Source organism: Pristiophorus japonicus, chromosome 15 (genome assembly GCF_044704955.1).
Source record: "Pristiophorus japonicus isolate sPriJap1 chromosome 15, sPriJap1.hap1, whole genome shotgun sequence".
NCBI classification, from domain to species: domain Eukaryota; kingdom Metazoa; phylum Chordata; class Chondrichthyes; family Pristiophoridae; genus Pristiophorus; species Pristiophorus japonicus.
In genome coordinates, this window is record NC_091991.1 from 98,941,293 (window position 1) to 99,085,471 (window position 144,179).

Sequence of the window (144,179 nt, forward strand, 5' to 3'; positions counted from 1 at the left end):
AGGAAACCATCTATGGAACAATGATAGACATTACCTGAGGAGATTATGTGAAGGCCATTGGGCCACAAGGAAAACCGATACTAGAACTTAATGAGGAACAAACTCGACACAATGAAAGATAATTCGACAACATAGAGAAGACCCCAGGTGGAGAAAAGATAGAAGAAACAGAGAATACCCAGGCGGGGCATAATTCAACAATATAGAGAAGACCCTAAGTGGAGGAAAGATAGAACAAACAGAAGATACCCCAGGCAGGGCATAATTCGAATGCCGAGAAAATGCTGGAAAGAACGGACTTTACACGAACTATGCTGGACTCAATGTATTGGTTGCAATGCAAGGGAACTCATCTTGCTGGTATTATCCTGTAAAAAGGTGCAACCGATGTAAGAGACAGGCTCTAGCCCGAATTATAGTTAAAACATTGAATAAAAGGAATATAGATAGTCCGGCAGAAAGAGCTTGATGGGAAAGCTAACAGGTAGGTCCTGCAGCTTGGAAAATAGCGCTACCCAGGCGAAAGGACAACCCTGGAATCGCACCCATGAGGAATTAATTGGAAAATGGCCTATCTTGGCATATAGCCAAGGGCCATTCGGGAGAATTGCAAGGGGTATCCAGTTGTAGCAGGCAAAGAACAGACAGAATAAGAGGGCTTATCAGTATTAGGAGGGTCTGAGGAATCGATGAAGTTCCTCTACCTTACGGTATGGATTATTGCCTATGTACATAAAGCACACTTATACCGAATTAAGCCTGATGGTTAATTCATCGTTAACCTCAGTAACACATAACAATGACAGTAGAGATCAGCAGTAACAATCCGTAACATTTTGGCTATAAGTCTCTGAGGAAGAGATAAGAAAGCTAGTATTTTGGGAACAGAGCTACTCAGGGACTAAGGAAAAGATCACATCACTGAACAACATGATTGACACTGCATGTACCACTCAGAGCCGACCACTCTGATAAGAGACGACAAATCAATGTAACTTCGCTGATAGCAGTAGACCTATTGATGATTTTGTAGGGGGGTAGCCCCACTCGAAAAACTGCATCAATTGTTCTTGAAACCTCTTGTACTTTAAAGGTTCCACGATTGAACTTCCCCTTGCATTTGCTCGAAATAAAGCCGGTTGAACCAAAGGTTTCGTTTGTTTGCTTCCCTGGTCGTTATACAGAGGGTGAGGTGTCGACTTCCTATACCAGGTAGTCCGCCTCGAGGAAGAGAAGTCTTCCTTGTACCCCAAAAGAAAGGGCAGGTGTCGACTTCCTATATCAGGCAGTCCGCCTCGAGGGAGAGAAGTCTTCCTATTACCCCAACAAAAGGGATGCAGATAGGTTGTGAGTGGGCAAAGGTTTGGCAGATGGACTATAATGTGCGAAATGTGAGGTTATCCACTTTGGTAGGAAAAATAAAAAAACTAATTATTATTTTAATGCGGAGCAATTTTAATTGCTGTAATGCAAAGGGATCTGGAGGTTCTTGTATATGAAACGTATAAAGTTAGCATGCAGGTATAACAAGTAATTACAAAGGAACATGGAATGCTGGCCTTTATTGCAAGGGGGATGGAGTATAAAAGTAGGGAAGTGCTGCTCCAACTTGATAAGACCATACCTGGAAACTGCATAATTTTGGTCTCCTTATTTAAGAAGACATTATACTTACATTGGAGGCAGTTCAGAGAAGATTCACGAGGTTGATTCCTGAGATGATCGGGGTTGACTTATGAAGAAAGGTTGAGCAGGTTAGGCCTATGCTCATTGGAGTTTAGAAGAATGACGTGATCTTAATGAAACATATAAGATACTAAAGGGGCTCGACAGGGTAGATGCAGAGAAGATGTTTCCCCTCGTGCTGGAATCTATTACACGGGTGTATACTTTCAGAAGGGGCCACCCATTTAGAGCTGAGATGAGGAGGAATTTCTTCTCTCAGAGGGTCGTAAATCTGTAGTATCCTCTGTCCCACAGAGATGTGGTGGTTGGCTCATTGAATATATTTAAGGCGGAGATAGACAGATTTTTGAGCGATAAGAGAGTGAAGTGTTATGGGGAGCGGGCACGGAAGTGGAGCTGAGTCCAAGATTAGATCAGCAATAATCTTATTAAATGGCGGAGAAGGCTCGACGGGTCAAATGGTCTAATCCTGCTATTTCTTATGTTCTGAGTAGATTCTAGCATTTTCTCTGCTACTGATATCAGGCTAACTAGTCAGTAGTTCCCTATTTGCTCCCTCCTTCCTTCTTAAATAGTGGGGTTACTTTTGCTCCGTTCCGATCTGCAGGAACCGTTCTAAAACGGATGGAATTTTGGAAGATGACAACCAATGCATCCACTACTTCTTTAGCCACCCGATTCAAAACCTAGAATGTAGGCCTCAGGTACAGGGGATTTATCAGCTTTCAGTCTCATTTTTTTTTACTAATACTAATTTCTTTCAGTCTTCATTCTTGTTTAATGCTTGGTTCTCCTCTCTTTCTCTCAAAACCTGTGGGTTTTTGTGCCTAGAAGAATATATATGTCTTTTAAATCATGTATGATTAGTTAAATGTTACCCATTGCCAGATTACAACAGTGTGAAGACAGACAAAACGTATTTGTTCAAATTTTCTGCCATTTCCTTATTCCCCATTATAATTTCTCCTGTCTCACCCTGTGAGGGATCCGCATTTAATTTCACTAATCGTTGCCTTTTTACATAGCTATAAAAGCTTTGACAGCCTGTTTTTATGCCTCTCGCTGGTTTACTCTCAATTTCTATTTTTCCATTCATGATCAGTTTCTTGGTTCCCCTTTGCTGATTTCCAAAATCGTCCCAATCCTCAGGCGTACTATTTTTTTGTAAACATTATAAGCCTCTTCCTTTGATCAATACTATTTTTAAGTTTTCTTGTTTGCCACGGTTGGACTACCTTTCCTGTGGGGTTTTTGTGCCTAGAAGAATATATATGTCTTTTAAATCATGTATGATTAGTTAAATGTTACCCATTGCCAGATTACAACAGTGTGAAGACAGACAAAACGTATTTGTTCAAATTTTCTGCCATTTCCTTATTCCCCATTATAATTTCTCCTGTCTCACCCTGTGAGGGATCCGCATTTAATTTCACTAATCGTTGCCTTTTTACATAGCTATAAAAGCTTTGACAGCCTGTTTTTATGCCTCTCGCTGGTTTACTCTCAATTTCTATTTTTCCATTCATGATCAGTTTCTTGGTTCCCCTTTGCTGATTTCCAAAATCGTCCCAATCCTCAGGCGTACTATTTTTTTGTAAACATTATAAGCCTCTTCCTTTGATCAATACTATTTTTAAGTTTTCTTGTTTGCCACGGTTGGACTACCTTTCCTGTGGGGTTTTTGTGCCTAGAAGAATATATATGTCTTTTAAATCATGTATGATTAGTTAAATGTTACCCATTGCCAGATTACAACAGTGTGTGTTTGCCAGATTACAACAGTGACTTTACCGTCAAAGTATGTGAAAGGTGTAATAAAATACAAGTTTGTTTCTTCCTCCGGTTGCATATTTGGTCCACTATATATGTATTAGTTCTACATTACTGTATGCTGATTCATTTGGCTTTTCTTTCTTGTGATGTTTACATTAAAATACACCGTCTAGACCCTTGGGCCCCTGATCTGTCAGTCTGTGGCCCAGGTGATATCCAAACACTTGGTCATTATCCTTGTTTGCTTGTTGTTCCAATCTGGCCATTGCCGATTACAATGTATTATTGGATGCCAGCCCTGAATTTTTGACGTCTGATGAATACAGTGAAATGTTACTATTTATTAGACCAGAGTGAGGAGGGAATGAAACAGACTGCACATGGTGGGGAATGCAAAATAAAACAGAAGAATATAATGTACATCAGGTCAGTCAATATCTGGAAAATAAGTTCAATCCAAAGAATTACATTACAAGCAAGATGATCCAAAACATCAACTTGTCTTCGCTCTGCTCAACAGTGGCTGGCCTTGCTCTGTATTTAGACCACTGTCTGTTTTTATGCAGAGTGATTCAGACTGCGGAGCCCGACATGGGGCCTGTCCATTTACTGCGTGTAGCTTTCACAACTTGTTAATCTTTGAACGATGGGTGTATTTGCCATGTCAACTTCTGTATTTGACACTCCGGTACCCATGTATAAATTCACCCATCAGTGTGAAAATAGCAGGAATAGCAATGCAACAGATTCTGCATTAAATGCATTGTTTTAGCAACTGTTTCCTTATTGTGGGAAGGCAGAAAAACATTTAAAATATAAGTGCGATTCCACGGGTGGAACATGTTCAGGAAGCTCCCCAATAGGATACTCATCCTGGGTCTCCGCAGCCAGTGGGTATTGGTCCCTATCGGATAGTGACACACATCCCAGCTGAACAGACTCTGTCCAAATCCTGAACCCACACAGGTTCACTTCCCAGCAGGGTTACTGGGCACTGACACTGAGAAGGTTCTCTGGGTAATATCCAGAATACTGAGTGTAATTGTCAGTGTCCCACCGCAGCCCAACTGAGCCCCACCCTGGGCCGTTACTGTCTGTGCATTTCCCCAGTGCCTCATTGGGGAACATTCAGCCCCGGATATCCTGCAGAAGCGGCGTTGTGGGCGGGACGGCTGGGCCACATGACCCTGTGGCTGGGCCTCTGATGTCACAATGGTAGGTGACGATCGCTCAGCTCGAGTGGGAAACTGATAAAGGGCCGCTCGGATTGAAACCTGGAGCGCTGCCGTTTAAAGGGGGAGAAAATCGGCCCAAAGGTGAGAGCAGTGATGGTCATCAATGGAAATGTTCACACTTCCACAATCAGTCTGCGTCTTGTACCCTGCAGCAACTTCAGCTGTTTCTCTCCGTTTAAACTGAACCGATTCTTCCACAGCCTGAAACAGATTAAACATTAAACATAAAATAAACAGATTGCACAACAGGCTGTCTGGGTGGCAGAATCCCGTTTATAGTTTGCTTATGACAATAAACTTTAACACAAACACTCACACGATCCGCTTCCGGCTCCTGCACTCCAGTATGAGGCAGCGGAGAGTGGGGACAGATTGGTCTGTGAAGGAGTTTAACTCCAGGTTCAGAACCTTCAGTGACCGGTTTGTACTGAGAGCGGAGGCGAGATCCTCGGTACAATAATCTGAGACGGGCATCATCCAGCCTGGGGATCAGATACAGAGATATAACCGGAATCAGTAAATCCCCCTTGTTTATAATTAACAGTGCTGCTGATTAATATCAATGTGCAATGTTTATTAATAACACTATTATGGAAAAAAGGACAGAATGACAGAAAAGAAAGAAAGGAGAGAAATAAAAGAAAGAAAAAAAGGAAAATGAAGGAATAAGGAAAAATGAAAATAAAGAAACAAAAGAAAAACAGAAGAAACAAAAGCAAGAAAGAAAAAAAGTGAAGGAGCGAAGATGCGAGGAGCGAAAGACCGAGGAGGGAAAAGTGAGAAGGAGCGAAAGAGCGAGAAGAAAGGACGAAGAGAAGTAAGGAAGCACAGATTTGCATTGATACAGCGCATTTCATGACCTCAGGACACCCCGAAGTGCTCGACAGCTAATGAAGTACTTCGGAAATGCATTCACTGTTGTAATGTAGGTATCACGGCAGCCAAATAGTGAACAGCAAACTCCACAAACAGCAATCTAATAATGACCAGATTACCTGTTTTAACTGATCCTGGTGCCAGCTTTCTTGGCTTGTCCTTCGACCTTCAAAGTATGTACACCCCCGTGTCTCTCTGTCCCTGTATCCCCTTTATCATTAAACCCATTTAATATCAGTGTAGCTGAAATGACTTTGGCCCCTATTTTAACTCGATTTTCTCTTGATTCCCCTTCTGGATACTGGTGTTGAGGCTAAAACAAGCCCCATGGAATGTATTGGATCACTGAACCGTTTCCCATGCTGCACCTGATGTTTTTAGTAATTTTGACTGAGGGATAAATATTGTTCAGGACAGCTGGGATAATCCAGCTGCTCTTCTACGTAATATTGCCATGGGGTCTTTTACATCCACCTGAGAGGGCAGATGGATCCTCGATTTGTCTCATCCCAAAGAGGGCAGCTACGACAGTGCAGCACTCCCTCAGTACTGTACTGGAGTCTCAGCCCAAATGCTTGAGTTAAAGTCTCAGCAGATGGACTTGAATAATAATGGTCAGTGTATATTAATAACCCTATTACTGATCTTCATTATACTATATAAAGTTAAGACATCCAGTTATTATAAACACACACTCTCACAGTTTATACTTACTGCAGACTCTGTATTTTACATTTCTGGTCCCCCAGAGCCGCAGCCAGCAGTTTTGCTCCTGAATCTCGCAGTTTATTGTGACCCTGGTCCAACTCCGTCAATGACCGGTTTGTACTAAGAGTGGAGGTGAGATCTTTAACACCAGAAGCTGAGAGACCGTTATCATACAGCCTGGGGATCAGACAGAAATAAAGAGATATAGATAGAGATATAATATCAATATTGTAGTGGTATTAATACCTTAGATGTACAAAGTATATATGATATTAAGTGTGTATTGATAAAAATACTGACGTTAATAAACAGCTTACGTTATTAATAGTTTCAGCAATAGTCTTACAAATGAACAAGGTCAACGAGAGGAATAATGTGTAGTGTTTATTAATAACGCTATTACTGATACTAATAATAATGGACAGTGTCAGACTTCCAGTTTTTATAAACACAATCTCACACAGTCTGGTACTTACCGAAGACACTCTATTTGACAGTCCGGGTTCCTCAGAGCCACAGATAATATCTTCACTCCTGAATCTCCCAGTTTGTTAGTACCGAGTCCAGAACCGTCAGTGATCAGTTTGTACCGAGATTGGAGAAGAGATCCTTCACACAAGAACCTGTGAGACCGACACCAGTCAGACTAGGGATCGGAAAATGAGAACGATGGGAAAAAATAAGGAAGGAGAGAGGAATCAGAGCAAATTGGCAATGTTTGTTAATAACATTTTCTGATACTAATAATAATGTCCAGTGTCAGACCCGCAGTTATTATAAACACAATCTCACACAATCTGGTACGTACCATAGTTTCTGTATTTTACAGTCCGGGTTTCTCAGAACCGCACACAGTATTTTCACTCCTGAGTCTCCCAGTTTATTGTTACACAGGTTCAGCTCTCTCAGTGAACATGTTATACTAATAGCAGAGACAAGATTCTCAGCACATGAATTCGTGAGCCCGACATCACGGAGCCTGGAGATCAGGGACAGAGACACTATATGATTTAGGATAAATTCCAGTGTATATTAATAACACTATTGTTCATAATAATATACAGTATCAGACATCCACAATCTCAGTCTGGTGCTTACCGCAGTTTCCGTATTTTACAGTCCGGGTTTCTCAGAGCCGCACACAGTAGTTTCACTCCTGAATCTCCGAGTTTATTATTATTCAGGTTCAGAACAGTCAGTGAGCGGTTTGGACCGAGAGCGGAGGCGAGATCCTCGGCACTAGATGCTGTGAGATCATTGTCATCCAGTCTGGAGAGGAGAGGTGAAGAGGAAAGGATAAATTGGGCGATCACAAGGAATTTAAATTAGTAAATGGGGAGGGTACAAGTGGAAATTGTAGTACACATAATAGTTCAAAAACAATCAAAAGGGAATAGAGCAGAGAACAGTCAGAAATTGTGCTTTAGGTAAAGGAAACACTAAAATATATAAATCCATTAAACCAAGAGATAGAAATTAGAAACATGTCAGCAAATCATTCGAACTGAATGACAGGTTAGGGAGTGTGGTGCAAATAAGCATTCTTTATACAAACGCACAGTGTATAAGCAATGAATTGAATTAACTGCAGGTGAAAATTCAACTTGGAGGGTAGGACATGGCTGCAGGACGATCAGGGCTGAGAATTCAATATACCAGGTTCTAAAGTCTACGAGAACTCGCGGAAAATGGTAAAGGTGGAGTAGACTTAGTGATGAAGGGTGGTATCACATCAACGATAAGGTACAGCAGCTACTGGAGACTTTATGGGTAGAATTAAGAAAAAGAAAAGGATTTAAAACTGTAGTGGGAGTTGTGTATAGGCCTCCTGGTAGCAGTTGTGAGGTGCTAGATTGCATAAAGGCAGAGATAAGACAAGCGTGTAGCAAAAGCAGAGGTTGTAATGGGGGTTTTTAACTTTCGTATAGATTGGGATAAGCAGACCAGTACTTGGTTAGTGCATTTCTAGAGTGTGTCTGGGATTGTTTTTTTACAACAATATGTTCTAGAACCTACAAGGCCATGTTAGCTTTAGTCATGAGCAATGAGCCGGATTAGTTAACAGCCTAATGTTGCGTGATCATTTACCCAATTACGATCATAAAATGATCGAGTTCAACGTTGTGTTTGAAGGGAGAAACGCTACTAAAAGTCTAGGTTTAGGCAAGACCGGCTTCAGCGGGATGAGACAGACTGTCCACCATAAACTGGGGAAAACTGTTAATGGGTAAAATAATGTAATGTGAACCAGAGCAGTTTTTACTCCCAAGGGATAAAAGAGCACTACTTCCAAACCACCCGCCATGGACGACTAAAGAGGTAAGAGCACTAAAAACTAAAAGAAACAAGATACACAAAGGCAAAGACCAACACAGGGCCTGGTGAATGGGAAAGATACAGAGACCAGCACGGAGCCTGGTGAATGGGAAAGGTACAGGGACCAGCACGGAGCCTGGTGAATGAGAAAGGTACAGGGACCAGCACAGGGTGACAAGACTGATAAGAGCTATAGAAATATATCCAATTGAAAACAAGGGCATAGAATGTGGCCAAAACTAACGGGAGGACAGAAGTTTGGGAAGCTTTTAAAAGCCAAGAAAGGATGACTAAAAAAATGAATAAGAAAGGGAAGATAGACTTTGAAAGTAACCTAGCACGACAAATAAAAAAGAGATAGCAAGAGTTTCTATCGGTATATAAAAAGGAAAAGTGTGGCTAAAGTAAATGTTGGTCCCTTGGAGGATGAGACCGGGAATTAGTAATGGGGAACATGGAGACAGCAGAAACTCTGAACAAATATTTTGTATCTGTCTTTACGGTAGAGGACACTAACAATATTCTGACAGTGGATAGTCAAGGGGCTATAGGGGGTGGGAGGAACTTAACACTAAGGAGGTGGTACTCAGTAAGATAATGGGACTAAAGGCAGATAAATCCCCTGGACCAGTTGGCTTGCATTCTAGGGTCTTAAAAGTAGTAACGGCAGGGATCGTGGATGCATTGATTGTAATTTACCAAAATTCCCTGGATTCTGGGAGGTCCCAGCCGATTGGAAAACTGCAATTGGAACGTCCCTATTTCAAAAAGGAGGCAGACAAAAAGCCGGAAACTATAGACCAGTTAACCTAACATCTGTGGTTGGGAAAATGTTGGGAGTCCATTATTAAAGAAGCAATAGCAGGACATTTGGAAAAGCAAAATTCGGTCAGGCAGAGTCAGCATGAATTTATGAAGGGGAAGTCACATTTGACAAATTTGCTGGAATTCTTTGAGGATGTAACAAACACGGTGGATAAAGGGAAACCAGTGGATGTGGTGTATTTGGACTTCCAGAAGGCATTTAACAAGATGTCACATAAAAGCTTACTGCACAAGATAAAAGTTCACGGGGTTGGGGGTGATGTATTAGCATGGATAGAGGATTGACTAACTAACAGAAAACAGAGTCGGGATAAATGGTTCATTCTTGGGGTTGGCAATCAATAACTAGTGGGGTGCTGCAGGGATCAGTGCTGGGACCCGAACTATATACAATCTATATCAACAACTTGAAAGAAGGGACCGAGTGTAACATAGCCAAGTTTGCCAACGATACAAAGATGGGAGGAAAAGCAACTTGTGAGGAGGACACAAAAAATTTGCAAAAGGACACTGTCATCCTAGGCAGTCCCTTGGAATCGAAGAAGACTTGCTTCCACTCTTAGAATGAGTCCTTAGGTGGCTGAACAGTCCAATACGAGAGCCACAGGTGGGACACACAGTTGTTGGGGGTAAGGGAGGGTGGGACAGGTTTGCCGCACATTCTTTCCACTGCCTGCGTTTGTTTTCTGCATGCACTCGGCGATGAGACTGAATGCACGTCCTCCACTTCGGGCGGTCTTTGGCCAGGGACTCCCAGGTGTTGGTGGGAATGTTGCACTTTATCAGGGAGGACCTAGACAGGCTAAATGAGTGGCCAAAAATTTGGCAGATGGAGTATAATGTTGGAAAGTGTGAGGTCATGCACTTTGGCAGGAAAAAAAAAATCAAAGAGCACGTTATTATTTAAATAGAAAAAGATTGCAAAGTGCTGCAGTACAGCCTGGGGGTACTTGTGCATGAAATGCAAAAGGATAGAATGCAGGTACAGCAAGTGATCAGAAAGGCCAATGCAATCTGGTCTTTATTGCAAAGGGGGATGGAGTATAAAAGCAGGGAAGTCTTGCTACAGTTATACAGGGTATTGGTGAGGCCAAAATTGCGTGCAGTTTTTGTTTTCATATTTACGAAAGGATATACTTGCTTTGGAGGCAGTTCAGAGAAGGTTCACTCGGTTGATTCCGGAGATGAGGGGGCTGACTTATGAGGAAAGGTTCGGCCTCTACTCATTGGAATTCAGAAGAATGAAAGGTGATCTTATCGAAACATATAACATTATGAGGGGGCTTGACAAGGTGGATGCAGAGATGTTTCCACTGATAGGGGAGACCAGAACTAGAGGGCATAATCTTAGAATAAGGGGCCGCCCATGTAAAACCGATGAGGAGAAATTTCTTCTCTGAGGGTTGTAAATCTATGAGATTCGCTGCCTCACAGAGCTGTGGAAGCTGGGACATTGAATAAATTTGAGAGAGAAAGAGACAGTTTATTAAACGATAAGGGAATAAGGGGTTATGGGGAGCGGGCAGGGAAGTGGACCCGAGTCCATGATCGGGTCAGACATGATCATATTAAATGGCGGAGTAGGCTCGGGGGGCTGTATGGCCTACTCCTGCTCCTATTTCTTATATTCTTATTCTCGAAGGGAGTATGAAAACTTGCAAGGGATATCAAAATCAAAACAAATAACTTTTACAATTATATAAGGAAAGAGATGTTGATCAGGAGCAATGATGGCCCCTTGAAAACTGATATCAGCATTTATTGTCAATGATAATAAGGAAATTGCGGACATGTTGAATAATTATTTTGTGTCAGTATTTGCACTAGAGTAGGAGGATAGAATGCCGGAAATCCCACAGAAACAAATATTGAATCAGGGACAGTGACTCAATAAGATTAGTATAAGCAAAATAGCATTAATGAAGAAAATAATGGCACTAAAGAATGAAAAATCCCCAGGTTCAGATGCTCTCCACCGCAGGGTTTTAATGGAAGCAGGTAAGCACATTGCAGATGCCCTAACTATAATCTTCCAAGGTTCTCTCGATTCAGGAACCGTCCTTTAGATTGGAAAATTGTGCCAGTCACTCCACTATTTAAGAATGACGAGAGGGAATCCAGAGAATTATAGAATTAGTCTAACATCTGTTGTCGGGAAATTATTTGAGGCAAAATAAACCAAATGGGATGACTGAACACCGTGAAAATTTTCAGCTGATCAGGGCGAGCGAGCATGGATTTGTCAAAGGTCATGGGCAGTCCCTGGAAATAAGGATGATTTGCTTCCACGCGGAAAAGTGATGAGTTCACAGGTGTTTCAATGAAGGACCTAATATTCTGGATCCCGACCTATATCTTGAACGGTGGAAGATGCCTGTGCGTGGAATTTTTAACGTGTGGTGACCGTTGCACACCAGCCACCACACCGACTTGACAGAGCTGGGTCTTTGTCCAGTGGCAAGGATTAACCAGGACGACTGGAGACCTGCTCTGCTGCACAGACCTAGTGCACACACATATCCCAGTGTGGGCTGGCCCGTGCTGCCCCTGGGCCCCGAATTCGCGCCTCTCCTGGGCCCTGATCACATCCCTCTCCGAACTATTGCAGCTCCTTCGCCCCAACCTCGCCATCATACCTGACAAACCCGACTGAATTTTTTGAAGAGGTGACGAAAGTAGTGGACATGGGAATGTCTGTGGATGTTATTTACATGGACGTCCAGAAGGCATTCGATAAAGTCTCTCATAAGAGACTGTTAACGAAGGTTGAAGCCCCATGAAATTGAAGGTAAATTATTGACTTGGTTGAGAAATTGGCTGAGCGGCAGGAGACAGAGTAAGGATAATGGGGAGTTACTCAAATTGACAGGATGCCACTAGTGGTGTCCCGCAGGGATATGTTTTGGAGCCTCAACTATTCACAGTATTTATTAACGACTTAGATGATGGCATAGAAAGCAATATATCCAAATTTGCTGATGACACAAAGATAGACGCAAAGGGATATTGATAGATTAAATGAATGGGCAAAACTATGGAAAATGGATTTCAATGTTGCCAAACATGAGGTCATCCACTTTGGACCTAAAAAGGATAGACTCTAAATGGTGAAAAGCTAAAAACAGTGGAGGTCCAAAGAGACAGGCTCCAGATACATAGATCATTAATGTGTCATGAACAGGTACAGAAAATAATCAAAAGGCTCATGGATTGCCAGCCTTTATATCTGGAGGACTAGAGTACAAGGGGGCAGAAGTTATTCTGCTGCTATACAAAGCCCTGGTTGTACCACAGCTGGAGCACTGTGAGCAGTTCTGGGCACCACTCCTTGGGAAGGATATATTGGCCTTGGAGGAATGCAGCATAGGTTTACAAGAATGATACCCAGACACCAAGGTTCAATTTACGAGGAGAGATTATACAAGTTAGGGTTGTATGCCCTAGAATTTAGAAGATTAAGGGGTGATCTGATTGAAGTTTTCAAGATATCTTCAAGATACAAAGATATCAAGTTGGTTAGATGTAGAGAAATGATTTCCATTGGGTGGGGATCGAGGACGAAGGGGCATATTGTCAAAAATACAACCAGACATTTCAGGATTAAATTAGGAAACAATTCTACAAAAAAAGATAGCAGAAGTTTGGAACTCTAACACAAATGGCAATTGTTAATTTTAAATCTGAGATTGATAGCTTTTTGTTAACCAAGGTATTAAGGGATATTGGCTGAAGGTGATTGTATTCATTTGGGTCGCAGATCAGCCATTATCGCATTGATTGGTGGAACAGGCTCGAGGGGCTCAATGGCCTACTTCTGTTCATTTGTCATGAGAGAGAAAGAGAGGTTTTGATGCCTGGGACAGAAAAAGAATCATCAAACAAGGTAATTATCCAATCATTATTAATGCTATTGCTTATACTACTAAAAATGTACTGTTTATTAGTAACACTCTTACTGATACTAAAAATAATATCTAGTGTTTATTAATAAAACTGTCACTGCTAATAATAAGGTGCAGTGTTGGACTCAATAAACACAATCTCACACAGACTGGTACTTACCCCAGTTCCTGTAATTTACAGTCCGGGTTCCTCAGAGCCGCAGACAATAGTTTCACTCCTGTTTCTCCCAGTTTATTGCTCCCCAGTCTAAAAACAAACAGACACAAAGCGAGAAACAAAATGAATCAAAAGCTGCATAAAAATGCGATCTCTCGGATATTGCCGAACATGTTGAATAAACTTCAAGAAATTAATGAACAGATTTTTCTATCACTGGCAATGAATCTCCCTCTGCCCAAATTCCCATGTATCCAGGGACAGTCAGTGAATGTAGTTATTAAATAAACTGCTGTCTGTGTGAAGCCTTTAAATGTCCCTCAGTCCAGTCTCATTCCCTGATGATCAGAATTACCCTCCTGGAGCTCAGTGACCGGAACCATCATGTTTGGGGAAAACGGGCTAATTTCTGCTGCTCCTAAAATCCCGGATTTTATGGGAATGGGGTGATTTTTCCAGAATTAAATGATAAAGTGGTGATTTCTGTATAATATCTTGCAGTGAGTTATATTGTGAAACAGCACTAACAAGGAGAGTTTATTCAGTCATGTCACAAGTTTTAAATGTCCCAGTACTTCTAGTTTATATGGGAGGGGAGTCTTTCTTTTTATCCCAATTAATCTGGCTCTACATTTATTTCAGGTGTAAATGTCCCAACAGTTTTGGGGGAATTTTCGGACGTTCTCGTGATCATAATTCAATAAGATTTAGGATAGTTATGGAAAAGAACAAAGATGGACTAGGAAAAAAAGGTTCAATTGATGTAAAGCTAATTTTGCTGAGCTGTGGTGGGACCTGGCCAAAGTGGACTGGAAACAGCTACTTGATGGTAAATCAGTGTCAGAGCAGTGAGAGGCATTCAAGGTGGAGAACCTGAGTGTACAGAGCAAGTATGTACCCTTAAAGAGGGTGGGGCTAACAAATCTAGAGCCCCTGGATGTCAAGGGACTTGCAGGGTAAAGAAAAAAGGGGAGCTTATGACAGATACCAAGAACTGAATACCGCAGAAAATCTACAGGAGTACAAAAAGTGCAGGGGTGCAATTAAAAACGCTATCAGGAAGCGAGCATGAGGGAATGTTGGCAAGTAAAATCAAGGAAACCCTAAAGATGTTTTCTTAACATATTAAGAGCAAAAGGATAACTAGAGAAAGAATGGGGCCTATTAGTAACCAGGGAGGAAATCTGTGTGTGGAGGCAGAAGACGTGGGTATGATTCTTAATTTCACAAGAGAGAGAGGTGATGCAGACTTTGCAGTGAGGGAGGAGGAGTGTGAATAATTAAGACGAGATAAACATAGTGAGAGAGTGGTATTAAGGGGTTTAGCAGCTTTGAAAGTGGATAAAACCCCAGACCCTGATGAAATGTATCCCAGGCTGTTAAGAGAAGCAAAAGAGAAGATATCAAAAGCTCCGTCCATCAGTTTCCAGTCTTCTCTGGCCACAGGTGCGGTGGCAGAGGACTGCTAATATTGTACATTTGTTTAAAAAGGGAGAAAGGAATAGATCGAGTAATCACAGGCCAGTCAGCCCAATCTCGGTGGTGGAAAATTATTGGAAAAAATCCTGAGGGACAGGATAAATCTTCATTTAGAAAGACACGGATAAATCAGGGACAGTCAACATGGGCGTGTCTGACTAACTTGATTACATTTGGAGAGGAGGTAACCAGGAGGGTCGATGAGGGCAGTGCACATGATAGTGTACATGGGTTTTAGCAAAGCTTTTGATAAGGTCCCAACATGGCAGACTGGTCACAAAAGTAAAAGCCCATGGGATCCAGGGAAAAGTGGCAAGTTTCTCCCAAAATTGGCTCAAAAGCAGGAAGCAGACGGTAATCAAGCAGAGTCAGCATGGTTTTATAAAAGGGAAATCATGTTTGACAAATTTGCTGCAGTTCTTTGAGGATGTAACGAGCAGGATGGATAAAGGGGAAGCAGTGGATGTGGTGAATTTGGATTTACAGAAGGCATTCGATAATGTGCCACATAACAGGTTACTGCACAAGATAAAAGTTCATGGGGTTGGGGGTAATATATTAGCATGGACAGAGGATTGGCTAACTAACAGAAAACACAGTCAGAATAAATGGGTCATTTTCCGGTTGGCAAACAGTTACTAGTGGGGTGCCACAAGGATCGGTGCTGGGACTTCAACTATTTACAATCTATCTTAATGATTTGGATGAAGGGACCGAGAGTAATTTACCAAACTTGCTGATGATACAAAAATGGATGGGGAAGCAAATTGTGAGGACACAAAAATTCTGCAAAGGGATATAGACAGGCTAAATGAGTAGGCAAACATTTAGTAGAGAGAGTAAATGGAGCAAAATTGCAAAGTGCTGCAGTACAGCAGGACCTGGGGGTCCTCATACATGAAACACAAAAAGTAAGTATGCAGATACAGCAAGTGACCAGAACCAATGTCCTTGGGGGAGTGTTTGCTAGTGCTGTTGGGAAGGGGTTAAACTAATATGGCAGGGGGATGGGAACCTATGCAGGGAGACAGAGGGAAGTAGAATGGGGGCAGAAGCAAAAGATAGAAAGAAGAAAAGTAAAAGTGGAGGGTAGAGACACCCAAGGCAAAAATCAAAAAGGGCCACATTGCAGCAAAGTTAAAGCACATGGGATTGGGGGTAGTGTGCTGACGTGAATTGAGAACTGGTTGTCAGACAGGAAGCAAAGAGTAGGAGTAAATGGCTACTTTTCAGAATGGCAGGCAGTGACTAGTGGGGTACCGCAAGGTTCTGTGCTGGGGCCCCAGCTGTTTACATTGTACATTAATGATTTAGATGAGGGGATTAAATGTAGTATCTCCAAATTTGCGGATGACACTAAGTTGGGTTGCAGTGTGAGCTGCGAGGAGGATGCTATGAGGTTGCAGAGTGACTTGGATAGGTTAGGTGAGTGGGCAAATGAATGGCAGATGAAGTATAATGTGGATAAATGTGAGGTTATCCACTTTGGTGGTAAAAACAGAGACACAGACTATTATCTGAATGGTGACAGATTAGGAAAATGGAAGGTGCAATGAGACCTGGGTGTCATGGTACATCAGTCATTGAAGGTTGGCATGCAGGTACAGCAGGCAGTTAAGAAAGCAAATGGCATGTTGGCCTTCATAGCGAGGGGATTTGAGTACAGGGGCAGGGAGGTGTTGCTACAGTTGTACAGGGCCTTGGTGAGGCCACACCTGGAGTATTGTGTACAGTTTTGGTCTCCTAACTTGAGGAAGGACATTCTTGCTATTGAGGGAGTGCAGCGAAGATTCACCAGACTGATTCCCGGGATGGTGGGACTGACCGATCAAGAAAGACTGGATCAACTGGGCTTGTATTCACTGGAGTTCAGAAGAATGAGAGGGGACCTCATAGAAACGTTTAACATTCTGACGGGTTTAAGACAGGTTAGATGCAGGAAGAATGTTCCCAATGTTGGGGAAGTCCAGAACCAGGGGTCACAGTCTAAGGATAAGGGGTAAGCCATTTAGGACCGAGATGAGGAGAAACTTCTTCACCCAGAGAGTGGTGAACATGTGGAATTCTCTACCACAGAAAGTAGTTGAGGCCAATTCACTAAATATATTCAAAAGGGAGTTAGATGAAGTCCTTACTACTCGGGGGATCAAGGGGTATGGCGAGAAAGCAGGAAGGGGGTACTGAAGTTTCATGTTCAGCCATGAACTCATTGAATGGCGGTGCAGGCTAGAAGGGCTGAATGGCCTGCTCCTGCACCTATTTTCTATGTTTCTATGTAAAATTCTAAAAAGGGCAAAGGTGTGTTAAAAAGATAAGCCTGAAGGCTCTGTGCCTCAATGCGAGGAGTATTCGTAATAAGGTGGACAAATTAACTGCACAGGCAGCAATTAATGAATATGATGTAATTAGCATCACGGAATCATGGCTCCAGGTTTACCAAGGCTTGGAACTCAACATCCAGGTATATTCAACATTCAGGAAGGATAGACAAAAAGGAAATGGAGGTGGGGTAGCATTGCTGGTTCAAGAGGAAATTAACGCAATAGTAAGAAAGGACATTAGCTTGGATGATGTGGAATCTGGAATCTGTATGGGTGGAGCTGCGGAATACCAAAGGGCAGAAAGCGCGAGTGGGAGTTGTGTACAGACCACAAAACAGTAGTAGTGAGGTTGGGGACAGCATCAAACAAGAAATTAGGGATGCATGCAATAAAGTTACAACCAAACTGGTAGCAATACGGTGGAGGAGGATTTCCTGGAGTGTATTAGGGATGGTTTTCCAGACCAATACGTCGAGGAACCAACTAGAGTGGGTAATATGTAATGAGAAAGGATTAATTGGCAATCTTGTTGTGCGAGGCCCCCCTGGGGAAGAGTGATCATAATATGGTAGAATTCTTTTTTAAGATGGAGAGTGATACAGTTAATTCAGAGACTAGGGTCCTGAACTTATGGAAAGGTAACTTCGATGGTAATGATACGTGAATTGGCTAGAATAGATTGGCAAATGATACTTAAAGGGTTGACGGTGGATAGGGCAATGGCAAACATTTAAGAATCACATGGATGAACTTCAACAATTGTACATTCCTGTCTGGAGTAAAAATAAAACGGGGAAGGTGTCTCAACCATCGCTAACAAGGGAAATTAAAGATAGTGATAAATCTAAGGAAGAGGCATATAAATTGGCTAGAAAAAGCAGCAAACCTGAGGACTGGAAGAATTTTAGAATTCAGCAGAGGAGGACAAAGGAGGGGGAAAATAGAGTATGAGAGGAAGCTTCCCAGGAACATAAAAACTGACTGCAAAAGCTTCTATAAATATGTGAAGAGGAAAAGATTAGTGAAGACAAACTTAGGTACCTTGCATCAGATTCAGGTGAATTTATAATGGGGAACAAAGAAATGGCAGACCAGTTGAACAAATACTTTGGTTCTGTCTTCATGAAGGAAGACACAAATAACCTTCCGGAAGTACGAGGGGACCGAGGGTCTCGTGAGAAGAAGGAACTGAAGGATATCCTTATTAGGCGGGAAATTGTATTAGGGAAATTGATGGGATTGAAGGCCGATAAATCCCCGGGGCCTGATTGTCTGCATCCTAGAGTACTTAAGGAAGTGGCCCTAGAAATAGTGGATGCATTGGTGATCATTTTCCAACAGTCTATTGACTCTGGATCAGTTCCTATGGACTGGCGGGTAGCTAATGTAACACCACTTTTTAAAAAAGGAGGGAGAGAGAAAACGGGTAATTATAGACCGGTTAGCCTGACATCAGTCGTGGGGAAAATGTTGGAATCAATTATTAAAGATGAAATAACTGCGCATTTGGAAAGCAGTGACAGGATTGATCCAAGTCAACATGGATTTATGAAAGGGAAATCAAGCTTGACAAATCTTCTGGAATTTTTTGAGGATGTAACAAGTAGAGTGGATAAGGGAGAACCAGTGGATGTGGTGTATTTGGACATTCAAAAGGCTTTTGAAAAGGTCCCACACAAGAGATTGGTGTGCAAAATTAAAGCACATGGTATTGGGGGTAATGTACTGACGTGGATAGAGAACTGGTTGGCAGACAGCAAGCAGAGAGTCGGGATAAACGTGTCCTTTTCAGAATGGCAGGCAGTGACTAGTGGAGTGCCGCAGGGTTCAGTGCTGGGACCCCAACTATTTACAATATACATTAATGATTTGGATGAAAGAATTGAGTGTAATATCTCCAAGTTTGCAGATGACACTAAACTGGGTGGCAGTGTGAGCTGTGAGGAGGTCGCCAAGAGGCTGCAGGGTGACTTGGACAGGTTAGGTGAGTGGGCAAATGCATGGCAGTTACAGTATAATTTGGATAAATGTGAGGTTATCCACTTTGGGGGCAAAAACGCGAAGGCAGATTATCTGAATGGCGGCAGATTAGGAAAAGGGGAGGTGCAACGAGACCTGGGTGTCATGGTACATCAATCCTTGAAAGTTGGCATGCAGGTACAGCAGGCGGTGAAGAAGGCAAATGGTATGTTGGCCTTCATAGCTAGGGGATTTGAGTATCGGAGCAGGGAGGTCTTACTGCAGTTGTACAGGGCCTTGGTGAGGCCTCACCTGGAATATTGTGTTTAGTTTTGGTCTCCTAATCTGAGGAAGGACGTTCTTGCTATTGAGGGAGTGCAGCGAAGGTTCACCAAACTGATTCCCGGGATGGCTAGACTGACATATGAGGAGAGACTGGATCGATTGGGCCTTTATTCACTCGAGTTCAGAAGGATGAGAGGGGATCTCATAGAAACATAAAATTCTGACTGGACTGGACAGGTTAGATACAGGAAGAATGTTCCCGATGTTGGGGAAGTCCAGAACCAGGGGACAGTGTCTAAGGATAAGGGGTAAGCCATTTAGGACTGAGATGAGGAAAAACTTCTTCACTCTGAGTTGTGAACCTCTGGAATTCCCTACCGCAGAGAGTTGTTGATGCCAGTTCATTGGATATATTCAAGAGGGAGTTAGATATGGCCCTTATGGCTAAAGGGATGAAGGGGTATGGAGAGAAAGCAGGAAAGGTGTACTGATGTGAATGATCAGCCATGATCTTATTGAATGGTGGTGCAGGCTCGAAGGGCCGAATGGCCTACTCCTGCACCTATTTTCTATGTTTCTATGTGATCAGGAAGGCAAATGGAATGTTGGCCTTTATTGCAAGGGGGATAGAGTATAAAAACAGATAAGTCCTGCTGCAACTGTACAGGGTATTGGTGAGGCCACATCTAGAGTGCTACGTACAGTTTTGGTCTCTGCATTTAAGAAAGAATATACTTATATTAGAGGCTGTTCAGAAAAGGTTCACTAGGTTGTTTCCAGAGTGGAGGGGATTAGTAGATCTTGTAGGTTGGGCCTGTACTCATTGGAGTTCAGAATAATGAGGTATGATCTTATCGAAACATGTAAGATAATGAGGGGACTCGACAAGGTGGATTCAGAGGATATTTCCACATAGGGAAAACTAAAACTAGGGGACATCATTTCAGAATAAGCAGCCGCCCATTTAGAACTGAGATGAGGAGGAATTTCTTCACTGAGGGTTGTAAATCTGTGGAATTCTCTGCCCCAGAGAGCTGTGGAGGCTGGGTCATTGAATATATTTAAAAGCAGAGATAGATAGATTTTTAGCAATAAGGGAATAAAGAGTAATGGGGAGTGGGCAGGGAAGTGGAGCCGAGTCCATGATCAGATCAGCCATGATCTTATGAAATGGTGGAGCAGGCTCCTGGGGCCAGGTGGCCTACTGCTGCTCCTATTTCCTATGTTCTTATAGTTGATTGGTGTTTGTGACTGGAAGGCTTATATTTAAAAAAATGACTTGAATGTTAGGGGTATGATTAAGAAGTTTGCAGATGACACTAAAATAGGCTGTGTGGTTGATAATGAAGAAGAAAGCTGCGGACTGCAGGAAGATCTCAATATACTGGTCCGGTGGGCAGAACAGTGGGAATTGGAATTTAATCCGGGTAAGTGAGATAATGCATTTGGGGAGGTCGAACAAGGCAAGGTTCGACCCATTAAATGGTTTGACACTGAAAAGTGTCGAGGAACAAAGGGACCTTGGAGTGCGGGTCCATAGATCTCTGAAGGAAGCAGGCCAGGTAGATCAGATGGTTAAGGCATATTGAATACTTGCTTTTATTAGTCGAGGCATAAAATACAAGAGAAAGGAGGTTATGCATGATCTGTATAAAACACTGGTTAGGCCACAGCTGGAGTAGTGTGTGCAGTTCTGGTCACATTACAGGAAATTGCATTGGAAAGGATGCAGAGGAGTTTTACAAAATATTGCCTGGACTGGAGAATTTTGGCTATGAGGAAAGATTGGGGTTGCTGGGTCTGTTTTCTTTGGAACAGAGGAGACCGAGAGGAGATCTGATTGAAGTGTATATGAGGGGCCTGGATAGAGTGGATAGGAAGGACCTGTTTCCCTTGGCAGAGGGGTCAAGAACCATGGGACATAGATTTAAAATAATTGCGGGGGATGTTTAGAGGAGATAAAAGGGAAATTTCTTCACCTAGAGGATGGTGGGGGTCTGGAACTCACTGCCTGAAAGGGTGGTAGAGGCAGGAACCTGCACCACATTTAAAGGATACTTGGATGTGCACTTAAAATGCTGTAACCTACAGGGCTACGGACCGAGAGCTGGAAAGTGGGATTAGGCTGGATAGCGCTTGGTCGGCCGGCCCGGATACGATGGGCTGAAATGGCCTCCTTCCATGCTGTAAATTTCTATGATTCTCTCCTCGAGCGGGGCCTCACACACGGGTAGATTATGGGAAATTCCCGGGTTCACTGCCCCGGTTTACCCAGCAGCCACCCGCTGTTTGAGACCCCCCCAAATCTGACCGGTGTGTGTCTGTTCTCTGGGGCTAATACCCCACAATCCATTAGATCGGAGTCTTTGCGCCAGTACAATTAAACTCTCCAATGCCACTCAAGTGTCGGTCTGGATTACCACCACAGAGATTCGAATGCTGGGAGAAGAGACTGTTTCAGTGACCTGTATTTACTGTTCCGATAAAGACTAGAAAATCCCTACTTGATCACAAGGATCAATTTTAGACACTCCAGTCCTTAGGCAATTACTAACCGAGCCTCTTGTTATTGGTCATTTGTGTTGAATTAGCTTCTCTCTGGTTTAATTTCATCACGGAATACCACAATCCACATCTACAATTCGCCCAACAGTTAGAGACAAATAAAGAGAGTTACCTCAACACCCGGTATTTGTGAAGTACGGGTCCCAGCCGCTGGAGTCCTTCACCCTGAATGTTGCAGTTCTGTAGATCGAGATGTTTTATTGTATCACAGAGTCCAATGACATGAGAGAGGACTGCACAATCGGGGTCAGTCCCAATGTAAATGTAAGGGTTTCCACAGATCCCACTGTGTCCCGAGCCAGTCCATTATTCTGAGACTCAAACAGGTAGTGGAATGTGTTCAGGAGGTTCCTTTTACCAGTTTCACTCTGTGTTCCCAATCTGTCCTTCAAACTTCTCCTTCACCCAGTCAATCACTCGGCAGGTTGTTTGATGAAGAAATGGACCCAAAAACTCCTTCAGGGGCCGAGCTGAGTGTGGGGAGGAGAGACCAGCAACAAAACGGTGAAATATCTCAAATCGCCCATCTTGCTTGCTGTGGGCTTCACGGAGGAGTTTCCGGATGTCACGGGGATCTGGAGCCAGGAAATGTGCGAGTGCGGCTACAAACTCTTGGATGGTGAGGTGTGGGAATGTGTACACCATGCTCTGGGCAGAATCATCTCTCTCCAAAAGTTCCATCATGAACCCAGATAGGAACTGGGAAGGTTGCAGATTGTACTTGATCAAATCTCCATTTCTAAACACAATCTTCCTCTCGGAGACTCCTGTGAAGGCCATCTCACCGAGCTTCAGTAACACATCACGGGGGCTTTCAATCTCTCGGCTGTGGTTTTTCAGAATGTTGTAGATATAGTAGGAATATAGTTGGGTGATGGTCCTCGGAACTCGCTGATGTTTTCTGTCTCTTTGTGTAAAGAAGGGACCCAGTGACAGACCGAGGATCCAGCAGTAGGAAGGGTTGTAACACATGGTGTACAGGATCTCGTTCTCCTCCAAGTGTTTGAAAACAGCTGCAGCCACCGTCTGATCTTCAAAAAACTTGATGAAATATTCCTTCCGTTCTTCACCAACAAATCCCAGGATTTCAGCACAGACACTGATCTCAGCCTTTTCCAATAAATGTAATGCAGTGGGGCGGCTGGTCACTAGCACTGAACATCCTGGGAGCAGCTTGTCTGTATTAAAGTGTACACAATGTCAGATACTTCACACCAGTCTTCGGGATCTGTGCACCTGTGCTCAGGTTCTGTATGTCTCCGATTGTCAGCAAAATCGATACGGTCCTTGAATTCATCCAAACCATCGAATATAAACAGCAATACCTCTGGGTTCTTCCAGAGCTCTCCCAGAATATTCCCAAAGTAAGGATACTGATCCAGTATCAGATTCCTGAGGTTTATTCTGCAGTTAATAGCGTTCAAATCCCGGAATTTAAAACTGAAAACAAATTGAAAGTGTAGGTATATTTTCCCAGTGGCCCAGTCATAAACAATCTTTTGTCCCAGTGTTGTTTTCCCAATCCCCGGGACTCCGCTCACTACTGCTGAGCTCCCAGAATTGGATTGCCAGGGGACATTCTTCATCATATGCAACAATCTGCCTACCCACGAGAAACTGCTCTGGAACAACTGATCAGTTCGGACTTTTTCCAGTTCTCTCCGGAGATGTTGCTCTCTCCACTCTCCATGGCTTCGACCTCTTGCCAGCAGTTCATGTTCTACAAGTTTCCGATCTCGAACAGTAGAAATGACCGTTAGCTCAGCGTATTGATCAACCAGCGGGAAATTCTTAACCTTCTCCTTTATTATAATAGTGTTGATCCTCAGGGTTTCATTTTGTGCCTGGAGTGTTTCCTTGTGTTTCTGTTGTACATCTTCAATTAGAACAGAGAATGTGGTCCTCAGTGTTAGTTGTATTGACATAAAAGTATGGAGAAGTCTATAAATGTGATATTTTCCCCGATATTTTATACATTCGAGTGTGTCCTGTACTATAGACATCGCATCACAATTCCACACATTATCCTGGTTATATGGCTGTAGAGTTTCTAGTTGGTCAGACTTTGAAACCGTCAGTGCTGCTTACCTTATGCAGAAAAGGGAATTGGATATCAGAAGGGAGAGGGATATACTGTGAATGGCCAGGAGTTCCACTCTTATTATATCAGGCCCTGGGCAGCTTATCTACAGTATTGTGTGTACTGGGATAGAGACAGACTGTAAATGTTCAGAAGTTCACCCTTAACTGAGCTTCTGACCCAATATCCTGGCCATCACCGAGAGTGCCACACTCTACCTCCGTAATATCGCCCATCTCCGCCCCTGCCTCAGCTCATCTGCTGCTAGAGTCCTCACCATTTCCCTTGGTTTCTCCAGATGGGACTATTTCAATGGTCTCCTTTCAGACTCCCAGCTTGCACCCTCCATAAACTTGAACTCAGCCCAAAGCACTGCTGTCCATATCCTAACTTGTACTGATTCCCATTCACCCATCACCTCTCTGCTCGCTGACCGGCATTGGCTCCTGGTCCAGCAACATCTAGATTTAAAAATTCTCATTTGTTTTCAAAACCTTCCATTGTGTCGCCACTCTGTATCTCTGTAACATCCCCCAGCCCTACAACACTCAGATCTGCCCATGCTTAACCTGTCTCACTACTTTTATTGATGTGTATTTGTACTCGGAGATTCCATTGTTCCTCTGCACCACCCAGACTCTCAACTTCCAAGTAATAAATGGCCTCCTTATTCTTCCTTCCCAAATGTAATACCTCACATTTATGTGAAGAAATTCATTCGTCAATTCCCTAAGTTTATTAAAGTCCTCCAGTAATTTGTTGCAGTTCTACTCAACATTGACTTAACCACCTCAACCCCATCACAAACTTAGAAATTGTTTTGAGGATTGATGACAAATCCAAACAACTTTCAATCCAGTTTCCCCAGCCTTTAAACTTCTGATTCCCAGATTCTGACAATCTCTAAACAAATTGCTACACTGAAATATTCTGATTCTCAGATGAAATAAACGGTTTGAAATCGCCATGTCATCACTTGCCTTTCAGGTGACTGGGTACTTCGGATAAGCCTCGTGCGATGTCCATATGACCAAATAGATCAGAACCTGTTTAAATCAATTAACTTTCATGAAATCAGATCTGTGTAATATTACGGTAAAATCTGCATTGTTTGAATCGGAAATTAAATTCAGTGTGTGATTTACCGTACCAAGCTCCTGTATTTCTTTCAGTATTTTGTCCAACTTTGTTACCCCATGGTGCATTTCCACGAAGGATTCCCACATCACCCTTCGGGCCCCGAGAGCCTTTCTCCATCACCAGAGTTAGGAGAAGTTTGGAACTGTCCGCCCGGTTTCCCTTCTCCGTGAGCTCAGTGACTTTCTGTAAAGAATAATAATGAATATATTGAGGAGCGGAGTGAAAGACAAACACTGAGAATAAGAAGGAAAGGATCTGCTCAGTGATGGGATCTCCCAGTTGTTTTGAGCACAGAAAGCAGTCACTGGGCCAGGTACTGATCCATTCTGAACAAGGGCTGAATATTCTACAAATATATTGATTCATTCATTACCAACAAATAATTGTGATGAATCTAAAATAGAAAGCAGAAATATTGTTGAGTGGGTGAGAAATCACTGACAATCTGCAGTAGTTTTAGTGGGATTCGTTTTCGCTGTCCTTCAGTGTCCAACAAGATATTAGATTAGTGATTGACAATATGATACTTTGAGACAATGGTAAGGTAGCTTGCTGGTTATGTTACTAGACTAGCAGACAAGAGTTCCAATCCCACAATGGCATTTTGTGAATTTGATTTCAAATTTGAGTTTGAAACATTTGAAAATAAAAAGCTGGCATCAGTAAAGAAGATTGTCCTAAAGCCTAATGTCCTTTTAAGTCTGGTTGATAAGTGACTTCAGCTCTTCACCAATGTAGTCGCCTCTGAAATGGTCGAGCAAGTCTCTTTAAAGGATATAGCAGAATAAAACCCGGCGGATCAAGTGGCTTTGGCCTCGACATCTGATTGGGACAGGATGATGAAAAATCCAGAATAATTTACCATGCAAGTTCCTCCTCTGTAGCATCTGGGGTCGAGTGACATTTGTCAAACAACAGTGTGACACAGTTGGACTCTCAGAATCATATCTATCCTCCGGCACCATCGCTGGGTATGTTCAGGCCCACCAGAGCTGGGACAAAGTGGTATACAGTTGGGAAGCAGCGGTCCTGGATGTCATCAACATTGACTCCGGACCCATGGCATTAGGCCAAATGTGGACAAGGAGACCTCCTGCTAATTACCATCTACTGCCCTTCCTCAGTTGATGAATCAGTACTCTTCCATGTTGAAAAACACTTGGAGAAAGCACTGCAGTCAGCCAGGCCTGATGGGAGATTTAGTGTCCAGTTCCCAACCAGTTCAATTTACACCATGCGTAAAGAAAAGACTGAATGCACTGGACACAGCAAAGACTACAGGTCCCGCCAACACTTTGGTTGTCGTGTTGAAGACCTGTGCACTGGAATGTGCCAAGCCTCTAGTCTGGTTGTTCCCGAACAGCCACGAAGTCTATGGGCCCCGACAACATCCCGGCTGCAGTGCTGAAGACTTGTGCTCCAGAACTAGCCGCGCCACTCGCCAAGGTGTTCCAGTACAGCTACAACACTGGCATCTATCCGACAATTTGGAGAACTGCCCAGGTATGTCCTGTCCACAAACAGCAGGACAAATCCAACCTGGCCAATTCCTGACCTATCAACCTAATCTCAATCATCTGCAACGTAATGGAAGGCGTTGTCAACATTTCGATCAAGCATCACTTACTCATCAATAAGCTCAATTTGGTGTCCACCAGGAACAATCAGCACCAAAAACAGACCAAAGAGTTGAATTCCGGAGGCAAGGTCAGAGTGACTGACGACATCAAGACAGCATTTGAGCGCGGTATCAAAGAGCACGATGGAGGCAATTCACTCCACTGGTTGGAATAATACATTGTACAAAGGAATAATACCTTCTGGTTGTTGGAGGCCATTCATTGCAACCACAGGACATCGCTGCAGGAATTCATAGAATGGTTACAGCGCAGGAGACCATTCGGCCAGTCGAGCATGTGCCGGCTATCTGCAAGAGCACCTCAACTATTTTCACTCTCCTGCCATCTCTCCCTCGCCCTGGAAATGTTTTCACCAATTCACCTTTGAAAGCCACAATTAAATCTGCCTGCATGATCCTTTAAGAACATAAGAAATAGGAACAGGAGTAGGCCATACGGCCCCTCGAGCCTGCTCCGCCATTCAATAAGATCAGGGCTGATCCGATCATGGACTCAGCTCCACTTTCCCGCCCGCCCCCTTATCGTTTAAGAAACTGTCTATTTTTGTCTTAAATTTATTCAATGTCCCAGCTTCCACAGCTCTCTGAGGCAGCGAATTCCACAGATCCACAACACTCAGAGAAGAAATTTCACCACATCTGTTTTAAATGGGCGGCCCCTTATTCTAAGATTATGCCCTCTCGTTCTAGTCTCCCCCATCAGTGGAAACATCCTCTCTGCATTCACCTTGTCAAGTCCACTCATAATCTTATACGTTTCGATAAGATCACCTCTCATTCTTCTGAATTCCAATGAGTAGAGACCCAATCTACTCAACCTTTCCTCACAAGTCAATCCCATCTCCGGAATCAACTTATCTGAACTGCCTCCAAAGCAAGTATATCCTTTCGTAAATATGGAAACCAAAACTGCACGCAGTATTCCAGGTGTGGCCTCACCAATACCCTGTATAGCTGCAGCAAGACTTCCCTGTTTTTATACTCCATCCCCTTTGCAATAAAGATCAATATTCCATTGGCCTTCCTGATCACTTGCTGTACCTGCAGTCTATCCTTTTGTATTTCATGCACAAGTACCCCCAAGTCCCGCTGTACTGCAGCTCTTTGCAATTTTTAAATTCTTATTTAAATAATAATTTGCTCTTTGATTTTTTTTTTCTGCCAAAGTGCATGACCTCACTTTCCAACATTATACACCATCTGCCAAATTTTTGCCCACTCACTTAGCCTGTCAATGTCCTTTTGCAGATATTGTGTGTCCTCCTTACACATTACTTTTCCTCCCATCTTTGTATCGTCAGCAAACTTGGCTAGGTTACAGTCAGTCGCTTCTTCCAAGTCGTTAATATAGACTGTAAATAGTTGGGATCCCCGCACTGATCCCTGCGGCACCCCACTAGTTACTTGTTGCCAACCAGAGAATGAACCATTTATCCCGACTCTCTGTTTTCTGTTAGTTAGCGAATCCCCCATCCATGCTAATATATTACCCCCAACCCCGTGAACTTTAATCTTGTGCAGTAACCTTTTATGTGACACCATGTCAAATGCCTTCTGGAAGTCCAAATACACCACATCTACTAGTTCCCCTTTATCCACCCTGTTCATTACATCCTCAAAGAATTCCAGCAAATTTGTCAAACATGACTTCCCCTTTATAAATCCATGCTGAATCTGCCTGACTGAATTTTGCATTTCCAAATGTCCTGCTACTGCTTCGTTAATACTGGACTCCAACATTTTCCAACCACAGATATTAAACTAACTGGTCTATAGTTTCCCGCTTTTTGTCTGCCTCCTTTTTTAAATATGGGCGTTACATTTGCAGTTTTCCAATCTGCTGGGACCTACCCAGAATCCAGGGAATTTTGGTAAATTACAACCAATGCATTCACAATCCCTGCTGCTCCTTCTCTTAAGAACCTAGGATGCAAACCATCCAGGGGATTTATCTGCCTTTAATCCCATTATCTTATTGAATACCACCTCCAGCTACGTAAAAAAGTTTTTCATGTCACCATTGGTTCTTCTGCCCATCACCTTAAATCTGTGTCCTCTGGTCTCGACCCTTCTGCCAATGGGAACAGTTTCTCACTATCTATTCTGTCGAGTGCCCTCGTGATTTTGAACACCTCTCTCAAATATCTCCTCTCAACCTTCTCTGCTCTGAGGAGACAACACCAGCTTCTCCAGTCTATCCACGTAACTGAAGTCTCTCATCCCTGGAATCCATCATGTGCCTCTCTAAGGCTTTCACATCCTTCCTAAAGTGCAGTTGCCAAGAATTGGGCACAATGGGAAACATCCTCTCTGCATTTACCTTGTCAAGCCCCCTCAGAATCTTATATGTTTCAATAAGATCACCTCTCAGTCTTCTAAACTCTAATGAGTATAGGCCCAACCTGCTCAACCTTTCTTTATATGACAATCCGTTCATCTCATTTCCTCTGTTTTGTGCAATTTTGTTGATTCCATTATTGGAAGGAAGTAAAAGCAATGGAAAAAATGCTGTTTATAATCACTTGGATGTTATCAGGGATTGGAGATGCTGTTAAAGAGAGGGATTTGAGAACTTTAGGCGCATTCCATCAGAAGTGAACAGATTAAGTGAAGAAATGCTGCAAGTCTTCAAATAATTAGTTACTGAGTTTCCAGAGGGCACAAATTAAGGCTAATTTGAAACATTCAGGGTAAATTTAACGAACCAACTTTACGCACGAGGTGCTCACAATACATTTGGAACTATTTTGGAAGCAAGTCGGCATTTTATTTAAATCAAAAATATTTCTATTGCTGCGTGGATAAAAATGAATTCTCGAGTATGGAGTGAACAGAATATTGGGCCTGGACTGTGGGATATTAACGGTAATGGGTAGTGAGCAGGAGGTTGAGATTAGACTGGGTGGGATATAGAAACATAGAAAATAGGTGGAGTAGGCCATTCGGCCCTTCGAGCCTGTACCGCCATTCAATAAGATCATGGCTGATCATTCCTTCAGTACCCCTTTCCTGCTTTCTCTGCATACCCCTTGATCCCCTTAACCATAAGGGCCATATCTAATTCCCTCTTGAATATATCCAGTGAACTGACATCAACAACTCTCTGCAGCAGAAATTCCACAGGTTAACAACTCTGAGTGAAGAAGTTTCTCCTCATCTCAGTACTAAACGGCCTGCCACCTATCCCAAGACTGTGTCCCCTGGTTCTGGACTTCCACAACATCGGGAACATTCTTCCCGCATCTAGCCTGTCCGGTCCAGTCAGAATCTTAGATGTTTCTATGAGATCCCCTCTCATCCTTCTAAACTCCAGTGAATAAAGGCCCAGTTGATGCAGTCTCTCCTCATATGTCAGTCCAGCCATCCCTGGAATCAGTCTGGTGAACCATTGCTGCACTCCCTCAATAGCCAGAACGTCCTTCCTCAGATTAGGAGACCAAAATTGAACACAATATTCCAGGTGGGGCCTCACCAAGGCCCTGTACAACTGCAGCAAGACTTCCCTGCTCCTATACTCAAATCCCCTTGCTATGAAGGCCAACATACCATTTGCCTTCTTCACCGCCTGCTGTACCTGCATGCCAACTTTCAATCACTGATGAACCATGACACCCAGGTCTCTCTGCGCCTCCCCTTTTCCTAATCTGCCGCCATTCAGATAATATTCTGCCTTCGTGTTTTTGCCCCCAAAGTGGATAACCTCACATTTATCCACATTATACTGCATCTGCCATGTATTTGCCCACTCGCCTAACCAGTCCAAGTCACCCTGCAGCCTCTTAGTGTCCTCCTCACAGCTCACACCGCCACCAAGTTTCGTGTCATCTGCAAACTTGGAGATATTACACTCAATTCCATCAACTAAATCATTAATATATATTGTAAAGAGCTGGGGTCCCAGCCCTGCGGCACTCCACTAGTCACTGCCTGCCATTCTGAAAAGGACCTGTTAATCCCATCTTTGCTTCTTGTCTGCCAACTAGTTCTCTATCCACGCCAGTACATTACCCCCAATACCATGTACTTCGATTTTGCACGCTAATCTCTTGTGTGGGACCTTGCCAAAAGCCTTTTGAAAGTCCAAATACACCACATCCACTGGTTCTCCCTTGTCCACTCTACCAGTTACATCCTCAAAAAATTCCAGAAGATTTGTCAAGCAGGGATATTATCAGTATTGGGCAGTGAGGAGGAGGTTGGGATTAGACTGGGTGGGATATTAACGGTAATGGACAGTGAGCAGGAGGTTGGGATTAGACTGGGTGGGATATTAACGGTAATGGACAGTGAGCAGGAGGTTGGGATTAGACTGGGTGGGATATTAACGGTAATGGGCAGTGAGCAGGTTGGGATTAGACTGGGTGGGATATTAACGGTAATGGACAGTGAGCAGCAGGTTGAGATTATACTGGGTGGGATATTAACAGTAATGCGCAGTGAGCAGGAGGTTGGGGATTAGACTCGGTTGCTTAGATTTTCAACTTGTGTTGGGAGCAGATTGAACATCCTGCTCCGATTCTGCTTTCCATTTAGTTCTACTCATTAATGGTAACTGATGGAACATTGCAGGCTGCTTGCATGTAATTTCCCATGATGCACTTCTGGGGAATGATGCTCCACGGCAAGCTCTACTGCCCATATTGCGGCTCGGCCGAAGTTGGAATTGGCCCCCGGTGATATATGTGGGTATCAACACCTGCAAGTTTAATCGCTCTCCACAGTTTTGTTTTGTATAATGTCACTGTTGGGACCCCATATATTTTAATTATCTTAACAATTGTTCATTTTCTTCTTGAAATGCCTTATCTTCACAGATGATGTGTGTCATCTCTCATTTCCTTTAAGTAGTTTCCAGGTCAGTCAACTCCTGACCTTCCCTCCAACTCCTGTCTGTTACATCTGGATCTGCCTTTCCCAGTCCCACTAGAAGTGCTTACCTTTAATTTCAGTCCACACAAGAATTATACCCGAACCGCTCCCCTGTCCTTTGTACAGACACTGACGGATCCGCTGGGTATTTTTTGACCTTTGTATCATTGTTTCAGATATACAATATTTGCAGTTTTGTAGATTTATTTCATAATTGGTCTATTTCTCTTCGGTAACATTCTATGATTCTAAGATCTGATTTGCTGTCAATTTTGTGATGTTTAAATAATCCAAAATCATTCTGTGCCCCTGCCACTCACCCGATGTTCTTGGCCACTAAAATGCCTCTTGTATGTTAACACCAAGCTGACTCCATCCACCCTTCCTTCCATCGCCTGTTCCAGTCTGTCCCGGTAGAATTTCATCAACTGGAACAGTTGGTAATCGTCGAACTTTGTCAAGAACTCAGAGATTGTAGAGTTCGGATCTGTGAACACAAACAATTCACAAGGATGATAACAGAACTGGGAGGTTACAATTGCCATGCTGATACAGTTAGATAAAAGGGATGTGAGGAGGATTGTCTAGAACACAAACGCCAGCATAGACCAGTTGGGCCGAATGGCCGGTTTCTGTGCTATAGACTCGATGTAAAACATAGAAAACTAAACACAGGATCAATTTTTTGCCCAGGCACTTACATTTCCTGTTATACCAAACGGCTGGAGCATGCTGTGAGCCACATTACCAAATACCTTTTGAAAACCCATTCACACCACATGTGCTGCGTTCCATCAATCTATATAGTCACTTCTCACAAAGCTGTATCAAATTTGTCAAACACGAATTATCCACAGCTTTACTACCTCTGTATCTCACGATGGTCACAAATTTGACTTGGAAATTTTAACCAGGTTTTTTAACGATAAAATGTGTTTTTAAATTGCATTTTACAATGTTTTTGTGTGTTTTAAAACTCTTATACCTGTAGAAGCGGGCTGTGCACCTGCTTTTATCAGGTGCAAGAGTTTTCAGGACATCCACTGTGCAAGATATGGGTAAATACCGCGAATGTCCTGGCTCCCGAGATACGGAAGATCTGACAGATCGGAAAAGCCGGTTTGCAGCGCACGTGCATTGTGCACTGAAAACTGGTTTTTGCAATGCCTTCCTGGGTTCGTACACACTCCGTATGGACCCAGGGAGGCCGGGATTTCCAGGCCAGTATCTCTGAACCCATGTGGCTGATCTACCTCAGCTATTATCGTCAGATCCAAATCCTTCTCTACAATTTTAAATAACTATGAGGCTACATCCTCCTCTTGTTCACCAGCATTCAGGACAGAATTGATATTTTAAATATTTTCTGAACCTACCTGTGTCCGTTCTCATTCTTGAAGATGTTGGATCTTCTCCCCTGTTTGGAGCTTCAGCCACGGAAGTGATAGGCGTTCCCAGATTGTGATGCTCTGCAATATATAATATTAATTGGAGGATTAGACGGGAATATTAAAATGAGAATGAGAACGTTGCCTGGTTAAACATGATACCCACCCCTCCTCCCCATCAGCTGTTAGCTCTGGGATCGAACATTTTCCGCGTGTTAAGATCAACTCTCCACATCAGGTGTGACACAGACAGTTGCCCAGCGAGATCCAGTGAGTCCCGCTGATCTCCATAACACAGTTCCCCACGGGCTCCCATCAGCCAAGACTCCACAATGGGAGCGCCCATTGGTGAGATTTACTCACAGTGCAGGCCCAAACCAACCTATTCCTGAGTTGCAGAATATTCTGCAGGGAAATATGGTGAAGGCCAGTCATTGATGAATCAAATGATCCTTCACTCGGTTTAACAGTCTGGCAGGATTGTATTACTTTTATTCACAGATTTGTGTTCAATATTTGAGATTTGATGAGCTGTGATGTTACAGAGAGCTGAACTTCGCACAAGCGGCCACCACATCCTATAGTATTAGGTAGTATTAGGCAGTCCCTCGAAACGAGGATGACTTGCTTGCACACCAAAAAGGGATGAGTTCACAGGTGTTTCAATAAGGGAGCTGACATTCTAGGTCCTGAACTACATCCTGAAGGGTAGAAGATGCCTGTGCATGGATTCTTTTAACGTGGGGTGACCATTGCACAGCAGCCAATGTGAATACGGATTCTTTTTCCCTCAATCTGTTTCAGCGAATACACTGACGCGAACACCTTGCCTTTTCTGTAAAGGACCTTTATTGAAGATTCTCCGGCCGGGACTTGTCAAAACAAAGGGACACTCTCAATCAGAGCCTGTTTAACTTCCCCTGGACAAGCCCTTTTCAGCGCGAAAAGCACAGTAGATATACATTTTCAAAACAGAACACATTTGATTAGCACTTGGTCTATCCAATCCCTTTCTGCCTCCCCCCAGAGTACGTGCAATGGCAGGCAAGAAAGTCTCCCAATTAGGGCTGGTGTCAGGTAGGTTAGTTATAGCTTTGCTACACTGTCTTCCCTTATCAGTAAAGAACCCAATTAGTTTCTCTTCCTCCTTATCAGTAGAAGCTATTACTTTTCCCTTCCTATCTAGAATTGCTTTCTTTCTTTGTGCTGCCTTGGGCTTTCTCATGACCTGTGTCTAACCTCAACTTCAACTCTTGGTAACCCCTTTTTTTTCCTGTTGATTCTGCAGTTGTCTGCATCTTGACCATTTCTTTAGCTATTTTCCCATGATTCCCTATCTCCATCCTTTTGCCACCTTCTCTAGCCATCTCCCACTTTCGCAACCCTTTTACACATTCTCATTCCCCCCTTTTATCATTCCATGATAACTCTGGTGCTTATTCCAAGAGTATTGCGTTCAGCCGTGCGCATTCTCTTTCCTGATCCTCATTGTCTGTGAGTCCGCCTCGAGCCTCTTCGCAAGGTCTTATCAGTGTCTGTTTAGGTTCTCACATCGTATTCCTGTCGGAATATTATTGAATTGATAACTTCTGGAGCCTTGGTACAAGGCCGAAGAGAAGCCTTTTACCTCCTTATGGGCCAGTGCAGGAACCAGCACTTTAACCCTTGTCCCACTGGTACCCCTAATGCCAAATTTTTCTCTTGCATTTCCCCCCTTTTGGCCCTTGGCTATACGCCAAGCTGGCCATATTTCCCAATAACTATCTCCCTGTAGGCAAGTTCCAGATAGGTTCGTTCACCTGGGTGGCCATCTCCCAAGCTTCGGGACCTCCTGAAACCTTCCCACAGAGTTATATAAGGTAAGTCCTTCCTGTAGGACTGCTTAAATTTTCATCCCTTATGGCCTTAATCAAGACTTATCGTTTGGCCTGTTTAATTCGTGCACATGTTAATCCCATCATGACCATCAGAACCAGACCCTGCATTACTACAAGTACATGTGATATTATTCTTATCCATGGGTGAATTTGAATATTAAGTCCAATGTCCCACAGCTTTGAGTACCAGGGCTGATCAGCCAGCATTGCGTTAGTGTCTCTCTGTAAGTTGTCTATTTCTTCCATCAGCCGGACATACTGTCGTCTTTGATTCTGGATTCCTTGCACCAAATGTAATTGTTCCTCATTTAGTTCTGGTATCTGTTTGCCTTGCAGTTCCCATACCGCCTCTTCGTACCCTTCTCGGAGGGTATCCGTGATTGTTCCGTCGATGATTTCCGTTGTCTCGGGATCTATATGATATCCGTCTATGTCTATTTCTCCCTTGGGTCTGAAGCAGAAATTAGGAGTAATGAGGACACATGGGGTGACTCCTCCCCTGGTCTTAATGGTTAAGTTGGCTGCCCCCGTGCTCACGCATCACTCTCCGTTCCCTTGCGGGGCAGCGATGGTCTCAAGATCGTGTTCGAGAGGAGTGATACTCAGCATGCATCCATTTGTTTGGTGGAATAATTTTAATCACCCGTCTGGCAGGCTGATGGTAACGTAACAGAGTTTGGTTTCTCACTTCACCAATATTATCGATCTGATATAAGGGGTCTCCCTTTGTTACATCATACTGTGGTATGGACAACACAAATCCGATCATATTCACCCGCCCATTAATACATCTGAATTTCGGCACCCATGCATGACTATTCCTTCGTACCTCGCATGTGCTATTCATTTTTTTTTTTTATCTAGAGTCCAATTGTTAAGTATGCTGTTCGGAATCCAATCTGGTATGTCTCCATTCTGGAGTTGCTCCAAATTATGTTGTACCTCACTTAATATCCAGGCCCCATAACCGGAGCAAACTATCTCAGCCTGTAATCGTTTACTTATATCTTTCCCCATTCCGTGGATCAATTTTATTGTCTTGGCATTTCGGCAATGTATGGGCCACTTGTAACAGTTCCCCTTCCGTGCCATCTCCCAACCGCGCTTGTAGGGCTTGGTTATCCAAGTCCCTCCCCACTAAACCACTCAAGACTACGCCATTAAGTTGTTAACCCAGTCGTATATTGCCTACAGGCCTATGGAATTCATCGTCATAACCCCTGCCGCATAACCCGTGACTAGTATTTCCAGTATTCCCCTTTTTTTCGACCTTGCCCTGTTCCATTTCTGACATTAAATCTCAGGGTATTGGGTTCCGGGCCTTCGAGGATCCGTTGTGCCAGGTTCTGGTATAGACTTATAGTTTCATTCCCACAGAAGCTAGGAAAAATGTTATCCATTAGGTTTAGGATAAATAGTCGCTGACGCACCCCAAATTATATCCTTTCTTTAGATTCTTTTATTACTAGCCCCCCTTTTTAGGTTGTATTCCTTCTTGTTTGCACTGCGCATGATCAATACCGGCTTCTCCGTGTTATAACCGTGTCACGCTTCAGGACATACACCTTATATTCCAGAGACCTTCCTTGGTCTTTATTTTAACCACTGGCCAGTTTCCCTAAACATCCTAGGGTCCCACCCCCCTTTTGCTCTGTTCTGTTCCCACCCCTCTGTTTCTTGCGGGTGGATTTGGCGGCTTGTTTTGCAGCTTCGTCCGCCCAGGCATGAGCTTCTCGAACTGAAATTCCGTCCAGTTGGATTTCTGCGCCCTTCCCCTTTTGGTCCTATGAACTTGCTCCTGTCCTCGGAATATACTGGCGCCCATAGCATCGGCAGCCTGCTGCATTACAACCGTACTTAATACACTATACATAGCCATGCGTTAAAATAAGTTCTGTCCTTGCTCCAGTCCTTGGCTGCTGGGCTGCATATTTCGGCAGTCAAATTAAACAAAGCTAGTTCATGTAGTTGTGTCTTTCCTGCATGTGCTATATCTCTCGTAGTCCATCTGTATTATCCAGTGCTTGCGTGGGCCTCAAGGTCCCCAGTATCCCGAGTCTCCAGAGTCAAAGTAGCCGCTGCGGTCCCATCTCGGTGAGTGTTTTATCTGCAAATTTTAAACAGATAGCCTGGTCGTCACCAGGTGTTAGATGAGTAGACCAGAACCTTTTATCCATGCATGTTGTGGTCACTCTGAAATCGGAGGTAAAGTTAGGTTGGGTTTGAAGACTACACTTACCCACCGTGGGGTACATTGGCTCTATTGCCATAGGTGATGGTGCTATGGCTGCGCACTGCACTATCCGTCTGGCCCCGTTTTTTAAAAATCTCTTCCAGCTTATTTATCTTAGCTTTTAACTCTTGAATTTGTTTTGTTTGAGTATCTTTCTTTTATTTGTATCAGGCGAGTATTATTACATAGGCTAGTTCTGTTTTTATTTTTATTCTGAGTATCGCACCATTTCCTCTGTTATTCTATTAAGAAATCCAAATTAATAATGTCCAGTATAAAACAGCTGTCAATGGAAAGGGTTAACTCCTTTACAGGTTTGTAAGAAAGCCTGATGTCATTACGTGACTTCACGTAATCATCCGAAAAATTCTTTTTTTTTTTTTAAAGTCTTTGTGCCTTCAAAACTTGCTTAGAAATTAGGAATCCGTTAAAAAAAGCAGAAATCATTAGTAAAGCCGTCATAATAAAAGTCTTCTCATCAGGAAAGACAGCATTTTAGAGTAAACTCCAAGGTTTTCTTAACTTCTAATTGACAAAGATTTTTTTTGATTGATTTAAAACGAGACCACACATCTTTAATAGCTATTTTGTTTACTGAAATCCAATTTTCACACACGCTGTGTACATTTTAACATTTCGTTTTATTTTACGGTCCCGTTCACTGGGCAAATCTTGTGTTTTATTTCTCTCTCGGCACAAAATCTAAACATCCGTGCCAGTTCCATTTTCTATAAGAATTTTAAAATTCAGTAAGATTCTCTAATTCCCAGTTTTTTTTCTGTGCTAAGTTCGCATAGCTTAGATCTTTTCTCCTCGTTATTTTCAAAACCCTTCTGCTTGTTTAGACTGTTCGGGACTTTTCTTGATAAATAACGGAAATCTTTCAAACTGGAGTGAAACTTTCTCATAATTTAAAATCATTATCACTGTCGTGTCTTTTACCTCTTCCAATTTTCTTTTTCCTAATTAAACCAATATCTTTTTCACAGCAAACATCAACCAGTAAGTTATGTCTTTTTCCATCACAAACACATTTTTTTCAGCACTTATTTAGTACGTTACATCTTTTTTTTTCAGATCTCCTTTCTTCAAAGTAGGTTTTGTATTTTACACGGAGGGCTCGTGACTCCATAAATTTGTTAATTTAAAATCATTTGTTTACTTTTAAAGTGGCGTCTTTATCTTTTTCTTTTCTCCATAACTAGAATGGAGTCAGCAATTAGGCTTTGAGGGCTGCTTTTCGTTATCTCAAAATGCTCCAGTTTCAAAGTCGTTAAAATGTCTCTTCTAAACTGCTAAAGCTTGCTGTTTTTAACATTTTTCAAAAGTCCCTTTTACACCTTCGCGGATAGCTCGCCACTTGCCCAGGAGTTTGACCTGACCCCTAAAGGTATTTCTAGATTGTTTCCAAACCTTTTAGTTTTATATCTCCTTTTTTCTTTAAGAGATCAGATTTAATTTAATAATTTTTTTTTTGAATCCACCTCAGTATTTTGCTATGCCTTCTCTGAATATCTCAAAATCCCAATTCAAACTTTGTAATTTCAATCTTTATTTAAAACCTTTTTTTTGAGCTAGAAGCTATTTTTAAAAAGGCATTCTTTATCTCATTCCAAGACTAAATTTATGTCTTTCAACCCAATGTAATCAATCATTGCATGTTTTCTTTCGACAAGTAAGTGAGCGTGTCAAATAAATTCTTTTTTTTTTCCAACCACCAGGACCATGTATTTTTTATCTTTTACTCAACAAGCCTATCCTTTGTGCATTTTCTAGCTCCGTAACTTATCCGAATAAATCCACACCTGCGTTTCTAACTGAAAATGTCTTAAAACTTCCCACATACAGGACAACACTCCAAAGGGTTGAAAAAACTTTCACTCTGTTTGGAGAAGTGGGTGGAGCTAAAATAAGCAACCAGCTGCTCCACTCCTCCAAACAGGCCATTTAAAAAAAACATGAAAACATAAAAATTCATTCCGCAGTCAAAAAATCACACACGTACTCTCATTCAAAATAGACATTCACAAAAGTCTCTCTTCATTCAACAAAGCTTATTAATTAAATTTTTTCTTTGGCCGGCTCTATTTTTGGATCCACGATTGCCCAATTTTATCCTTACACAATTCCTTTTATCCTTACACAATTCCTCGCGTCGCCCCGCGATTTAGTTCTACACAATTCCTCGCGTCGCCCCGCGGTTTAGTTCTACACAATTTCCCTTTTCTTCCGCGTCTTATGTGGGACCTTGTTAAAAACCTTTTGAAAGTCCAAATACATCACATCCACTGGTTCTCCCTTGTCCACTCTACTAGTTACATCCTCAAAAAATTCCAGAAGATTTGTCAAGCACAATTTCCCTTTCATAAATCCATGCTGACTTGGACCGATCCTGTCACTGCTTTCCAAATGCGCTGCTATTTCATCTTTAATAATTGATTCCAACATTTTACCCACTACTGATGTCAGACTAACCGGTCGATAATTACCCATTTTCTCTCTCTCTCCCCCTCCTTTTTTAAAAAGTAATGTTACATTACCTACCCTCCAGTCCATAGGAACTGATCCAGAGTCGATGGACTCTTGGAAAATGATCACCAATGCATTCACTATTTATAGGGCCACTTCCTCAAGTACTCTGGGGTGCAGACTGTCAGGCCCCCGGGATTTATCAGCCTTCAATCCCATCAATTTCCCCAACACAATTTCACACCGAAGGATATCCTTCAGTTCCTCCTTCTCACTAGATCCTCGATCCCCTAGTATTTTCGGAAGGTTATTTTTGTCTTCCTTCGTGAAGACAGAACCGAAGTATTTGTTCAACTGGTCTGCCATTTCTTTGTTCCCCATTATAAATTCACCTGAATCTGACTGCAAGGGACCTACGTTTGTCTTCACTAATCTTTTTCTCTTCACATATCTATAGAAGTTTTTGCAGTCTGTTTTTATGTTCCCATCAAGCTTCTTCTCGTACTCTATTTTCCCCCTCCTAATTAAACCATTTGTCCTCTGCTGAATTCTAAATTTCTCCCAGTCCTCAGGTTTGCTACTTTTTCTGACCAATTTATAAGCCTCTTCCTTGGATTTAACACTATCCCTAATTTCCCTTGTTAGCCACGGTTGAGCCACCTTCCCAGTTTTATTTTTACTCCAGACAGGGATGTACAATTGTTGAAGTTCATCCATCCGATCTTTAAATGTTTACCATTGCCTATCCACCGCCAACCCTTTAAGTATCATTTGCCAGTCTATTCTAGCCAATTCACGTCTCATACTGTCGAAGTTACCTTTCCTTAAGTTCAGGACCCTAGTCTCTGAATTAACTGTCACTCTCCATCTTAATAAAGAATTCTACCATATTATGGTCACTCTTCCCCAAGGGGCCTCGCACAACATGATTGCTAATTAGTCCTTTCTCATTACACATCACCCAGTCTAGGATGGCCAGCCTTCTAGTTGGTTCCTCGAAATATTGGTCTAGAAAACCATCCCTAAGAGTCCAGGAAATCCTCCTCCACCGTATTGCTACCAGTTTGGTTAGTCCAATCTATATGTAGATTAAAGTCGCCCATGATAACTGTTGTACCTTTATTGCACGCATCACTAATTTTTAGTTTGATGCTGTCCCCAACCTCACAACTACTGTTTGGTGGTCTGTACACAACTCCCACTAGCGTTTTCTGCGTTTTGGTATTCCGCAGCTCCACCCATACAGATTCCACGTCATCCAAGCTAATGTCCTTCCTTACTATTGCGTTAATTTCCTCTTGAACCAGCAACGCTACCCCACCTCCTTTTCCTTTCTGTCTATCCTTCCTGAATGTTGAATACACCTGGATGTTGAGTTCCCAGCCTTGGTCACCCTGGAGCCATGTCTCCATGATACCAATTATATCATGTTCGTTAATTGCTGCCTGTGCAGTTAATTTGTCTACCTTTTTATGAATACTCCTTGCATTGAGGTACAGCGCCTTTAGGTTTGCCTTTTTAACACATTTTGCCCCTTTAGAATTTTGCTGTAATGTAGCCCTTTTTGATTTTTGCTTTGGGTTTCTCTGCCCTTCACTTTTACTTTTCTTCTTTTGCTTCTGCCCCCATTCTACTTCCCTCTGTCGCGCTGCATAGGTTCCCATCCCCCTGCCATATTAGTTTAACCCCTCCCCAACTAGCAAACACTCCCCCTAGGATATTGGTTCCGGTCCCGCCCAGGTGCAGGCCGTCCGGTTTGTACTGGTCCCACCTCCCCCAGAACCAGTTCCAATTTCCCAGGAATTTGAATCCCTCCTTTCTGCACAACTCCTCAAGCCACTGAGCTATCCTGCGATTCCTACTCTGGCTAGCACATGGCACTAGTAGCAATCCTGATAATACTACCTTTGAGGTCCTACTTTTTAATTTAACTCCAAGCTCCCTAAATTCACCTTGTAGGACCTCATCCTGTTTTTTTTTTTTAAAACCTGTATCGTTGGCACCTATATGCACCACGACAACTGGCTGTTCACCCCCACACCCTCCAAAATGTCCTGCAGCCACTCCGAGACAACCTTGACCCTTGCACCAGTGAGGCAACATACCATCCTGGAGTCTCGATTGCGGCCGCAGAAACGTCTATCTATTCTCCTTACAATAGAATCCCCTACCACTCTTTTTCCTTCCCTCCTGTGCAGCAGAGCCACCCAGGGTGCCATGGACTTGGCTGCTGCTGCCCTCCCCGGATGAGTCATCCCCCCCCCAACATTACTCAAAGGAAGATATCAATGAACCGGTTAGGTGGACAGAACAGTGGCAAATGGAATTCAATCCAGAGAAGTGAGCATTTGGGGAGGGCTAATAAGGCAAGGGAATACACATTAAATGGTAGGACACCGAGAAGTGTGGAGGAACAGAGGGGCCTTGGAGTGCATGTCCACAGATACGTGAAGGTAGCAGGAGAGATAAGGAGGTTAAGAAGGAATACGGAATACTTGTAATCTATGCCTCGGTTAATAAAGGCAAGAGCACGTTGGTTATGCTTGAACTGTATAAAACACTCCATAGGCCACAGCTAGACTAATGCGTGCACTTCAGGTAACCACATTACAGGAAAGATGTGATTGCGCTAGAGAGGGTATAGAGGTGATTTACAAGGATGTTGCCTGGATTGGAGAATTTTAGCTATGAGGAACAATTACTAGGCTTTTGTTATTTTTGTTGGAACAGAGGAAGAAGGCAGAGGGAAGATTGAATTTTATAAAATCATAAAATAAAATATAAATGCAAGTCTTTTTTTCTTTTTATAATGTTATGAGGGGCCTAGTGGATAGGGAAGACCTATTTCTCTCAGCAGATGGGGTCAACAACCAGGGTGCATAGATTTAAAGTAATTAGGAGATTTAGAGCAGATTGGAAGGGAAATGTTTTCACCTATAGGGTAGTGGAGGTCTGGAACTCACTGACTGAAAGGGTGGCAGAGGCAGAAACCCGCACCAGAATTAAAATGTACTTGGATGTGCACTTGAAGTGCCGTGACCTGGAGGGCTACGGACCAAGAGCTGGAAAGTGGGATTAGGCTAGAAAGCTCTTTGTCGGCCGGCACGGACACGATGTGCCAAATGGCCTCCTTCCCTGCTGTAAATTTCCATGATTCTGTGATCGTCCAGCTTACACAGATCGACTGGAAAGTGCTGTTACTGTGTTTGGAGGAAGAGGCTAGAATGACAGCAGACATGTGCAAATGTTCAAACATTTACAAAACTGTTGGGCAGTATTCCATATTAAAAAGGTATTGATACAGGCGTTATGAATATTAGAAGTGTTATTCCTCAATGGCAAGAAGAATTCTTACTAATTATGTTTATCCTAAACTACTTCTCACAAACATCTGCTTTATAATCTTATTTTACTGGTATTCAAGTTGTATGGAAATTATTTTGGGTATCCTGAAGACGTTGCTGCTCCTGGACTGCCAAACACCTTACAGCGAATGTTTCACTGTCTTTCAGAAATAAATTGGAGCCAATGTCTCTTCTACTGAGATCTGACAGATTGTTACCTTGGTAATAGAGGAAATCACTCAGCGACAATAACTAAAATGGAAGTAACAAAACTAAACTCAGAACATGTGATGTTGGTTAAGAACATTAACCCTGAACATTCAGAGTTTTTCTAACCATGAAGCTGCGATGCCAGTACTGAATTCACCCTCAGTTCCAGCCGTACAGAACATTAAGCAGCGCCTCATCGACAGAAGTACACTAATAAAATAGTCACATTACTGGAAATAGATGTAAACGGATACGATATAGTTCCAATTACGGAGACATGGTTGGGAACTGAATATCCAAGGATATTCAATATTTAGGAAGGACAGGCAAAAAGGAGGAGGGGGTGGTGTGGCAGTTAGTAAAGGATGAAATAATGAGAAAGGATATTGGTTCAGAAAATCAAGGTGTAGAATCAGTCTGGGTGGAGCTAAGGAGCACCAAGGGGCAGAAAATATTGGTGGGAGTTGTATATCGGTCTACAAACATTAGTGGTGGTGTAGGGAACAGCATCAAACAGGAAGTTAGAGATGCATGTAGCAAGGGTACAACAGTAATCGTAGGTGACTTTAATCTACATATAGACTGGCCAAACCAAATTAGTAATAATACTGTGCCAGATGAATTCCTGGAGTGTGTACGAGATGTATTTTTAGATCAGTATGTTGAGGAGCCTACTAGGGAACAGGCTATCCTAGATTGGCTATTGTGTAATGAGAAGGGATTAATTAACAGTTATGTTGTGCGGGGTCCTTTAGGGAAGAGTAACCATAACATGACTGAATTCTTTATTAAGATGGAAAGTGAAGTAGTCCAATCCGAAACTAGGGTCCTAAATCTAAACAAAGGAAACTACGAAGGTATGAGGAATGAATTGGCTACGATAGATTGGAAAGATTCATTAAAAGGCATGACGGTGGATCGACAATAGCTAATATTTATGGAACGAATGCATGAATTGCAACAGTTATCCATTCCTTTCTGGCGTAAAAATACACGGAAAAGTGGCCCAACCATGGCTAACAAAAGAAATTAAGGTTAGTATTAGATCCAAAGAGGAGTTATACAAAGTTGCCAGAAAAAGTAGCAAGCCTGAAGATTGGAAGCAGTATAGAATTCAGCAAAAAAAGACCAAGAGATTGATTCAGAGGGAAAAAATAGAGTATGAGAGTAAACTTGCAAGGAACATAAAAAACGACTGCAAAAGTTTCTACAAGTATGTAAAAAGAAAAAGATTAGTGAAGACAAATGTAGGTTCTTTACAGACAGAAACGGGAGAATTTGTAATGGGGAACAAGGAAATGGCAGAACAATTAAATAAATACTTTGGTTTTGTCTTCACAGAAGAGGACACAAATAACGTCCCAGAAATGCTCGGGAACTAAGGGTCTAGTGAGCAAGAGGAATTAAAGGAAATGATTATTAGAAAGAAAATAGTGCTGGAGAAACTAATGGGACTGAAGGCAGATAAATCCCCAGGGACTGATGATCTGTATCCCAGAGTACTAAAAGAGGTAGCCATGGAAACAGTGGATGCATTGGTTATCATCTTCCAAAATCCTATAGATTATGGAACAGTTCCTGCAGATTGGAGGGTGGCAAATGTAACCCCACTATTTAAAAAAGGAGGGAGAGAAAACGGGGAACTACAGTTGGCCTGACATCAGCAGTCGGGAAAATGCTGGAGTCTGTTATAAAGGATGTGATAACGGCACACTTAGATATCAACAAGATTAAGCAAAGTCAACATGGATTTATTAGAGGAAAATCATCTTTGATAAACCTACTGGAGTTTGTTGAGGCTATAGCTGATAGAATAGATAAGGGAGAACCAGTGGATGTAGTTTATTTGGATGTTCAGAAGGCCTTTGATAAAGTTCCACTTAAGAGGTGAGTGTCCCAGTACACCAGTCATTGAAAGCAAACATGCAAGTGCAGCAAGCAGTTAGGAAGGCAAATGGTATGTTGGCCTTTATTGCATGAGTACAGGAGTAAGGATGTCTGACTAGTTATACTGGGTCTTGGTGAGACAGCACTTGGAGTATTGTGTGCAGTTTCGGTTTCCTTACCCGAGAAAGGATATACTTGCCATAGAGGGAGTGCAGCAAAGGTTCACCAGACTGATTCCTGGGATGGCAGGACTGTCGTATGAGAGATTGGATCGACTAGGCCTGTATTCACTAGAGCTTAGAAGAATGAGAGGGGATCTTATTGAAACGTATAAAATTCTGACTGGGTTGGATAGACTGATTGGTTGCGGCCTGGGAAGTCTAGAACAAGGGGTCAGTCTCAGGATACGGGGTAGGATTTTAGGACCAAGATGTGGAGAAATATTTTCACTCAGAGGGTGGTGAACCTGTGGAATTCTCGACCACCGAAGGCTGTGGAGGCCAAGTCACTGAATATATTTAAGAGGGAGATAGATAGATTTCTAGACACAAAAGGCATCAAGGGGTATGGGGAAAAAACAGGAATATGGTGTTGAGATAGAGGTTCAGCCATAATCATAGAAACAAAGAAAATAGGTGCAGGAGTAGTCCATTCGGCCCTTCGAGCCTGCACCGCCATTCAACGAGTTCATGACTGAACATGCAACTTCAGTACCCCATTCCTGCTTTCTCGCCATATCCCTTGATCCCCCTAGTAGTAAGGACTACATCAAACTCCTGTTTGAATATATTTAGTGAATTGGCCTCAACAACTTTCTGTGGTAGAGAATTCCACAGGTTCACCACTCTGGGTGAAGAAGTTTCTCCTCATCTCGGTCCTAAATGGCTTACCCCTTATCCTTAGACTGTGACCCCTGGTTCTGGACTTCCCCAACATTGGGAACATTCTTCCTGCATCTAACCTGTCTGAACCCGTCAGAATGTTAAACGTTTCTATGAGATCCCCTCTCATTCTTCTGAACTCCAGTGAATACAAGCCCAGTTGATCCAGTCTTTCTTGATATGTCAGTCCCGCCATCCCGGGAATCAGTCTGGTGAACCTTCGCTGCACTCCCTCAATAGCAAGAATGGCCTTCCTCAAGTTAGGAGACCAAAACTGTACACAATACTCCAGGGTGTGGCCTTACCAAGGCCCTGTACAACTGTAGTAACACCTCCCTGCCACTGTACTCAAATCTCCTTGCTATGAAGGCCAACATGCCATTTGCCTTCTTAACCGCCTGCTGTACCTACATGCCAACCTTCAATGACTGATGTACCATGACACCCAGGTCTCGTTGCACCTCCCCTTTTCCTAATCTGTCACCATTCAGATAATAGTCTGTCTCTGTTTTTACCACCAAAGTGGATAACCTCACATTTATCCACATAATACTTCATATGCCATTCATTTGCCCACTCACCTAACCTATCCAAGTCACTCAGCAGCCTCATAGCATCCTCCTCGCAGCTCACACTGCCACCCAACTTAGTGTCATCCACAAATTTGGAGATACTACATTTAATCCCCTCGTCTAAATCATTAATGTACAATGTAAACAGCTGTGGCCCCAGCACAGAACCTTGCGGTACCCCACTAGTCACTGCCTGCCATTCTGAAAAGTACCCATTTACTCCTACTCTTTGCTTCCTGTCTGACAACCAGTTCTCAATCCACGTCAGCACACTACCCCCAATACCACGTGCCTTAACTTTGCACATTAATCTCTTGTGTGGGACCTTGTCGAAAGCCTTCTGAAAGTCCAAATCAACAACATCAACTGGCTCTCCCTTGTCCACTCTACTGGAAACATCCTCAAAAAATTCCAGAAGTTTTGTCAAGCATGATTTCCCTTTCACAAATCCATGCTGACTTGGACCTATCATTTCACCTCTTTCCAAGTGCGCTGCTATGACATCCTTAATAATTGATGCCATCATTTTACCCACTACCGATGTCAGGCTGACCGGTCTATAATTCCCTGTTTTCTCTCTCCCTCCTTTTTTAAAAAGTGGGGTTACATTGGTTACCCTCCACTCCATAGGAACTGATCCAGAGTCTATGGAATGTTGGAAAATGACTGTCAATGCATCCGCTATTTCCAAGGCCACCTCCTTAAGTACTCTGGGATGCAGTCCATCAGGCCCTGGGGATTTATCGGCCTTCAATCCCATCAATTTCCCCAACACAATTTCCCAACTAATAAGGACTTCCCTCAGTTCCTCCTTCTTACTAGAACCTCTGACCCCTTTTATATCCGGAAGGTTGTTTGTATCCTCCTTGTTGAATACCGAACCAAAGTACTTGTTCAATTGATCTGCCATTTCTTTGTTCCCAGTTATGACTTCCCCTGATTCTGACTGCAGGGGACCTACGTTTGTCTTTACTAACCTTTTTCTCTTTACATATCGATAGAAGCTTTTGCAGTCCATTTTAATGTTCCCTGCAAGCTTCCTCTCGTACTCTATTTTCCCTGCCCTTATCAAATCCTTTGTCCTTCTCTGCTGAGTTCTAAATTTCCCCCAGTCCCCGGGTTTGCTGCTATTTCTGGCCAATTTGTATGCCACTTCCTTGGCTTTAATACTATCCCTGATTTCCCTTGATAGCCACGGTTGAGCCACCTTCCCTTTTTTATTTTTACGCCAGACAGGGATGTACAATTGTTGTAGTTCATCCATGCGGTCTCTAAATGTCTGCCATTGCCCATCCACTGTCAACCCCTTAAGTATCATTCGCCAATCTATCCTAGCCAATTCATGCCTCATACCTTCAAAGTTACCCGTCTTTAAGTTCTGGACCATGGTCTCGGAATTAACTGTTTCATTTTCCATCCTAATGTAGAATTCCAACATATTATGGTCACTCTTCCCTAATAGTGCTCTTATATTCTATATTTCTAAATAGACCCCGTCACCTCTGCAAATCTACTTGTCTAAAACCATCGAATTCTGTAACTGTTAATGTGGATATCTGAACGGAATATATGGAATTAAGGACAGTAAACGGGATATATGAAAATGTATAAGCCATGGTAGAATAGCTGGGAGAATGTCAGATTGCAAATAGTGCAACATCAGCATAGCTAACAGTCTGTCTCAAGGTTTCAAGTCACTAATCCTGCCAATAATATATAATTGTAACATGAAATACATCTGCAGAATTGCAAGGTCTCAGTAAATAGTCACACCATTAGATTGAAACATTTAGAGGCAATACTTGAGCTTTCAAGAAGAACATCTCATATTGATTGACTAATGAGTGGCTGAGTTAGACTGTCAATCCATTTGTATTTTGTTATCTGATTTCAAAACTTTATAACTGTTAACGCTTTACGATGTAACTTCACCTATCCGGAGGGAGTGTGTACGCTCTATCCAGAGAGTATATCTTCTGTCTGATAGGTCTTACTGGCCGGTAATAAAGACTGCTTTGTTCAAAGCACAAGAGGTATTCGACTCAGTAATTTTACTGAACCAGATTGAGGTAAAAGAATCCAGAAATTAACATTTGGTGTCAGAAGTGGGATCTCAACGGACGACTGCCGAAAACTTGCGAATTAAGAGCCAGACTAGCCTTGGACGAGACGAGGGGAAAATGGCCACTGGAGTGAGTATGATTTCAATACTGCTCCAGTTTCCCCCGGTTTCAAAAGTCTGAGGAAAGTTTAGCCACTCGCTGGTTCTCAGGTAGTGTCTGAACGAGATCCAGGACAATCTGGTGAATACCTTTCAAACTTAGAATAGGGATAGAGATAGGGAAATTGTGCGATGACGCAAACCAAGCGGCGACTTGGAAAGATAGTTAGAGCTAGATAGGGACAGATGATCAATCATGGATCCAAAAAAAAAATTAATAGGAAAGAAAAGAGACTCTTGTGAATGTCTGTTTAAATGAGAAATGCTTCTGTGACTTTTACTGTAAAAAAAAAAGCCGGGGAGTTGTGGTTTGTTTTATCTCAAACAGAATGAAAGTTTGTTTTAACCCTTCGTAGTGTTGTCCTGTATGTGGGAAGTTTAAGAGTGTGAACCTTATTGAATTATGTATATTCGGATGATAAGTTGCGGAGCCAGGAAATGCCCAAAGGATAGATTTGTTAAAAAAGAAAAAATTACATGGTCCCGGTGGTTAAAAAAAAAAAGAAAAACTTGTTGAAAGCAAACATTCAGAGAAGGCACAGCAAAACAACTGAGATGGATTCAAAAGGATTTAAAAAAAAAATTATATTAAATAACACGACCTTGAGGCTGGAACAATTGAGATAACGAAAAGCAGTCCACAGCCTACGTGCCAGACTTCTCTCTAGTTATAAAAAAAAGTAACGTACTAAATAGGTGCTGAAAGAAAAAAATGTTCTGAGATTTTAAATTATGAAAAATATAAAATCACTCCTGTCCAATTGGCAGAAAAACTCCATTAAATTAGGGCTTTCATTGACTGATTGAATTTAAACTGCGCAGTAACGCGAAAGGATAGGGAAATTTGGAGACTGAAAGAAATTAATTGAGGCTCATAAGAAATCAAAATTAGAAAATTAGGCTCACAGGGAATAAAATGGGGATTTAAATAGAAGATAGGTGTTCAACTCAGGTACGACGTCGACCTTGTATATCACTTGGCCCGTCTAGGCTCTGATTGAATTTAAAAAAAAACCCCGCAGCAACTCGGAAGGTAGGGCCGAAGCGAACACGCAGTGACGTAAACGCGCAGTGAAGCGAACGCGCAGTGATGTCAACGCGCAGTGACGTAGACGCGCGGTGACGTAAACGCGCAGTGACGCCGACGCGTAGTGACGCAGAGGCGCAGCAACGCGAATCGCGAAAGTCAGTGCTAATGGCAGTAAGTCTGTAAGTTTTAAAGTGTTTAGAGTTTTAAGTAAAGTTTTAAGTATTGAAATTGCGCGGCGACGCGAACCACGCGGCGACGCGGGTAAGTGTTAGAAGTCTTTGTCTATTTTGTAAATCGCGCGGCGACGCGAACCGCGCGGCAACGCGTGTAAGTGTTAGAAGTCCTTGTTTATCTTTTAAAGTTTAAAGTATCTTAACTCGCGCGGCGACGCGAGCCACGGGTCGACGCGGATTGCGCGGCGACGTGAACAGCGAGGCAACGCGGATTGCGCGGTGACGTGAACTGCGAGGCGACGTGGTAGTTTAGTATTGAAATCGCGCGGCGACGCGGGTAAGTGTTAGCATTAGTAAAGTTTGGTTATTTGGAGTTAGTTAAAGTCAGTGTTAGTTCTGTAAAGTCTGTGTCTATTTTTAAGTTTGTTTAAATTGCATGACGACACGAACGCGTAGCGACACAGTAATACGAGGGGCAGTGTGAAAATGGGTAATCAGTTGGATAAAACCACGGATGCGGATAATCCGCTACAAAAGCTATGTGAGGAATTCCCTGAAAGAGCTGAAGACTTTAGAAAATTATCAGGAGCCCTGAACAAATTATTAGGGGATGACCAGTGACCTCTAGGTGACACTAGAAGCGTAGAGGTAAAAAAAAAAGCACAGGGATTAATTTGGAGAAGGGGACGAGGAAAAGGGGATAAAAAAATTTAATTGCAACCTGGCGACATTATTGTCAGAAATTAAAAGATGCATCACTTCTATCGAGTTGGCAAACAAATGCTATTAAATTAGGACTTGCATTGACAGAGAGAACACATGTTAAAACTGTAGACGTCTTAAAAAAAAAGAATGAATGTGCGCACGAGAAACTTGCTAAGAGATCCTCTGGGACCTCTGAGAAAGGTATTGATCAACTACAAGTTAAAATGACTGGCTTTGTGTTAACCGAGGCTGATGATGAAATTGATGAGTGGCCACTGACTCAGCGCCCAACGGCGCCTCCCGCACCCCCTGGCCTCTTGCTCCAGTCCTCTTCCCAACACCCTCCACCTAACACTCCGGTAAAAAGAGTTAGGAACAACCACATATCACCAAAGCAACAAACCCAAACTGACTCCTCATCCTCTGATAGCGATTCGGATCCCCAGTTCACAGGCAATATAGCCGAAAGGACCAGATCTCACACTCGAAAGGGCAGAACTATATCTCAACATCACAAACAGTCCCGTAAATCTTCTAGTCAACCTACCAGTCCAAGTTGTGAAAGACATAGCAAACACCCCCGCCGATCGAGACGCAGAACTGTCAAGCAGTCAGACAGCTCTGAAACATCCTATGGCCTAGAAATGATTTCCAAGATCCCAAAGTCCCGACACCAATTCCCTGTCAGACCAATGCCAAACCCTGATGCACAACAAGCTGCAGACCACCTCTCTATAGATGTCTGTGATCTTCAAACAACTATTTGATTGCTCACGCTATCCGGACAGATGGAAAGGGCAGTTAGATATTATTGGCAGAAAAAGAAAGGGGAGGGGGAGGTGCGCCCCCAACCCGGGTCAAGACTGAATACGTGACTAGAAAGGAAGAGCCATCTCGGGAGGAAGGATCAATAGAACCGCAGTGTTGCATACAGGATTGGATGGATAAGCAAGGATACGGTTATACTAAACAACCAAACGGCCCGAGCCCTGCTAATAAACCTCCCTATTGTCCCCGGCATGGTATGGGAAGAGGCCGGGACTGGGTAAGAGGAATTGACTGTTTTAATTGTGGGCAGCAAGGACATTGGAATAAAAATTGCCCCTACCGTCAGCATGGAAAAGGAAGAGGAGGAAGAGGAGGGGGGCAAGGGGGGAGAGGAGGATCTTACACTAATTTCTCCCAGAACAACCCCTTTGGTCAATTGTCCCCCGATTGACTACGCAGCTTGATTGTGCAGGGATCCTCCCCGGACGACGAACCCATTCTGAATGAGTGGCAACCCTTTTTGATAGATACGGGAGCCTTCATGTCTTCTGTACAATCAAAGCTTAAACTCCCTGCTTCTACTGAAACACAGGAACTTTCAGGATTCCTGGGACAAATCTCGACATTCCCGGTGTCAGAACTAGTTAAAGTGGGTTACGAAGAAGAATTGGTAGAACATCGATTTGTCATCACTACCAATCTGGACTGTAACTTGATGGCTAGAGACCTCCTTTGCAAATTCCAGTTGCATTTGGAGTATGGAGATTATTGTAAAACAGGAAACCCTTAAGCGGCAGTATTATACCACTAGAACCCCTCAGTGGTGGTCTCTGGACCTGCCGCAGGCACCCTATCACGTGACCCTAGCATACGATCCCAGTGGAAAGAATCAGGACCTGCAGAACTTTTATCAGGATCACGAAGGGGAAGTGAAGGGAATTCTATTAAGGGCTAGAGTGACTGGACTGGAAAGAGAGGCAGATTTTGTGGAAGTGGATAAGAATCTGTGGAAACAGCCCCTAACAATGGCACCGCATATTGCTCGTGAAGTATTAGCCCCTCACCATGCTAAAGATTTGGGAGTTATGGTACGTAAGGCCATAGATGAGGCTGACCCTACCAGCCGGGATGTGCATATTGTAAAACATGGCCGAACAGTCCAATTTCATGGGGACCCCGAGAAAGTATTAACAACTCTACGGCATCATACTGGCTCGGACATACCTGATTATGTGGATCCTCATGTGTGGGCAGAGGACCCCTTCCAAGTGGGTTATACTCCCATTAATTGAGATCCCAGTGCAGGGCAATGTGGACTGGCCCTCTATCCGACAGAACCCACTGAAATCACAGGCAATCCTAAACTGACTTTTCGGCACTGTACTGCAATTAATCCGGCCTGTTTTCTTACTGAGCCACCCCAAGATGAGGAAGAACCCAGTCATGATTGCTTATCTTTAATTTAAGAGGCCACATCAGTCAGGGAAGATTTAGTTGATGGAAGATCCAGACTGTATTCTTACTGAGCCACCCCAAGATGAGGAAGAACCCAGTCATGATTGTTTATGTATGTTGACGGAAGTACTTCTATTAATCCAGAAGATACACGAATCTCAGGATACGCCATAGTAAACCAGGAGAATCAGGTCTTGGAATTCTGCTCAACAATTCGCCCTCACCCAAGCCTGTATCTTGGCCAAAGATCTCAAAGTCAATATCTATACCGACTCTAGGTATGCCTTTGGGGTGGCGCATGATTTCGGACAATTATGGAAAAATAGGGGATTCCTAACCTCACAGGGGAATGAGATATCTCAAACAGCTAGTATCTGATTTGTTGCAAGCCCTCATGTTCCCCAAACGCATTGCCATTGTCAAATGTACCGCCCATACGACCGGAAATTCTCTGGTTGATATAGGGAATCGTTGTCCTGACCAAGAGGCCAAACAGGCCTCTTGTGACCAACAGATGGTAGTGCCCAAAATTATGAGTCAGACTAAAAATCCTGCGAAGGTTAAGTTAGCCTCGGAAAAACCAATGCCAACCATCCAAGATGTTATAAAAGCACAGGGGGACACTCCTGAAAAAGATAAACTGTTGTGGAAATATTATGCATGTACTTATGACAATGTTTCTAAACTCTGGACCACTCCCGCGGAACAGACTTGCATGTCTGACGAGTTGGCCTCATGGGTTATAGAATGTCTGCATTTTGCTACTCATTGTGGAGCAAGGACCACGAGTGACACACTTTTGGCTACTTGGTGGCACCCTAAACTCCAGGCGCTCACCCAGAACATCAGTAGTCGTTGCCTGGTTGGCCAGCAACATAATCCAGGGAAGGGAGTCCCCTGTGATTGGGGTAAAACGCCCCTACCCGAAGGTCCCTTTGAGACATTTCAGTTGGACTACATTGAGTTGCAAAAAGTTCAGTGTTACAGATATGTGTTAGTAATAGATGTGTTTAGCAGATGGATTGAAGCCTACCCTAACCTGGACAATAAGACTCAGACTGTTGTTAAGGTGTTAATGAGGGAAATTGTTCCTAGATATGAGATCTCAGCTAGACTGATGACCACCTATGTTCTTTCTCTGACTCAGGCTCTGCGACTAGTTCACAACCAGGTTCAAGATGCTCACCTCGACCTCCCAGTTTTACCCGAGTTGTTCCTCGTGGCACCAGGGAAGTATGGATTCGGAAGGGATTAGAGCCACAATAGGAGGGGCCTTTTTAGGTGTCACTCACTACCCCCACTGCAGCCAAGGTTGAGGGGAAAAGTGCCTGGGTTCACTTGCACCACTGCAAGCTCATCACCATTTAAACAAATTTTGCTGGTTAGTCTAATTCCTGTTTCTGTTCCAGATCTCCTCCTCCCTATAGCTGAACAAGGCAGTTGAAGGAGGATCAGTTTGAACTCTTACCTGTCAGACAGCCAAATACACTGACGGAGACCTGAAGGGAAACGTGAAAACAGAACCCTTTTTATCAGCTAAATAATTGGACTATTTATAAGATGAGACTGTGTCTGTATGCTACTGTCTGCATAATAGTGTTGATATATGACAGTTTTGGTGCACGGGAAGGAAGACAAAGGCGAGAGCTCCATGTAAACACCTTTTTGTATATGTCTTACGTTTATGCGGAAAAAGGGCACTTCACTAGATGCTGGGTGTGTTCACATATCCCTATACATTCTAAAGGGGGAATTCCTTTGCGCACCGTTCCCCTGACCCTAACTGAGACTGTTAGATGGATTCAAAGAAACGATATTGGAACAGGTAGCTAACCGCACTGCTGAGGCTCTGGAGGGCATCACAGCTGAAATGGTAGCGATAAGGACCGTAGCATTACAAAACCGAATGGCCCTCGATTACCTGTTAGCTGAGAAAGGGGGAACGTGTGCCCTGATAGGATCTGAATGTTGCACTTACATTCCTGATAGTTCAGAAAACATAGCCCACCTTGCCGATCACATAAGGAGGGAGGTGAAGAAGTTATCCACACCAGCAAAGGAACTTAGCAGGTTTGATTGGTTTCTGGGTGGATCTTGGAGATCCTATCTAATACATGGGGCAATTGTTCTCATCATAATAATTACCTGCTGTTTGATTGTTGGTTGCCTTAACCTCTGCTGTAAAGCAATGACAAGGTTAGCAGACCCTCTTGTGGTCAAGGGTTCCCGGGTTATGATCCAACAAACTAGAGAACTACTCAACAATGCAATACTCATAGAATGATCCTAAATGTTATCATAGAATGATAAAAGGGGGGATGTGGATATCTGAACGGAATATATGGAATTAAGGACAGTAAAGTAAACGGGATATATGAAAATGTATAAGCCATGGAAGAATAGCTGGGAGAATGTCAGATTGCAAATAGTGCAACATCAGCATAGCTAACAGTCTGTCTCAAGGTTTCAAGTCACTAATCCTGCCAATAATATATAATTGTAACATGAAATACATCTGCAGAATTGCAAAGTCTCAGTAAATAGTCACACCATTAGATTGAAACATTTAGAGGCAATACTTGAGCTTTCAAGAAGAACATCTCATATAGATTGACTAATGAGTGGCTGAGTTAGACTGTCAATCCATTTGTATTTTGTTATCTGATTTCAAAACTGTATAACTGTTAACGCTTTACGATGTAACTTCACCTATCCGTAGGGAGTGTGTACGCTCTATCCAGAGAGTATATCTTCTGTCTGATAGGTCTTACTGGCCGGTAATAAAGACTGCTTTGTTCAAAGCACAAGAGGTATTCGACTCAGTAATTTTACTGAACCAGATTGAGGTAAAAGAATCCAGAAATTAACATTAACAATGACCATTTAAATTACACAATGCTGAATTCGATGAGAAATATCTGAGTCAGCTTTGAACATCTGAAATCTTTTATAATTTCGATGAACAATTCTAGACACTCCAGTCAGTTTTTAAAGGGCTGACATACGAAGTTCTTATTTTCTGCTAAAAGCAGCTCGCCACAGACATGATGTGACTGTTTTGAATAAACATGGAAACTCGAGAAAGTGTGGGGACAAACACTGATTGTAAAAAGATCACTGGGCCGAGAGCTGGGTCAGGAGACCACCGAGAACCTTCATTCTGACTCAACGCACAAAATAATCAATTGGAAGTAATTTTACAAATCTTGTTTAAAATACAAGAATTGTGTAAAATTTCAAACCAGTTATGTTGAAATGAAGCATTTACTTCAACTGCCAACGTGAAATCGGGAAATAGATTCACTGAGAGGAAGTAACTATGTCAGGGACAGCGTCCAGTTCAGCATTGCAACATTATTTATTGAGAGCTGAATATGAAATGTATTGGAGTGTCTGGTACTACCTTAACACACAGTATAATATCGATATTATTGCAGCCATAAAGGTCGGTTATTTCAGAGTTGGTGCTGTGATTGGGAGGGGGGGGGGGGGACAGTTAATAACTGCCTGGGCTCTGCCCTAGACTGGAGTCTCTGTTTAAATCCAATCCCGTTACTCTAATACACACAAGACTGAGTGTGACTGTATGTTCAGAGTCAGAAACTGGTCTCGCTTCACATCCCATTACACGGCCTCATGCTGTGCTCGGTGGTCAGACTCTCCCAGTCTCATTCACACCATTTCCTGCCTTACCCTGTAACATTTGTGTCCTGTCTACAGGACCAGTGTGTATCTGAGTCAATGGGACTCTCTCTGACCTTTCTCCCCAGTCCCCCAGGACCAGTGTGTATCTGAGTCAATGAGACTGTCTCTGACCTTTCTCCCCAGTCTATCCCCAGGAACAGTGTGAATCTGAGTCAATGGGACTCTCTCTGACCTTTCTCCCCAGTCCCCCAGGACCAGTGTGTATCTGAGTCAATGGGACTTTCTCTGGCCTTTCTCCCCAGGACTAGTGTGTATCTCAGTCAATAGGAATGTCTCTTACCTTTCTCCCCAGTCGATCTATGGAAGCTCTGTGAATCGGAAGTTTCCCCGAGGTTGGTGCTCTCACAATCCTGAGCTGGTTCACCTGTTGTTCCTCAGTCTACAATCCCTGTTTACTTCCAGCTATGGACCTTCCTCAATCGCTCCTCCATTCACCGGGAGATCTAATTATGGCCAGACAGGAGATGAGAATAATAGTGACGGTGTGAAATGGAATGTGATGTAAACCTACCCTGGAGTTATTCGCAGTTGGAGCAGCGCGAGTCCGGGGTTGGTGAGGCCTATAAAAGGCCCAGCGGGAGAGTGAGGCGGCGGCAGTTGGAGCAGCGCGAGTCCGGGGTTGGTTAGGCGTGCTTGTGCAGCTACAGGGAGAAGGCAAAAAAGAAGTAAAAAGAAACAGAAAGGTGACGTCCCAGCCAAACGGGTAAGTGATTGGCGAGTAGTTTTTCTTTCTTCTCTTTAACAGTGAGTAAACTTTAACTTTATTGTTGCCTATCTAAAGGTTAAGTCATGGCAGAAGATCTCGGTCGTGTGTTATGCTCCTCCTGTACCATGTGGGAACTCAGGGATGAGTCCAGTGTCCCTGACGACTACATGTGCGGGAAGTGTGTCCACCTCCAGCTCCTGACAGTCCACGTTGCGGAATTGGAGCTGAGGGTGGATTCACTCTGGAGCATACACGATGCTGAGAATGACGTATCACGTGTAGCGAGTTGGTCATACCACAGGAGAAGGGTCTACAGCCAGATAGGGAATGGAAGACCAGCAGGAAGAGCAGTGCAAAGAAGGTAGTGCAAGGGTCCCCTGTGGTCATCCCCCTGCAAAACAGATACACTGCTTTAAGTACTGTTGAGGGAGATGACTCATCAGGAGAGGGCAACAGCAGCCAAGTTCATGGCACCGTGGCTGACTCTGTTGCACAGGAGGGCAGGAAAAACAGTGGGAGAGCGATAGTGATAGGGGATTCAATTGTTAGGGGAATAGATAGGCGTTTCTGCGGCCGCAACCGAGACTCCAGGATAGTATGTTGCCTCCCTGGTGCAAAGGTCAAGGATGTCTCGGAGCGGGTGCAGGACATTCTAAAAAGGGAGGGAGAACAGCCAGTTGTAGTGGTGCACATTGGTACTAACGACATAGTTAAAAAAAGGGATGAGGTCCTACGAAACAAATTTAAGGAGCTAGGAGCTAAATTAAAAAGTAGGACCTCAAAAGTAGTAATCTCGGGATTGCTACCAGTACCACGTTCTAGTCAGAGTAGGAATCACAGGATAGCGCAGATGAATACGTGGCTTGAGCAGTGGTGCAGCAGGGAGGGATTAAAATTCCTGGGGCATTGGAACCGGTTCTGGGGGAGGTGGGACCAGTACAAACCGGACGGTCTGCACCTGGGCAGGACCGGAACCAATGTCCTAGGGGGAGTGTTTGCTAGTGCTGTTGGGGAGGAGTTAAACTAATATGGCAGGGGAATGGGAACCAATGGAGGGAGACAAAGGGAAACAAAAAGGAGACAAAGGCAAAAAACAGAAAGGAGATGTTAAAAAGTGGAGGGCAGAGAAACGCAAGACAAAGAACAAAAAGGACCACTTTACAACAAAATTCTAAAAGGACACAAGGTGTTAAAAAAACAAGCCTGAAGGCTTTGTGTCTTAATGCAAGGAGTATCCGTAATAAGCTGGATGAATTAACTGTGCAAATAGATGTTAACAAATATGATGTGATTGGGATTGCGGAGACGTGACTCCAGGATGATCAGGACTGGGAACTCAACATCCAGGGGTATTCAACATTCAGGAAGGATAGAATAAAAGAAAAAGGAGGTGGGGTAGCATTGCTGGTTAAAGAGGAGATTAATACAATAGTTAGGAATGACATTGGCTTGAATGATGTGGAATCTATATGGGTAGAGCTGCAGAACACCAAAGGGCAAAAAACGTTAGTGGGAGTTGTGTATGTAAATTCCAGGATTCTTTTACTTCAATCTGGTTCAGTAAAATTACTGAGTCGAATACCTCTTGTGCTTTGAACAAAGCAGTCTTTATTATACTGGCCAGTAAGACCTATCAGACAGAAGATATACTCTCTGGATAGAGCGTACACACTCCCTACGGATAGGTGAAGTTACATCGTAAAGTGTCAACAGTTATTCAGTTTTGAAATCAGATAACAAAATACAAATGGATTGACAGTCTAACTCAGCCACTCATTAGTCAATCTATATGAGATGTTCTTCTTGAAAGCTCAAGCATTGCCTCTAAATGTTTCAATCTAATGGTGTGACTACTAACTGAAACCTTGCAATTCTGCAGATTTATTTTATGTTACAATTAGATGTTATTGGCAGGAGTAGTGACTTGAAACCTTGAGACAGACTGTTAGCTATGCTGATGTTGCACTATTTGCAATCTGACATTCTCCCAGCTATTCTTCCATGGCTTATACATTTTCATATATCCCGTTTACTTTACTGTCCTTAATTCCATATATTCCGTTCAGATATCCACATCCCTCCTTTTATCATTCTATGATAACATTTAGGATCATTCTAGGAGTATTGCATTGTTGAGTAGTTCTCTACTTTGTTGGATCATAACCCGGGAACCCTTGGCCACAGAGGGTCTGCTAACCTTGTCATCATTACTTTACAGCAGAGGTTAAGGCAACCAACAATCAAACAGCAGGTAATTATTATTACGATGAGAACAATTGCCCCATGTATTAGATAGGATCTCCAAGATCCACCCAGAAACCAATCAAACCTGCTAAGTTCTTTTGCTGGTGTGGATAACTTCTTCACCTCCCTCCTTATGTGATCGGCAAGGTGGGTTATGTTTTCTGAACGATCAGGAATGTAAGTGCAACATTCAGATCCTATCAGGGCACACGTTCCCCCTTTCTCAGCTAACAGGTAATTGAGGGCCATTCTGTTTTGTAATGCCACGGTCCTTATCGCTACCATTTCAGCTGTGATGCCCTCCAGAGCCTCAGCAATGCGGTTAGCTACCTGTTCCAATATCGTTTCTTTGAATCCATCTAACAGTCTCAGTTAGGGTCAGTGGAACGGTGCGCAAAGGAATTCCCCCTTTGGAATGTATAGGGATATGTGAACACACCCAGCATCTAGTGAAGTGCCCTTTTTCCGCATAAACGCAAGACATATACAAAAAGGTGTTTACATGGAGCTCTCGCCTTTGTCTTCCTTCCCATGCGCCAAAACTGTCATATCAACACTATTATGCAGACAGTGGCATACAGACACAGTCTCATCTTATAAATAGTCCAATTATTTAGCTGATAAAAAGAGTTCTGTTTTCCCGTTTCCCTTCTTCAGGTCTCCGTCAGTGTATTTGGCTGTCTTACGGGTAAAAGTTCAAACTGATCCTCCTTCAACTGCCTTGTTCAGCTATGGGGAAGAGGAGATCTGGAACAGAAACAGGAATTAGACTAACCAGCAAAATTTGTTTAAATGGTGATGAGCTTGCAGTGGTGCAGGTGAACCCAGGCACTTTTCCCCTCAACCTTGGCTGCAGTGGGGGTAGTGAGTGACACCTAAAAAGGCCCCTCCTATTGTGGCTCTAATCCCTTCCGAATCCATACTTCCCTGGTGCCACGAGGGACAATTCGGGTAAAACTGGGAGGTCGAGGTGAGCATCTTGAACCTGGTTGTGAACTAGTCGCAGAGCCTGAGTCAGAGAAAGAACATAGGTGGTCATCAGTCTAGCTGAGATCTCATATCTAGGAACAATTTCCCTCATTAACACCTTAACAACAGTCTGAGTCTTATTGTCCAGGTTAGGGTAGGCTTCAATCCATCTGCTAAACACATCTACTATTACTAACACATATTTGTAACACTGAACTTTTTGCAACTCAATGTAGTCCAACTGAAATGTCTCAAAGGGACCTTCGGGTAGGGGCTTTTTACCCCAATCACAGGGGACTCCCTTCCCTGGATTATGTTGCTGGCCAACCAGGCAACGACTACTGATGTTCTGGGTGAGCGCCCCCAAGTAGCCAAAAGTGTGTCACTCGTGGTCCTTGCTCCACAATGAGTAGCAAAATGCATACATTCAATAACTCATAGAGCCAACTTGTCAGACATGCAAGTCTGTTCCGCGGGAGTGGTCCAGAGTTTAGAAACATTGTCATAAGTACATGCATAATATTTCCACAACACTTTATCTTTTTCAGGAGCGTCCCCCTGTGCTTTTATAACATCTTGGATGGTTGGCATTGGTTTTTCCAAGGCTAACTTATCCTTCGCAGGATTTTTAGTCTGACTCATAATTTTGGGCACTACCATCTGTTGGTCACGAGAGGCCTGTTTGGCCTCTTGGTCAGGACAACGATTCCCTATATCAACCAGAGAATTTCCGGTCGTATGGGCGGTACATTTGACAATGGCAATGCGTTTGGGGAACATGAGGGCTTGCAACAAATCAGATACTAACTGTTTATGAGATATCTCATTCCCCTGTGAGGTTAGGAATCACCTATTTTTCCACAATTGTCCAAAATCATGGACCACCCCAAAGACATACCTAGAGTCGGTATAGATATTGACTTTGAGATCTTTGGCCAAGATACAGGCTCGGGTGAGGGCGAATAGTTCAGCTTGTTGAGCAGAATAGGCGGTTTCAAAAGCGGCAGATTCCAAGACCTGATTCTCCTGGTTTACTATGGCGTATCCTGAGATTCGTGTATCTTCTGGATTAATAGAAGTACTTCCGTCAACATACATAAACAATCATGACTGGGTTCTTCCTCATCTTGGGGTGGCTCAGTAAGAAAACAGGCCGGATTAATTGCAGTACAGTGCCGAAAGGTCAGTTTAGGATTGCCTGTGATTTCAGTGGGTTCTGTCGGATTGCCCTGCACTGGGATCTCAATCGGATCAATGGGAGTATAACCCACTTGGGAGGGGTTCTCTGCCCACACATGAGGATCCACATAATCAGGTATGCCGGAGCCAGTATGATGCTGTAGAGTCCTTAAGACCTTCTCGGGGTCCCCATGAAATTGGACTGTTCGGCCATGTTTTACGATTTGCACATCCCGGCTGGTTGGGTCAGCCTCATCTATGGCCTTGCGTACCATAACTCCCAAATCTTTAGCATGGTGAGGGGCTAATACTTCACGAGCAATATGCGGTGCCATTGTTAGGGGCTGTTTCCACAGATTCTTATCCACTTCCACAAAATCTGCCTCTCTTTCCAGTCCAGTCACTCTAGCCCTTAATAGAATTCCCTTCACTTCCCCTTCGTGATCCTGATAAAAGTTCTGCAGGTCCTGATTCTTTCCACTGGGATCGTATGCTAGGGTCACGTGATAGGGTGCCTGCGGCAGGTCCAGAGACCACCACTGAGGGGTTCGAGTGGTATAATACTGCCGCTTAAGGGTTTCCTGTTTTACAACAATCCCATTATCTCCATACTCCAAATGCAACTGGAATTTGCAAAGGAGGTCTCTAGCCATCAAGTTACAGTCCAGATTGGTTGTGATAACAACTCGATGTTCCACCGATTCTTCCTGGTAACCCATTTTAACCGGTTCTGACACTGGGAATGTCGAGATTTGTCCCAGGAATCCTGAAAGTTCCTGTGTTTCAGTAGAGGCAGGGAGTTTAAGCTTTGATTGTAGAGAAGACATGAAGGCTCCCGTATCTATCAAAAAGGGTTGCCACTCATTCAGAATGGGTTCGTCGTCCGGGGAGGATCCCTGCACAATCAAGCTGCGTAGTCAATCGGGGGACAATTGACCAAAGGGGTTGTTCTGGGAGAAGTTAGTGTAAGATCCTCCTCTCCCCCCTTGCCCCCCTCCTCTTCCTCCTCTTCCTTTTCCATGCTGACGGTAGGGGCAATTTTTATTCCAATGTCCTTCCTGCCCACAATTAAAACAGTCAATTCCTCTTACCCAGTCCCGGCCTCTTCCCATACCATGCCGGGGACAATAGGGAGGTTTATTAGCAGGGCTCGGGCCGTTTGGTTGTTTAGTATCACCGTATCCTTGCTTATCCATCCAATTCTGTATGCAACACTACGGTTCTATTGATCCTTCCTCCCGAGATGGCTCTTCCTTTCTAGTCACGTACTCAGTCTTGACCCGGGTTGGGGGTGCACCTTCCCCCCCTCCCCTTTCTTTTCCTGCCAATAATACCTAACTGTCCTCTCCATCTGTCCGGATAGCGTGAGCAATCAAATAGTTGTTTGAAGATCACAGACATCTATAGAGAGGTGGTCTGCAGCTTGTTGTGCATCAGGGTTTGGCATTGGTCTGACAGGGAATTGGTGTCGGGACTTTGGGATCTTGGAAATCATTTCTAGGCCGGAGGATGTTTCAGAGCTGTCTGACTGCTTGACAGTTCTGCGTCTCGATCGGCGGGGGTGTTTGCTATGTATTTCACAACTTGGACTGGTAGATTGACTAGAAGATTTACGGGACTGTTTGTGATGTCGAGATATAGTTCTGCCCTTTCGAGTGTGAGATCTGGTCCTTTCGGCTATATTGCTTGTAAACTGGGGATCCGAATCGCTATCAGAGGATGAGGAGTCAGTTCGGGTTTGTTGCTTTGGTGGTATGGGGTTATTTTTAACTCCTCTTTTTACCGGAGTGTTAGGTGGAGGGTGTTGGGAAGAGGACTGGAGCAAGAGGCCAGGGGGTGCGGGAGGCGCCGTTGGGCGCTGAGTCAGTGGCCACTCATCAATTTCATCATCAGCCTCGGTTAACACAAAGCCAGCCATTTTAACTTGTAGTTGATCAATACCTTTCTCAGAGGTCCCAGAGGATCTCTTAGCAAGTTTCTCGTGCGCACATTCTTTCTTTAAGACGTCTACAGTTTTAACATGTGTTCCCTCTGTCAATGAAAGTCCTAATTTAATAGCATTTGTTTGCCAACTTGACAGAAGTGATGCATCTTTTAATTTCTGACAATAATGTCGCCAGGTTGCAATTAAATTTTTATCCCCTTTTCCTCGTCCCCTTCTCCAAATTAATCCCTGTGCTTTTTTTGCTACCTCTACGCTTCTAGTGCCACCTAGAGGCCACTGGTCATCCCCTAATAATTTATTCAGGGCTCCTGATAATTTTCTAAAGTCTTCAGCTCTTTTAGGGAATTCCTCACATAACTTTTGTAGCGGACTATCCGCATCTGTGGTTTTATCTAACTGATTACCCATTTTCACACTGCTCCTCGTATTACTGTGTCGCTACGTGTTCGTGTCGTCGTGCAATTTAAACAAACTTAAAAATAGACACAGACTTTACAGAAACTAACACTGACTTTAACTAACTCCAAATAAACAAACTTTACTAATGCTAACACTGACTCGCGTCGCCGTGCGGTTCGCGTCGCCGCATGATTTAGGATACTTAAAACTCACACGTCGCCCCGCAGTTCACGTCGCCGCGCAATCCGCGTTGCCTCGCAGTTCACGTCGCCACGCAATCCGCGTCGACCCGTGGCTCGCGTCGCCGCACGAGTTAAGATACTTAAAACTTTAAAAGATAAACAAGGACATCTAACACTTACCCGCGTCGCCGCGCGGTTCGCGTCGCCGCGCGATTTCAATACAAGATAGACAAAGACTTCTAACACTTACCCGCGTCGCCGCGCGATTTAAATACTTAAAACTCTAAACACTTAAGGCTTACAAAGACTTACTGACACTAGCACTGACTTTCGCGATTCGCGTTGCTGCGCCTCTGCGTCACTGCGCGTCTACGTCACTGCGCGTTCGCTTCACTGCGCATTCGCTTCCCTGCGCGTTCGCTTCGGCCCTTCTCCTCTCGGCCGCACGCTCGCGCCGCTGCGCGTCTCGCGTTGTTTGTGCGTCTGCGCCGCTGCGCGTTCGCGTCGGCCCTACCTTCCGAGTTCCTGCGGGGTTTTTTTAAAATTCAATCAGAGCCTAGACGGGCCAAGTGATATACAAGGTCGACGTCGTACCTGAGTTGAACACCTATCCTCTATTTAAATCCCCATTTTATTCCCTGTGAGCCTAATTTTCTAATTTTGATTTCTTATGAGCCTCAATTAATTTCTTTGTTTCCAAATTTCCCTATCCTTTCGCGTTACTGCGCAGTTTAAATTCAATCAGTCAATGAAAGCCCTAATTTAATGGAGTTTTTCTGCCAACTGGACAGGAGTGATTTATTTTTTTTTACTGCAGTGGAATTTTTTTCATAATTTAAAATCTCAGAACATTTTTTTCTTTCAGCACCTATTTAGTACGTTACTTTTTTTCCATGACTAGAGAGAAGTCTGGCACGTAGGCTGTGGACTGCTTTTCGTTATCTCAATTGTTCCAGCCTCAAGGTCGTGTTATTTAATATAATTTTTTTTTAAATCCTTTTGAATCCATCTCAGTTGTTTTGCTGTGCCTTCTCTGAATGTTTTCTTTCAACAAGTTTTTCTTTTTTTTTAAACCACCGGGACCATGTAATTTTTTTCTTTTTTTTTTAACAAACCTATCCTTTGTGCATTTCCTGGCTCCGTAACTTATCATCCGAATATACGTAATTCAATAAGGTTCACACTCTTAAACTTCCCACATACAGGACAACACTATGAAGGGTTAAAACAAACTTTCATTCTGTTTGAGATAAAACAAACCACAACTCCCCGGCTTTTTTTTTAAACAGTAAAAATCACAGAAGCATTTCTCATTTAAACAGACATTCACAAGAGTCTCTTTTCTTTCCTATTAATTTTTGGATCCATGATTGATCATCTATCCCTATCTAGCTCTAACTATAACCTATCTTTCCAAGTCGCCGCTTGGTTTGCGTCATCGCGCAATTTCCCTATCTCTATCCCTCTTCTAAGTTTGAAAGGTATTCACCAGATTGTCCTGGATCTCGTTCAGACACTACCTGAGAACCAGCGAGTGGCTAAACTTTCCTCAGACTTGAAACCGAGGGAAACTGGAGCAGTATTGAAATCATACTCACTCCAGTGGCCACTTTCCCCTCGTCTCGTCCAAGGCTAGTCTGGCTCTTAATTCGCAAGTTTTCGGCAGTCGTCCGTTGAGATCCCACTTCTGACACCAAATGTAAATTCCCGGATTCTTTTACTTCAATCTGGTTCAGTAAAATTATTGAGTCGAATACCTCTTGTGCTTTGAACAAAGCAGTCTTTATTATACTGGCCAGTAAGACCTATCAGACAGAAGATATACCCTCTGGATAGAGCGTACACACTCCCTACGGATAGGTGAAGTTACATCGTAAAGCATCAACAGTTATACAGTTTTGAAATCAGATAACAAAATACAAATGGATTGACAGTCTAACTCAGCCACTCATTAGTCAATCTATATGAGATGTTCTTCTTGAAAGCTCAAGCATTGCCTCTAAATGTTTCAATCTAATGGTGTGACGACTAACTGAGACCTTGCAATTCTGCAGATTTATTTTATGTTACAATTAGATGTTATTGGCAGGATTAGTGACTTGAAACCTTGAGACAGACTGTTAGCTATGCTGATGTTGCACTATTTGCAATCTGACATTCTCCCAGCTATTCTTCCATGGCTTATACATTTTCATATATCCCGTTTACTTTACTGTCCTTAATTCCATATATTCCGTTCAGATATCCACATGAACAGACCTCCAAATAGTAGTAGTGATGTTGGGGAGGGCATCAAACAAGAAATTATGGGTGCATGCAATAAGGGAGCAGCAGTTATAATGGGTGACTTTAATATGCACATAGATTGGGCTAACCAAACTGGAAGCAATACGGTGGAGGAGGATTTCCTGGAGTGCATAAGGGATGGTTTTCTCGACCAATATGTCGAGGAACCAACTAGGGGAAAGGCCATCTTAGACTAGGTGTTGTGTAATGAGAGAGGATTAATTAGCAATCTCATTGTGCGAGGCCCCTTGGGGAAGAGTGACCATAATATGGTGGAATTCTGCATTAGGATGGAGAATGAAACAGTTAATTCAGAGACCATGGTCCAGAACTTAAAGAAGGGTAACTTTGAAGGTATGAGACATGAATTGGCTAGGATTGATTGGCGAATGATACTTGAGGGATTGACTGTGGATGGACAATGGCAGACATTTAGAGACCGCATGGATGAACTACAACAATTGTACATTCCTGTCTGGCATAAAAATAAAAAAGCGAAGGTGGGTCAACCGTGGCTATCAAGGGAAATCAGGGATAGTATTAAAGCCAAGAAAGTGGCATACAAATTGGCCAGAAATAGCAGCAAATCCGGATACTGGGAGAAATTTAGAACTCAGCAGAGGTGGACAAAGGGTTTGATTAGGACAGGGAAAATGGAGTACGAGAAGAAGCTTGCAGGGAACATTAAGACGGATTGCAAAAGTTTCTATAGATATGTAAAGAGAAAAAGGTTAGTAAAGACAAATATAGGTCCCCTGCAGTCAGAATCAGGGGAAGTCATAACGGGGAACAAAGAAATGGCGGACCAATTGAACAAATACTTTGGTTCGGTATTCACTAAGGAGGACACTAACAACATTCCGGATATAAGAAGGGTCAGAGGGTCTAGTAAGGAGGAGGAACTGAAGGAAATCTTTATTAGTCGGGAAATTGTGTTGGGGAAATTGATGGGATTGAAGGCCGATAAATCCCCAGGGCCTGATGGACTGCATCCCAGAGTACTTAAGGAGGTGGCCTTGGAAATAGCGGATGCATTGAGAGTCATTTTCCAACATTCCATTGACTCTGGATCAGTTCCTATCGAGTGGAGGGTAGCCAATATAACCTCACTTTTTAAAAAAGGAGGGAGACAGAAAACAGAGAATTATAGACCGGTCAGCCTGACATCGGTCGTGGGTAAGATGATGGAATCAATTATTAAGGATGTCATAGCAGCGCATTTGGAAAGAGGTGACATAATAGGTCCAAATCAGCATGGATTTGTGAAAGGGAAATCATGCTTGACAAATCTTCTGGAATTTTTTGAGGATGTTTCCAGTAGAGTGGACAAGGGAGAACCAGTTGATGTGGTATATTTGGACTTTCAGAAGGCTTTCGACAAGGTCCCACACAAGAGATTAATGTGCAAAGTTAAAGCACATGGGATTGGGGGTAGTGTGCTGACATGGATTGAGAAATGGTTGTCAGACAGGAAGCAAAGAGTAGGAGTAAATGGGTACTTTTCTGAATGGCAGACGGTGAGTAGTGGGGTACCGCAAGGTTCTGTGCTGGGGCCCCAGCTGTTTACACTGTATATTAATGATTTAGACGAGGGGATTAAATGTAGTATCTCCAAATTTGCAGATGACACTCAGTTAGGTGGCAGTGTGAGCTGCGAGGAGGATGCTATGAGGCTGCAGAGCGACTTGGATAGGTTAGGTGAGTGGGCAAATGCATGGCAGATGAAGTATAATGTGGATAAATGTGAGGTTGTCCACTTTGGTGGTAAAAACAGAGAGACAGTGTGGAAGAACTTTAGTTCACGATATAGGAAGGGGTTAAATTTCTCTTTTCCTTTTAGTAAGTTTAATTCTGTGCTGAGACTGCAGAATCCTGCAAGGCCAGAAAATACTTGATGTCTCTTCTTTGTTAGAAAAGAACAGATAACATGAAGGCTGTACATCTGGTATTTGTATATGTTAAGATACCCCCATTGCCTGGACAAACTGATTTCTCTGATATGCGAAAACAGATAAGAGGGGCGTTTAGTGATGATCCTGCTGACCCTCGAAAAGATTGAATAATGACGTGACAAGATACTGTTGGGCTGTGTAAACTGACCTTTGTGCCCTGTTTAGAATTGGTAATGTTCCTGAATAATGTAGTTGTCAATTGTAGAGATAGAATTCCTTTTTTTCTGTATAAAGATGGAACAAGTTTCTATAGAATTTCAGAGTATTGCCTTGGTAACGACCAAGCAGCTCTCCGAGATATCTCGCCTGTACTATTAAAGAATCTCTTGAAGCAAGACTCTGAAATCTCCGCTTGAGTTACTTTAACTTAGAAATTTCCTCGACAGTTTCTGGCGTAGTCGGCAGGATCTCTGATAACGAGATCCCAAACGAACAAAATTAAAAGTAAAAATTGGCTTAAAAGAAAAAGAGGAATTTTAAAAGGATTTTCCCAGCTTAAAGGGGAAAGTGCCTAGGCTGTCCTAGAAAAGGGGGCAAGCCGCCTAGATCCCGGAAGGGTAAGGCATAGGGTAGCTACCGTAAGAAGCTAAAATAACAAGAAAGCTAAAGGAGACCCGAGCCGAAAAGAGACACCGGTGAGCGCTTTGTAAATACTGTGTGTGTATATATTTTTGTGGGCGTGTCTTAACCTCTCGTTTCAGGAAACACCGCGAGAAACTGCACCCGGAGAGAATGGGAAACAGCTCTAGTCGAGCAGGATGCTTGCGTCCAGTTCCTAGAAAAGGGAAGAAAACCGACCCTCCAACTAAAAGAATGAGTATGCAGCGTAAAACTGAAAAAAGGATTCGTAAGGTAGTAAAGCAACGAGAGAAGGTAGGAGATCCAATTGTGCCACCCGGCTCGCCGGCGGACACTGTAATTAAAGAAACGGGGGATGACCGATACGCGGTAACATTTAGTAGCGATTTATATGGTTGGTCTGATGGGGACTGGCCATATGGAGGAAGTTTTAAATTGTCTTTAATCGAAGAATGGAGGAAAATAACTAAGGAAGGGGGAGGAGACCCTACTTGGGACAAAGATTATATGGATAAATGTTTTATTAAATGGCTAGAGGTTGCAAAAAGACATCAGCCTCCGAAAGTAAAAATATCAGAGAATAAATCAGGAGAGAAAGAAAAGGGGGAAACTGAAAAACCTCCCTCTTATAGCCCTCCAAACCTCCCTATCCCCTCAGCACCAACCGTGGGACTCTATCCTCGCATAGAACCCCCAAAGCGAAATAGCTGGCAGGAAATTTTAGAAATGGTTATTGCCCATAGAGATCAAGCCCAGGGAGAACTAGCTGTCTTCCCGGCCCCACCACCTAATGGAGGAGCTGATGAAGGAAACCCGGGGGTATTAGGAGCAGGGGCTGAAGCAGCAGAGGCTGAAGCAGCAGAGGGAGGGGGAGCCAATCTGAGAGCTGGTATGGTCCTAAGGTCACAAACAACCCCAGCTCAGGCAGAAGCCGACTCTACCCTCCTCCTCCAAAATCCCCGAATAATGATAGGAACCACAGCGGTTTTAAAACCCTGGTCTCCGGGAGAGGCCAGAGATATGATCTCTGCAGCCCCAAACCCGGTAAAGAAACCTGTTGCATTTCATAACTGGCTTGAGCAGACCTGTACAATTTATAATCCGCTACCAGGGGATGTTAAACTATTATTACAAGCAGCGTACGGATCTTCCTGGCAGGGAGTAAAAGATATGTTCCATATCCCGCCCGGAGAAGAAGGGGATTGGAGAGCTAATAATGATTTGCTAAATGAAGGAAACGAATCTTTAACACACTGGCTACAGAATAGAGGACGGAATGCAATTCTACAAGGGGCTAGAAAACATGGGGATATAGGGGAGGTTGCTCGCTGTTTGCAGAAAGCGGAAGAATCAATGATAGATTTCGCAGCCAGGTGGAAAAATAGCTGGGAGGAGTATGCAGGAATACCCTTAGATACGAATGAACCTTTAGCAGTACAAACACTGCTGAACTGCATGTTACCACAGCATGCAAAGACCTACAAAATTAAAGTTTTAGATTGGCAAGGAAAAACCTGGAAAGAGACAGTCACTGTCTTGGCAAACATGGACAGGGAGGGATTGTTCAATTACGTAACTAAAACCAAAGCAACAGGTCAATATTACCAGCAGAGAGGCGGAGGGCAGGCGCAGAATCGAGGGGGATTTAGGGGTAGAGGAAGAGGAAGAGGACAGTGGTCACAGCAAGATCGCTCTCAAGATGAGTGTAGAAATTGTGGAAGAATAGGGCATTGGGCTCGCGACTGTAGATGCCCGCCCAAACAGAATGGAGGGTCGCAAGGGAACTTTTCCGAACCTCCACCTCCACCGGCCCCTCAATTTTCCTTTTCTAACCCCAATCCGTATCAATCAGCATAGGGATGCCCCAGAGGCATAACGGTACAGGCAGCGACTCTTCGCTTATCAACGGACATAGAAGAAAATCCCTTAGCAATACTAAAAGTAGGAAACACTTATGTAAAGTTCCTGGTGGATACCGGCGCCACTATGTCCTCTGTACCGCCCTCTGTGGGATTACCCGTAAGCAACACCACTGTTTTAAGCATGGGTGTGGCCGGCGTCCCCTTGAAAGATTTTTTATCCGAACCTACTAAATTGACAATTGAAGGACAACAAGTTAATGACGAAACCCTGATAGTCTCTAAGACAACGCCTCTCCCTCTATTAGGAAGACAGACTTTGTGCAAACTAGGAGCCACAATATATTGCACAAAGGAAGGGATGTTTATGGAGATCCCTCCAAATAACATTCATCAGTTCTTTAATGGGATAGAAAGAGAGAAAGAGGAAAAGAATGAAGAAAGTGCTGCCCTTTATAGTTGGCAACTGAGTGGCAACTTCTACTCCCCCCTGATAAAAGAGGCAGTGGAAAACTTAAAGATTAAAATTGACCCTAATATTAAAGAGTTATTGTATATCATCTTGACAAGCTATGAGGCAGTCCAGCTTCACTGTACCGCCTGGTATACTCGACAAAAGGCTGACAATTATCAGCGCCTTATACAACCATTCTTAAATAAAAATGAAGTGATAAAGGCCACTCCCAGCATTTACTTCGGACCTGAAGGGTTGGGGGTGGCCGTGGAGCTAACAGCCTTACAACAAAAACGATTTAAAGAAGAAAATACGACACCCCATCTGACATTGGCTGTAAAGCCCCCAGCAAAACCTAAAGACATGGGCGGGATGATCTTAGACATAGAAGAGAAAAGACAGCGACCAGGTTATCAACCATGGGCGATGATAGAACTGCAGGATATACGGCTAGAATTTATCACCCGTGACAGAGGAATTCTCCACTGGGAGAGAAAAGGGCACGATGCTACGTTTGAAAAACAGCAACCCCCCGGACAAACTAGCCCTAACATACCAATGGCACTGAGTCAAGTGTCCCCCGAACTCTGGGCTAAACATAAAAACCATGTTGGACAAGTCTATTCTGCGGTGCCCCATAGGGTACAGTTGATAAAAAATGCTGTATTACCAAGTATAAGGCAGTACAGACTGCCACCGGAGGCGGAAGAAGGGATAGAGCCAGTCATCTTAGCACTGTTAGAGCAAGGCGTCCTGAAAAAGACACAGAGCCCGTGTAATACGCCGATACTGCCTATCCCGAAGATTAATAGACCAAATGAGTGGAGATTTGTACAAGATCTAAGAGCTATAAATAAGATAGTAGTCCCTATCACCCCTGTGGTACCGGACACCAACATCATACTATCCGCTATCCCACCCACAGCTACTGTCTTTACTGTAGTAGATCTGTGTTCGGCATTCTTCTCCATCCCTTTAAAAGAGGAAAGTCAATATTTGTTTGCCTTCACGTATAAGAAACAACAGTATACGTGGACTAGGCTGCCCCAGGGGTATACCGAAAGCCCCGCAGTTTATGCGGCAGCCGTAAAAAGAGACCTCGAGGACTGCTCATTATCAGATCAGTCGGTGCTATTACAATACGCTGACGATCTGCTCGTGGCCTCCAGCCACGGGTTTGAATGTATGCAAGACTCTATAAAGCTTTTACAGCACCTATGTGAAAGAGGGCATCGGGTTTCACTGCAAAAGTTACAATTCTGCCAAGTCCAAGTGCAGTACCTAGGGTTTCGTATATCCCAGGGGCAGAGGCAGCTGGGACCTGAAAGAATTCAAACCATCCAAAACACCCCCACACCAAGGACAAAGAAGGATGTTTTATCTTTTCTAGGGATGGTGGGATACTGTAGACAATGGATCCCCGACTATCGGGAATGGGATGCGGCTCTACGATCAGCTGCCTTAAAAGAAGCCCCACCTAAAGTGGAATGGACCCCTGAGAGGGAAGAAGCATTTAAACAGTTAAAAAATGCTATTACTAACGCTCCAGCATTGGGACTTCCGAACTATTCGAAACCTTTTCAAATGTATGTGAATGAAAAAGAAGGATTCGCAACAGCAGTGTTAACCCAAGAACATGGTGGGGGAAATAGACCAGTTGCTTATTATTCGGTAATGCTCCCCCCAGTAGTACGAGGAATGCCTGCTTGTCTGCGTGCTGTAGCCGCTACTGCGGTCATGGTGGAAAAATCAGTGCCAATTGTATTGGACTATCCGTGCACTGTTATCACCGCGCATGCGGTGCTGTTATTGTTGAATTCCGCAGCAACTCAGCATTTCACAGCATCCCGAAGGACAGGCTACGAGGTGCTGCTGTTGTCACACCCTAACTACACTTTTCGCCGTGCGCCTGCAGTAAACCCTGCTGTTTTTGTTCCTACCACCTCCACTAGAGAAATAGAGGACCCAGACCAGCACGACTGTCTGTCAACAGTGGAGATGGCTACCATGCCTAGACCAGATTTGCTTACGGAACCAATGGACAATCCCGATCTCATTCTTTATACAGATGGGTCGTCTCACAGACCATCAGACAATTTGCTCCTGGCAGGCTATGCTATTGCGAACCCATATGAAATTGTTGAGGCATTTGCCTTGCCCCCCGGAACCTCGGCACAGGCAGCTGAATTGTTCGCCCTAACTAGAGCATGTATATTAGCTAAAAATCAATCTGCTAATATATATACCGATTCAAGATATGCATTTGGTGTAGTCCATGATTTTGGACAACTATGGAAAAACAGAGGCTTCATCACCTCTGGCGGGAAGCATATTAAGCACTCACAATTAGTGCTTAACCTGATAGATGCCATTCAATTGCCAAAAAGGGTTGCTGTTATTAAATGCGCAGCCCACACAACTGGTGAAGATGAAGTATCAATAGGAAATAGGAGGGCCGACGAGGCGGCCCGACGAGCCGCTTTGGAACAGACGTGCTGCCTACAGGCAGCCTCAGTCTCCCCTCTGCCAACACTGAGCGCCCAACAACTTGAAATAACACAGCAACAAGTTACAGTGCAGGAAAGAAAAACATGGGAGAAACAAGGATGTTTTTTAAAAAATAATATCTGGACCCATCCTGACGGACGAACTGTATGTCCCAGGTCTTTGTTTTTGCCCTTGTCTCGCCTAGCTCATGGTCAGGCTCACATGGGCAAAGGAGGGATGATACATGCTATCAATGCGCAATGGTATGCACCAGGAATAACAGTAATAATTGAGAAAATTGCTAAAACCTGCCAAATTTGCCAACGAAACAATAGAGGAAAGACGCCTGCAGAATATGACCATCTACCCCAACCAAGCATGCCCTTTGAAAATTTGCAAATTGATTTTGTCCACATGCCTCCAGTATTAGGCTTTAAGTATCTATTAGTAATAGTAGATATGTTTACAAGGTGGGTAGAGGCATATGCAACAAGGAAGGATGATGCCCGAACAGTAGTGAAGATCCTATTTAAAGAAATAGTGCCAAGATATGGGATACCTATGGGAATCAACAGTGACAGAGGAACACATTTTACAGGAAAAATAGTGCAGAATCTAGCCGAAGCGCTAGGTTTCCAGTGGAAATTGCACATACCGTATCAACCTCAGTCCTCAGGCATGGTGGAAAGAGTCAATGGAGTGATAAAATCCACCCTTACTAAAGTATGTCAAGAAACAGGACTAAAATGGCCAGATGCCCTTCCATTGGTACTATATACCATAAGAAACCAAAAGAACCGAAATACTGGTTTGACACCCCATGAAGCCTTATTAGGAAGGCCAATGCCTACTGGTGTAAAACCGCCACTAGGAGCAGAAAAGGTAGCATTAATTTGGAATGACGAAAAGTCGCTAAAATATGCTCAGGCCATGTGTGAAATAGCGAGAAGCCTGCATGAGCGAATAAAACAGACCCAAGTACCTCCGTCAGAGGGAAACATGCACCCTTTCAGGCCGGGAGAGCAAGTATTAGTGAAAACTCTAAACAAGGAATCTTTTTCTCCTAGGTGGAAGGGACCATATCAGATAATCCTCACAACAAGAACCACCCTGAAACTGGAAAAACATCCAAATTGGATACACGCCACCCGATGTAAATACTACCTTCCAGACGAAACACAGCAAGAAGAAGAAATACCGAGCTAGGGCGGACACACCCCGAAAAGAACTGTACTGATCCCCTTTTGTTTCTACCGAGCCAGGCTGGACTAAGAGCATAATACCCCGAAGTATCAAGCTAGATGTCAGAACTTGCCTGTATACCAATTTGGGTCTTTATCTTGTGGATCACTGTTACTATGTACTAGTAAGCTATTATTTTAACGAATTGGTTCAGGAGCATTATAGAAGAAAACAAAGGGAGGAAGATGAGGAAGGACTCCTGGCAAAACTATCAGGGGACACTGGGTATGTTAATCCTTCTGGCAGTGGGAAGAGTTAAAACAGAAGAAAGGTTTATAAAAGAAGGTAAAATATGGAAAGGAGAAATGGCCTGGGGCACGATTGACAAAGCAGGACAGCAGGACACTTATGTATGTTCGGAAAAAGAGGATTGCAAAGTGGGGAACTTCACAGTAAGGTGTGAGGCCTGCGGAATAGGGGTGGACCCAAGATCAGGGGAAGTGAAAATAACCAGTGAGGAAGGATTTAACATAACCTTGAAATGGAAGGTACATATGACATGCCTGACCAGCAAGGAAATAGCTGAGAGCCAAGAAACTAATGGCACGTTTTGTGACCCCGAAGAAGATTGTCATTTTAAAATAGAAAACAGAGGATGGGTAAAGTGCATGAACCGTACAAAAATACTACATGGGGGAACCTATATTAAACAGTGGACACATAATAAAAATAGGCATTCCCCCAGAGATCCGGGCCATTTAAAACGGATATTGACCACCTGCATATCGGTAGTAAGATCCCCAGGTATAGTAAATTTAACCATACAAATCCTATATCCACTAAGGGAGAGGGATGGTTGCAACACGACCAGTGTTGGAGTCACACTGGACCGATCCTTGAGAAAAAAGCGAGACGTGCTGGGAACTGTATTAGGTGGGGTAGGAGTAGGAATGGGAGCCTTGAACACAATAGATATAGAGACTCTGCAAAACAAAATCCAGGTTGTAGGAGGACTAATAGGAGAAAGTATAGAGTTGAGAAACGCGTGGGATGAAGGGCTACAGCAACTACAGGTATCTGGCTACATAACAGACAAAATGACGTGGAGGCAAAGTAAAGAAATAGAAAAGGAAATCGAAAACCTGATGAAGGAACAGAAAGGGGTAAATTGGTACACCAGCTGCATGTTTAAGGAGACTATCAGACAGTTATTGAGAGCCGAGTTAGAAAGGAAAATACTATCTTTCCACGCTGAGACCTGGGAAAGGTTACTGGGAATCAAGCAACGAAATAAGTTTCCAGATCTTGTCCTCAAACCTCAAGAAAAATACACTAGCTGTGATATAGACGGATGTAATATCACAATGGAAATAATAAGTATGACTAAGAAGGAAATTTGGTGTCAGTATCAAGTAATACCCCAATTATTCGGACAGAACTTTTGGTATCCAAAATTTAAAGGGGACTGGGTCGATGAAAGGAATCTAACACATCATGACAGGGGATGTGTTAAATGGCCATTCGGGATGGTTTGTCCTTACCGAACCGCCATCCACGAACCATGTTCTTTACAGCACTCGACAGGAATATGCAAGTGGGAACTAAAACAAGCTAATGACACAGAGGTCTCAGAGATAGGCCAAAACGAAGTTTGCCTAACAGGAAATAAACCCGTCTACTTAGACGGGATTTTATATATACCTCCTATTAATATTTGTGTGAAAGGAGTTTACACTCGATATAACCCAGAAGAAAAAAGAACTTATACTTTTGGACAGTGGAAAAATGTGGAGAAGTATTTAACGGTGCACAGAATTGAACCATTACCACCTACAATTAATTTAACCCGACTGCATAATTTAATACAAAATGACAAAGAAATAGAAAAGGCATTGTCCAAGCGGGGCAGAGATATTCACCAATTTGAGATAGAAATGAGTTTTAAAAAGGGACAATTAGTACGAATAGCAAACACAGTTACCTCTATAACAGCGCATCACTGGTGGGATATATTCCTAGGCTGGTCCCCCAGGGCAACAGCGGTATTAAAACTGGCAATACACCCGATAGTAGTACTTGGTGTAATTTTGCTGATTCTGCTGCTAATTGTCTGTGGAATGGGGCTGAAAGTAAGATCCCTGTTAGGACAAGTAATGAACCTAGTAGAAAAAATAGAGCAGAAAAATGTGATCGTGAAAGGAAGGTTAAACAGAATAGAGGGACAGTTAGATGACTATAATGAAAAAGAATGTTTAGAGATGAGACCTTACCCCGAGGGGTATGAGCCTCCCTTTTCTATCTAAGAAGGAAAGCATGTTGATCATTAAAAGATAAAAGATCAACAAGGAGGGAGTTGTGGAAGAACTTTAGTTCACGATATAGGAAGGGGTTAAATTTCTCTTTTCCTTTTAGTAAGTTTAATTCTGTGCTGAGACTGCAGAATCCTGCAAGGCCAGAAAATACTTGATGTCTCTTCTTTGTTAGAAAAGAACAGATAACATGAAGGCTGTACATCTGGTATTTGTATATGTTAAGATACCCCCATTGCCTGGACAAACTGATTTCTCTGATCTGCGAAAACAGATAAGAGGGGCTTTTAGTGATGATCCTGCTGACCCTCGAAAAGATTGAATAATGACGTGACAAGATACTGTTGGGCTGTGTAAACTGACCTTTGTGCCCTGTTTAGAATTGGTAATGTTCCTGAATAATGTAGTTGTCAATTGTAGAGATAGAATTCCTTTTTTTCTGTATAAAGATGGAACAAGTTTCTATAGAATTTCAGAGTATTGCCTTGGTAACGACCAAGCAGCTCTCCGAGATATCTCGCCTGTACTATTAAAGAATCTCTTGAAGCAAGACTCTGAAATCTCCGCTTGAGTTACTTTAACTTAGAAATTTCCTCGACAGACAGACTATTATCTGAATGGTGACAGATTAGGAAAAGGGGAGGTGCAACGAGACCTGGGTGTCATGGTACATCAGTCATTGAAGGTTGGCATGCAGGTACAGCAGGCGGTTAAGAAAGCAAATGGCATGTTGGCCTTCATAGCGAGGAGATTTGAGTACAGGGGCAGGGAGTTGTTGCTACAGTTGTACAGGGCCTTGGTGAGACCACACCTGGAGTATTGTGTACAGTTTTGGTCTCCTAACCTGAGGAAGGACATTCTTGTTATTGAGGGAGTGCAGAGAAGGTACACCAGACTGATTCCTGGGATGGCGGGACTGACCTATCAAGAAAGACTAAATCAACTGGGCTTGTATTCACTGGAGTTCAGAAGAATGAGAGGGGACCTTATAGAAACGTTTAAAATTCTGATGGGTTTAGACAGGTTAGATGCAGGAAGAATGTTCACAATGTTGGGGAAGTCCAGAACCAGGGGTCACAGTCTAAGGATAAGGGGTAAGCCAATTAGGACCAAGATGAGGAGAAACTTCTTCACCCAGAGAGTGGTGAACCTGTGGAATTCTCTACCACAGAAAGTTGTTGAGGCCAATTCACTAAATATATTCAAAAAGGAGTTAGATGTAGTCCTTACTACTAAGGGGATCAAGGGGTATGGCAAGAAAGCAGGAATGGGGTACTGAAATTGCATGTTCAGCCATGAACTCATTGAATGGCGGTGTAGGCTAGAAGGGCCGAATGGCCTACTCCTGCACCTATTTTCTATGTTTCTATGTAAAATCAAAATCAATTGAAACTAGAATCTCTAATCCGCAGCCAGAGCCACCTCATACACCAGTCACTCACACTTTCTCCACTCTCTGTAATCACTGCCCATCTCCTTATATTGTAGGCTGCAGCCCAGAGTGCCGCCCCTGTAACCCGGGCAACCATCGCGTGCTGCCCCGCCCCTGTAACCCGGGCAACCATCGCGTGCTGCCCCGCCACTGTAACCCGGGCAACCATCGCGTGCCCCCCCCCCGGCCCCGCCCCTGAAACTATGGCAGCCATCTTGTGCCCCCGTCCCCGGGCAACCATCCTGTGTCCCCTGGCACCCGTCCCTGTAATGCAGGACACCATCCCGTGCCCCACACCTGTAACCCAGGCAACCATGCTGTGCCTCCGGGCCCCACCCCCTGTAACCCGGGCAACCATCCCATGTCCGCCATCACTCACACATTGAGCCTTGACTGGGAATCCCCGGATTAACCACAGGGAGAAACACTGCGCCTGCGTGGGACGGACAGTGCCGGAGTGCAGCGCCCCCAGCGGTGGGAGGACCACAATACCCCTCCCCCCCCCTGGGGTGGGCTCAGTGCAGGGCCCCACACAGGGAGGTGCGGCAGTGTTGGGTGGGGAGAGCCCCAGGGGGAGGGGAAGCAAGCAGACATTCACCTGATCCCCCCGAGCCCTGGCATTACCCACAGCATGGTTCCTGCCCTGCTCCTCCCGCCCCGGGGGAGCCGTCTCCCTCCCTCCCACTCAGAGCGCTGTGCCCACTCCCGGGGCCCCCCGCACCTCCTTCCCTCCCCCTCACTCACTGAGTGCTGTCCCCGCTCCCGGGGCCATGCCCCGCCCTCCCACCCTCACGTTGCTCTCTCTCCCTCCCTCACCCACTCACAGTGCTCCCTCTCTCCCTCACCCACTCACGATGCCCTCTCTCTCTCCCTCCCTCACGCACTCACGGTGCTCTCTCGCTCTCTCTCTCCCTCCCTCCCTCCCTCCCTCACGGTGCTCTCTCTCTCTCTCTCTCTCTAACAGTGAGCCACAAAACTGTCAGAGAAATTCAGCAACCATCCGGGCTACTCGGACAGGGACCGAGCATGCGTACTGAGCCCGCAGCGCCGAGAGATTGACATTCACCCCCACCAAGCGGGTCCCGGTCCGCCCCACAGGGCCCCGCCCCGCCCAATGACCCAACAGTCGGGCAGCGCACGTGTCCCATGCTGCCTCTATTCCCCACACAGTTGTCACTTCCGGTGGTCTCTGAGACACACACACCTCCCTCTCCCTGGGCTGTATGTGAATGACCCACATTGTCTCTCCCTCTCTCTGGGCTGTATGTGAATGACCCACATTGTCTCTCTCCCTCTCTCTGGGCTGAATGTGAATGACCCACATTGTCTGTCTCTCTCTGCTGTATGTGAATGACCCACATTGATGTCTCTCTCCCTCAGCTGTATGTGAATGGTAACGTGAGGTAATGCATGTGGGGAGCTCCAACAAGGCAAGGGTATATACATTTAATGGTATGATACTGAGAAGTATAGAGGAACCAAGGGTCCTTGGAGTGCAGGTCCACAGATGTCTGAAGGTGGCAGGACAGGTAGATAAAGTGGTTAAGGCGGCATATGGAATACTTGTGTTAATTAGTCGAGGCATGGAGCCACAGGGATCGGTGCTGGGACCGCAACTGTTTACAATATACATAGATGACCTGAAAGAGGGGACAGAGTGTAGTGTAACAAAATTTGCAGATGACACAAAGATTAGTGGGAAAGCGGGTTGTGTAGCGGACACAGAGAGGCTGCAAAGAAATTTAGATAGGTTAAGCTAATGGGCTAAGGTTTGGCAGATGGAATACAATGTTGGAAAATGTGAGGTCATCCAACTTGGGAAAAAAAAAACAGTAAAAGGGAATATTATTTGAATGGGGAGAAATTACAACATGCTGCAGTGCAGAGGGACCTGGGGGTCCTTGTGCATGAAACTCTTTTAGGGAGTTAACGGAAAAAACATTAAACCGTGCCCCCCGATCTGGGGGAAACACCAACATTTACAATGCCAATTTTTTTTTTTGGCACAGAATTGAATTTTTCTCCAAGTGCCCCCTATAAAAGGGGAGGGGGACACTAAAAGCACCGGCAATTAAAACAAATTAAACTTTAAAACGTAAAATCAAATTAAAATTTGGTTGCCGGGCGTGATGATGCACTCCAGTCCCTCCGGTGCCCACCTCTCGCGGAAGGCCGCGAGCGTAACGGTGGACACCTTGTGCTCCATCTCCAAGGACACCCTGGACCGGATGTAAGAGCGGAAGAGAGGCAGGCAGTCAGGTTGAATGACCCCCTTGACCGTCCGCTGCCTGGACCGGCTGATGGCACCCTTGGCCGTGCCCAGGAGCAGTCCGACGAGGAGGCCCTCGGACCTACCCGCTCTCCTCCGCACAGGGTGCCCAAAGATCAGGAGAGTGGGACTGAAGTGCAGCCAGAATTTCAGGAGCAGCCCCTTTAGATAATGAAACAGGGGCTGCAACCTCGTGCACTCAATAAAAACATGGAACACGGACTCCTCCAGACCGCAGAAATTGCAGGCGGCCTGGGAGTCCGCGAACCGGCTTAAAAATTTGTTGCACGGCACTGCTCCGTGCACCACCCTCCAGGCCAAGTCCCCGATAAATAATGGGAGGACTCCCGCGTAGAGTGCCCTCCATCGCGGACCCTCGCCTCCTCCGGACGGCAAGATGGTACGCCATGGCGTGTCCGGACGGCAGGCGAGGATGGCAAAGTTGAGAGTGTGCAGGAGCAGCCCGTACAGGAAACCCCTCCGCGCAGAACTGAAAGGCACGGAGGGGATTTCCCCGAGGCGGCTCAAGTTGTGAGGCGCCGGCCCCCGAGGGGGTTTGGCGCCGATGAGGAATTCCGTCCGGACGGGGGTCAGTTCGGACGGGATCTCCCCACGTGCTTGAGCCTCCTCGATGCACCTAACGGAGTCGGGGCCCAGAGCTCTTTTTAGCGACTCGATGGCATCGGCCGCGTGGCGGACGTTGGCAGAATTTAGGCGCCGTGCCAGCGTGTCTGGAGCCATCCAGCCCGCTCCTCCGCCATCGAGCAGGTCCCTGACCCTGGTCACCTCACCAGCCACAGCCCTCTCGTCCGACCGCCACAAAAACCTCGGTCGTGGAGGTACGGATTCCCGAGCAGCGGCTCCTGCAGGACGGCCGCCGCTCCAGCCGGTGGAGAGCTGCGCTTGGTGGAGACTTTGTTCCAGACCCTGATGAGTTCCTTGTAAAAGACAGGCAGCTCCCGGAGGGCGGTCCTGACTCCCCCCACACTCACAAACAAGAGCTGCGTGTCGTAGTTGAGGCCGTGCTGCTGGCGGAAGAAATACGTCGCCAGAGCACGCCACCCAGGAGGGGGCTCAACGTAAAGGTATCTCTGCAGGGTCTGAAGACGGAAAGTCGCGAGCTGGGCGCTGACGCACACCAACGACTGACCGCCCTCCCCAAGCGGGAGCCTCAAGACCGCTGCAAAGACCCAGTGCTTCCTGTTGTTCCAGAAGAAGTCCACCAGCTTCTTCTGTATATTAATGTTTTCACCCGTGCTCGAACCGGGGACCTTTCGCGTGTGAAGCGAACGTGATAACCGCTACACTGCATGAAACTCTTTTGAGTTAACCTGCAAAACATAAACATGTATCCGTGCCACCCGACCTGGATGACACACACAAGGCCCTTTTTTGTTTTTTTTTGGGGGGTTTTTTTGTGTTTTTTTTTTTTTGGGCACTAAAATCAAATTTTTCCTTTAATCCCAAAAAGTTAGTTTGCAGGTGCAGCAGGTAATCAGGAAGGCGAATGGAATGTTGGCCTTTATTGCGAGAGGGATGGAGTACAAAAGCAGGGAGGTCCTGCTGCAACTGTACAGGGTATTGGTGAGGCCGCACCTGGAGTACTGCGTGCAGTTTTGGTCACCTTACTTAAGGAAGGATATACTAGCCTTGGAGGGGGTACAGAGACGATTCACTAGGCTGATTCCGGAGATGAGGGGGCTACCTTATGATGATAGACTGAATAGACTGGGTCTTTACTCGGAGTTCAGAAGGATGAGGGGTGATCTTATAGAAACATTTAAAATAATGAAAGGGATAGACAAGATAGAGGCAGAGAGGTTGTTTCCACTGGTCGGGGAGACTAGAACTAGGGGGCACAGCCTCAAAATACGGGGGGAGTCAATTTAAAACCGAGTTGAGAAGGAATTTCTTCTCCAAGAGGGTTGTGAATCTGTGGAATTCTCTGCCCAAGGAAGCAGTTGAGGCTAGCTCATTGAATGTATTCAAATCACAGATAGATAGATAGATTTTTAACCAATAAGGGAATTAAGGGTTATGGGGAGCGGGCGGGTAAGTGGAGCCGAGTCCACGGCCAGATCAGCCATGATCTTTTGGAATGGCGGAGCAGGCTCGAGGGGCTAGATGGCCTACTCCTGTTCCTAATTCTTATGTTCTTATGGAATACAAGAGCAAGGAGCTTATGCGTTTATAGAGGAGGCCAGAATGGCAGGCGGACATGTGCAAATGTTCAAATATTTACGGAAACATGGTGAAATATTCTCTATTAAAAAGTGATTGAAACAGGCTTTATGATCATTAGAAATGTTACTAATCCATGGCAAGAAGAATTCTTACGAATTATGTTTATCTTTATAAACTAGTGCTCACATACAACTGCTTTATAGTATGTTTCTGCTATTATCATTGTATGAAATGATTCCAGGTATCCTGCAGTTGTTCCTACTGCTGAATACACAGACAGGAGTTTACACTGAATGTTTCACTGTCTTTCAGATATAAAATGGAGCCAGCGCCTCTTGTGCTGAGATCTGACAGATTGTTACCCTGGCAATAGAGGAAATCGCTCACCCAGAATAACTGAACCGGAAATAACAAAACCACCATCTGATGTTCTGCGTTTAGTTATGAACATTGAGGCAGTTTTTCTCACCATGGAGCTGCAATTGCGGTAATGGATGTTATCCACCACCAGACCTGACACTGTGCATTTACTGAATGCACCGTCTGTTCCAGCTGTAAAGAACATTAAACAGTGCCTCATCGACAGAAGATCATCGATAAATAGTCACATTAATGGGAATAGACCGCCTCACCTCTGAAATTCTACTTGTCTAAAACTATCTAAATCTGTAACTGTTAAGTGACGTTTTAAACTACACAATTGTGAATTCGATGGCAAAATATCAGAGTCACATCAGTACTTGGGAAATGTTAGAGTATCTGGATATAGACCAACCCCTAACCAGTGTTTAAAGGGCAGACTCATCAAGGTTTCTGCTAAAAGCAAGTCGCCAGTCATCATGTGACAGTGTTCAACCAGCAGGGAAATGAATCTAGAAAGTATGGGGAAAAGCACCGCTCTCACTTTAATAAAAAGATCCCTGGGCCGAGGCAGGGAGCTGGATCAGCAACCGACAACCTTCATTCTGATACAACACACAGTGATCAATTGGACAAATCGTTATTAAAAGATAAGATTTACGTATCATTTTACCACCAGTTATGTTGAAATGAGACATTTACCAACAGCCAGTGAAATCCAGCAATAGCCACAGAGGCAGTAACTGTGTGTAACACACAGTGCCCAGTACAGCATTGGAAGGTTATTTATTGATGGTTGGATATGGAATGTATTTGAATAGCTGGTGCTCCCTGAACACGCAGTATCATATATCGGTATTATGGGGGCTATAAAGATCGGTTCTTTCCAAGTTGGTGCTGGCGGCAGGGGGACAGTTAATATCTTCTGACCTTTCTCCCCAGTCCCCCAGGACCAGTGTGTATCTGAGTCAATGGGACTCTCTCTGACCTTTCTCCTCAGTCCCCCAGGACCAGTGTGTATCTGAGTCAATGGGACTCTCTGACCTTTCTCCCCAGTCCCCCAGGACCAGTGTGTATCTGAGTCAATGGGACTCTCTTTTACCTTTCTTCCCTGTTGATCTATGGAAGCTCTGTGAATTGGAAGAATTATCTGCGTTTGGTGCTCTCACAATCCTGTGCGGGATCACCTGCTGTTGTTACTCAGTCTACAATCCCTGTTTCCTTCCACCGGTGGACCATTCTCAATCTCTCCTTCATTCACCGGGAGGTCTAATTATGGCAGAAAATGAGAACAATATTGACGGTATGAAGTAGAAAGTATTGTGAACCTATCTGTGGTTATTCGTAAAATCAAAACATTGAAATAAAAATAACCCCCAGTCCGCAGTTAGAGACTCCTCATATACCGGCCGCACATTTTCCAGGAGTAGCTCACATATTGGGGACTTTCTCCGCTATCTGCAATCACTGCCCATTCCCTTATATTCTTGGCTGAAGCCCATCCAGGACACACCCGCCCAGTCTTCACCTGTCGATCTGTCCCTTGGGTTTTGCTTTCTCTCAGTGACACCTCAGGCAGAGAGAGAGCTGACAGACAATATATTCAGCTCAGACAACTCAGCAACTTTCCTGGGAGCGTTGGCCAGCTTTAATGACACTGATTAACAACAGGTTTCTCCCTCCCACTGTCTGGGGCGCTCTCTGTGACCGGAGAGACAACAATGACGATCCAGTTTCCTCTCATTTTCTGATGAGTATCTGCAACATCTGAAGAACGGACCAGTAACTATTACAGTGAGCGCCCGCCTTCTGTGACCTCCTTCAACCTGACTTCAGCAGCACAACTCCCCTGATGTGCGGGGTACATTTTTCTTCATGATGAACTCGGGATTATCATATTTCACAGGTCAAACATGTGTGCCAATGAGATTACAGCACAAGGAAATAATCTGTGCCTTTCCCATGTGTTGGAGCGGATTTTTGGACATATACTGGACTAGTATACGGGACCAAACATTTGTTTTATTTTCCCCTTTAAATGAATTTTGTAAGGGACAATACTGATGCATGCTTTAAACAGTTAGACTTTAAGGCATGCTGGCCTTGAGTTAATGCAGATTGGAATGTGAGATAATGAACACTGGAGAGTTAAGTTGTTTAAACCGGTGTCAAAAGCCTGCAATTGTTTATACTGCCCTGTCACAATGCAGGATGGGTTATATATCAAAAGCTTAGCCTTCGATAAGTCAAAGCTTTGTAGTGCTAAAGCATGTGTTGTAAAGTGACGTAATTTGTAAGATAAAAGGACTTCACTGCAGATACCAATTTGAGAAGATGGTTCAAAGACAGGGGTCTTTAACACTTCTCCCAAAGCTTTGTTTCCGATTTAATAAACCTCTCTTTATATATTATACAGTCGCGGAAATATTTTTCCACAACAAAATGACGTCACGACAGGATACTGTCTGGTCAGACGTGATCATTTAAGACAGTATATGGAATCTGGTGTTAGAGACTGAAAAGAGAGGTGTACGGGCACGACGGGATAGTGTATAAGATACGAGTAAAGAGATAGCGGGAAGAGGCTGACTAACCAGTTTCAGTTGTCCCTTTAGTAAATAAGGTCGGTGCGGAAGGGAACTAATCACTCCAACCAAGAGCCGAAAACTCCGGTGGTAAGGAGACACGCTAGCTTTGTTGTGAAGACAAAGGGTCTCCACAGAGTAGTCGTGGCCGTGAGTATTACAGAAACAAAGGGAAACGTCCGAGACTGGCGAACATGGAAGGTAAGGAAGGGAATGTAAAACGCGGGTTGCCCGGGTCATTAATTAATTCCTATCATTAATTGTAACTTGCGTAATTACGTAATGCCATAAAAAAGCTGATAGTGACTATCTTAAGTGACATATGGATCCAGACATAAGCTTTGTTGAATGAAGAGAGACTTTTGAGAGTGTCTATTTTGAATGAAGAGAGTACTCGAGTAATTTTGACTGTGGAATGAATGAAAGCCTGCTTGGGAAGGTGTGGAGTTGCCTGCCTGGTTTAGCTCCACCCACTCTTTCCAAACAGAGTGAAATGGTTTTTTTTAACCCTTCGTAGTGTTGTCCTGTATGTGAGAAGTTTAAGAAACTGTGAACCTTATGGTATTACATTTTAAGTTAGAAACGAAGGTGTGGATATATTCGGATGATAAGTTACGGAGCTAGGAAATGCACAAAGGATAGGTTTGTTGAGTAAAAGATAAAAATACATGGTCCCGGTAGTAAAAAAAAAAGAATTTGACACGCTCACTTACTTGTCGAAAGAAAACATGCAATTGGGTTGAAAGACATAAATTTAGTCCAGGAATGAGATAAAGAATGCCTTTTAAAACGCTCCCATTTTCCTTTGTGTAAAACCTTGACACGAAAGCTTCTAGCTCAGTAAAAAAATTTAAATTTAGAAATACCTTCAGGGATTAGGTCAAACTCCTGGGCGAGTGGTGAGCTATCTGTGTGAAGGTGTAAAAGGGACTTTTGAAAAAGGCTAAAACAGTAAGCTTTAGCAGTTTAGAAAATGTTAAACACAGGAAAACTGAGAACCGTATCTAATATGAGACGGGCAAAGTGGGAAGCAGTCCTCTTACCACCTAACAAAGCGGTAACCATAATTAGGGATGTAGGAAACAACCCCGCAGAAGGTATGATGGGTGAAGGGGAACCCCACTTTTGCGAAGAGGTATGTGAGGATATGGAAGAGGATAGAATAAAAGACGCCTCCCTTCAAACCGCAGAACAAACCTTGTTTGTGGACAGCTCACGAAAATACGTAGAGGGACTACCTCGTACCGGATGGGCCGTAGTTAACCAGGATCTAGAGACAGTTGAATCAGGGCGAATTAATGGGGGGTCGTCAGCTCAAGTGGCAGAACTGGTAGCCCTTACCCGGGCACTGGAATATGATTGTTAATATCTATACGGACAGTAGATATGCATTTGGGGTAGTACACGATTATATGACAGCATGGGGGAGAAGGAGTGTTTGCGATGGATAAAGACATAACTTACTAAATACCAGTTGATATCAGCTGTGAAAAAGATATTGGTTTAATTGAAAAAAAAAAGAATTTGAAGAGGTAAAAAACACTCCCCATTGATAATGATTATTAAAATTAAGTCAGTGCTGCTGGGGCCCGAGACGAACAGATAAGTATTGAGAAACTACACCAGGACACTTCTGAGGAGGAAATAGGTATGTGGACAAAGCAGGGCGCAACGCAAGGGAAGGATAACGTTTGGAGACGAAACGACAAGGTAATGGCGCCTGAATGCTTACAGAATACCTTATTGGAGTTGCATCATGGCCTGTCTCATTCAGGATGAGAGGCCATGACCGGGAGTCTTGGGAGAGATTGGTGGTGGAAAGGGATGGGGAGAGATATTGTCAACTATTGCCATCGATGCGTTACGTGCGCACAATATAATCCAGGCAGGCCCATTAAAGTTAAAATGGGACACCAGCCCCGTCCACGGGGGCCATGGGAACACGTACAAATTGATTTCACAGGTCCTTTGCCTCCATCCCAAGGAAAAAAGATATTGCCTAGTGATTATAAATCAATTTACCCGGTGGGTGGAAGCTTTCCCCACACGTGATTGCACTGCCTCAACAGTGGCAAGGATATTGACCGAGCAGGTGATTCCTCGATGGGGAGTGCCTCTTCAAATAGATTCCCACTTCACGGAAAAAAAAATTGTAAAAATATGCCAGTTGATGGGCATAAAACAAAAATTTCACATCCCCTACCACCCGCAGAGTTCTGGGATCGTAGAGCGCATGAACCGTACCCTTAAGAACGCCCTGGCAAAGGCCATGCAAACGTCAGGAAAAACGTGGACAGAAGTATTACCCATTATATTGATGAAGTTAAGAGCCACGACAAACCGGACAACCGGATTAATTCCTTATGAACTAATGACAGGAAGGGCGATGCAATTACCAGAGAACATCATAACAGGGGGGGCCGATGTAGGCCCATTAAAAGATAAAATAAAACGGTATGTTTTGGAACTAAGTACTCAATTAAAAGGGATTCGTAAATTAGTTGGGGACAATCAGGAAGAAAGAGACGCGGAAGCGGAGCTTACAAAGCTCCCTGAAGTCCCGTTGGCGAGAAGTCGCGTTATGGTAAGGGTCCTCCTGGGAAAACCGGGGTTTGCCCCAAAAAGGACCATATGAGATTATAATCAGCAAGGACACTTGTGCCTGCATCGATCTTAAAGGGAACGGACAATGGAAGCATTGGACCCAGCTTAAGGTTTTTGAACCAGCCGTTTAGCACACATATTAGTTGTTGTTGTTTGTCTATTTACAGATTGACAGCGAGAGATTCTTCAAGCAAGCCATATGGCCATTTTGCCTTTGACTATTTGTTAATTATAGAGTAGTAAGATGAAACGATATATTGCGATCGGTGCGATTATCATAGTTCGTGTTAGGTCCGGCCTGCTAGCTAGACCAAAACGAGTTACCTTTTTGTACATGTCTTATGTTTATGCGCAAAATGAGAACTTTTCCAGTTGCTGGGTATGTTCGCACATCCCCATACATAGCAAAGGAGGCATCACCTTGAGGTCAATCTCCCTTAACATTTCGGAAGTAGCGGAGTGGGTAAGGCGACAAAACGATACAGGGGAAGTAAATGATACTTGGAACCAGAGTGGGTAATAAAGAAACGTGGAGATCGGGGGGTTACCTTTTGGATGCATTGACGGATGGTACCAGCCGGAATACAATAGGTCAGTACGACCCCTGTTCCTGGTTTTGACCAACACCTCAGGAGTTGGAAGGCCCACCACTGACATTTGTTTCACTAGAAAACTGACCGGTGAGGAAACAGGTTTTGTAGCAGGATACTTTAACCTCACCAGGTGGAACATAATAGCCAGCGAAACAACAAACCAGGGGTTCTTTGAAATGGAGGGTTTGAAGAATCAGACACGTAGCCAGGACTGGGACCCTAAGATTAGGTGGCGACGGGGGCTGAGAGAGAGATTGGGATCGAATCTAACAGCATACAATGGCACTTATTTTGTGTGCGGGCATAAGGCCTACCCCTGGTTGCCTCAGAACTGGAGCGGGTCCTGTTATTTGGGATATGTGGTCGCTTTTTGTCAGACGGGTACGTACTTTAGCAGAAGTACAGACACCAGGTCGACTAAGACGAGATCTTACCCCGGTAGAGAGGCTATTTGGGGTCATGATGTTCCCATTCGGGATAGGACTCACCATGGATGAATTACGTAACCTAGAGAGAGTACTGGAACAGATAGTTAACGACACTGAAGAAGCAATGGAGGGCATAATGGCCGAAATGGTAGCCATACGCACAATGGTACTCCAGAACCGAATGGCCCAAGATCCTATCTTATGCATGGAGTAATTATTCTGGTTGTAATAATAATTACTTGCTGTCTGATTATCGGGTGTTTTAATATCTGCTGTAAAGTTATGATGGCTCGACTGATGCCAGTAGCCAGTGTAATCGCCGAAGAAGCAGCACACCTGATGGAAATACCTGAAGACACCAAGGATGAAGAAACAGACGACACTGACACCGACCACTATCTTTGAAGGGTAGCCTAGAGGTACAGGCAAGGTGGACATACGGAACATCAGGGAAGTAACATACCCCAAAGGACAAATATATGCTACTAACATTGTGGTCATATGGATTTCATAAACATCCTCCAAGAACAAAAGGGGGAATATTGTTGGAGCGGATTTTTAGACATATACTGGACTAGTATACGGGACCAAACATTTGTTTTATTTTCCCCTTTAAATGAATTTTGTAAGGGACAATACTGATGCATGCTTTAAACAGTTCGACTTTAAGGCATGCTGGCCTTGAGTTAATGCAGATTGGAATGTGAGATAATGAACACTGGAGAGTTAAGTTGTTTAAACCGGTGTCAAAAGCCTGCACTTGTTTATACTGCCCTGTCACAATGCAGGATGGGTTATATATCAAAAGCTTAGCCTTCGATAAGTCAAAGCTTTGTAGTGCTAAAGCATGTGTTGTAAAGTGACGTAATTTGTAAGATAAAAGGACTTCACTGCAGATACCAATTTGAGAAGATGGTTCAAAGACAGGGGTCTTTAACACTTCTCCCAAAGCTTTGTCTCCGATTTAATAAACCTCTCTTTATATATTATACAGTCTCGGAAATATTTTTCCACAACACCATGTCGCTAGCTTCATTCAGCCTCCAACAGGTGACACTAGATCCCAACACAGGCTGGCCTTTACACGCGCCAGTTTCAAGAAACCAAGGGGAAATATAGCGGACCTGGCACTGCCGCACAGAGTGCCAATAACTCAGTACACAGCGTCTACACACTGTCTGATCTCACTGGGCCCACCCCCGGGTTACACACTGTCTGATCTCACGCGTAGTTCCCGGGGTCAGTGCGGGGACTCTCTCACACCCGCTCCGCCGGCCCTCAGTCCCGGACACTCACTCACACTATGGAGGTCGCTCACCCTCCGCTCCAACTCCCGGGAGAGCAGCCCGCCTCCAGCCGCTCTCCGGGACCCAGCAACAAACTTTCACCGGAAGCCGCGCAATATCCGGAATGGAAGGGAAAGGGCACAAAGCATGCCCACTGAGGTCGCCAAGGCTTAACTGCGTCACTTCGTGCCGCCCAGCGAGTCCACCGATTCGATTGGATACTCGGAGTGGATGGACATCCAGTTGTACCAATCGGAGAGCCGCCCCCCCGCGCGCTTGGGCACGTGGCGCCTGGTTTGAAATGCGGCAGTTGGACCGTCCAACCGCTGCTCCGCGGGCCCGGCCGCGCGCCTGACGTCACAGCGCGTGGCCGTCCCAGTGCGCCTGCGCCCCTCTCCGAACAGCGGTTTGAACAGAAATTATTTACATTTATCTCCCGGCTTGAAGGATCAGCGGCCCCGCAAAGTGTGCACAGCAAGATCCCACACAGTCTCACAGTGTGTTAATGTGGGAAATGTGTCAGGTAATGTGTGCACAGCAAGATCCCACACAGTCTCACAGTGTGTTAATGTGGGAAATGTGTCAGGTAATGTGTGCACAGCAAGATCCCACACACAGTCTCACAGTGAGGTCAGTGTGTTAATGTGGGAAATGTGTCAGGTAATGTGTGCACAGCAAGATCCCACACAGTCTCACAGTGTGGTCAGTGTGTTAATGAGGGAAATGTGTCAGGTAATGTGTGCACAGCAAGATCCCATATACAGTCTCACAATGTCAGTGTGTTGAGGGAAATGTGTCAGGTAATGTGTGCACAGCAAGATCCCACACAGTGTCTCAGTGAGGTCAGTCTGTTACTGTGGAAAATGTGGTAGGTAATGTGTGCACAGCAAGATCCCACATAGTCTCACAGTGTGGTCAGTGTGTTAATGAGGGAAATGTGTCAGGTAATGTGTGCACAGCAAGATCCCATATACAGTCTCACAATGTCAGTGTGTTGAGGGAAATGTGTCAGGTAATGTGTGCACAGCAAGATCCCACACAGTGTCTCAGTGAGGTCAGTCTGTTACTGTGGAAAATGTGGTAGGTAATGTGTGCACAGCAAGATCCCACATAGTCTCACAGTGTGGTCAGTGTGTTAATGAGGGAAATGTGTCAGGTAATGTGTGCACAGCAAGATCCCATATACAGTCTCACAATGTCAGTGTGTTGAGGGAAATGTGTCAGGTAATGTGTGCACAGCAAGATCCCGCACAGTGTCTCAGTGAGGTCAGTCTGTTACTGTGGAAAATGTGGTAGGTAATGTGTGCACAGCAAGATCCCACACAGTCTCACAGTGTGGTCAATGTGGAAAATGTGGCAGGTAATGTGTGCACAGCAAGATCCCACACACAGTCTCACAGTGTGGTCAGTGTGTTAATGTGGTAGGTAATGTGTGCACAGCAAGATCCCACACACAGTCTCACAGTGTGGTCAATGTGGGAAATGTAGACGGTAATGTGTGCACAGTAAGATCCCACACACAGTCTCACAGTGTGGTCAGTGTGTTAATGTGGGAAATGTGTCAGGTAATGTGTGCACAACAAGATCCCACACACAGTCTCAGTGAGGTCAGTGTGTTAATGTGGGAAATGTGTCAGGTAATGTGTGCACAGCAAGATCCCAACACAGTCTCAGTGTGGTCAGTGTGTTAATGTGGGAAATGTGGTAGGGAATGTGTGCACAGCAAGATCCCACACACACTACCTCAGTGTGGTCAGTGTGTTAATGTGGGAAATGTATCAGGTAATGAGTGCACACCAAGATCCCACACACAGTCCGACAGTGTGGTCAGTATGTTAATGTGGGAGGTAATGTGTGCACAGCAAGATCCCACACACAGTACCTCACAGTGTGGTCAGTGTGTTAATGTGGGAAATGTGGTAGGGAATGTGTGCACAGCAAGATCCCACACACAGTCTCACAGTGTGCTGAGTGTGTTAATGTGGGAAATGTGTCAGGTAATGTGTGCACAGCAGGATCCCACATACAGTCTCACACTGAGGTCAGTGTGTTAATGTGGGAAATGTGGTAAATGTGTGCACAGCAAGATCCCACACAGTCTCACAGTGTGGTTAGTGTGTTAATGTGGGAAATGTGTCAGGTAATGTGTGCACAGCAAGATCACACACACAGTCTCACAGTGTGGTCAGTGTGTTAATGTGGGAAATGTGGTAAATAATGTGTGCACAGCAAGATCCCACACAGTCTCAGTGTGGTCAGTATGTTAATGTGGGAGATCATGTCTGCATAGCAAGATTCCACACCCAATCTCAGTGTGGTCAGTGTGTTAATATGGGAAATATGTCAGGTATTGTGTGCACAGCAAGATCCCACACACAGTCTCAGTGAGGTCAGTGTGTTAATGTGGGAAATGTGTCAGGTAATGTGTGCACAGCAAGATCCCGCACAGTCTCACAGTGAGGTCAGTGTGTTAATGTGGCAAATGTGTCAGCCAATATGTGCACAGCAATATCCCACACACAGTCTCACAGTGAGGTCAGTGTGTTAATGTGGGAAATGTGTCAGGTAATGTGTGCACAGCAAGATCCCACACACAGTCTCACAGTGAGGTCAGTGTGTTAATGTGGGAAATGTGTCATGTAATGTGTGCACAGCAAGATCCCACACAGTCTCACAGTGTGGTCAATGTGTTAATGTGGAAAATGTGGGAGGTAATGTGTGCACAGCAAGATCCCACACACAGTCTCACAGTGTGGTCAATGTGTTAATGTGGTAGGTAATGTGTGCACAGCAAGATCCCACACACAGTCTCACAGTGTGGTCAATATGTTAATGTGGGAAATGTAGAAGGTAATGTGTGCACAGCAGGATCCCACATACAGTCTCACACTAAGGTCAGTGTGTTAATGTGAGAAATGTGGTCGGTAATGTGTGCACACAAAGATGTCACACACAGTCTTACACTGTGGTTAGTGTGTTAATGTGGAAAATGTGGTAGGTAATGTGTGCACAGCAAGATCCCACACACAGTCTCAGTGTGGTCAGTTGTGTTAATGTGGGAAATGTGTCAGGTAATCTGTGCACAGCAGGATCCCACATACAGTCTCACACTGAGGTCAGTGTGTTAATGTGGGAAATGTGTCAGGTAATGTGTGCACAGCAAGATCCCACACACAGTCTCACATTGTGGTCAGTATGTTAATGTGGGAGGTAATGTGTGCACAGCAAGATCCCACACACAGTCTCACAGTGCAGTCAGTGTGTTAATGTGGGAAAGGTGTCAGGCAATGTGTGCACAGCAAGATCCCACACAGTCTCACACTGTGGTCAGTGTGTTAATGTGGGAAATGTGTCAGGTAATGTGTGCACAAGATCCCACACAGTCTCAGTGTGGTCAATATGTTAATGTGGGAAATGTAGAAGGTAATGTGTGCACAGCAGGATCCCACATACAGTCTCACACTAAGGTCAGTGTGTTAATGTGAGAAATGTGGTCGGTAATGTGTGCACACAAAGATGTCACACACAGTCTTACACTGTGGTTAGTGTGTTAATGTGGAAAATGTGGTAGGTAATGTGTGCACAGCAAGATCCCACACACAGTCTCAGTGTGGTCAGTTGTGTTAATGTGCGAAATGTGTCAGGTAATCTGTGCACAGCAGGATCCCACATACAGTCTCACACTGAGGTCAGTGTGTTAATGTGGGAAATGTGGTAGGTAATGTGTGCACAGCAAGATCCCACACACAGTCTCAGTGAGGTCAGTGTGTTAATGTGGAAAATGTGGGAGGTAATGTGTGCACAGCAAGATCCCACACACAGTCTCAGTGTGGTCAATGTGTTAATGTGGTAGGTAATGTGTGCACAGCAAGATCCCACACACAGTCTCACAGTGTGGTCAATATGTTAATGTGGGAAATGTAGAAGGTAATGTGTGCACAGCAGGATCCCACATACAGTCTCACACTAAGGTCAGTGTGTTAATGTGAGAAATGTGGTCGGTAATGTGTGCACACAAAGATGTCACACACAGTCTTACACTGTGGTTAGTGTGTTAATGTGCAAAATGTGGTAGGTAATGTGTGCACAGCAAGATCCCACACACAGTCTCAGTGTGGTCAGTTGTGTTAATGTGGGAAATGTGTCAGGTAATCTGTGCACAGCAGGATCCCACATACAGTCTCACACTGAGGTCAGTGTGTTAATGTGGGAAATGTGGTAGGTAATGTGTGCACAGCAAGATCCCACACACAGTCTCAGTGAGGTCAGTGTGTTAATGTGGGAAATGTGTCAGGTAATGTGTGCACAGCAAGATCCCACACACAGTCTCACATTGTGGTCAGTATGTTAATGTGGGAGGTAATGTGTGCACAGCAAGATCCCACACACAGTCTCACAGTGCAGTCAGTGTGTTAATGTGGGAAAGGTGTCAGGCAATGTGTGCACAGCAAGATCCCACACAGTCTCACACTGTGGTCAGTGTGTTAATGTGGGAAATGTGTCAGGTAATGTGTGCACAAGATCCCACACAGTCTCAGTGTGGTCAATATGTTAATGTGGGAAATGTAGAAGGTAATGTGTGCACAGCAGGACCCCACATACAGTCTCACACTAAGGTCAGTGTGTTAATGTGAGAAATGTGGTCGGTAATGTGTGCACACAAAGATGTCACACACAGTCTTACACTGTGGTTAGTGTGTTAATGTGGAAAATGTGGTAGGTAATGTGTGCACAGCAAGATCCCACACACAGTCTCAGTGTGGTCAGTTGTGTTAATGTGGAAAATGTGTCAGGTAATCTGTGCACAGCAGGATCCCACATACAGTCTCACACTGAGGTCAGTGTGTTAATGTGGGAAATGTGGTAGGTAATGTGTGCACAGCAAGATCCCACACACAGTCTCAGTGAGGTCAGTGTGTTAATGTGGGAAATGTGTCAGGTAATGTGTGCACAGCAAGATCCCACACACAGTCTCACATTGTGGTCAGTATGTCAATGTGGAAGTTAATGTGTGCACAGCAAGATCCCACACACAGTCTCACAGTGCAGTCAGTGTGTTAATGTGGGAAAGGTGTCAGGCAATGTGTGCACAGCAAGATCCCACACAGTCTCACAGTGAGGTCAGTTTGTTAATGTAGGAAATGTGGCAGGTAATGTGTGCACAGCAAGATCCCATACACAGTCTCACAGTGTGGTCAGTGTGTTAATGTGGGAAATGAGGCAGGTAATGTGTGCAGAGCAGGATCCCATATACAGTCTCACACTGAGGTCAGTGTGTTAATCTGGGAAATGTGGTCGGCAATGTGTGCACAGCAAGATCCCACACACAGTCTCACAGTGTGGTCAATGTGGGAAATGTAAAAGGTAATGTGTGCACAATAAGATCCCACACAGTCTCACAGTGTAGTCAGTGTGTTAATGTGGGAAAGGTGTCAGGTAATGTGTGCACAGCAAGATCCCACACACAGTCTCACAGAGTGGTCAGTTGTGTTAATGTGGGAAATGTGTCAGGTAATATGTGTCAGGTAGTCTGTGCACAAGGATCCCACACACAGTCTCACAGTGAGGTCAGTGTGTTAATGTGGGAAATGTGTCAGGTAATGTGTGCACAGCAAGATCCCACACAGTCTCACACTGTGGTCAGTGTGTTAATGTGGGAAATGTGTCAGGTAATGTGTGCACAGCAAGATCCCACACACAGTCTCACAGTGTGGTCAGTGTGTTAATGTGGGAAATGTGTCAGGTAATGTGTGCACAGCAAGATCACACAATCTCACATTGTGCTCAGTGTGTTAATGTGGGAAATGTGGTCGGTAATGTGTGCACAGCAAGATCCCACACACAGTCTCACAGTGTGGTCGGTGTGTTATTGTGGAAAATGAGGCTGGTAATGTATGCACAGTAAGATCCCACACTGTGGTCAATATGTTAATGTGGGAAATGTAGAAGGTAATGTGTGCACACAAAGAACCCACACACAGTCTCACACTGGTCAGTGTGTGAATGTGGAAAATGTGGTAGGTAATGTGTGCACTGCAAGATCCCACACACAGTCTCACAGTGTGGTCAGTGTGTTAATGTGGGAAATGTGTCAGGTAATGTGTGCACAGCAAGATCCCACACAGTCTCACAGTGTGGTCAGTGTGTCAATGTGGGAAATGTGTCAGGTAATGTGTGCAGAGCAGGATCCCATATACAGTCTCACACTGAGGTCAGTGTGTTAATGTGGGAAATGTGGTCGGTAATGTGTGCACAGCAAGATCCCACACACAGTCTCACAGTGTGGTCAGTGTGTTAATGTGGGAAATGTGTCAGGTAATGTGTGCATAGCAAGATCCCACACACAGTCTCACAGTGTGGTCAGTTGTGTTAATGTGGGAAATGTGTCAGGTAATATGTGTCAGGTAATCTGTGCACAGCAGGATCCCACATACAGTCTCACACTGAGGTCAGTGTGTTAATGTGTGCACAGGAAGATCGCACAAACAGTCTCTCAGTGTGGTTAGTGTGTTAATGTGGAAAATGTGTCAGGTAATGTGTGCACAGCAAGATCCCACACACAGTCTCACAGTGAGGTCAGTGTGTTAATGTGGGAAATGTGTTAGGTAATGTGTGCACAGCAAGATCCCACACACAGTCTCACACTGTGGTCAATATGTTAATGTGGGAAATGTGTCAGGTAATGTGTGCACAGCAAGATCCCAAACAGTCTCACAGTGAGGTCAGTGTGTTAATGTGGGAAATGTGTCAGGTAATGTGTGCACAGCAAGATCCCACACACAGTCTCACAGTGAGGTCAGTGTGTTAATGTGGGAAATGTGTCAGGTAATGTGTGCACAGCAAGATCCCACACAGTCTCACACTGTGGTCAGTGTGTTAATGTGGGAAATGTGTCAGGTAATGTGTGCACAGCAAGATCCCACACACAGTCTCACAGTGTGGTCAGTGTGTTAATGTGGGAAATGTGTCAGGTAATGTGTGCACAGCAAGATCACACAATCTCACATTGTGCTCAGTGTGTTAATGTGGGAAATGTGGTCGGTAATGTGTGCACAGCAAGATCCCACACACAGTCTCACACTGTGGTCAGTGTGTTAATATGGGAAATGTATCAGGAAATGTGTGCACAGCAAGATCCCACACACAGTCTCACAGTGAGGTCAGTGTGTTAATGTGGGAAATGTGTCAGGTAATGTGTGCACAGCAAGATCCCACACAGTCTCACAGTGTGGTCAGTGTGTCAATGTGGGAAATGTGTCAGGTAATGTGTGCAGAGCAGGATCCCATATACAGTCTCACACTGAGGTCAGTGTGTTAATGTGGGAAATCTGGTCGGTAATGTGTGCACAGCAAGATCCCACACAGTCTCACAGTGTGGTCAGTGTGTTAATGTGGGAAATGTGTCAGGTAATGTGTGCACAGCAAGATCCCACACACAGTCTCACAGTGTGGTCAGTTGTGTTAATGTGGGAAATGTGTCAGGTAATATGTGTCAGGTAATCTGTGCACAGCAGGATCCCACATACAGTCTCACACTGAGGTCACTGTGTTAATGTGGGAAATGTGGTAGGTAATGTGTGCACAGCAAGATCCCACACAGTCTCACAGTGTGTTAATGTGGGAAATGTGTCAGGTAATGTGTGCACAGCAAGATCCCACACACAGTCTCACAGTGAGGTCAGTGTGTTAATGTGGGAAATGTGTCAGGTAATGTGTGCACAGCAAGATCCCACACACAGTCTCACAGTGAGGTCAGTGTGTTAATGTGGGAAATGTGTCAGGTAATGTGTGTACAGCAAGATCCCACACACAGTCTCACAGTGAGGTCAGTGTGTTAATGTGGGAGGTAATGTGTGCACACCAAGATCCCACACACAGTCTCACAGTGTGGTCAGTGTGTTAATGTGGGAAATGTGTCAGGTAATGTGTGCACAGCAAGATCACACAATCTCACATTATGCTCAGTGTGTTAATGTGGGAAATGTGGTCGGTAATGTGTGCACAGCAAGATCCCACACACAGTCTCACAGTGTGGTCGGTGTGTTAATGTGGAAAATGAGGCTGGTAATGTATGCACAGCAAGATCCCACACAGTCTCACACTGTGGTCAATATGTTAATGTGGGAAATGTAGAAGGTAATGTGTGCACAGCAAGATCCCACATAGTCTCAGTGTGGTCAGTGTGTCAATTGGGAAATGTGTCTGGTAATGTGTGCAGAGCAGGATCCCATATACAGTCTCACATTGTGGTCAGTATGTTAATGTGGGAGGTAATGTGTGCACAGCAAGATCCCACACACAGTCTCACAGTGCAGTCAGTGTGTTAATGTGGGAAAGGTGTCAGGCAATGTGTGCACAGCAAGATCCCACACAGTCTCACACTGTGGTCAGTGTGTTAATGTGGGAAATGTGTCAGGTAATGTGTGCACAAGATCCCACACAGTCTCAGTGTGGTCAATATGTTAATGTGGGAAATGTAGAAGGTAATGTGTGCACAGCAGGACCCCACATACAGTCTCACACTAAGGTCAGTGTGTTAATGTGAGAAATGTGGTCGGTAATGTGTGCACACAAAGATGTCACACACAGTCTTACACTGTGGTTAGTGTGTTAATGTGGAAAATGTGGTAGGTAATGTGTGCACAGCAAGATCCCACACACAGTCTCAGTGTGGTCAGTTGTGTTAATGTGGAAAATGTGTCAGGTAATCTGTGCACAGCAGGATCCCACATACAGTCTCACACTGAGGTCAGTGTGTTAATGTGGGAAATGTGGTAGGTAATGTGTGCACAGCAAGATCCCACACACAGTCTCACAGTGCAGTCAGTGTGTTAATGTGGGAAAGGTGTCAGGCAATGTGTGCACAGCAAGATCCCACACAGTCTCACACTGAGGTCAGTTTGTTAATGTAGGAAATGTGGCAGGTAATGTGTGCACAGCAAGATCCCATACACAGTCTCACAGTGTGGTCAGTGTGTTAATGTGGGAAATGAGGCAGGTAATGTGTGCAGAGCAGGATCCCATATACAGTCTCACACTGAGGTCAGTGTGTTAATCTGGGAAATGTGGTCGGCAATGTGTGCACAGCAAGATCCCACACACAGTCTCAGAGTGTGGTCAATGTGGGAAATGTAAAAGGTAATGTGTGCACAATAAGATCCCACACAGTCTCACAGTGTAGTCAGTGTGTTAATGTGGAAAATGTGTCAGGTAATGTGTGCACAGCAAGATCCCACACACAGTCTCACAGTGAGGTCAGTGTGTTAATGTGGGAAATGTGTCAGGTAATGTGTGCACAGCAAGATCCCACACAGTCTCACACTGTGGTCAGTGTGTTAATGTGGGAAATGTGTCAGGTAATGTGTGCACAGCAAGATCCCACACACAGTCTCACAGTGTGGTCAGTGTGTTAATGTGGGAAATGTGTCAGGTAATGTGTGCACAGCAAGAGCACACAATCTCACATTGTGCTCAGTGTGTTAATGTGGGAAATGTGGTCGGTAATGTGTGCACAGCAAGATCCCACACACAGTCTCACAGTGAGGTCAGTGTGTTAATGTGGGAAATGTGTCAGGTAATGTGTGCACAGCAAGATCCCACACAGTCTCACACTGTGGTCAGTGTGTTAATGTGGGAAATGTGTCAGGTAATGTGTGCACAGCAAGATCCCACACACAGTCTCACAGTGTGGTCAGTGTGTTAATGTGGGAAATGTGTCAGGTAATGTGTGCACAGCAAGATCACACAATCTCACATTGTGCTCAGTGTGTTAATGTGGGAAATGTGGTCGGTAATGTGTGCACAGCAAGATCCCACACACAGTCTCACAGTGTGGTCGGTGTGTTAATGTGGAAAATGAGGCTGGCAATGTATGCACACAAAGATCACACACACAGTCTCACACTGTGGTCAGTGTGTTAATGTGGAAAATGTGTGCATAGCAAGATCCCACACACAGTCTCACAGTGTGGTCAGTGTGTTAATATGGGAAATGTATCAGGAAATGTGTGCACAGCAAGATCCCACACACAGTCTCACAGTGAGGTCAGTGTGTTAATGTGGGAAATGTGTCAGGTAATGTGGGCACAGCAAGATCCCACACAGTCTCACAGTGTGGTCAGTGTGTCAATGTGGGAAATGTGTCAGGTAATGTGTGCAGAGCAGGATCCCATATTCAGTCTCACACTGAGGTCAGTGTGTTAATGTGGGAAATGTGGTCGGTAATGAGTGCACAGCAAGATCCCACACAGTCTCACAGTGTGGTCAGTGTGTTAATGTGGGAAATGTGTCAGGTAATGTGTGCACAGCAAGATCCCACACACAGTCTCACAGTGTGGTCAGTTGTGTTAATGTGGGAAATGTGTCAGGTAATATGTGTCAGGTAATCTGTGCACAGCAGGATCCCACATACAGTCTCACACTGAGGTCACTGTGTTAATGTGGGAAATGTGGTAGGTAATGTGTGCACAGCAAGATCGCACAAACAGTCTCTCAGTGTGGTTAGTGTGTTAATGTGGGAAATGTGTCAGGTAATGTGTGCACAGCAAGATCCCACACACAGTCTCACAGTGAGGTCAGTGTGTTAATGTGGGAAATGTGTCAGGTAATGTGTGTACAGCAAGATCCCACACACAGTCTCACAGTGAGGTCAGTGTGTTAATGTGGGAGGTAATGTGCGCACACCAAGATCCCACACACAGTCTCACAGTGTGGTCAGTGTGTTAATGTGGGAAATGTGGTAGGTAATGTGTGCACACCAAGATCCCACACACAGTCTCACAGTGTGGTCAGTGTGTTAATGTGGGAAACGTGTTAGGTAATGTGTGCACAGCAAGATCCCACACACAGTCTCACAGTGAGGTCAGTGTGTTAATGTGGGAAATGTGTCAGGTAATGTGTGCACAGCAAGATCCCACACACAGTCTCACAGTGTGGTCAGTGTGTTAATGTGGGAAATGTGTCAGGTAATGTGTGCACAGCAAGATCACACAATCTCACATTATGCTCAGTGTGTTAATGTGGGAAATGTGGTCGGTAATGTGTGCACAGCAAGATCCCACACACCGTCTCACAGTGAGGTCAGTGTGTTAATGTGGGAAATGTGTCAGGTAATGTGTGCACAGCAAGATCCCACACAGTCTCACACTGTGGTCAATATGTTAATGTGGGAAATGTAGAAGGTAATGTGTGCACAGCAAGATCCCACACACAGTCTCACAGTGAGGTCAGTGTGTTAATGTGGGAAATGTGTCAGGTAATGTGTGCACAGCAGGATCCCATATACAGTCTCACACTGTGGTCAGTGTGTTAATGTGGGAAATGTGTCAGGTAATGTGTGCACAGCAAGATCCCACACACAGTCTCACAGTGTGGTCAGTGTGTTAATGTGGGAAATGTGGTCGGTAATGTGTGCACAGCAAGATCCCACACACAGTCTCACAGTGTGGTCGGTTTGTTAATGTGGAAAATGAGGCTGGTAATGTATGCACAGCAAGATCCCACACAGTCTCACACTGTGGTCAATATGTTAATGTGGGAAATGTAGAAGGTAATGTGTGCACACAAAGATCCCACACACAGTCTCACACTGTGGTCAGTGTGTTAATGTGGAAAATGTGGTAGGTAATGTGTGCACAGCAAGATCCCACACACAGTCTCAGTGTGGTCAGTGTGTTAATATGGGAAATGTATCAGGAAATGTGTGCACAGCAAGATCCCACACACAGTCTCACAGTGAGGTCAGTGTGTTAATGTGGGAAATGTGTCAGGTAATGTGTGCACAGCAAGATCCCACACAGTCTCTCAGTGTGGTCAGTGTGTCAATGTGGGAAATGTGTCAGGTAATGTGTGCAGAGCAGGATCCCATATACAGTCTCACACTGAGGTCAGTGTGTTAATGTGGGAAATGTGTCAGGTAATGTGTGCACAGCAAGATCCCACACACAGTCTCACAGTGTGGTCAGTTGTGTTAATGTGGGAAATGTGTCAGGTAATATGTGTCAGGTAATCTGTGCACAGCAGGATCCCACATACAGTCTCACACTGAGGTCACTGTGTTAATGTGGGAAATGTGGTAGGTAATGTGTGCACAGCAAGATTCCACACCCAATGTCAGTGTGGTCAGTGTGTTAATATGGGAAATGTGTCAGGTAATGTGTGCACAGCAAGATCCCACACACAGTCTCACAGTGTGGTCAGTGTGTTAATGTGGGAAATGTGTCAGGTAATGTGTGCACAGCAAGATCCCACATACAGTCTCACACTGAGGTCAGTGTGTTAATGTGGGAAATGTGGTAGGTAATGTGTGCACAGCAAGATCCCACACACAGTCTCACAGTGTGGTTAGTGTGTTAATGTGGGAAGTGTGTCAGGTAATGTGTGCACAGCAAGATCCCACACACAGTCTCGCAGTGAGGTCAGTGTGTTAATGTGGGAAATGTGTCAGGTAATGTGTGCACAGCAAGATCACACACACAGTCTCACAGTGTGGTCAGTGTGTTAATGTGGGAAATGTGTCAGGTAATGTGTGCACAGCAAGATCCCACACAGTCTCACAGTGTGGTCAGTATGTTAATGTGGGAGATAATGTCTGCACAGCAAGATTCCACACCCAATCTCAGTGTGGTCAGTGTGTTAATATGGGAAATGTGTCAGGTACTGTGTGCACAGCAAGATCCCACACACAGTCTCACAGTGAGGTCAGTGTGTTAATGTGGGAAATGTGTCAGGTAATGTGTGCACAGCAAGATCCCACACACAGTCTCACAGTGAGGTCAGTGTGTTAATGTGGGAAATGTGTCAGGTAATGTGGGAAATGTGTCAGGTAATGTGTGTACAGAAAGATCCCACACAGTCTCACAGTGAGGTCAGTGTGTTAATGTGGGAAATGTGTCAGCCAATATGTGCACAGCAATATCCCCCACACAGTCTCACAGTGAGGTCAGTGTGTTAATGTGGGAAATGTGTCAGGTAATGTGTGCACAGCAAGATCCCACACACAGTCTCACAGTGAGGTCAGTGTGTTAATGTGGGAAATGTGTCAGGTAATGTGTGCACAGCAAGATCCCACACAGTCTCACAGTGTGGTCAGTATGTTAATGTGGGAGATAATGTCTGCACAGCAAGATTCCACACCCAATCTCAGTGTGGTCAGTGTGTTAATATGGGAAATGTGTCAGGTATTGCGTGCACAGCAAGATCCCACACACAGTCTCACAGTGAGGTCAGTGTGTTAATGTGGGAAATGTGTCAGGTAATGTGTGCACAGCAGGATCCCACATAGTCTCACAGTGAGGTCAGTGTGTTAATGTGGGAGGTAATGTGTCAGGTAATGTGTGCACAGCAAGATCCCACTCACAGTCTCACAGTGAGGTCAGTGTGTTAATGTGGGAAATGTGTCAGGTAATGTGGGAAATGTGTCAGGTAATGTGTGTACAGCAAGATCCCACACAGTCTCACAGTGAGGTCAGTGTGTTAATGTGGGAAATGTGTCAGCCAATATGTGCACAGCAAGATCCCACACACAGTCTCACAGTGAGGTCAGTGTGTTAATGTGGGAAATGTGTCAGGTAATGTGTGCACAGCAAGATCCCACACAGTCTCACACTGTGGTCAGTGTGTTAATGTGGGAAATGTGTCAGGTAATGTGTGCACAGCAAGATCCCACACGCAGTCTCACAGTGAGGTCAGTGTGTTAATGTGGGAAATGTGTCAGGTAATGTGTGCACAGCAAGATCCCACACACAGTCTCACAGTGAGGTCAGTGTGTTAATGTGGGAAATGTGTCATGTAATGTGTGCACAGCAAGATCCCACACAGTCTCACAGTGTGGTCAGTGTGTTAATGTGGGAAATGTGTCAGGTAATGTGTGCACAAGATCCCACACAGTCTCAGTGTGGTCAATATGTTAATGTGGGAAATGTAGAAGGTAATGTGTGCACAGCAGCATCCCACATACAGTCTCACACTAAGGTCAGTGTGTTAATGTGAGAAATGTGGTCGGTAATGTGTGCACACAAAGATGTCACACACAGTCTTACACTGTGGTTAGTGTGTTAATGTGGGAAATGTGGTAGGTAATGTGTGCACAGCAAGATCCCACACACTGTCTCAGTGAGGTCAGTGTGTTAATGTGGGAAATGTGTCAGGTAATGTGTGCACAACAAGATCCCACACACAGTCTCACATTGTCAGTATGTTAATGTGGGAGGTAATGTGTGCACAGCAAGATCCCACACACAGTGTCACAGTGCAGTCAGTGTGTTAATGTGGGAAAGGTGTCAGGCAATGTGTGCACAGCAAGATCCCACACAGTCTCACAGTGAGGTCAGTGTGTTAATGTAGGAAATGTGGCAGGTATTGTGTGCACAGCAAGATCCCATACACAGTCTCACAGTGTGGTCAGTGTGTTAATGTGGGAAATGAGGCAGGTAATGTGTGCAGAGCAGGATCCCATATACAGTCTCACACTGAGGTCAGTGTGTTAATGTGGGAAATGTGGTCGGCAATGTGTGCACAGCAAGATCCCACACACAGTCTCACAGTGTGGTCAATGTGGGAAATGTAAAAGGTAATGTGTGCACAATAAGATCCCACACAGTCTCACAGTGTAGTCAGTGTGTTAATGTGGGAAAGGTGTCAGGCAATTTGTGCACAGCAAGATCCCACACACAGTCTCACAGTGTAGTCAGTGTGTCAATGTGGGAAAGGTGTCAGGCAATGTGTGCACAGCAAGATCCCACACACAGTCTCAGTGAGGTCAGTGTGTTAATGTGGTGGGTAATGTGTGCACAGCAAGTTCCCACACACAGTCTCACAGTGTGGTCAGTGTGTTAATGTGGGAAATGTGTCAGGTAATGTGTGCACAGCAAGATCCCACACACAGTCTCACAGTGTGGTCAGTTGTGTTAATGTGGGAAATGTGTCAGGTAATATGTCAGGTAGTCTGTGCACAGCAGGATCCCACACACAGTCTCACAGTGAGGTCAGTGTGTTAATGTGGGAAATGTGTCAGGTAATGTGTGCACGGCAAGATCCCACACAAAGTCTCTCAGTGTGGTCAGTGTGTTAATGTGGGAGGTAATGTGTGCACACCAAGATCCCACATACAGTCTCACACTGAGGTCAGTGTGTTAATGTGGGAAATGTGTCAGGTAATGTGTGCACAGCAAGATCCCACACAGTCTCACAGTGAGGTCAGTGTGTTAATGTGGAAAATGTGTCAGGTAATGTGTGCACAGCAAGATCCCACACACAGTCTCACAGTGAGGTCAGTGTGTTAATGTGGGAAATGTGTCAGGAAATGTGTGCACAGCAAGATCCCACACAGTCTCACACTGTGGTCAGTGTGTTAATGTGGGAAATGTGTCAGGTAATGTGTGCACAGCAAGATCCCACACACAGTCTCACAGTGTGGTCAGTGTGTTAATGTGGGAAATGTGTCAGGTAATGTGTGCACAGCAAGATCACACAATCTCACATTGTGCTCAGTGTGTTAATGTGGGAAATGTGGTCGGTAATGTGTGCACAGCAAGATCCCACACACAGTCTCACAGTGTGGTCGGTGTGTTAATGTGGAAAATGAGGCTGGTAATGTATGCACAGCAAGATCCCACACAGTCTCACACTGTGGTCAATATGTTAATGTGGGAAATGTAGAAGGTAATTTGTGCACACAAAGATCCCACACACAGTCTCACACTGGTCAGTGTGTGAATGTGGAAAATGTGGTAGGTAATGTGTGCACTGCAAGATCCCACACACTGTCTCACAGTGTGGTCAGTGTGTTAATGTGGGAAATGTGTCAGTAATGTGTGCACAGCAAGATCCCACACACTCTCGCAGTGTGGTTAGTGTGCCAATGTGGGAAATGTGTCAGGTAATGTGTGCAGAGCAGGATCCCATATACAGTCTCACACTGAGGTCAGTGTGTTAATGTGGGAAATGTGTCAGGTAATGTGTGCAGAGCAGGATCCCATATACAGTCTCACACTGAGGTCAGTGTGTTAATGTGGGAAATGTGGTCGGTAATGTGTGCACAGCAAGATCCCACACACCGTCTCACAGTGAGGTCAGTGTGTTAATGTGGGAAATGTGTCAGGTAATGTGTGCACAGCAAGATCCCACACAGTCTCACAGTGAGGTCAGTGTGTTAATGTGGGAAATGTGTCAGGTAATGTGTGCACAGCAAGATCCCACACACAGTCTCACAGTGAGGTCAGTGTGTTAATGTGGGAAATGTGTCAGGTAATGTGTGCACAGCAAGATCCCACACAGTCTCACACTGTGGTCAGTGTGTTAATGTGGGAAATGTGTCAGGTAATGTGTGCACAGCAAGATCCCACACACAGTCTCACAGTGTGGTCAGTGTGTTAATGTGGGAAATGTGTCAGGTAATGTGTGCACAGCAAGATCACACAATCTCACATTGTGCTCAGTGTGTTAATGTGGGAAATGTGGTCGGTAATGTGTGCACAGCAAGATCCCACACACAGTCTCACAGTGTGGTCGGTTTGTTAATGTGGAAAATGAGGCTGGTAATGTATGCACAGCAAGATCCCACACAGTCTCACACTGTGGTCAATATGTTAATGTGGGAAATGTAGAAGGTAATGTGTGCACACAAAGATCCCACACACAGTCTCACACTGTGGTCAGTGTGTTAATGTGGAAAATGTGTGCACAGCAAGATCCCACACACAGTCTCACATTGTGGTCAGTGTGTTAATATGGGAAATGTGTCAGGTAATGTGTGCACAGCAAGATCCCACAAAGTCTCACACTGTGGTCAGTGTGTTAATGTGGGAAATGTGTCAGGTAATGTGTGCACAAGATCCCACACACAGTCTCAGTGTGGTCAGTTGTGTTAATGTGGGAAATGTGTCAGGTAATCTGTGCACAGCAGGATCCCACATACAGTCTCACACTGAGGTCAGTGTGTTAATGTGGGAAATGTGTCAGGTAATGTGTGCACAGCAAGATCCCACACACAGTCTCACAGTGTGGTCAGTATGTTAATGTGGGAGGTAATGTGTGCACAGCAAGATCCCACACACAGTCTCACAGTGCAGTCAGTGTGTTAATGTGGGAAAGGTGTCAGGCAATGTGTGCACAGCAAGATCCCACACAGTCTCACAGTGAGGTCAGTGTGTTAATGTAGGAAATGTGGCAGGTAATGTGTGCACAGCAAGATCCCATACACAGTCTCAGTGTGGTCAGTGTGTTAATGTGGGAAATGAGGCAGGAAATGTGTGCAGAGCAGGATCCCATATACAGTCTCACACTGAGGTCAGTGTGTTAATGTGGGAAATGTGGTCGGCAATGTGTGCACAGCAAGATCCCACACACAGTCTCACAGTGTGGTCAATGTGGGAAATGTAAAAGGTAATGTGTGCACAATAAGATCCCACACACAGTCTCACAGTGTAGTCAGTGTGTTAATGTGGGAAAGGAGTCAGGCAATTTGTGCACAGCAAGATCCCACACACAGTCTCACAGTGTAGTCAGTGTGTTAATGTGGGAAATGTGTCAGGTAATGTGTGCACAGCATGATCCCACATACAGTCTCAGTGAGGTCAGTGTGTTAATGTGGTGGGTAATGTGTGCACAGCAAGTTCCCACACACAGTCTCACAGTGTGGTCAGTGTGTTAATGTGGGAAATGTGTCAGGTAATGTGTGCACAGCAAGATCCCACACACAGTCTCAGTGTGGTCAGTTGTGTTAATGTGGGAAATGTGTCAGGTAATATGTGTCAGGTAATCTGTGCACAGCAGGATCCCACATACAGTCTCACACTGAGGTCAGTGTGTTAATGTGGGAAATGTGGTAGGTAATGTGTGCACAGCAAGATCCCACACACAGTCTCTCAGTGTGGTCAGTGTGTTAATGTGGGAAATGTGTCAGGTAATGTGTGCACACCAAGATCCCACACACAGTCTCACAGTGTGGTCAGTGTGTTAATGTGGGAAATGTGTTAGGTAATGTGTGCACAGCAAGATCCCACACACAGTCTCACAGTGAGGTCAGTGTGTTAATGTGGGAAATGTGTCAGGTAATGTGTGCACAGCAAGATCCAAAACACAGTCTCACAGTGAGGTCAGTGTGTTAATGTGGGAAATGTGTCAGGTAATGTGTGCACAGCAAGATCCCACACACAGTCTCACAGTGAGGTCAGTGTGTTAATGTGGGAAATGTGTCAGGTAATGTGTGCACAGCAAGATCCCACACACAGTCTCACAGTGAGGTCAGTGTGTTAATGTGGGAAATGTGTCAGGTAATGTGTGCACAGCAAGATCCCACACAGTCTCACAGTGAGGTCAGTGTGTTAATGTGGGAAATGTGTCAGGTAATGTGTGCACAGCAAGATCCCACACACAGTCTCACAGTGAGGTCAGTGTGTTAATGTGGGAAATGTGTCAGGTAATGTGTGCACAAGATCCCACACACAGTCTCAGTGTGGTCAGTTGTGTTAATGTGGGAAATGTGTCAGGTAATCTGTGCACAGCAGGATCCCACATACAGTCTCACACTGAGGTCAGTGTGTTAATGTGGGAAATGTGTCAGGTAATGTGTGCACAGCAAGATCCCACACACAGTCTCACAGTGTGGTCAATGTGGGAAATGTAAAAGGTAATGTGTGCACAATAAGATCCCACACACAGTCTCACAGTGTAGTCAGTGTGTTAATGTGGGAAAGGTGTCAGGCAATTTGTGCACAGCAAGATCCCACACACAGTCTCACAGTGTAGTCAGTGTGTTAATGTGGGAAATGTGTCAGGTAATGTGTGCACAGCATGATCCCACATACAGTCTCAGTGAGGTCAGTGTGTTAATGTGGTGGGTAATGTGTGCACAGCAAGTTCCCACACACAGTCTCACAGTGTGCTGAGTGTGTTAATGTGGGAAATGTGTCAGGTAATGTGTGCACAGCAAGATCCCACACAGAGTCTCACAGTGTGGTCAGTGTGTTAATGTGGGAAATGTGTTAGGTAATGTGTGCACAGCAAGATCCCACACACAGTCTCACAGTGAGGTCAGTGTGTTAATGTGGGAAATGTGTCAGGTAATATGTGCACAGCAAGATCCCACACAGTCTCACAGTGAGGTCAGTGTGTTAATGTGGGAAATGTGTCAGGTAATGTGTGCACACAAGATCCCACACAGTCTCACACTGTGGTCAGTGTGTTAATGTGGGAAAGTGTCAGGTAATGTGTGCACAGCAAGATCCCACACGCAGTCTCACAGTGAGGTCAGTGTGTTAATGTGGGAAATGTGTCAGGTAATGTGTGCACAGCAAGATCCCACACACAGTCTCACAGTGTGGTCAGTGTGTTAATGTGGGAAATGAGGCAGGTAATGTATGCACAGCAAGATCCCACACACAGTCTCAGTGTGTTAATGTGGGGAAAGTGTCATTTAATGTGTGCACAGCAAGATCCCACACACAGTCTCTCAGTGTGGTCAGTGTGTTAATGTGGGAAATGTGTCAGGTAATGTGTGCACAAGATCCCACACAGTCTCAGTGTGGTCAATATGTTAATGTGGGAAATGTAGAAGGTAATGTGTGCACAGCAGGATCCCACATACAGTCTCACACTAAGGTCAGTGTGTTAATGTGAGAAATGTGGTCGGTAATGTGTGCACACAAAGATGTCACACACAGTCTTACACTGTGGTTAGTGTGTTAATGTGGAAAATGTGGTAGGTAATGCGTGCACAGCAAGATCCCACACATAGTCTCAGTGTGGTCAGTTGTGTTAATGTGGGAAATGTGTCAGGTAATCTGTGCACAGCAGGATCCCACATACAGTCTCACACTGAGGTCAGTGTGTTAATGTGGGAAATGTGGTAGGTAATGTATGCACAGCAAGATCCCACACACAGTCTCAGTGAGGTCAGTGTGTTAATGTGGGAAATGTGTCAGGTAATGTGTGCACAGCAAGATCCCACACACAGTCTCACAGTGTGGTCAGTATGTTAATGTGGGAGGTAATGTGTGCACAGCAAGATCCCACACACAGTCTCACAGTGCAGTCAGTGTGTTAATGTGGGAAAGGTGTCAGGCAATGTGTGCACAGCAAGATCCCACACAGTCTCACAGTGAGGTCAGTGTGTTAATGTAGGAAATGTGGCAGGTAATATGTGCACAGCAAGATCCTATACACAGTCTCAGTGTGGTCAGTGTGTTAATGTGGGAAATGAGGCAGGTAATGTGTGCAGAGCAGGATCCCATATACAGTCTCACACTGAGGTCAGTGTGTTAATGTGGGAAATGTGGTCGGCAATGTGTGCACACGAAGATCCCACACACAGTCTCACAGTGTGGTCAATGTGGGAAATGTAAAAGGTAATGTGTGCACAATAAGATCCCACACACAGTCTCACAGTGCAGTCAGTGTGTTAATGTGGGAAAGGTGTCAGGCAATTTGTGCACAGCAAGATCCCACACACAGTCTCACAGTGTAGTCAGTGTGTCAATGTGGGAAAGGTGTCAGGCAATGTGTGCACAGCAAGATCCCACACACAGTCTCAGTGAGGTCAGTGTGTTAATGTGGGAAATGTGTCAGGTAATGTGTGCACAGCATGATCCCACACACAGTCTCAGTGAGGTCAGTGTGTTAATGTGGTGGGTAATGTGTGCACAGCAAGTTCCCACACACAGTCTCACAGTGTGCTGAGTGTGTTAATGTGGGAAATGTGTCAGGTATTGTGTGCACAGCAAGATCCCACACAGTCTCTGAGGTCAGTGTGTTAATGTGGGAAACGTGTCAGGTAATCTGTGCACAGCAAGATCCCACACAGAGTCTCACAGTGAGATCAGTGTGTTAATGTGGGAAATGTGTCAATAATGTGTGCACAGCAAGATCCCACACACAGTCTCACAGTGTGGTCAGTGTGTTAATGTGGGAAATGTGTCAGGTAATGTGTGCACAGCAAGATCCCACACACAGTCTCAGTGTGGTCAGTTGTGTTAATGTGGGAAATGTGTCAGGGAATATGTGTCAGGTAATCTGCACAGCAGGATCCCACATACAGTCTCACACTGAGGTCAGTGTGTTAATGTGGGAAATGTGTCAGGTAATGTGTGCACAGCAAGATCCCACACAGAGTCTCACAGTGAGGTCAGTGTGTTAATGTGGGAAATGTGTCAATAATGTGTGCACAGCAAGATCCCACACACAGTCTCAGTGTGGTCAGTTGTGTTAATGTGGGAAATGTGTCAGGGAATATGTGTCAGGTAATCTGTGCACAGCAAGATCCCACACAGAGTCTCACAGTGAGGTCAGTGTGTTAATGTGGGAAATGTGTCAATAATGTGTGCACAGCAAGATCCCACACACAGTCTCAGTGTGGTCAGTGTGTTAATGTGGGAAATGTGTCAGGCAATGTGTGCACAGCAAGATCCCACACAGTCTCACAGTGAGGTCAGTGTGTTGATGTAGGAAATGTGGCAGGTAATGTGTGCACAGCAAGATCCCATACACAGTCTCAGTGTGGTCAGTGTGTTAATGTGGGAAATGAGGCAGGTAATGTGTGCAGAGCAGGATCCCATATACAGTCTCACACTGAGGTCAGTGTGTTAATGTGGGAAATGTGGTCAGCAATGTGTGCACAGTAAGATCCCACACACAGTCTCACAGTGTGGTCAATGTGGGAAATGTAAAAGGTAATGTGTGCACAATAAGATCCCACACACAGTCTCACAGTGCAGTCAGTGTGTTAATGTGGGAAAGGTGTCAGGCAATTTGTGCACAGCAAGATCCCACACACAGTCTCAGTGTAGTCAGTGTGTCAATGTGGGAAAGGTGTCAGGCAATGTGTGCACAGCAAGATCCCACACACAGTCTCAGTGAGGTCAGTGTGTTAATGTGGGAAATGTGTCAGGTAATGTGTGCACAGCATGATCCCACACACAGTCTCAGTGAGGTCAGTGTGTTAATGTGGTGGGTAATGTGTGCACAGCAAGTTCCCACACACAGTCTCACAGTGTGCTGAGTGTTAATGTGGGAAATGTGTCAGGTAATGTGTGCACAGCAAGATCCCACACAGTCTGTGAGGTCAGTGTGTTAATGTGGGAAACGTGTCAGGTAATGTGTGCACAGCAAGATCCCACACAGAGTCTCACAGTAAGGTCAGTGTGTTAATGTGGGAACTGTGTCAATAATGTGTGCACAGCTAGATCCCACACACAGTCTCACAGTGAGGTCAGTGTGTTAATGTGGGAAATGTGTCAGATAATGTGTGCACAGCAAGATCCCACACAGTCTCACAGTGAGGTCAGTGTGTTAATGTGGGAAATGTGTCAGGTAATGTGTGCACAACAGAATCCCACACAGTCTCACAGTGAAGTCAGTGTGTTAATGTGGGAAATGTATCATGTAATGTGTGCACAGCAAGATCCCACACAGTCTCACACTGTGGTCAGTGTGTTAATGTGGGAAATGTGTCAGGTAATGTGTGCACAGCAAGATCCCACACACAGTCTCACAGTGAGGTCAGTGTGTTAATGTGGGAAATGTGTCAGGTAATGTGTGCACAGCAAGATCCCACACACAGTCTCTCAGTGTGGTCAGTGTGTTAATGTGGGAAATGTGTCAGGTAATGTGTGCACAGCAAGATCCCACACACAGTCTCACAGTGTGGTCAGTGTGTTAATGTGGGAAATGTGTCAGGAATTGTGTGCACAACAGAATCCCACACAGTCTCACAGTGAAGTCAGTGTGTTAATGTGGGAAATGTATCATGTAATGTGTCCACAGCAAGATCCCACACAGTCTCACACTGTGGTCAGTGTGTTAATGTGGGAAATGTGTCAGGTAATGTGTGCACAGCAAGATCCCACACGCAGTCTCACAGTGAGGTCAGTGTGTTAATGTGGGAAATGTGTCAGGTAATGTGTGCACAGCAAGATCCCACACACAGTCTCACAGTGTGGTCAGTGTGTTAATGTGGGAAATGTGTCAGGTAATGTGTGCACAGCAAGATCACACAATCTCACATTCTGCTCAGTGTGTTAATGTGGGAAATGTGGTCGGTAATGTGTGCACAGCAAGATCCCACACACAGTCTCAGTGTGGTCGGTGTGTTAATGTGGAAAATGAGGCAGGTAATGTATGCACAGCAAGATCCCACACACAGTCTCAGTGTGTTAATGTGGGGAAAGTGTCATTTAATGTGTGCGCAGCAAGATCCCACACAGTCTCACACTGTGGTCAGTGTGTTAATGTGGGAAATGTGTCAGGTAATGTGTGCAGAAGATCCCACACAGTCTCAGTGTGGTCAATATGTTAATGTGGGAAATGTAGAAGGTAATGTGTGCACAGCAGGATCCCACATACAGTCTCACACTAAGGTCAGTGTGTTAATGTGAGAAATGTGGTCGGTAATGTGTGCACACAAAGATGTCACACACAGTCTTACACTGTGGTTAGTGTGTTAATGTGGAAAATGTGGTAGGTAATGTGTGCACAGCAAGATCCCACACACAGTCTCAGTGTGGTCAGTTGTGTTAATGTGGGAAATGTGTCAGGTAATCTGTGCACAGCAGGATCCCACATACAGTCTCACACTGAGGTCAGTGTGTTAATGTGGGAAATGTGGTAGGTAATGTGTGCACAGCAAGATCCCACACACAGTCTCAGTGAGGTCAGTGTGTTAATGTGGGAAATGTGTCAGGTAATGTGTGCACAGCAAGATCCCACACACAGTCTCACAGTGTGGTCAGTATGTTAATGTGGGAGGTAATGTGTGCACAGCAAGATCCCACACACAGTCTCACAGTGCAGTCAGTGTGTTAATGTGGGAAAGGTGTCAGGCAATGTGTGCACAGCAAGATCCCACACAGTCTCACAGTGAGGTCAGTGTGTTAATGTAGGAAATGAGGCAGGTAATGTGTGCAGAGCAGGATCCCATATACAGTCTCACACTGAGGTCAGTGTGTTAATGTGGGAAATGTGGTCGGCAATGTGTGCACAGCAAGATCCCACACACAGTCTCACAGTGTGGTCAATGTGGGAAATGTAAAAGGTAATGTGTGCACAATAAGATCCCACACACAGTCTCACAGTGCAGTCAGTGTGTTAATGTGGGAAAGGTGTCAGGCAATTTGTGCACAGCAAGATCCCACACACAGTCTCACAGTGTAGTCAGTGTGTCAATGTGGGAAAGGTGTCAGGCAATGTGTGCACAGCAAGATCCCACACACAGTCTCAGTGAGGTCAGTGTGTTAATGTGGGAAATGTGTCAGGTAATGTGTGCACAGCATGATCCCACACACAGTCTCAGTGAGGTCAGTGTGTTAATGTGGTGGGTAATGTGTGCACAGCAAGTTCCCACACACAGTCTCAGTGTGCTGAGTGTGTTAATGTGGGAAATGTGTCAGGTAATGTGTGCACAGCAAGATCCCACACAGTCTCTGTGAGGTCAGTGTGTTAATGTGGGAAACGTGTCAGGTAATGTGTGCACAGCAAGATCCCACACAGAGTCTCACAGTGAGGTCAGTGTGTTAATGTGGGAAAGGTGTCAATAATGTGTGCACAGCAAGATCCCACACACAGTCTCACAGTGTGGTCAGTGTGTTAATGTGGGAAATGTGTCAGGTAATGTGTGCACAGCAAGATCCCACACACAGTCTCAGTGTGGTCAGTTGTGTTAATGTGGGAAATGTGTCAGGGAATATGTGTCAAGTAATCTGTGCACAGCAGGATCCCACATACAGTCTCACACTGAGGTCAGTGTGTTAATGTGGGAAATGTGGTAGGTAATGTGTGCACAGCAAGATCCTACACACAGTCTCTCAGTGTGGTCAGTGTGTTAATGTGGGAAATGTGTCAGGTAATGTGTGCACAGCAAGATCCCACACACAATCTCACAGTAAGGTCAGTGTGTTAATGTGGGAAATGTGTCAGGTAATGTATGCACCGCAAGATCCCACACACAGTCTCACAGTGTGGTCAGTGTGTTAATGTGGGAAATGGGTCAGGTAATGTGTGCACAGCAAGATCCCACACAGTGTCTCACAGTGAGGTCAGTGTGTTAATGTGGGAAATGTGTCAATAATGTGTGCACAGCAAGATCCCACACACAGTCTCAGTGTGGTCAGTTGTGTTAATGTGGGAAATGTGTCAGGGAATATGTGTCAGGTAATCTGTGCACAGCAAGATCCCACACAGAGTCTCACAGTGAGGTCAGTGTGTTAATGTGGGAAATGTGTCAATAATGTGTGCACAGCAAGATCCCACACACAGTCTCAGTGTGGTCAGTGTGTTAATGTGGGAAATGTGTCAGGCAATGTGTGCACAGCAAGATCCCACACAGTCTCACAGTGAGGTCAGTGTGTTGATGTAGGAAATGTGGCAGGTAATGTGTGCACAGCAAGATCCCATACACAGTCTCAGTGTGGTCAGTGTGTTAATGTGGGAAATGAGGCAGGTAATGTGTGCAGAGCAGGATCCCATATACAGTCTCACACTGAGGTCAGTGTGTTAATGTGGGAAATGTGGTCAGCAATGTGTGCACAGTAAGATCCCACACACAGTCTCACAGTGTGGTCAATGTGGGAAATGTAAAAGGTAATGTGTGCACAATAAGATCCCACACACAGTCTCACAGTGCAGTCAGTGTGTTAATGTGGGAAAGGTGTCAGGCAATTTGTGCACAGCAAGATCCCACACACAGTCTCAGTGAGGTCAGTGTGTTAATGTGGGAAATGTGTCAGGTAATGTGTGCACAGCAAGATCCCACACACAGTCTCAGTGAGGTCAGTGTGTTAATGTGGGAAATGTGTCAGGTAATGTGTGCACAGCATGATCCCACACACAGTCTCAGTGAGGTCAGTGTGTTAATGTGGTGGGTAATGTGTGCACAGCAAGTTCCCACACACAGTCTCACAGTGTGCTGAGTGTTAATGTGGGAAATGTGTCAGGTAATGTGTGCACAGCAAGATCCCACACAGTCTCTGTGAGGTCAGTGTGTTAATGTGGGAAACGTGTCAGGTAATGTGTGCACAGCAAGATCCCACACAGAGTCTCACAGTAAGGTCAGTGTGTTAATGTGGGAACTGTGTCAATAATGTGTGCACAGCTAGATCCCACACACAGTCTCACAGTGTGGTCAGTGTGTTAATGTGGGAAATGTGTCAGGTAATGTGTGCACAGCAAGATCCCACACACAGTCTCACAGTGAGGTCAGTGTGTTAATGTGGGAAATGTGTCAGATAATGTGTGCACAGCAAGATCCCACACAGTCTCACAGTGAGGTCAGTGTGTTAATGTGGGAAATGTGTCAGGTAATGTGTGCACAACAGAATCCCACACAGTCTCACAGTGAGGTCAGTGTGTTAATGTGGGAAATGTGTCAGGTAATGTGTGCACAGCAAGATCCCACACACAGTCTCACAGTGTGGTCAGTGTGTTAATGTGGGAAATGTGTCAGGTAATGTGTGCACAGCAAGATCCCACACACAGTCTCACAGTGTGGTCAGTGTGTTAATGTGGGAAATGTGTCAGGAATTGTGTGCACAACAGAATCCCACACAGTCTCACAGTGAAGTCAGTGTGTTAATGTGGGAAATGTATCATGTAATGTGTGCACAGCAAGATCCCACACAGTCTCACACTGTGGTCAGTGTGTTAATGTGGGAAATGTGTCAGGTAATGTGTGCACAGCAAGATCCCACACGCAGTCTCACAGTGAGGTCAGTGTGTTAATGTGGGAAATGTGTCAGGTAATGTGTGCACAGCAAAATCCCACACACAGTCTCACAGTGTGGTCAGTGTGTTAATGTGGGAAATGTGTCAGGTAATGTGTGCACAGCAAGATCACACAATCTCACATTCTGCTCAGTGTGTTAATGTGGGAAATGTGGTCGGTAATGTGTGCACAGCAAGATCCCACACACTGTCTCAGTGTGGTCGGTGTGTTAATGTGGAAAATGAGGCAGGTAATGTATGCACAGCAAGATCCCACACACAGTCTCAGTGTGTTAATGTGGGGAAAGTGTCATTTAATGTGTGCGCAGCAAGATCCCACACAGTCTCACACTGTGGTCAGTGTGTTAATGTGGGAAATGTGTCAGGTAATGTGTGCAGAAGATCCCATACAGTCTCAGTGTGGTCAATATGTTAATGTGGGAAATGTAGAAGGTAATGTGTGCACAGCAGGATCCCACATACAGTCTCACACGAAGGTCAGTGTGTTAATGTGAGAAATGTGGTCGGTAATGTGTGCACACAAAGATGTCACACACAGTCTTACACTGTGGTTAGTGTGTTAATGTGTAAAATGTGGTAGGTAATGTGTGCACAGCAAGATCCCACACACAGTCTCAGTGTGGTCAGTTTTGTTAATGTGGGAAATGTGTCAGGTAATCTGTGCACAGCAGGATCCCACATACAGTCTCACACTGAGGTCAGTGTGTTAATGTGGGAAATGTGGTAGGTAATGTGTGCACAGCAAGATCCCACACACAGTCTCAGTGAGGTCAGTGTGTTAATGTGGGAAATGTGTCAGGTAATGTGTGCACAGCAAGATCCCACACACAGTCTCACAGTGTGGTCAGTATGTTAATGTGGGAGGTAATGTGTGCACAGCAAGATCCCACACACAGTCTCACAGTGCAGTCAGTGTGTTAATGTGGGAAAGGTGTCAGGCAATGTGTGCACAGCAAGATCCCACACAGTCTCACAGTGAGGTCAGTGTGTTAATGTAGGAAATGAGGCAGGTAATGTGTGCAGAGCAGGATCCCATATACAGTCTCACACTGAGGTCAGTGTGTTAATGTGGGAAATGTGGTCGGCAATGTGTGCACAGCAAGATCCCACACACAGTCTCACAGTGTGGTCAATGTGGGAAATGTAAAAGGTAATGTGTGCACAATAAGATCCCACACACAGTCTCACAGTGCAGTCAGTGTGTTAATGTGGGAAAGGTGTCAGGCAATTTGTGCACAGCAAGATCCCACACACAGTCTCACAGTGTAGTCAGTGTGTCAATGTGGGAAAGGTGTCAGGCAATGTGTGCACAGCAAGATCCCACACACAGTCTCAGTGAGGTCAGTGTGTTAATGTGGGAAATGTGTCAGGTAATGTGTGCACAGCATGATCCCACACACAGTCTCAGTGAGGTCAGTGTGTTAATGTGGTGGGTAATGTGTGCACAGCAAGTTCCCACACACAGTCTCAGTGTGCTGAGTGTGTTAATGTGGGAAATGTGTCAGGTAATGTGTGCACAGCAAGATCCCACACAGTCTCTGTGAGGTCAGTGTGTTAATGTGGGAAACGTGTCAGGTAATGTGTGCACAGCAAGATCCCACACAGAGTCTCACAGTGAGGTCAGTGTGTTAATGTGGGAAAGGTGTCAATAATGTGTGCACAGCAAGATCCCACACACAGTCTCACAGTGTGGTCAGTGTGTTAATGTGGGAAATGTGTCAGGTAATGTGTGCACAGCAAGATCCCACACACAGTCTCAGTGTGGTCAGTTGTGTTAATGTGGGAAATGTGTCAGGGAATATGTGTCAAGTAATCTGTGCACAGCAGGATCCCACATACAGTCTCACACTGAGGTCAGTGTGTTAATGTGGGAAATGTGGTAGGTAATGTGTGCACAGCAAGATCCCACACACAGTCTCTCAGTGTGGTCAGTGTGTTAATGTGGGAAATGTGTCAGGTAATGTGTGCACAGCAAGATCCCACACACAATCTCACAGTAAGGTCAGTGTGTTAATGTGGGAAATGTGTCAGGTAATGTGTGCACCGCAAGATCCCACACACAGTCTCACAGTGTGGTCAGTGTGTTAATGTGGGAAATGGGTCAGGTAATGTGTGCACAGCAAGATCACACAATCTCACATTGTGCTCAGTGTATTAATGTGGGAAATGTGGTCGGTAATGTGTGCACAGCAAGATCCCACACACAGCCTCACAGTGTGGTCGGTGTGTTAATGTGGAAAATGAGGCTGGTAATGTATGCACAGCAAGATCCCACACAGTCTCACACTGTGGTCAATATGTTAATGTGGGAAATGTAGAAAGTAATGTGTGCACACAAAGATCCCACACACAGTCTCACACTGTGGTCAGTGTGTTAATGTGGAAATTTTGTGCACAGCAAGATCCCACACACAGTCTCACAGTGTGGTCAGTGTGTTAATATGGGAAATGTATCAGGAAATGTGTGCATAGCAAGATCCCACACACAGTCTCACAGTGAGGTCAGTGTGTTAATGTGGGAAATGTGTCAGGTAATGTGTGCACAGCAAGATCCCACACACAGTCTCACAGTGTGGTCAGTGTGTTAATGTGGGAAATGTGTCAGGTAATGTGTGCACAGCAAGATCCCACACACAGTCTCACAGTGTGGTCAGTTGTGTTAATGTGGGAAATGTGTCAGGTAATATGTGTCAGGTAATCTGTGCACAGCAGGATCCCACATACAGTCTCACACTGAGGTCACTGTGTTAATGTGGGAAATGTGGTAGGTAACGTGTGCACAGCAAGATCGCACAAACAGTCTCACAGTGAGGTCAGTGTGTTAATGTGGGAAATGTGTCAGGTAATGTGTGCACAGCAAGATCCCACACACAGTCTGTGTGTGGCCAGTATGTTAATGTGGGAGATAATGTGTGCACAGCAAGATTCCACACCCAATGTCAGCGTGGTCAGTGTGTTAATATGGGAAATGTGTCAGGTAATGTGTGCACAGCAAGATCCCACACACAGTCTCACAGTGAGGTCAGTGTGTTAATGTGGGAGGTAATGTGTGCACAGCAGGATCCCACACACAGTCTCACAGTGTGGTCAGTGTGTCAATGTGGGAAATGTGTCAGGTAATGTGTGCACAGCAAGATCCCACATACAGTCTCACACTGAGGTCAGTGTGTTAATGTGGGAAATGTGGTAGGTAATGTGTGCACAGCAAGATCCCACACACAGTCTCACAGTGTGGTTAGTGTGTTAATGGGGGAAGTGTGTCAGGTAATGTGTGCACAGCAAGATCCCACACACAGTCTCGCAGTGAGGTCAGTGTGTTAATGTGGGAAATGTGTCAGGTAATGTGTGCACAGCAAGATCACACACACAGTCTCACAGTGTGGTCAGTATGTTATTGTGGGAGATAATGTCTGCACAGCAAGATTCCACACCCAATCTCAGTGTGGTCAGTGTGTTAATATGGGAAATGTGTCAGGTATTGTGTGCACAGCAAGATCCCACACACAGTCTCACAGTGAGGTCAGTGTGTTAATGTGGGAAATGTGTCAGGTAATGTGTGCACAGCAGGATCCCACATAGTCTCTCAGTGAGGTCAGTGTGTTAATGTGGGAGGTAATGTGTCAGGTAATGTGTGCACAGCAAGATCCCACACACAGTCTCACAGTGTGGTCAGTGTGTTAATGTGGGAAATGTGTCAGGTAATGTGTGCACAGCAAGATCACACAATCTCACATTGTGCTCAGTGTGTTAATGTGGGAAATGTGTCATGTAATGTGTGCACAGAAAGATCCCACACACAGTCTCAGTGTGTTCGGTGTGTTAATGTGGAAAATGAGGCAGGTAATGTATGCACAGCAAGATCCCACACACAGTCTCAGTGTGTTAATGTGGGGAAAGTGTCATGTAATGTGTGCACAGCAAGATCCCACACAGTCTCACACTGTGGTCAGTGTGTTAATGTGGGAAATGTGTCAGGTAATGTCTGCACAAGATCCCACACACCGTCTCAGTGTGGTCAGTTGTGTTAATGTGGGAAATGTGTCAGGTAATCTGTGCACAGCAGGATCCCACATACAGTCTCACACTGAGGTCAGTGTGTTAATGTGGGAAATGTGGTCGGCAATGTGTGCACAGCAAGATCCGACACACACTCTCACAGTGTGGTCAATGTGGGAAATGTAAAAGGTAATGTGTGCACAATAAGATCCCACACACAGTCTCACAGTGTAGTCAGTGTGTTAATGTGGGAAAGGTGTCAGGCAATTTGTGCACAGCAAGAATCCACACACAGTCTCACAGTGTAGTCAGTGTGTTAATGTGGGAAATGTGTCAGGTAATGTGTGCACAGCATGATCCCACACACAGTCTCAGTGAGGTCAGTGTGTTAATGTGGGAAATGTGTCAGGTAATGTGTGCACAGCAAGTTCCCACACACAGTCTCACAGTGTGCTGAGTGTTAATGTGGGAAATGTGTCAGGTTATGTGTGCACAGCAAGATCCCACACAGTCTCTGTGAGGTCAGTGTGTTAATGTGGGAAACGTGTCAGGTAATGTGTGCACAGCAAGATCCCACACAGAGTCTCACAGTGAGGTCAGTGTGTTAATGTGGGAACTGTGTCAATAATGTGTGCACAGCAACATCCGACACACAGTCTCACAGTGTGGTCAGTGTGTTAATGTGGGAAATGTGTCAGGTAATGTGTGCACAGCAAGATCCCACACACAGTCTCACTGAGGTCAGTGTGTTAATGTGGGAAATGTGTCAGGTAATGTGTGCACAACAGGATCCCACATAGTCTCACAGTGAGGTCAGTGTGTTAATGTGGGAGGTAATGTGTGCACACCAAGATCCCACACACAGTCTCACAATGTGGTCAGTGTGTTAATGTGGGAAATGTGTTAGGTAATGTGTGCCCAGCAAGATCCCACACACAGTCTCACAGTGAGGTCAGTGTGTTAATGTGGGAAATGTGTCAGATAATGTGTGCACAGCAAGATCCCACACAGTCTCACAGTGAGGTCAGTGTGTTAATGTGGGAAATGTGTCAGGTAATGTGTGCACAACAGAATCCCACACAGTCTCACAGTGAAGTCAGTGTGTTAATGTGGGAAATGTATCATGTAATGTGTGCACAGCAAGATCCCGCACAGTCTCACACTGTGGTCAGTGTGTTAATGTGGGAAATGTGTCAGGTAATGTGTGCACAGCAAGATCCCACACACAGTCTCACAGTGAGGTCAGTGTGTTAATGTGGGAAATGTGTCAGGTAATGTGTGCACAGCAAGATCCCACACACAGTCTCAGTGTGGTCAGTGTGTTAATGTGGGAAATGTATCATGTAATGTGTGCACAGCAAGATCCCACACAGTCTCACACTGTGGTCAGTGTGTTAATGTGGGAAATGTGTCAGGTAATGTGTGCACAGCAAGATCCCACACGCAGTCTCACAGTGAGGTCAGTGTGTTAATGTGGGAAATGTGTCAGGTAATGTGTGCACAGCAAGATCCCACACACAGTCTCACAGTGTGGTCAGTGTGTTAATGTGGGAAATGTGTCAGGTAATGTGTGCACAGCAAGATCACACAATCTCACATTGTGCTCAGTGTGTTAATGTGGGAAATGTGGTCGGTAATGTGTGCACAGCAAGATCCCACACACAGTCTCAGTGTGGTCGGTGTGTTAATGTGGAAAATGAGGCAGGTAATGTATGCACAGCAAGATCCCACACACAGTCTCAGTGTGTTAATGTGGGGAAAGTGTCATGTAATGTGTGCACAGCAAGATCCCACACAGTCTCACACTGTGGTCAGTGTGTTAATGTGGGAAATGTGTCAGGTAATGTGTGCACAGCAAGATCCCACACGCAGTCTCACAGTCTCACAGTGAGGTCAGTGTGTTAATGTGGGAAATGTGTCAGGTAATGTGTGCACAGCAAGATCCCACACACAGTCTCACAGTGAGGTCAGTGTGTTAATGTGGGAAATGTGTCAGGTAATGTGTGCACAAGATCCCACAAAGTCTCAGTGTGGTCAATATGTTAATGTGGGAAATGTAGAAGGTAATGTGTGCACAGCAGGATCCCACATACAGTCTCACACTAAGGTCAGTGTGTTAATGTGAGAAATGTGGTCGGTAATGTGTGCACACAAAGATGTCACACAGTGTCTTACACTGTGGTTAGTGTGTTAATGTGGAAAATGTGGTAGGTAATGTGTGCACAGCAAGATCCCACACACAGTCTCAGTGTGGTCAGTTGTGTTAATGTGGGAAATGTGTCAGGTAATCTGTGCACAGCAGGATCCCACATACAGTCTCACACTGAGGTCAGTGTGTTAATGTGGGAAATGTGGTAGGTAATGTGTGCACAGCAAGATCCCACACACAGTCTCAGTGAGGTCAGTGTGTTAATGTGGAAAATGTGTCAGGTAATGTGTGCACAGCAAGATCCCACACACAGTCTCACAGTGTGGTCAGTATGTTAATGTGGGAGGTAATGTGTGCACAGCAAGATCCCACACACAGTCTCACAGTGCAGTCAGTGTGTTAATGTGGGAAAGGTGTCAGGCAATGTGTGCACAGCAAGATCCCACACAGTCTCACAGTGAGGTCAGTGTGTTAATGTAGGAAATGAGGCAGGTAATGTGTGCAGAGCAGGATCCCATATACAGTCTCACACTGAGGTCAGTGTGTTAATGTGGGAAATGTGGTCGGCAATGTGTGCACAGCAAGATCCCACACACAGTCTCACAGTGTGGTCAATGTGGGAAATGTAAAAGGTAATGTGTGCACAGCAAGATCCCACACACAGTCTCACAGTGTAGTCAGTGTGTCAATGTGGGAAAGGTGTCAGGCAATGTGTGCACAGCAAGATCCCACACACAGTCTCAGTGAGGTCAGTGTGTTAATGTGGTGGGTAATGTGTGCACAGCAAGTTCCCACACACAGTCTCAGTGTGCTGAGTGTGTTAATGTGGGAAATGTGTCAGGTAATGTGTGCACAGCAAGATCCCACACAGTCTCTGTGAGGTCAGTGTGTTAATGTGGGAAACGTGTCAGGTAATGTGTGCACAGCAAGATCCCACACAGAGTCTCACAGTGAGGTCAGTGTGTTAATGTGGGAAATGTGTCAATAATGTGTGCACAGCAAGATCCCACACACAGTCTCACAGTGTGGTCAGTGTGTTAATGTGGGAAATGTGTCAGGTAATGTGTGCAACGCAAGATCCCACACACAGTCTCACAGTGTGGTCAGTGTGTTAATGTGGGAAATGGGTCAGGTAATGTGTGCACAGCAAGATCACACAATCTCACATTGTGCTCAGTGTATTAATGTGGGAAATGTGGTAGGTAATGTGTGCACAGCAAGATCCCACACACAGTCTCACAGTGTGGTCGGTGTGTTAATGTGGAAAATGAGGCTGGTAATGTATGCACAGCAAGATCCCACACAGTCTCACACTGTGGTCAATATGTTAATGTGGGAAATGTAGAAAGTAATGTGTGCACACAAAGATCCCACACACAGTCTCACACTGTGTTCAGTGTGTTAATGTGGAAAATGTGTGCACAGCAAGATCCCACACACAGTCTCACAGTGTGGTCAGTGTGTTAATGTGGGAAATGTGTCAGGTAATGTGTGCACAGCAAGATCCCACACAGTCTCACAGTGTGGTCAGTGTGTCAATGTGGGAAATGTGTCAGGTAATGTGTGTCAGGTAATCTGTGCACAGCAGGATCCCACATACAGTCTCACACTGAGGTCACTGTGTTAATGTGGGAAATGTGGTAGGTAACGTGTGCACAGCAAGATCGCACAAACAGTCTCTCAGTGTGGTTAGTGTGTTAATGTGGGAAATGTGTCAGGTAATGTGTGCACAGCAAGATCCCACACACAGTCTTTCACAGTGAGGTCAGTGTGTTAATGTGGGAAATGTGTCAGGTAATGTGTGCACAGCAAGATCCCACATACAGTCTCACACTGAGGTCAGTGTGTTAATGTGGGAAATGTGGTAGGTTGTGTGTGCACAGCAAGATCCCACACACAGTCTCACAGTGTGGTTAGTGTGTTAATGTGGGAAATGTGTCAGGTAATATGTGCACAGCAGGATCCCACATACAGTCTCACACTGAGGTCAGTGTGTTAATGTGGGAAATGTGGGAAATATGTGTGCACAGCAAGATCCCACACACAGTCTCACAGTGTGGTTAGTGTGTTAATGGGGGAAGTGTGTCAGGTAATGTGTGCACAGCAAGATCCCACACAAAGTCTCGCAGTGAGGTCAGTGTGTTAATGTGGGAAATGTGTCAGGTAATGTGTGCACAGCAAGATCACACACACAGTCTCACAGTGTGGTCAGTATGTTAATGTGGGAGATAATGTCTGCACAGCAAGATTCCACACCCAATCTCAGTGTGGTCAGTGTGTTAATATCGGAAATGTGTCAGGTATTGTGTGCACAGCAAGATCCCACACACAGTCTCACAGTGAGGTCAGTGTGTTAATGTGGGAAATGTGTCAGGTAATGTGTGCACAGCAGGATCCCACATAGTCTCTCAGTGAGGTCAGTGTGTTAATGTGGGAGGTAATGTGTCAGGTAATGTGTGCACAGCAAGATCCCACACAGTCTCAAAGTGAGGTCAGTGTGTTAATGTGGGAAATGTGTCAGGTAATGTGTGTACAGCAAGATCCCACACAGTCTCACAGTGAGGTCAGTGTGTTAATGTGGGAAATGTGTCAGGTAATGTGTGCACAGCAAGATCCCACACACAGTCTCACAGTGAGGTCAGTGTGTTAATGTGGGAAATGTGTCATGTAATGTGTGCACAGCAAGATCCCACACAGTCTCACACTGTGGTCAGTGTGTTAATGTGGGAAATGTGTCAGGTAATGTGTGCACAGCAAGATCCCACACGCAGTCGCACAGTCTCAGTGAGGTCAGTGTGTTAATGTGGGAAATGTGTCAGGTAATGTGTGCACAGCAAGATCCCACACACAGTCTCACAGTGTGGTCAGTGTGTTAATGTGGGAAATGTGTCAGGTAATGTGTGCACAGCAAGATCACACAATCTCACATTGTGCTCAGTGTGTTAATGTGGGGAATGTGTCATGTAATGTGTGCACAGAAAGATCCCACACACAGTCTCAGTGTGTTCGGTGTGTTAATGTGGAAAATGAGGCAGGTAATGTATGCACAGCAAGATCCCACACACAGTCTCAGTGTGTTAATGTGGGGAAAGTGTCATGTAATGTGTGCACAGCAAGATCCCACACAGTCTCACACTGTTGTCAGTGTGTTAATGTGGGAAATGTGTCAGGTAATGTGTGCACAAGATCCCACACACAGTCTCAGTGTGGTCAGTTGTGTTAATGTGGGAAATGTGTCAGGTAATCTGTGCACAGCAGGATCCCACATACAGTCTCACACTGAGGTCAGTGTGTTAATGTGGGAAATGTGGTCGGCAATGTGTGCACAGCAAGATCCCACACACAGTCTCACAGTGTGGTCAATGTGGGAAATGTAAAAGGTAATGTGTGCACAATAAGATCCCACACACAGTCTCACAGTGTAGTCAGTGTGTTAATGTGGGAAAGGTGTCAGGCAATTTGTGCACAGCAAGAACCCACACACAGTCTCACAGTGTAGTCAGTGTGTTAATGTGGGAAATGTGTCAGGTAATGTGTGCACAGCATGATCCCACACACAGACTCAGTGAGGTCAGTGTGTTAATGTGGTGGGTAATGTGTGCACAGCAAGTTCCCACACACAGTCTCACAGTGTGCTGAGTGTGTTAATGTGGGAAATGTGTCAGGTAGTGTGTGCACAGCAAGATCCCACACACAGTCTCAGTGTGGTCAGTTGTGTTAATGTGGGAAATGTGTCAGGTAATGTGTGCACAGCATGATCCCACACACAGTCTCAGTGAGGTCAGTGTGTTAATGTGGTGGGTAATGTGTGCACAGCAAGTTCCCGCACACAGTCTCACAGTGTGGTCAGTGTGTTAATGTGGGAAATGTGTTAGGTAATGTGTGCACAGCAAGATCCCACACAGTCTCACAGTGAGGTCAGTGTGTTAATGTGGGAAATGTGTCAGGTAATGTGTGCACAACAGAATCCCACACAGTCTCACAGTGAAGTCAGTGTGTTAATGTGGGAAATGTATCATGTAATGTGTGCACAGCAAGATCCCACACAGTCTCACACTGTGGTCAGTGTGTTAATGTGGGAAATGTGTCAGGTAATGTGTGCACAGCAAGATCCCACACACAGTCTCACAGTGAGGTCAGTGTGTTAATGTGGGAGGTAATGTGTGCACAGCAAGATCCCACACACAGTCTCTCAGTGTGGTCAGTGTGTTAATGTGGGAAATGTGTCAGGTAATGTGTGCACAGCAAGATCCCACACACAGTCTCACAGTGAGGTCAGTGTGTTAATGGGGGAAATGTGTCAGGTAATGTGTGCACAACAGAATCCCACACAGTCTCACAGTGAAGTCAGTGTGTTAATGTGGGAAATGTATCATGTAATGTGTGCACAGCAAGATCCCACACAGTCTCACACTGTGGTCAGTGTGTTAATGTGGGAAATGTGTCAGGTAATGTGTGCACAGCAAGATCCCACACGCAGTCTCACAGTCTCACAGTGAGGTCAGTGTGTTAATGTGGGAAATGTGTCAGGTAATGTGTGCACAGCAAGATCCCACACACAGTCTCAGTGTGGTCGGTGTGTTAATGTGGAAAATGAGGCAGGTAATGTATGCACAGCAAGATCCCACACACAGTCTCAGTGTGTTAATGTGGGGAAAGTGTCATTTAATGTGTGCGCAGCAAGATCCCACACAGTCTCACACTGTGGTCAGTGTGTTAATGTGGGAAATGTGTCAGGTAATGTGTGCACAAGATCCCACACAGTCTCAGTGTGGTCAATATGTTAATGTGGGAAATGTAGAAGGTAATGTGTGCACAGCAGGATCCCACATACAGTCTCACACTAAGGTCAGTGTGTTAATGTGAGAAATGTGGTCGGTAATATGTGCACACAAAGATGTCACACACAGTCTTACACTGTGGTTAGTGTGTTAATGTGGAAAATGTGGTAGGTAATGTGTGCACAGCAAGATCCCACACACAGTCTCAGTGTGGTCAGTTGTGTTAATGTGGGAAATGTGTCAGGTAATCTGTGCACAGCAGGATCCCACATACAGTCTCACACTGAGGTCAGTGTGTTAATGTGGGAAATGTGGTAGGTAATGTGTGCACAGCAAGATCCCACACACAGTCTCAGTGAGGTCAGTGTGTTAATGTGGGAAATGTGTCAGGTAATGTGTGCACAGCAAGATCCCACACACAGTCTCACAGTGTGGTCAGTATGTTAATGTGGGAGGTAATGTGTGCACAGCAAGATCCCACACACAGTCTCACAGTGCAGTCAGTGTGTTAATGTGGGAAAGGTGTCAGGCAATGTGTGCACAGAAAGATCCCACACAGTCTCACAGTGAGGTCAGTGTGTTAATGTAGGAAATGAGGCAGGTAATGTGTGCAGAGCAGGATCCCATATACAGTCTCACACTGAGGTCAGTGTGTTAATGTGGGAAATGTGGTCGGCAATGTGTGCACAGCAAGATCCCACACACAGTCTCACAGTGTGGTCAATGTGGGAAATGTAAAAGGTAATGTGTGCACAATAAGATCCCACACACAGTCTCACAGTGCAGTCAGTGTGTTAATGTGGGAAAGGTGTCAGGCAATTTGTGCACAGCAAGATCCCACACAGTCTCACAGTGTAGTCAGTGTGTCAATGTGGGAAAGGTGTCAGGCAATGTGTGCACAGCAAGATCCCACACACAGTCTCAGTGAGGTCAGTGTGTTAATGTGGGAAACATGTCAGGTAATGTGTGCACAGCAAGATCCCACACACAGTCTCAGTGAGGTCAGTGTGTTAATGTGGGAAATGTGTCAATAATGTGTGCACAGCAAGATCCCACACACAGTCTCACAGTGTGGTCAGTGTGTTAATGTGGGAAATGTGTCAGGTAATGTGTGCACAGCAAGATCCCACACACAGTCTCAGTGTGGTCAGTTGTGTTAATGTGGGAAATGTGTCAGGGAATATGTGTCAAGTAATCTGTGCACAGCAGGATCCCACATACAGTCTCACACTGAGGTCAGTGTGTTAATGTGGGAAATGTGGTAGGTAATGTGTGCACAGCAAGATCCCACACACAGTCTCACAGTGTGGTCGGTGTGTTAATGTGGGAAATGTGTCAGGTAATGTGTGCACAGCAAGATCCCACACACAATCTCACAGTAAGGTCAGTGTGTTAATGTGGGAAATGTGTCAGGTAATGTGTGCACCGCAAGATCCCACACACAGTCTCACAGTGTGGTCAGTGTGTTAATGTGGGAAATGGGTCAGGTAATGTGTGCACAGCAAGATCACACAATCTCACATTGTGCTCAGTGTATTAATGTGGGAAATGTGGTCGGTAATGTGTGCACAGGAAGATCCCACACACAGTCTCACACTGTGGTCAGTGTGTTAATGTGGAAAATGTGTGCATAGCAAGATCCCACACACAGTCTCACAGTGAGGTCAGTGTGTTAATGTGGGAAATGTGTCAGGCAATGTGTGCACAGCAAGATCCCACACAGTCTCACAGTGTGGTCAGTGTGTCAATGTGGGAAATGTGTCAGGTAATGTGTACAGAGCAGGATCCCATATACAGTCTCAGTGAGGTCAGTGTGTTAATGTGGGAAATGTGGTCGGTAATGTGTGCACAGCAAGATCCCACACACAGTCTCACAGTGTGGTCAGTGTGTTAATGTGGGAAATGTGTCAGGTAATGTGTGCACAGCAAGATCCCACACACAGTCTCACAGTGTGGTCAGTTGTGTTAATGTGGGAAATGTGTCAGGTAATATGTGTCAGGTAATCTGTGCACAGCAGGATCCCACATACAGTCTCACACTGAGGTCACTGTGTTAATGTGGGAAATGTGGTAGGTAACGTGTGCACAGCAAGATCGCACAAACAGTCTCTCAGTGTGGTTAGTGTGTTAATGTGGGAAATGTGTCAGGTAATGTGTGCACAGCAAGATCCCACACACAGTCTCACAGTGAGGTCAGTGTGTTAATGTGGGAAATGTGTCAGGTAATGTGTGCACAGCAAGATCCCACACACAGTCTGTGTGTGGCCAGTATGTTAATGTGGGAGATAATGTGTGCACAGCAAGATTCCACACCCAATGTCAGTGTGGTCAGTGTGTTAATATGGGAAATGTGTCAGGTAATGTGTGCACAGCAAGATCCCACACACAGTCTCACAGTCAGGTCAGCGTGTTAGTGTGGGAGGTAATGTGTGCACAGCAGGATCCCACACACAGTCTCACAGTGTGGTCAGTGTGTCAATGTGGGAAATGTGTCAGGTAATGTGTGCACAGCAAGATCCCACATACAGTCTCACACTGAGGTCAGTGTGTTAATGTGGGAAATGTGGTAGGTAATGTGTGCACAGCAAGATCCCACACACAGTCTCACAGTGTGGTTAGTGTGTTAATGTGGGAAATGTGTCAGGTAATCTGTGCACAGCAGGATCCCACATACAGTCTCACACTGAGGTCAGTGTGTTAATGTGGGAAATGTGGTAAATAATGTGTGCACAGCAAGATCCCACACACAGTCTCACAGTGTGGTTAGTGTGTTAATGGGGGAAGTGTGTCAGGTAATGTGTGCACAGCAAGATCCCACACACAGTCTCGCAGTGAGGTCAGTGTGTTAATGTGGGAAATGTGTCAGGTAATGTGTGCACAGCAAGATCACACACACAGTCTCACAGTGTGGTCAGTATGTTAATGTGGGAGATAATGTCTGCACAGCAAGATTCCACACCCAATCTCAGTGTGGTCAGTGTGTTAATATGGGAAATGTGTCAGGTATTGTGTGCACAGCAAGATCCCACACACAGTCTCACAGTGAGGTCAGTGTGTTAATGTGGGAAATGTGTCAGGTAATGTGTGCACAGCAGGATCCCACATAGTCTCTCAGTGAGGTCAGTGTGTTAATGTGGGAGGTAATGTGTCAGGTAATGTGTGCACAGCAAGATCCCACATACAGTCTCACACTGAGGTCAGTGTGTTAATGTGGGAAATGTGGTAGGTAATGTGTGCACAGCAAGATCCCACACACAGTCTCAGTGTGGTTAGTGTGTTAATGTGGGAAATGTGTCAGGTAATCTGTGCACAGCAGGATCCCACATACAGTCTCACACTGAGGTCAGTGTGTTAATGTGGGAAATGTGGTAAATAATGTGTGCACAGCAAGATCCCACACACAGTCTCACAGTGTGGTTAGTGTGTTAATGGGGGAAGTGTGTCAGGTAATGTGTGCACAGCAAGATCCCACACACAGTCTCGCAGTGAGGTCAGTGTGTTAATGTGGGAAATGTGTCAGGTAATGTGTGCACAGCAAGATCACACACACAGTCTCACAGTGTGGTCAGTATGTTAATGTGGGAGATAATGTCTGCACAGCAAGATTCCACACCCAATCTCAGTGTGGTCAGTGTGTTAATATGGGAAATGTGTCAGGTATTGTGTGCACAGCAAGATCCCACACACAGTCTCACAGTGAGGTCAGTGTGTTAATGTGGGAAATGTGTCAGGTAATGTGTGCACAGCAGGATCCCACATAGTGTCTCAGTGAGGTCAGTGTGTTAATGTGGGAGGTAATGTGTCAGGTAATGTGTGCACAGCAAGATCCCACACACAGTCTCACAGTGAGGTCAGTGTGTTAATGTGGGAAATGTGTCAGGTAATGTGTGTACAGCAAGATCCCACACAGTCTCACAGTGAGGTCAGTGTGTTAATGTGGCAAATGTGTCAGCCAATATGTGCACAGCAATATCCCACACACAGTCTCACAGTGAGGTCAGTGTGTTAATGTGGGAAATGTGTCAGGTAATGTGTGGACAGCAAGATCCCACACACAGTCTCACAGTGAGGTCAGTGTGTTAATGTGGGAAAGGTGTCATGTAATGTGTGCACAGCAAGATCCCACACAGTCTCACACTGTGGTCAGTGTGTTAATGTGGGAAATGTGTCAGGTAATGTGTGCACAGCAAGATCCCACACGCAGTCGCACAGTCTCAGTGAGGTCAGTGTGTTAATGTGGGAAATGTGTCAGGTAATGTGTGCACAGCAAGATCCCACACAGTCTCACAGTGTGGTCAGTGTGTTAAAGAGGGAAATGTGTCAGGTAATGTGTGCACAGCAAGATCACACAATCTCACATTGTGCTCAGTGTGTTAATGTGGGAAATGTGTCATGTAATGTGTGCACAGCAAGATCCCACATACAGTCTCAGTGTGGTCGGTGTGTTAATGTGGAAAATGAGGCAGGTAATGTATGCACAGCAAGATCCCACACACAGTCTCAGTGTGTTAATGTGGGGAAAGTGTCACGTAATGTGTGCACAGCAAGATCCCACACAGTCTCACACTGTGGTCAGTGTGTTAATGTGGGAAATGTGTCAGGTAATGTGTGCACAAGATCCCACACACAGTCTCAGTGTGGTCAGTTGTGTTAATGTGGGAAATGTGTCAGGTAATCTGTGCACAGCAGGATCCCACATACAGTCTCACTGAGGTCAGTGTGTTAATGTGGGAAATGTGGTCGGCAATGTGTGCACAGCAAGATCCCACACACAGTCTCACAGTGTGGTCAATGTGGGAAATGTAAAAGGTAATGTGTGCACAATAAGATCCCACACACAGTCTCACAGTGTAGTCAGTGTGTTAATGTGGGAAAGGTGTCAGGCAATTTGTGCACAGCAAGAACCCACACACAGTCTCACAGTGTAGTCAGTGTGTTAATGTGGGAAATGTGTCAGGTAATGTGTGCACAGCATGATCCCACACACAGTCTCAGTGAGGTCAGTGTGTTAATGTGGTGGGTAATGTGTGCACAGCAAGTTCCCACACACAGTCTCACAGTGTGCTGAGTGTGTTAATGTGGGAAATGTGTCAGGTAATGTGTGCACAGCAAGATCCCACACAGAGTCTCACAGTGTGGTCAGTGTGTTAATGTGGGAAATGTGTCAGGTAATGTGTGCACAGCAAGATCCCACACACAGTCTCAGTGTGGTCAGTTGTGTTAATGTGGGAAATGTGTCAGGTAATATGTGTCAGGTAATCTGTGCGCAGCAGGATCCCACATACAGTCTCACACTGAGGTCAGTGTGTTAATGTGGGAAATGTGGTAGGTAATGTGTGCACAGCAAGATCCCACACACAGTCTCTCAGTGTGGTCAGTGTGTTAATGTGGGAAATGTGTCAGGTAATGTGTGCACAGCAAGATCACACAATCTCACATTGTGCTCAGTGTATTAATGTGGGAAATGTGGTCGGTAATGTGTGCACAGCAAGATCCCACACACAGTCTCACAGTGTGGTCGGTGTGTTAATGTGGAAAATGAGGCTGGTAATGTATGCACAGCAAGATCCCACACAGTCTCACACTGTGGTCAATATGTTAATGTGGGAAATGTGTCAGGTAATGTGTGCACACAAAGATCCCACACACAGTCTCACACTGTGGTCAGTGTGTTAATGTGGAAAATGTGTGCACTGCAAGATCCCACACACAGTCTCACAGTGTGGTCAGTGTGTTAATATGGAAAATGTATCAGGAAATGTGTGCATAGCAAGATCCCACACAGTCTCACAGTGAGGTCAGTGTGTTAATGTGGGAAATGTGTCAGGTAAAGTGTGCACAGCAAGATCCCACACAGTCTCACAGTGTGGTCAGTGTGTTAATGTGGGGAAAGTGTCATGTAATGTGTGCACAGCAGGATCCCATATACAGTCTCACACTGTGGTCAGTGTGTTAATGTGGGAAATGTGTCAGGTAATGTGTGCACAAGATCCCACACACAGTCTCAGTGTGGTCAGTTCTGTTAATGTGGGAAATGTGTCAGGTAATCTGTGCACAGCAGGATCCCACATACAGTCTCACACTGAGGTCAGTGTGTTAATGTGGGAAATGTGTCAGGTAATGTGTGCACAGCAAGATCCCACACAGTCTCAGTGTGGTCAGTATGTTAATGTGGGAGGTAATGTGTGCACAGCAAGATCCCACACACAGTCTCACAGTGCAGTCAGTGTGTTAATGTGGGAAAGGTGTCAGGCAATGTGTGCACAGCAAGATCCCACACAGTCTCACAGTGAGGTCAGTGTGTTAATGTAGGAAATGTGGCAGGTAATGTGTGCACAGCAAGATCCCATACACTGTCTCAGTGTGGTCAGTGTGTTAATGTGGGAAATGAGGCAGGAAATGTGTGCAGAGCAGGATCCCATATACAGTCTCACACTGAGGTCAGTGTGTTAATGTGGGAAATGTGGTCGGCAATGTGTGCACAGCAAGATCCCACACACAGTCTCACAGTGTGGTCAATGTGGGAAATGTAAAAGGTAATGTGTGCACAGCAAGATCCCACACACAGTCTCACAGTGTGGTCAGTGTGTTAAAGAGGGAAATGTGTCAGGTAATGTGTGCACAGCAAGATCACACAATCTCACATTGTGCTCAGTGTGTTAATGTGGGAAATGTGTCATGTAATGTGTGCACAGCAAGATCCCACACACAGTCTCAGTGTGGTCGGTGTGTTAATGTGGAAAATGAGGCAGGTAATGTATGCACAGCAAGATCCCACACACAGTCTCAGTGTGTTAATGTGGGGAAAGTGTCACGTAATGTGTGCACAGCAAGATCCCACACAGTCTCACACTGTGGTCAGTGTGTTAATGTGGGAAATGTGTCAGGTAATGTGTGCACAAGATCCCACACACAGTCTCAGTGTGGTCAGTTGTGTTAATGTGGGAAATGTGTCAGGTAATCTGTGCACAGCAGGATCCCACATACAGTCTCACTGAGGTCAGTGTGTTAATGTGGGAAATGTGGTCGGCAATGTGTGCACAGCAAGATCCCACACACAGTCTCACAGTGTGGTCAATGTGGGAAATGTAAAAGGTAATGTGTGCACAATAAGATCCCACACACAGTCTCACAGTGTAGTCAGTGTGTTAATGTGGGAAAGGTGTCAGGCAATTTGTGCACAGCAAGAACCCACACACAGTCTCACAGTGTAGTCAGTGTGTTAATGTGGGAAATGTGTCAGGTAATGTGTGCACAGCATGATCCCACACACAGTCTCAGTGAGGTCAGTGTGTTAATGTGGTGGGTAATGTGTGCACAGCAAGTTCCCACACACAGTCTCACAGTGTGCTGAGTGTGTTAATGTGGGAAATGTGTCAGGTAATGTGTGCACAGCAAGATCCCACACAGAGTCTCACAGTGTGGTCAGTGTGTTAATGTGGGAAATGTGTCAGGTAATGTGTGCACAGCAAGATCCCACACACAGTCTCAGTGTGGTCAGTTGTGTTAATGTGGGAAATGTCAGGTAATATGTGTCAGGTAATCTGTGCGCAGCAGGATCCCACATACAGTCTCACACTGAGGTCAGTGTGTTAATGTGGGAAATGTGGTAGGTAATGTGTGCACAGCAAGATCCCACACACAGTCTCTCAGTGTGGTCAGTGTGTTAATGTGGGAAATGTGTCAGGTAATGTGTGCACAGCAAGATCACACAATCTCACATTGTGCTCAGTGTATTAATGTGGGAAATGTGGTCGGTAATGTGTGCACAGCAAGATCCCACACACAGTCTCACAGTGTGGTCGGTGTGTTAATGTGGAAAATGAGGCTGGTAATGTATGCACAGCAAGATCCCACACAGTCTCACACTGTGGTCAATATGTTAATGTGGGAAATGTGTCAGGTAATGTGTGCACACAAAGATCCCACACACAGTCTCACACTGTGGTCAGTGTGTTAATGTGGAAAATGTGTGCACTGCAAGATCCCACACACAGTCTCACAGTGTGGTCAGTGTGTTAATATGGAAAATGTATCAGGAAATGTGTGCATAGCAAGATCCCACACAGTCTCACAGTGAGGTCAGTGTGTTAATGTGGGAAATGTGTCAGGTAAAGTGTGCACAGCAAGATCCCACACAGTCTCACAGTGTGGTCAGTGTGTCAATGTGGGAAATGTGTCAGGTAATGTGTACAGAGCAGGATCCCATATACAGTCTCACACTGAGGTCAGTGTGTTAATGTGGGAAATGTGGTCGGTAATGTGTGCACAGCAAGATCCCACACACAGTCTCACAGTGAGGTCAGTGTGTTAATGTGGGAAATGTGTCAGGTAATGTGTGCACAGCAAGATCCCACACGCAGTCTCAGTGTGTTAATGTGGGGAAAGTGTCATGTAATGTGTGCACAGCAAGATCCCACACGGTCTCACACTGTGGTCAGTGTGTTAATGTGGGAAATGTGTCAGGTAATGTGTGCACAAGATCCCACACACAGTCTCAGTGTGGTCAGTTCTGTTAATGTGGGAAATGTGTCAGGTAATCTGTGCACAGCAGGATCCCACATACAGTCTCACACTGAGGTCAGTGTGTTAATGTGGGAAATGTGTCAGGTAATGTGTGCACAGCAAGATCCCACACAGTCTCAGTGTGGTCAGTATGTTAATGTGGGAGGTAATGTGTGCACAGCAAGATCCCACACACAGTCTCACAGTGCAGTCAGTGTGTTAATGTGGGAAAGGTGTCAGGCAATGTGTGCACAGCAAGATCCCACACAGTCTCACAGTGAGGTCAGTGTGTTAATGTAGGAAATGTGGCAGGTAATGTGTGCACAGCAAGATCCCATACACTGTCTCAGTGTGGTCAGTGTGTTAATGTGGGAAATGAGGCAGGAAATGTGTGCAGAGCAGGATCCCATATACAGTCTCACACTGAGGTCAGTGTGTTAATGTGGGAAATGTGGTCGGCAATGTGTGCACAGCAAGATCCCACACACAGTCTCACAGTGTGGTCAATGTGGGAAATGTAAAAGGTAATGTGTGCACAATAAGATCCCACACACAGTCTCACAGTGTAGTCAGTGTGTTAATGTGGGAAATGTGTCAGGTAATGTGTGCACAGCAAGATCCCACACACAGTCTCACAGTGTGGTCAGTGTGTTAAAGAGGGAAATGTGTCAGGTAATGTGTGCACAGCAAGATCACACAATCTCACATTGTGCTCAGTGTGTTAATGTGGGAAATGTGTCATGTAATGTGTGCACAGCAAGATCCCACACACAGTCTCAGTGTGGTCGGTGTGTTAATGTGGAAAATGAGGCAGGTAATGTATGCACAGCAAGATCCCACACACAGTCTCAGTGTGTTAATGTGGGGAAAGTGTCACGTAATGTGTGCACAGCAAGATCCCACACAGTCTCACACTGTGGTCAGTGTGTTAATGTGGGAAATGTGTCAGGTAATGTGTGCACAAGATCCCACACACAGTCTCAGTGTGGTCAGTTGTGTTAATGTGGGAAATGTGTCAGGTAATCTGTGCACAGCAGGATCCCACATACAGTCTCACTGAGGTCAGTGTGTTAATGTGGGAAATGTGGTCGGCAATGTGTGCACAGCAAGATCCCACACACAGTCTCACAGTGTGGTCAATGTGGGAAATGTAAAAGGTAATGTGTGCACAATAAGATCCCACACACAGTCTCACAGTGTAGTCAGTGTGTTAATGTGGGAAAGGTGTCAGGCAATTTGTGCACAGCAAGAACCCACACACAGTCTCACAGTGTAGTCAGTGTGTTAATGTGGGAAATGTGTCAGGTAATGTGTGCACAGCATGATCCCACACACAGTCTCAGTGAGGTCAGTGTGTTAATGTGGTGGGTAATGTGTGCACAGCAAGTTCCCACACACAGTCTCACAGTGTGCTGAGTGTGTTAATGTGGGAAATGTGTCAGGTAATGTGTGCACAGCAAGATCCCACACAGAGTCTCACAGTGTGGTCAGTGTGTTAATGTGGGAAATGTGTCAGGTAATGTGTGCACAGCAAGATCCCACACACAGTCTCAGTGTGGTCAGTTGTGTTAATGTGGGAAATGTCAGGTAATATGTGTCAGGTAATCTGTGCGCAGCAGGATCCCACATACAGTCTCACACTGAGGTCAGTGTGTTAATGTGGGAAATGTGGTAGGTAATGTGTGCACAGCAAGATCCCACACACAGTCTCTCAGTGTGGTCAGTGTGTTAATGTGGGAAATGTGTCAGGTAATGTGTGCACAGCAAGATCACACAATCTCACATTGTGCTCAGTGTATTAATGTGGGAAATGTGGTCGGTAATGTGTGCACAGCAAGATCCCACACACAGTCTCACAGTGTGGTCGGTGTGTTAATGTGGAAAATGAGGCTGGTAATGTATGCACAGCAAGATCCCACACAGTCTCACACTGTGGTCAATATGTTAATGTGGGAAATGTGTCAGGTAATGTGTGCACACAAAGATCCCACACACAGTCTCACAGTGTGGTCAGTGTGTTAATATGGAAAATGTATCAGGAAATGTGTGCATAGCAGGATCCCATATACAGTCTCACACTGAGGTCAGTGTGTTAATGTGGGAAATGTGGTCGGTAATGTGTGCACAGCAAGATCCCACACACAGTCTCACAGTGAGGTCAGTGTGTTAATGTGGGAAATGTGTCAGGTAATGTGTGCACAGCAAGATCCCACACGCAGTCTCAGTGTGTTAATGTGGGGAAAGTGTCATGTAATGTGTGCACAGCAAGATCCCACACGGTCTCACACTGTGGTCAGTGTGTTAATGTGGGAAATGTGTCAGGTAATGTGTGCACAAGATCCCACACACAGTCTCAGTGTGGTCAGTTCTGTTAATGTGGGAAATGTGTCAGGTAATCTGTGCACAGCAGGATCCCACATACAGTCTCACACTGAGGTCAGTGTGTTAATGTGGGAAATGTGTCAGGTAATGTGTGCACAGCAAGATCCCACACAGTCTCAGTGTGGTCAGTATGTTAATGTGGGAGGTAATGTGTGCACAGCAAGATCCCACACACAGTCTCACAGTGCAGTCAGTGTGTTAATGTGGGAAATGTGTCAGGTAATGTGTGCACAGCAAGATCCCACACACAGTCTCAGTGTGGTCAGTTGTGTTAATGTGGGAAATGTCAGGTAATATGTGTCAGGTAATCTGTGCGCAGCAGGATCCCACATACAGTCTCACACTGAGGTCAGTGTGTTAATGTGGGAAATGTGTCAGGTAATGTGTGCACAGCAAGATCCCACACAGTCTCAGTGTGGTCAGTATGTTAATGTGTCAGGTAATGTGTGCACAGCAAGATCCCACACAGAGTCTCACAGTGTGGTCAGTGTGTTAATGTGGGAAATGTGTCAGGTAATGTGTGCACAGCAAGATCCCACACACAGTCTCAGTGTGGTCAGTTGTGTTAATGTGGGAAATGTCAGGTAATATGTGTCAGGTAATCTGTGCGCAGCAGGATCCCACATACAGTCTCACACTGAGGTCAGTGTGTTAATGTGGGAAATGTGGTAGGTAATGTGTGCACAGCAAGATCCCACACACAGTCTCTCAGTGTGGTCAGTGTGTTAATGTGGGAAATGTGTCAGGTAATGTGTGCACAGCAAGATCACACAATCTCACATTGTGCTCAGTGTATTAATGTGGGAAATGTGGTCGGTAATGTGTGCACAGCAAGATCCCACACACAGTCTCACAGTGTGGTCGGTGTGTTAATGTGGAAAATGAGGCTGGTAATGTATGCACAGCAAGATCCCACACAGTCTCACACTGTGGTCAATATGTTAATGTGGGAAATGTGTCAGGTAATGTGTGCACACAAAGATCCCACACACAGTCTCACAGTGTGGTCAGTGTGTTAATATGGAAAATGTATCAGGAAATGTGTGCATAGCAGGATCCCATATACAGTCTCACACTGAGGTCAGTGTGTTAATGTGGGAAATGTGGTCGGTAATGTGTGCACAGCAAGATCCCACACACAGTCTCACAGTGAGGTCAGTGTGTTAATGTGGGAAATGTGTCAGGTAATGTGTGCACAGCAAGATCCCACACGCAGTCTCAGTGTGTTAATGTGGGGAAAGTGTCATGTAATGTGTGCACAGCAAGATCCCACACGGTCTCACACTGTGGTCAGTGTGTTAATGTGGGAAATGTGTCAGGTAATGTGTGCACAAGATCCCACACACAGTCTCAGTGTGGTCAGTTCTGTTAATGTGGGAAATGTGTCAGGTAATCTGTGCACAGCAGGATCCCACATACAGTCTCACACTGAGGTCAGTGTGTTAATGTGGGAAATGTGTCAGGTAATGTGTGCACAGCAAGATCCCACACAGTCTCAGTGTGGTCAGTATGTTAATGTGGGAGGTAATGTGTGCACAGCAAGATCCCACACACAGTCTCACAGTGCAGTCAGTGTGTTAATGTGGGAAAGGTGTCAGGCAATGTGTGCACAGCAAGATCCCACACAGTCTCACAGTGAGGTCAGTGTGTTAATGTAGGAAATGTGGCAGGTAATGTGTGCACAGCAAGATCCCATACACTGTCTCAGTGTGGTCAGTGTGTTAATGTGGGAAATGAGGCAGGAAATGTGTGCAGAGCAGGATCCCATATACAGTCTCACACTGAGGTCAGTGTGTTAATGTGGGAAATGTGGTCGGCAATGTGTGCACAGCAAGATCCCACACACAGTCTCACAGTGTGGTCAATGTGGGAAATGTAAAAGGTAATGTGTGCACAATAAGATCCCACACACAGTCTCACAGTGTAGTCAGTGTGTTAATGTGGGAAATGTGTCAGGTAATGTGTGCACAGCAAGATCCCACACACAGTCTCACAGTGTGGTCAGTGTGTTAAAGAGGGAAATGTGTCAGGTAATGTGTGCACAGCAAGATCACACAATCTCACATTGTGCTCAGTGTGTTAATGTGGGAAATGTGTCATGTAATGTGTGCACAGCAAGATCCCACACACAGTCTCAGTGTGGTCGGTGTGTTAATGTGGAAAATGAGGCAGGTAATGTATGCACAGCAAGATCCCACACACAGTCTCAGTGTGTTAATGTGGGGAAAGTGTCACGTAATGTGTGCACAGCAAGATCCCACACAGTCTCACACTGTGGTCAGTGTGTTAATGTGGGAAATGTGTCAGGTAATGTGTGCACAGCAAGATCCCACACACAGTCTCAGTGTGGTCAGTATGTTAATGTGGGAGGTAACGTGTGCACAGCATGATCCCACACACAGTCTCACAGTGCAGTCAGTGTGTTAATGTGGGAAAGGTGTCAGGCAATGTGTGCACAGCAAGATCCCACACAGTCTCACAGTGAGGTCAGTGTGTTAATGTAGGAAATGTGGCAGGTAATGTGTGCACAGCAAGATCCCATACACTGTCTCAGTGTGGTCAGTGTGTTAATGTGGGAAATGAGGCAGGAAATGTGTGCAGAGCAGGATCCCATATACAGTCTCACACTGAGGTCAGTGTGTTAATGTGGGAAATGTGGTCGGCAATGTGTGCACAGCAAGATCCCACACACAGTCTCACAGTGTGGTCAATGTGGGAAATGTAAAAGGTAATGTGTGCACAATAAGATCCCACACACAGTCTCACAGTGTAGTCAGTGTGTTAATGTGGGAAAGGTGTCAGGCAATTTGTGCACAGCAAGATCCCACACACAGTCTCACAGTGTAGTCAGTGTGTTAATGTGGGAAATGTGTCAGGTAATGTGTGCACAGCATGATCCCACACAGAGTCTCAGTGAGGTCAGTGTGTTAATGTGGTGGGTAATGTGTGCACAGCAAGTTCCCACACACAGTCTCACAGTGTGCTGAGTGTGTTAATGTGGGAAATGTGTCAGGTAATGTGTGCACAGCAAGATCCCACACAGAGTCTCACAGTGTGGTCAGTGTGTTAATGTGGGAAATGTGTCAGGTAATGTGTGCACAGCAAGATCCCACACACAGTCTCAGTGTGGTCAGTTGTGTTAATGTGGGAAATGTGTCAGGTAATATGTGTCAGGGAATCTGTGCACAGCAGGATCCCACATACAGTCTCACACTGAGGTCAGTGTGTTAATGTGGGAAACGTGGTAGGTAATGTGTGCACAGCAAGATCCCACACACAGTCTCTCAGTGTGGTCAGTGTGTTAATGTGGGAAATGTGTCAGGTAATGTGTGCACAGCAAGATCCCACACACAGTCTCACAGTGAGGTCAGTGAGTTAATGTGGGAAATGTGTCAGGTAATGTGTGCACAACAGGATCCCACATAGTCTCACAGTGAGGTCAGTGTGTTAATGTGGGAGGTAATGTGTGCACACCAAGATCCCACACACAGTCTCACAGTTTGGTCAGTGTGTTAATGTGGGAAATGTGTTAGGTAATGTGTGCACAGCAAGATCCCACACACAGTCTCACAGTGAGGTCAGTGTGTTAATGTGGGAAATGTGTCAGGTAATGTGTGCACAGCAAGATCCCACACGCAGTCTCACAGTCTCACAGTGAGGTCAGTGTGTTAATGTGGGAAATGTGTCAGGTAATGTGTGCACAGCAAGATCACACAATCTCACATTGTGCTCAGTGTGTTAATGTGGGAAATGTGGTCCGTAATGTGTGCACAGCAAGATCCCACACACAGTCTCAGTGTGGTCAATATGTTAATGTGGAAATGTAGAAGGTAATGTGTGCACAGCAAGATCCCACACACAGTCTCAGTGTGGTCAGTTGTGTTAATGTGGGAAATGTGTCAGGTAATCTGTGCACAGCAGGATCCCACATACAGTCTCACACTGAGGTCAGTGTGTTAATGTGGGAAATGTGGTAGGTAATGTGTGCACAGCAAGATCCCACACACAGTCTCAGTGAGGTCAGTGTGTTAATGTGGGAAATGTGTCAGGTAATGTGCGCATAGCAAGATCCCACACACAGTCTCACAGTGTGGTCAGTATGTTAATGTGGGAGGTAATGTGTGCACAGCAAGATCCCACACACAGTCTCACAGTGCAGTCAGTGTGTTAATGTGGGAAAGGTGTCAGGCAATATGTGCACAGCAAGATCCCACACAGTCTCACAGTGTGGTCAGTGTGTTAATGTGGGAAATGAGGCAGGTAATGTGTGCAGAGCAGGATCCCATATACAGTCTCACACTGAGGTCAGTGTGTTAATGTGGGAAATGTGGTCGGCAATGTGTGCACAGCAAGATCCCACACACAATCTCACAGTGTGGTCAATGTGGGAAATGTAAAAGGTGATGTGTGCACAATAAGATCCCACACACAGTCTCACAGTGCAGTCAGTG

General features: G+C 44.9%; 1 long non-coding RNA gene and 1 pseudogene across 1 annotated transcript; one reads left to right on the top strand and one right to left on the bottom strand.

The window, feature by feature from the left end:
* Window positions 1-3,812: 3,812 nt before the first annotated feature.
* On the bottom strand, window positions 3,813-91,314 carry LOC139280924 (NACHT, LRR and PYD domains-containing protein 3-like; annotated as a pseudogene).
* On the top strand, window positions 85,476-90,909 carry LOC139280925 (uncharacterized). The gene is made up of 2 exons (XR_011596792.1): window positions 85,476-86,496; window positions 89,067-90,909. It is a non-coding gene; the product is annotated as an uncharacterized lncRNA (long non-coding RNA).
* Window positions 91,315-144,179: the final 52,865 nt, after the last annotated feature.